This window comes from Rhipicephalus sanguineus, chromosome 8 (assembly GCF_013339695.2).
Source record: "Rhipicephalus sanguineus isolate Rsan-2018 chromosome 8, BIME_Rsan_1.4, whole genome shotgun sequence".
Taxonomy (NCBI): domain Eukaryota; kingdom Metazoa; phylum Arthropoda; class Arachnida; order Ixodida; family Ixodidae; genus Rhipicephalus; species Rhipicephalus sanguineus.
The window spans coordinates 14,656,238-14,800,416 of record NC_051183.1 but is presented as its reverse complement, the minus strand read 5'-3'; the positions used below and the strand labels follow the sequence as shown (position 1 = coordinate 14,800,416).

Genomic DNA, 144,179 nt, shown 5'->3' with positions numbered 1-144,179 from the left:
CTGCACTGACCCCGCGACGCGGCTTGTACTTGTTCTTGTTCTTGTGGCTTGTACTTGTTCGAAGTTCACGATAGCAGCCCCGAATGACTGAATGGTCGCTCACACAATTCGTAACAGAGCTTCTCTGACAAATGATGAAACGTCTTATTTGAAAGTGTCACCTAATTGTTACGAATGGCGTGCTATTATTAAGCTGTGAAAGGGGATATTGCCAGTTCACGCGGCTCCCCGCGTTCAATGTATGAGTCTCATGCACTACAAGAACGTCCATAGACTCCGCGTACAAGCAAAAGAGCGCGAGTTTGAAAAGAAAAGATGATAGCCCACCACTAACCTTAGTGGCTGCACAAAACTTCGCGGAGCTGAAAAGGGCAGCTCATTGGCAGTAGGACTTGCCGAGCGTTTCTCACCACATGTTTTATTTATTTACAGGATACCTGCGTTGCCTCAAAGGCGTTATCGCAGGGGAGACATCTGTAGGATCATATGCTACATGTTTTACAGTAAAAAGCAACAAAAATATATGAAACAAGGTTAACATCAAGATAAACATGTGCAAGGACAATAGGTTAGCATGTTCAAAGGTAACAGAAAGTTGAAACAAAAACTAGCACAATTATACATTATTTTAAACACAATCGGGAATAAAAATTATGATTATCAGGTACAGAAACGTAGTCTTCCGGTAACAGGTTCCAATCTTGAACAGTTTGTAGAAAAAAAGACCTGGAAAAATTATTTGTGTTGCAACTGTATGCGTGTACTTTCTTGAAGTGGTCGTGCCTAGTCGAGACGTAGGGTGGTTCCGACAGGTAGGTGCGGCTGTTAATGACTGTTTGATTATAAAAAATACGGTGGAAAAATTTGAGCCTAAGTTTTTTCTTCTACCTGTTAAGGTTTCCCAGCCCAGCAATGCTTTTAATTCAGTGACACTTTGAAAATGACTGTAATTACTGGAGACGAATCGTGCAGGCTGATTTAGAAGCTTTTCTATTGCTTTTATCAAATAGTCCTGGTAAGGGTCCCAGATCATCCTGGTAAGGGTCCCAGAACAACGTTACCAGATCAAACTGGTAAGGGTCCCAGAAACATTGCGTCTCGCGCAAAAGAATCAGATTTATCTTGTCAAGGAGAGCCCGGTCTGTTCACTGACGCACGAAACATGTCAAGTCACGGTGTTTCTTCCTGGCCAGCGCGTTAAAATATGGACAAGAGAGTGGCTGCAGTTTGTCGTCTGCTGAGGCTCCTCCAGGGGGTGCGCCTGACATCCGCTTGGTGGCGTGACAGTCTATAGGCATGACGAATAATTTTTCAAAGTTATGAAAGTTTGTGTCTTATGAAGACGCAAGCTTTAGTACGAAAGGAAGATCGCGTCTGCCTTCAATATGCTACCCGCAAGTAGGAAGCAGAACGATGTGTCCTGTTTTGACTTTTAGTTTTTGGGCAGCACCTGCGTATTGCGGCGTGGCGCTGTGGTAGAGAATTCGATTCGGAATGAGAAGGTGGCTGGTTCGAATCCTCACGGCGAAAGCTGTTTTTATCCCGGATTTTTCTTTCTTATTGTCCCAATGTATTTGAGTGTACTTTATTCCACTGGCAATTAGTTTGCATTACAATCAAACTTTTGGCGACGCGTTAGAAATTGCCGCTGTTGGATGTTTCGACGTTGCCGCTGTTGGCGTTTCAGAAACCAAACGTTGACGATCACAAAAACTTACTTTTGGTATGACTGCAAATTATTCTATCATCTTGGCACGTTTATGGCCAGTACATTGAAATATGAAGTTGAGGAGGAGTAAGACGTCGAGCGCTAATTGATCTAAGCCGGGCGTTGTTCTCCGATTTTATCTTTTTTTTTTTTGAACAAGGACATTGTTAACTGGCGCAACGATCTACTCCTTCATTAAAATACACTCATATCACAACTTCAGTGTGTATTGCATATTTCGATTATTCACAATGCTTTATTGCCAAGGTCAGCACAGTGTAACAATATATTGAAAGCGGTCACATTTGTAAATAAACATCAAAGAGGGGGGTCCTGAAATGCCGTGGTCCTCTGTATCAAAGTCAATTCAAGTTCGTTGTTTAAGAACAGGGCCATTCAGATAGGGAGTGAAAATCGGAACACACACACACACACACAAACACACACACACACACAAACACATACATACATACATACATACATACATACATACATACATACACACATACACACATACACACATACATACATACATACATACATACATACATACATACATACATACATACATACATACATACATACATACATACATACATACATACATACATACATACATACATACATACATACATACATACATACATACATACAGATAGATAGATAGATAGATAGATAGATAGATAGATAGATAGATAGATAGATAGATAGATAGATAGATAGATAGATAGATAGATAGATAGATAGATAGATAGATAGATAGATAGATAGATAGATAGATAGATAGATAGATAGATAGATAGATAGATAGATAGATAGATAGATAGATAGATAGATAGATCCCCAGGCGGTCTAAATTTCCGGAGCGCTCTACTACAGCGTCTCTCATAATTATGTCGTGGTTTTGGGACGTTAAACCCCAGATATTATTATTCTTTCTTTCTTTCTCTCTATCCTTTCCTCGTTCTCTCGCTCATAGCAAGGCTATCATGTGGTTCTCGTGAATGCTTCTTCAGCTAACGCGCCTAGATAGTCGAGTGGTTACGACGCTCGCCTTTAGACCGCGGGTACCCGGGTTCAAATCCCACCTCGAAACCTGATTGCGTTTTATTTAATTCATCCCCTCCTCCTCTCCCCTTCCCATCTCCTCTCCTCCCTTTCCTTCCGCCTCCTCACTTCGCCGAGCAGAGCTTTCGCTTAAGGTTCGCTTCCCCCCTCCTTTCCCTAAGGGCAATCTGAGTTGACTGACGTCGCAACCGAAAACGTGATGAGGTGAAATACCACCGAAAGGTAAGATGCAAAGCAGCCCTTAAATGAACGGCGGTATGAATTACAGCACATGCGTGACAATGTCCTGCACTGCGCCAAAGCCTCGGGTCTCCCTTTAAGGAGGAGGACTGGCGATATCTCCTCGCTAGCAGCGAGAAAGAAGACTAGCTAAAAGCTATCTAGAGGGCCCACGACATGGCCGAGGAGATGCATCTCCCCGTCCCGTCGTGGGTGCGGCCCGCCGATGTCGCCCCCTGAAGGGGGAGTGACCATCGTCTCCGAATCAAAACAAAGTTCTTTGCCTGCCTGTCTGCCTGAATGTGGCGCGTGTGGAGCGTAGTACTACGTCAATGACGTACGCTTCTGCCAACTACGTACGGGCATTCGTCTTTACGATCGTGGTACTCTGCAGACGTAGCGATGACGTGTTAAGGCTGTTTACGACAACGCTTAAATTATTTGATTAATTCAAATGTCGTTTACGTCGTTTATCCAAGCGTGTTGTTTACGCATAGTTCAAGCGTCGTTTGTTTTGTTAGAGCGTGTTTACGACGAGGCTTGAATTCTCTCCAAATAATTTTGAAATGTACCATATGCTCTATTCTAATTGAAAAGGACACGTGGTCTTTTCTTCCTGTATACGTCAAGTGTACTGGCATTCATGTAGGTCGTTGAACAGGAGTTTTCCACGTGTGCCGCTGATTCTCTGAGAATGCATGTTCACCGCTGGAAAACAGGTTTCAGCACCATATTTAGAAAGGAGCAACTGCGGTTTTTTCACTTGAGGCAGAGAATAGAAAGTAGAAGTATACACGCAAATTAAAGATGCTTCGTCATTATTGTGTACCTTCGCGTATGATGGACATGTGCAAGAAGTGTACATAGGAATTAAGTTAGACTTTTGGAGGACCTGACACAGCAAAAATAATTTCAGCACCACCGCCACTTTACCAGCTGCGACAAAAAATACCGAAATTCCAAGCACCGCGTGACAGATCATGCAAACGTTTACATTGAGATAAAGATGCAGTGCCGATTTTGCAAATAATTAACTTACCGGTTTTGCGACCACTACGTGCAAGTGTGTGTGCGTGTGTGTGTGCGCACATGTGTGTGTGCATGTGTGTGTGTATCTTTGTGTGCGTGGGTGCGTGTGTGTGTGTGCAATGGGCAGCCTGAAACAACGTCCTGTCCACCGCTACAGTCGCCGACAGGGAGGCCTCAGTCCCGAGGCAATCCCCCTGGAACCTCTCCAGCCAAAGACTCCGTCTGCAGAAATGGCAACTGGCGGCGCTTCACAGGTGACCGTTGAGCAGCCTCGGATTCCCGAGACCTTCCACGGCAAGGTTTATGAAGACGTCGAGGATTGGTTAGACCAGTATGAGCGAGTCGCCAAGGCAAACAATTGGACCATCGAACAGAAGCTCGCGCGCGTCTACTTTGCTCTAGCGGACAGCGCTCGCACGTGGTATGACAACCGCGAGGCCACATTGTCTTCTTGGGATGCATTTCGGCAGCAGCTTCGCAGCACCTTCACAAACAACGACCGCCGCGATTCGGCTCAGCAACTCATCGAGTCTCGTATACAGAAACCGAATGAGAGTGTCGCCATGTTTGCGGAGGACATGACCCGCCTATTTCGACGAGCTGACCCTGAGATGCCTGAAGCCAAGAAACTACGACATTTGATGCGAGGCGTCAAAGAACAACTGTTTGCCGGTCTTCTTCGCAACCCGCCGACAACCGTTGCGGATTTTGTCCAAGAGGCTACAACTATCCAGAGAGCACTACAGCAACCTGGACCTTATTAATCAGTTTCAGGATTGTTTCTCTTCGACGTCCAGAGTTCGTCAAACGCCTTTAACGAAACATCGCATCATTACGGATGGAACGGCCAGACCCATACGGCAAAACCCGTACCGAGTAGCTCCGCGGGAACGTGAAGCCATAGAAAGTCAGGTGCGAAAGATGCTTCAGGATGACGTTATTCAGCCGTCGAAGAGTCCTTGGGCATCGCCGGTAGTATTGGTGAAGAAAAAACGCCAGGCCTGCGCTGAAACCGCAGCACAGTCACAGCGAAAGCTGGAAGAGCGGCGTTTCTAGAGCCCGTTAAGCTCTCTTGGGGCTACAATACAAGTACACTAGAAAGGTACCCACTACGCCACAAATCAAAATTTTTGTGAAGTTGGGAAGCACCCACTAAGCCATTATTCGTCATTCTATGGAGAAGCGAGGCACCAGCTACACGTCTGTAAGGCATTACGTGCACTTTGTTGACGTGACGACTGATGACGATGAAGAATTATGGCTCAGCCCTTTGTAATGGGTTGGCATCTTTAAACCGCCCACCAGTTATGTAATTTGCATTGGGTGACGCCCGGTCGCTATTTCCCTCTCCCGTCATGCTGTATACGTTGACGTGGAAGAGAGACGGGGGGGGGGGGGCGAAGAACTTTATTGAGACCCCGAGGTAATGGATCATGCGCTTATGGGCTTCCTTGGCAACCAATACAAGTGCACTTGCGAGGAACCCACTACGCTATAAATAATTGTAATTTTTTAGAAGTAGGGCAGCAGGCACTGTGCCATTTTTCGTCATTCTACAGAGAGCGTTGGTACCTGCTAAACGCATGTAAGGCATTATGCGCACTTTGTTGATGCTGTGCCTGATGACGATGAAGAATTATGGCAGAGCCCTTTGTAATGGGTTGGAAGCATTCAACAACCTACTCGTTGCGCAATTCGCAATCGTTTGACGCCTGGTTACAGAATTCGCGTTGTGCGATGCTTGGTGCTTATTTTAATCTTCTACCACGCTATATTGCATATGCTAATGTGGTTCCTTCCCGACATGAAGCCCGTATAGGACCTTTTTGCAAAGCAGTTTCAAGCACCGACATGGCTCAGAAGTTGAATACTGGGCTCCCACGCAGAGGGCCCAGGTTCGAACCTCGTTCCATCCTGGAATTTTTTTCTTATTTAGTTTTTTTTTCTTATTTCGAGCGATACTGGTTACGGACACCGGCGGCGGCGGCGGCGGCGGACAACTACGGCGCCAAAAACGGCCGGAGAAATGATCTCATAACAGCTTTCGCTGTAAAAAGACGGCACCTTACGTTTCTGCGTGGACTATCGCAAGCTCAATCGACTACGGCTACGCACGTTATTTCTCGTCGATGGATTTAAGGAGCGGGTATTGGCAGATAGAAGTCGACGAAAGAGATCGAGAAAAAACAGCATTCGTGACACCCGATGGCCTTTATGAATTTAAGGTACTTTCTTTCGGCTTATGCTTCGCACCAGCAACATTTCGGCGGCTCATGGACACCGTACTATCAGGCCTCAAGTGGCAAACGTGCCTCGTATATTTGGACGATGTGATTGTATTTTCTGCCACATTTTACGAGCACTTGAAGCGACTACACGCGGTATTCCAAGCGATACGATCTGCTGGACTAACGCTTAAACCAGAAAAATCTCACTTTGGCTTCGAAGAGCTTCTGTTTCTGGGGCATCTTGTCAGCAGTGAAGGTGTACGGCCTGACTCCGACAAAATAGCTGCCGTTACAAGTTTTCTCGCACCGTCTGACAAAAAGGGAGTCAGACGATTTTTAGGACTGTGCGCCTATTACCGACGCTTCATTTTTCACGCATTTCCTCGCCGTTGACACGTCTCACCAGAGAAGACGTCACATTCGTGTGGGGTGAAGAGCAGCAGGAAGCGTTCAACGAGCTGCGGCAACGCCTCCAAAAGCCGGCAGTCCTCGGACACTTTGACAATGACGCTCCGACAGCGGTCCACACCGACACCAGCAATGTGGGCTTAGGAGCCGTGCTCGTGCAGTGGCAAGATGGCGCCGAACGAGTAATTGCTTATGCAAGCAGGACCCTCTCCCACACGGAAGAGAATTATTCCACCACTGAAAAAGAGTGTCTTGCGGTGGTGTGGACTGTTATAAAGTTTCGCCCATACTTGTACGGCCGCCCGTTTAAAGTTGTCAGCGACCATCATTCCCTCTGTTGGTTGAAGAACTTAAAAGACCCATCAGGATGATTGGCGCGCTGGAGCCTTAAGCTTCAAGAATTCGATATGGCTATTGTGTACAAATCAGGGAAGCGACATACGGATGGCGATTGCCTTTCTCGCGCGCCGCTTGAACATACAAATGCTGAAGATGACGACGGCGCGGCCTTTGTCGGGGTTGTCAACACGACTACAATCGCACAGCAGCAACGCGACGACCCGGAACTGCAATGCATTATTGGTTTCTTGGAGGGATGCACATCCGCTGTGCCAAAGCTCTTCGCAAGAGGAGAGAGAGAGAGAGAAAAAACTTTATTTTTAAAATCAGTCAATTACGTCAGGCATTGCCCGTCGTCCCTAGTAGCATCATTTTCCTTGAGAAACGACGTCCTATATAAGGTGAACTTTTCTCCGAACGGAAACTCCTACTTACTCGTCGTTCCAACACCACTGAGGAGAAAAGTACTACAGGTGTGCCATGATGAAGCAACATCCGGTCATCTGGGTTACACACGAACGCTATGCCGAGTGAGACAAAAGTACTACTGGCCAAGACTAACGGCAACCGTTCAAGAGTACGTTCGGACTTGCCTTGAATGCCAGCGTAGGAAAGTGCCAGCAGTCAAACCAGCAGGGCTCCTCCATCCGATTGATGTACCGGAAACTCTATTCGCTCAAGTCGGAATGGATCTCCTAGGCCCATTTCCAACTTCAGCTGCAGGACGCAGATGGATAATTGTAGCCACGGACTACCTCACTCGCTACGCCGAAACCAAGGCTCTGGAGAGGGGCACGGCAAGTGAAGCAGCCCGGTTTTTTATAGAGAATGTAGTGCTGAGGCATGGCGCTCTATCTGTAGTATTAACTGACAGGGGAACAGCATTCACAGCCGAGCTGTTACACACAGTGTTGAAGCTTAGCGGCACATCTCACCGGTGTACAACGGCATACCATCCACAAACGAATGGTCTGACGGAGCGGCTAAACAAGACACTTGCCCATATGCTCTGCATCTACGTTGATATGGAGCATAAGAACTGGGATGAGATCTTGCCTTATGTCACTTTCGCATATAATACAGCCCAGCAAGAGACAACGCGCATGACACCATTCCGTCTTCTCCATGGCCGTGAAGTCACAACCATGCTCGACGCTATGCTGCCGCATGGAAACGATGGCGTCGAAACAGATGCAGACTACATAACTCAGCTTGCTGAAGAAGCCCGACAACTTGCGCGCACGCGTATTCGTCGCCAGCAGGACTATGACGCAAGGCGCTACAATATACGTCACCGACCAGTCTACTACGAGCCGGGAGAGAGTGTTTGGGTCTGGACCCCAGTTCGCCGTCGTGGCCTCTCAGAGAAGCTATTACGGCGGCACTTTGGGCCGTATAAAGTCCTCCGACGTCTCACTGATGTTAACTATGAGGTTGTTCCCGACAGTCCACATTGCTCAAGGCGTCAAAAGCATGCACCAGAGGTTGTTCACGTGGTTCGGATGAAGCCCTATTTGTGCGAATGAACTCATGGGCTGCCAGTGAGTACAAACCCTGCTGCCGTGACGATGAAGCATTGGGACGATGCTTCCTTGGAAGGGAGGCTGTCACGATCAATAGCCGACAGGACTACAGAGGAGAAAGAAGCGAGCAGCACGAGCTGCAGCTGTGGGCTTTCTGAGGAAGACGACGTTGAGGCGTCTGCTCTTTTTGTTATCTCAATACAGACTACTTGTCTTCCCTCGTCGCAACGTGGTCCTGTATCTTGTTATTTCCGTGTTGCGACAATACGAAGTGCGATGTCCTCTTAATGTCTCAATGACTCTCTTCCTGTTTTTCTACGTACCGGGCTACACAAGAGCAATGTACTGCATACGTCACGCCCTCTGCGCACGTTTCCAACTTAGGCTTGTTCTTGTCAGGGACACAGGGAGAGCTGCGATTGTAGAGAGCTCTGCTGAGGATTGTTTTCTAACTATTCAACACTGTGCGGTACCAGCGCCAAAAATGGCAGAATGCTAGTAAATACATACATACATATAAGGGAGCGATAATCATTCCTTTAATGGCTAATATTTTTGTCCAGCGAAACCATACGAAGCACGAAAACGCAAGATGTCGCTGAGGTTTCGTGGGAAAACGAGAAATAGGCTTTATAACTATCCTTACTTCGCATGTAATTCTTTCATTAAACAAAAAGACGTTGAGCTTAAAGACAAGCAGTGGCAGGCTGGGGTTTGAAGAAAAAGTGCCCACTTACCGAGAAACAGCTCATGAACATTGATGAAAAGGACAAAAAATATGGCTACGCGCGCTAAATTTTGTATGTCTTTAAAGCGGTCCTTTACACTTATGAACACTGCCTATCGCAAACCATGGCCGAATGCCTGGGAACTTTACAGATAACTTTAGGATCTTCTGATTGCCTTGAGCGTGCAAACGCGAACAGTTGAGCTTATTCTGGAACTAGCGCGGCCACCAGCGATAAAACTGGAACGTTCGATGCCACATGTACAAATACGGACGCGCCTAGCCGCAGATCAGATTACTCGACGGCCGAGGACGGTTCCCGCCGCTCTCAGTACACAGCGTGTATCGCTTTGTACTGCGAGCTTTCATTTTCCGAGCACAGGTTCGCCCAAATAAAGAGTTTCGTATTTCCCAGTCTTCTTGCCGCTTTCTTCAGCGTCACGACCATGTGACAATATCACAGAACGGTTCCCCATGGGCTATTCAAGCTCACTTAGATATGAACCGAAAACATTATGACGTGAAATATCGCCGAAAGGTAAGATTCTCAGGTGTTCCCAAACAAATGGCGGTATAAATGTGACGCTTGTGGAGCGTAGTATTAGGCTACATCACTGACACAGGCTTCTGACAACTACAGGCATTTATCCTTGCTCTCACAGTACTCACGCTGCCATCGTACTGCTGAGAAACGATGACGAGTGAAAGTTGTTTAGGAGAACGCTTGAATTATTTATCGTATTTTTCTCTGTAAATAAGATTAAAGTACGCGCTCAATCGTAGTCTAAATGTGAGGTGGTCGCGCTTCCCGTGTACGCAAGTGCTGAGGCATTCGGGTAGGTCGTTGAACAGGAATTTTCCACATGTGCCGCTACAACTCTGAGAATGGATGTTTACCGCTGGAAAACATGTTTCGGCCGCATATTTATAAAGAAGAAACTGCGATTTTGTCAGGTGAAGCCGGAAATAGAAGTTATAATTATACAGATGCAATAAAATGCAGGACCTGTTTCTTAAAATTCGCTTGTATGTTTCTAATTAAAAAAGCCTCACCCGGGTGGTTGCAAAGGATCATTTCCTACCCCCGCAGCCGCAACCGCTCGGAGCCTGATCCTGTTTTGCGTGGGTACATGCCCTGCCACGTAACACCACTGAGGGCTCGTTTTGCTTTGTTTGACACAATATTAGTGAGAACTAACAAACAATAATGCCAGGGAAAGTATAGGAGATATTATTTGTAATAATTGGGGTATAAATGTGAAAAAAGGAAAGTGGACGAAAAGATAACTTGCCGCCGGCAGGGACCTAACCTGCGACCTTCGCATAACGCGTCCGATGCTCTACCACTGAGCTACGGCGGCGGTCATCCCCCCGACCACTGCGGCATATTCGTCAATGATGAATTAATTAACGATTGATGGACATTTACAACCAAACCATCATCGGTCATCCCCATATATGTCATTTCGTTTTGATGAACTTTACACATCTGCGCTGTGCTTTGACGAGTGCTGTATTGTTGATAGCTTTAATATCCTGATATAATGACGGTCTTTCGTCGAATACAATTTTAAAGGTGACTATCGTAGCGCAAGTCGTAAATGGATCATCATAATTAAGCCTTGTTTGTTCTTTACCGATAATTTCAATGTTGAACGCCACTGGCTGACAAAGGCACTATTTGTACAGAGGTCAACAAACTTGTCTAGAACGCTGGAACGGCAAGCACGTACTGGCGCCGTCTGTACCGATAACAAGTAGTTTGAGATAGCCCACACTTGAGCCTTCTGCCAAGCAGCCATGCATGCTGAAATTTCGGCTCTTTCAAACCAGCTGTATTCGGCAAAAGTCGTCATTTCAGTCCGGATCGCGCCTTTCCAGTGTTTTAGACAAGTGTGTTGGCCTTTGTACGACGCCTATGGCGGAAATAGTTTAGCAATTCACCAACAAAACATTTAATTTTTTTGGACCGGTAATGTTTTGCTTGGGAAGACTATTTGCGGTAACGGCGTCAGCTTAGATTTGTTATCAAAACAGAACTAAAATTATAACATCTACAAGAATGCCCGCGATACGGTGACCAAACATTTCTACAAGATTTAAAGGCATCGGACCATCGGCCCTTCAGCGTTATGTAACTCCTAGGCCCGTGGCTAGCACTTCTTGCAAAAAACGATCATATTTAGCAATAAACAAGATTCTTGAAGCGGGTGGTATACATGGAATTTATTCAGAAAATATTTTAGGCTGATGTCATGTAGGTACTTTGGCATGACCGTGTCGCGTAATGTGTCGATTCATGTGTAAACTTAATCCGTGTCTCTGTTACTAGAAATCGCCAATTTAGTTGTTTTTACGTGAACGTAGGTTACGTGTAGCGCAATTTTCAACCTATCTTATGTCCGTGACCACACATTATGTGCATTGTAGTGTTATGTGACAGGTCCTTATTTTTTATGTTTTACGTGCCGCTGCGTGAATGGACTTCTTGCTTATGTGATTTATAATGACTTTATTGACCTGCAATAACTCTCTCTAGACACGATTTTATTTATTTTTTTACTCCTGTGACTGTCACAAATTTTTCCATATGCGAAAAGGAGTTGCAGGCCACATATGAAAAACGTAACGACTTATAAACAACATGTAATAAAAAAAGTCATGACCTGAACTTTCCTGTTCCATGTGATACTTCAGAACTCCATTTCCCACTTATTGAGTAGTCACGGATATCTCTTTTTAGTATTTCAGCCGCATTGACTCAAATAAATTTCCTTAAGCTTTCTGATTATGTTTGTTGCTTCCCTATAGAAGAAAATGTATTTCTGTCCTACCGAAAAACGATTGTGTAGGCTCCAGCAGACGTAAGCGATGAGGTCAAAGCAATTAGTGGTGGAACAGAATGAGGTCATAAATATTAGTGCCGCAATTAGTGCGGTCAGCTCACGGTGTGTACACAACTGCGCAGTCTAGACAAAGACGTCGATCCACATCGTAACGTTTGGCTCAACGCCAAGCAAAAAAACGGTATCGGCAGCTACTCACTGACTGCTTCTCTTGAAATCGATTCCCTCAATGCACGAGATCTGTCGGAACTTTTTAATTAGTCCTTTCAATGTAACTTTAGCTGTAACAAGGAATTTCTGCCTCTACGCAGAGTTCATCTGCGAAGACAACGCGTGTCGTATTGCCATTGCTTTTTTTCTTAAAAATGTCTACTTTAAAAAAACACCCTAAATAAATTCCTTTTATGTTCACTTAGTTGCTAAATATTTTCACGTGTTCTTTGTATGGACAGAAGTCATTGCTAGCAATCTCATTTACATATGAAATCCAGAATGCCCTTGCTGGCTATGCCTTATAAAATCGGTTATATTATACAGATATCATCTTTGTCACATCAGCTGAATTGTTTTGCCTTCAAAGACTTGTAAAATGAAGGTTGATAGATTCGCAGCTTGATAGTTTGAGCTGTAGCTTGTTTTCACTATTTTTGTTGTATTAGAACGAGCTCATTCCTTAAGGAGAAACTTGACGCGCAAATCAAGATTCAGGAAAGTTGATTTCCAACATAAAGTTGAGGGTCACCCCAGGGGAAAATCGGCGAAATGCAGCTTGAACGTACCCGTGGACCTGCACACATAGCAGCGTACACATATATTCCTCCGCAACAGTAGGGTACGTCACGAACAAAGAATATTTAAAGTAGGAAAAAAAAGAAAGTAAGGCCATAGAATACTGCTGAGAAAAAAGACATGCATATATGCAATAAATGTTCTGAAAACTTTCTAAACTATGGGCGTCTTAAGACTGTAAAGCATAAATAACTCATCTATTCTCCTTATCGTTAAATTATACTGCATTGCGAATAGCGCACTAACAAAATGCAGCTCACAGGAATGCTCTACCTGACTGGAAAATGAGGAAAGGCTTTCTAAACATTATAATAATGAGGACTAACAGACAGTGATGCCAGGGAAAGTATAGGGGATGTTATTTGTAGTAATTAGGATATAAACGTGAAGAAATAAAAGTGGACGAAAAGATAAATTGGCGCCGGCAGGGACCGAACCTGAGACCTTCCAATAACGCGTCCGATGCTCTACCACTACGCTACGGCGGCGGCCTTCATCCCGTCCACTTTATGGGGTATATATGTGCCGCCGGCACCGACTAATACCTACAGTATTAGTCAGTGCCGACCGCAGCCATGACGGCGGGTGTGGAACGCTTTTTCTGCCTGTTGGCGTCACGTAGCACGTGATCTTTTTTCGCATGTTCGGTCCCTGCTGGCGGCAAGTTATCTTTTCATCCACTTTACTTTCTTCACATCTATATCCTAATTACTACAAATAACATCATCTCTACTTTCCCTGGCATTATTGTGTGTTAGTCCTCATTAATATTGTGTTTGACAAAGAAAACGAGCCCTTAAAAGACATATTTCCTTCATTCATAGCGAGGGTCTCGTTCTGGCAGACTTCATGCCGTCAGGTGGTATGCCAGGGATTATTGGTCAGCTGCCAGCTCGTAAAAAAGATTGCCTGCTACGTGAAGCCAACAGGCAGAAAAAGAATATTCCACACTCGGCGTCATGGCTGTGGTCGGCGTTAACACTCTTAGTTTTAAATGCACATATATACCCCATAAAGCGGACGGGAGCATGACCGCCGCCGTAGCTCAGTGGTAGAGCATCGGACGCGTTATTCGAAGGTCACAGGTTTGATTCCTGCCGGCGGCAAGTTATCCTTTAGTGCACCTTACTTTCTTCATATTTATATCCTAATTACTACAAATAACATCCCCTATAATTTCCCTGGCATTATTTTCCGTTTGTTCTCATTACTATTTTGTTTAACAAAGAAAAACGAGCCCAAAAGGCATCCTCTTTGCTTTCTAAACATTAGTAATATCTGAACATTTTAGTGTAATTAGAGAGGCCTCGTCTCAAAACCATGCTTTCTGTGGTCGTTGAATCGCATTTTGCCATATAAATGCAATGGATGTCAGTTGCGTTGGTTCAGTGGCTGTTTTGACAGCATTTTTGTACTGAAGTCTTAGTTGGCTAAGTTGCACTGTAAATTTGTGTGAGGCTTATCGGGGCACAGTCGTCGACCCAAACAAATAAAATGGCCCACATGATTGGGACAGACTCCGAGATGCTTACGAGGCCGGCGCGATGTCGAAGACCTTGGGAAAACTTCGATTTGTTAAGAAACAACAATTTCAACTGGAGCATGATTGCAGGAATATTTGACAAGGTGAACTTCCAACAGAAATATGCATAAAATATTTGTGTTACCCCTTCAGTGAATAAAAAAAGCAGGTGTCAGGGGAATATGACACCTTGTGATAAAAACTGGTAAACATGGTTTCTGTGATGCAGCCGACGTTTCGACTATAGGACTTGTCGTCCTCAAGGCTGCAATTACTTTCCTTGGCGCTTGTGTGTATGTGTGCTTTGTACCCTCTCCTCAAATCCAAACGAAGAAGGAGGAGAGAGCAACTGCGAAAACAAAAGCATCCCCCCCCCCTTTCTTTGTTTTTCACGGAATATCCCTCTTTCCTTTTGACTCATTCAATTCGTCACCGTGACCCGTCCTTTTTTCCCACCCCCCCTTTCGCGGTGCCCTCTCCTCCTCCTCCTTTGTTTGGATTGGAGGAGAGGCTACGAAGCATATACACACAAGTGCTAAAGAAAGCAGCTGCAGCCTCGAAGAAGAGAAGTTCGCTTGTCTAAACGTCGGCCCCAGCACACCCCCTGTTTACGAAGTTTTCATCCCTTCAGCGAATTGTAATACAACGAGCCTTTAAATCCACTGTACCTCGAGAGCTGTACACGACGGAACGGCCTTGTACTTTCGCGAAAAAGAGAAAAACTGAGACTTGCTCTTCGTAACATAAATGAGTTTTGTTTGTTCAATATCTTAATGCGGCAGGTATATTAAAGCACTACTGGTAACAGCAGACATTAATGAAAAACAGCATATAGCTACAAAGCCCAAATGAACACGTCAGTAGGGAAGGAGTACAGGAAAGGCGCAGCTGACATTTTATTACAATGTCCATGGTGAAACGAAGCTTTGTGGTAGGCCTTTCGTAATAAAAATATTGATGACAGTCCAACGCTTATTATCGCTCCCATGGAAGTACAAAGGGCTCAAGAAGGAAGACATACATTCGCAATGACGATAGTTCCTGGATAGTAGCGCGGTCGTAACATCATTTAATGAACTTTCATACTGAATATAATCATCACCATCATCAACACCACCATCATCATAATCTTCGGCAGCAGCAGCAGAAGCCCGACTACGCCCACTGCCAGGCAAAGGGCTCGTCATGTTTCTCTAGGGAGCATTATTGCCAACGGGATGACAAGTTGATACGCCTCTTGGTCACCTCTCAGTCTGTCCCCGTACCTACCGACACAAGATGAACTTACTTCATGAAAGACACACTCTGGGAATGTTCCGAACTTGACGTCATGCTTGACAGCGGCACACGCAGAGCTGCCATTATAAGATGTTCCGCCCAGGATTGTTTTCTGTATTTTCCACTTCGTTCCTCAAGCCCGCAAAATGGCAAAACGGTAGTACGCACATCACTATAATTAGAAGGAAAATAATTGTTTCTTTATTGGTTAATATATTTTAAAAAGGACAGGCTAAACGAAGATCGCAAAAGTGAAAAAAGAAACGACGATGGGAACTTCTAGGCATGCGAGTAAGAAGTCATGCCCTCGTTATTATTTTTATGCCACATGTACTTCTTAGAAGTACGAAGAAGACGCCGCACGTAAAGGGAAGTAGCCGGGAGAATTCGTTGAAATGAAAGGCGCATTATTTACTGCGAAACAGCTTAGGAACGATAACACAGCGGAAAGAGAATATATTCCACAAGCTAATCTTTCCCAGCAGCATTTTGAGTTCATTGGAGTTCGCATCGAAAATCTGATCACGTTGAATGTCACAGCAGAACAAGGCGCTCAGCGCCCTTGAAATAAGCAGCGAAATGCTTGCGACACTCGAGCAGCCGAATGGTTTGTTACTGTCGTAGGCATTCAACGGCCATGAGCACTTTTTCTTAAGGTGCTGAACCGACGGTGTTTACGCTGCCAATGCACGCGTACAACGACCGCTAAGAGGCGATGACGTGTGCAAGTTGTTTACGACTGTGCGTGGCTTATTTACGAAAATATATTACCAGTAAATAATTTCGAAAGCATTTTTCGGAAAACTATGTTCCAATGTAAATAAAATTTTAAGTGGCTTCTTGTCCCGGTGTATGGCAGATACAAAGGCGATCACAAAGGATATCGAAAAGCAAATTAGCACTAGTACAGCTATCGCATTCACAATGCATGTTTACGGTCTTGCAAGACACCAACGCTGCACAATGAGTTCTGAGATTAATTTTAAAAATAATGACTGTCTTTTTGTGAGTTTAGACAAAAAACGTCTCAGAAGTTCACATACAAAAAGAAAGCAGTTTGCCATCTCTGGGACACGGCCCTCAAAGGCTCGGATCTGAATGACCAGCTCTGGGTCGCCCGGCAGGCCGGGGATGCCGCCCTAGTAAAGGGACTCCGAGCCGCCGCCTGAGGCCGCAAAAACCAACAGTGCCGGCAAATTCTTTCCAATAGAGTTTATTCCTTTTTATTAACTACTGCGTATCGACGACGCAAGCACGCAAGAACTGCAGGTGTGAGCTAAGTTAAGGTTCGGAGGATCTGACCAAATGAAGAGAACGTCAGAGTCACCACAATTTTACGTACTGCGAAACAAATACACAAATCCCAAGCATCGCGTGAAATATCGGGCAAAGCATTTCTCTTTGTGAATAATATATATCCATGTCAAATGTTCAAGTGCACATACGGGAAGTACGCTTCAGTACTCTCAGTGACACTTTAGGGTGCGTGGTGCTAAACGGGAAAACAGAGTGCACTTGTAGCAATGAAAAAATAGCGACAGTCTTTGAGCGCACTTTTCTAATATATATATGAAGAGTATACGTATACTCTTCTGCAAGGGACACTCCACTTGCGTGTACCGAAGTGTACTCCCCGTAAGAACACTTAACTGGCCCGCTTGACATATTGGTATAGGATAACGCTTTCGTGCATGCCATACTATCTTATATCCGTAAGTGCGTCTGCGTGCCTGCGTGTGTGAGAGAGAGTGTGAAGTGCATGCGTATAACAGGAGTAGAAAAATTGTGGCGTTGCAAAGACGATCCTTCTATCAGACATCACAATTCGTTCTGATTAGAGTCTTAATTTCGCTGTCAAACTAACCGGTGTCTTGGGTTACTATTCAATTTCTTGTCGAATCTTATACAAAGGTTTCCAGAAATTCATTTATAAAATCGTTGAATTATTTCTTGAAGTATGAACAAATGGGTTCTTTTCAAAGGCATACAGAAGTTAAAAAATGTAGCACAATATGTTCATGGATTTCTACATTCTCTTTATTTAGCGGTTCTCTGTATTTGTTGCTAAAAATAGCAGAAAATATTGCGTCCACTTCGCACTATTGAATGGAAATTCTAGCCGCATAAACGTTAACCTCACCCTCGACTACCTATGCTTGCTTATCGTCGTACAATGCTCGGCATCGGTGTTTTTTATGTACATCGCTATCTGCGTAATGGCTGACCGTTTCACCCTTACTCCCCTGTTATGTTTCGCGACGTTTGGATTGCGTTGGTCGGGTTCGCGTTGCATTGCGTAAAGCTGAAAATACATACTATCCTACTTACCAAGTACGTCAAATGATTACAACATCCTTCGGAAATCGTTAGCAGCAGTTCCAAATCATGGGTCCTGGTTCCAGACCATAGCAGCAGATAGCAGTTCCCGGTCATTCCAGAGGTCATGGATCATAGTTGCAGATCATAGAAGCAGTTCCAGTGATATCCTGAAACTACGTACCACATTGAAGTGCGCACTTTCCCTTTCCTCATGTGTTGTTTGGGCTGAAGGATAGGGCACGAGACATCCACATACACGCGGTAAGGTAGGCAGTTGCAACCTTGAAGAAGACAAGTCCCCTTGTCGAAACGTTGGCTCAAGCGAAACCCCGTGTTCAGAAATATTTCATATCCACGGGGAATGTATGCCTTTTATTTAGACTGTGTTGTCGAAAGTATGTGCTATGCGCCCTGTTTCGTTACTGCAGCTTAAGCTGTCAGGGACTTCAATAACCATCAGAAAGTTCAATAAAGAAATTATTTTTGTAATTATGCGCACTGCGTGTGTGATTTGGGTGCTGTAAGTGCACTCATATCCTCAAACTACGGACCACATTGAAGAGCACACCGGCTTGGTAAACACAAGCCCGAGATCACCCTGCGACAGTGCAAGCGCTGTGTGGAACTCATTGAGACTGTGAAAGATCGGATCATTTCTCCGGGAGCCCTGCAATTAAACCAAGTTCCAAGGAATGTTTCAGCGTTCCGCACAAACTGAAAAATTCAAACTGCCCATCATAGGTGCTCATCCTGCGTAGCAAAGATGTTGCACCTGCTGCCCATAACACCCAAGTGCACCTGCTGCCCATAACACCTGGATAGAGGAGCTGTAAAATTTCAGTCATGTTAATTCCGCTGAGGTATCTCAGTTTAGATTTAGAGATGAGCAGAGGTTATCACAAGACGGTAATGCACATTATTTGCTTTTTATAAGTTTAAATTGATGCATGGCCCCTGCCTTGTGTTCCGTTAGGGCCACTCCAAGAACGATACCGCGAAATGATTGTAGTGTAAAACATGTGAATTACAGCCGCAGTTTTAAGATAACGAGCCTGAATGAGTGGCTTAGTGTTCAAATCCCTAAAGGCGGATGGATCATTTCAAGGTGAACATGTCATAATTCTTATGGCTCTGTTCTGGAAAGTGCCTACAGCACTGTAATGTGACCGCTAAGTTTAACCCCATGACTCTAGGTAATACGTCATATGGTAGTGTAAAGTGCTAAACTATATTAGACGAAGTATTACCTTACTAAAATGACTTCGAGCCTTATGTAATGCCAAACAACCAGCAGATAACTTTTTGCATAGGTTGGATACCCAGTGGAATGCGGAGGAGGAGGAGGAGGAATAAACTTTGTTGTCAACCAGCAATTTAAGCGCCTTGGCCTAGGCCTCCCACGTGGGGACGTCGAGGTCTTGCCTCTTCGCCGCCTCGTGGGCTTGCTGGATGGCCCATAGCTGATCGTCGAGGTGGGAGCTGCGCAGGGCAGCGCACCATCTCGACGAGAGGGTCTCGGTAGTAACATTCTGGTACTGGACGGGACACTCCCACAGCATGTGAGGGAGCGATGCGTCAAGTTAAACTTAAGTATGTATATCTATCGACGCGTTCTACTACTACTCTACTAAAGTGGACACTGCAGTCTTTCGGGGTATGATTGTTGTTCGAGACGAAAGCAATATATATTGTTAACGCGATAATGTTAAAAATCTCCTTTTGCAGAAATTCCAGTGTCAGCGGTGGCGGCGGCAGCGACTTCTTTAGCTGTGAGCTGAAAATCGGCGTTGCCCGTGAGCGAAAATTCGAGGTAGATGCAAATAACAAAATTATAAAAATCTTTTGTTTGAGTGGGATCGGGTATTCAAACCAGCGACCCCTGCTCCGTGGCGCGATGCGTTTAGCTTCTCAGCCACCACCTACACATCCTCCAGCATCCTAACGGCGAGATATTTATATACACCATTTAGCATTGGGCGTACGCAGATCTCGGAGGTTTTTCAGCGGCTTGACGCAACACCAGCGAGATGGCGCAAAGGGCTTATGGCGGTGCTTTTAAACAGCATCGGTGTGTCCCTGCTTCGTAGCGCCACATGCATGGATAATGAACCCAGAGGGCGATCGCACTTTCCCTTTCCTTGCGGCATGCTTTAGACCTCTACCCTGAAGCAGAGAGAGGCTAGCGTTTGAGAAAGCGATACGAACACGGTCCGATTAGGCTATAGCATTCTACTTTTGAAAGCGGAGCTCATGTATCCAAGTTTTTTGTTTGTATTTAGGGCTAGTTTATTGCTGGCGAACCACATCTACGTGTAGTTCAGGTATTTATTCGCGGGAACTTCTTCTTACTTCATGGAGCGGTCATTTTTTAAAATTGCAGTGTCGTCGGCGTAGAGTACATCCTTTTAATGCGCAAAATACGAAGAAGAATTGTCAATAAAAAAGGAAAAGAAAAGAGGTCCCATTGCGGAGCTCTGAGGGACACCAGCTGTCACGTTTTAATGACGGACTTCGTTTATGCTATTCCTACGCATTGCCTCCGGTTACCCAAGTTTAAGAACCTATTTGTTATCTAACAGAATCCATACCACTCAAGTTTATGCAGGACAATGCCTAGTCAAGGGAACCAAATGAATTTTTAATGCCATTGAATGTGTCCAAACGGATTTGATTATTATTGAATGCATGGTTAAATAATTTCTGATATTGAGATAACAGCTGTAGCTTCTTCGAAAACCGTATTGGTGTTTTCACATTGAAGCTGTTTAGCAAATCGTTCCTTGTTCACCTGTACCAAAAAAGTATCATCATCATAAACGGGTATGCGCCACAAAATTTGGGTAAGTCCCACCACTCATAACTGGTCCACTAAAAATGAGGAGGAAAACTATCATCATCCATCGGGCATGTGCCACAGTGTGTACCATCGGGTGTGCCACTATCAGAAAGCTGTCACCAACATAAACGGTTATGTGCCACAGAAACTGGGTAAATTTCACTACTCACAACTTCCACTAAAAAATAAGGAGGCAACAGTTACCCCAACAAAAGCTGTAAATCGACAGCGCCGAGCCGTAGACCCCGAGTTCGTACGAGCAGAAAAAAAATTCGGCAGATCCGACGCGTTGTGGCAATCGGTTCATGCGAACCAGTCAGCGAGTACTTCTATGCTGTATTTTATGGCTTTGAACCAAGCGTTACGAGGTGGATCGACGTGTTCTTGTAAGTGTAGTAGCTGTGTGCACATCCTGGGATTTACCAGGCAAGTCGACAACACTGCCGTTTAAAAGGTAACTTATGGTGTGATGTAACGTCAGCGCTCACGTTAGAGCGCATACGTCAGTATTATCGTAACAAAGTGCACTTTACGGTGCAATGATGTGAATATCGTACGTAACCTTTCTTAATGTATTTCTCCGGAGCCGAGCAACGTTTCAATATAGCTTGCTGAATCATAGGAATACAAATTTAATGATTATTAGACTGCTATAGAAGCGGAGCCAACACTGGAACAGACGTTAATCTGTTATGACGCCTGTATAGTAGGAGTGCATATGCAGTCTTTATTGCTTTATTGTAAAATTAGACAGCCAGAAACAACAATTGTTGCCGTTGCATCGGCATTACGCCTGCATAAGCTCTTTTTCCAAACAAGTTTATAGACCTGGCGTCGCTTTGTGGTAGAATACATGATTTCCACGCAGAATGCTTAGGTTCGATTCCTGCTAGGATCCTAATTATTATTCCTTTCATGTCGGTTTTCCTTAACGCTCTCGCATTTAAATAAACTGTCAATCACCTGTGGCACATACCCGTACACTGCGGCCCGTGGTAAAAGGGTGTGTGCCGCACGTATCGGGAGGAAAGGGTTTGACGACGTACGCCACAGGATTTTCTCGGTATATTTACTGACGTCTCGCCTGTTCCAGCAGCCGAGACGTCAGTAAATCTACCGCAAACAATCAACGTGCGTCGTACTCTTTCTTGTTCCTTATTCTAACGGGTCAATAGTAAGAAAGACTTTCGAGAGTTATGAAAGTGGCATTTCCGGTTGTATTTCGCGAGCGATCTCATCTAGGTGAATGCATCTTTGCTGAGTGCGCATGTTTGAAGGTCACAATTAACGCGTGTGTTTTTCGAGGCAATTGCATTTTCTTTTTAATTTCACCATGTGCGTCAATACATGTTACGCATGCAGTTTTGTGTTTTGTATATAGAGGGGTATTACTGACTGCCTAGATGCATCCTACGAAACCACATCGGGAGAACAAGAAGAAATATGATTTCCTTCGCAATATTTCTTGGCTCAATTGTACTAGTCACTGCAACTACTGGCCAGACAGGCGATCCTGACGCATACGCAGAAAACTCAACATACTTCGATAAACAACGCCTTTCAGCAGTAAGTAACCATGGTGTTCCGCAGGATTGCCGGCACTAATTATATTCCGAGAAAACACCCTTTTTTAATGAAACGTGCCGGTTCCTAAAAAAGAACTGTATTGGTATGTTGTAAGAAGTGGTTTTATATGCAAGTTTAGTTTTCTTGCACAGTATATTGGAGGGGTTTGGATAAGCAGTGTACGTGTCTCAGTAAGGACAATGGAAGCACGTAATGCGCAACGTCTTAACGACTGGACAGCTTACAGTTGTTGAGAGACTTACGCTGAGTAAGTATTGTTGGTTCGCTAGTTTTCACTTGGCCGGTATACGTATTAGAGAAATTTATATACACTTAAACAAGTTATATTCACTTTGGAGCTCTCTTACTTCCAACTTACCTCTTATGTGCTTTCCATACAACAAAAACTGCTGCCATCGTTTTTAACATTTAGTTAATTCATACAGTGAAAAGCCGTCATCATTTGAAAAAGCAGGTTCGATTGTTTAAAAAATTGTGGTTAATCCTTTGAACTAACATTTCCCGCGAGTGTTCTGAAGGAGCTCGAAAAGAGCGTCGGCCGTCGATAAGAACTGAACCGCTGCAAGGCGCGTCGACATTTAGACATGCGGCATCGAATATTCGAGCCTTATCGCTGGTGGCCACGTTAGCTTGAGAATAAACTCAGCTGTTCGCGGTTGATCGCTCAAGTCAACAGATGATCCTAAAATAATCTCGAATGTTCCCAGACATTCTGGCGCGGTTTGCGCAAGGCAGCAGCTAAACGTGCAATGGGACGGCAACGTAAAATATAGAAATGAGCGTGTGTGGCATTGCCCCCATCTGAAAAGGCATCGTCCCGATGCTCGTCAAAGAACATGAGAGGGGAAAAAAGTTCATACTCAGAGGAAGTGCACTAATAAAGCAAGAAAGTACAATAGGCAATAAGTACAAGCAAAAGAGTACAATAATAAAGCAAAAAGTACAGTCCTCAGGTACGCTAACGCGCATAAAACGGCTTAAGGCGCATGACATAAACGACTACAGGTCGTGCACGGTGCCGTTGATAGTTAGTGATGCCGTTTGGACCTCGTAGTCTAGAGTTCGAGACGTCGAGGCACCTTGTATGGCCCGTAGTACCGCCGAAGAAGCTTCTCGCTAAATCCTCTTCGGCGTATCGGCTTTCAGGCCCACACGCGCTCACCGGGTTTGTATTCCATCTGGCGTCGTCGAAGATTATAGTCACGGCTGTCGATTCTGTGCCGGTTCTTGATGCGCAGGCAGGCGGGCGAGCTGTCGGGCTTTTTCGGCTCGTTGCGAATAGGCGGTGACATCGAGATTGTCTTCGTCGGTGGCAGTTCGCAGCATTGCGTCGAGTGTCGTTGCTGGGCTACTTCCGTAGACAAACTTGTAGGCGTGATCTCCGTCGTTTCTCATACGGCTGTATTGTATGCGAAGGTCACGTATGGAAGGATGCAATCCCACGTTTTGAGCTCGACGTCGATGTACATGGCCAGCATGTCGGCAATGGTCTAATTTGGACGCCCATTGGTCTGTGGGTTTTAGGTGGCTTGTCGGGCTTGTCGACGGTGGCGGTGGCTTGTCCGACGGTGGCTTGTCGGGCTGCATCCCAAGATCGCCTCAGTTAGGTCAGCAGTAAAGGCCGTACCTCTGTCGATGATAAGGAACTCCGGGGCGCCATGACGAAGGATGATGTTCTCAACGTACAGCTTAGCTACTTCGGCGGCCCTCTCTTTGGGCAGAGCCCTTGTTTCGGCGTAACGGGTGAGGTAGTCAGTAGCTACGACGATCCATTTATTCCCTTAGGTCGACGTTGGGAACAGCCCCAGTAGGTCCATCCCGATTAGCTGGAATGGTCGGAGAGGAGGTTCGATAGGCTGAAGAAAGCCTGCTGGTTTTGTCGGTGGTGTCTTGCGTCGTTGATAGTCTCGGCATGTCCTTACGTAGCGAGCGACGTCGGCGGCAAGGCGCGGCCATTAGTACCTTTCCTGTATTCTTGCGAGCGTGCGGGAAACACCGAGGTGACCAGCCATCGGATTGTTTTGTAGGGCCTGGAGGACTTCTAGTCATAATGCTGAGGGGGGCACCACCAGAAAGTAGTTGGCTTGCAGTGGCGAGAAGTTCTTCCTAAGGAGAACGCCGTTTCGCAAGAAAAACGACGCCAGTCCTTGCTTGAATATCTTCGGAACAACGGCGGTCGTGCCCTCGAGATATTCCTCAAGGCCCCTGAGTTCCGAGTCAGTTCGCTGTCGTTCAGCGAAGTCGTCGGCGCTTATGGTTCCCAAGAAGCAGTCATCATACTTGTTGTTCTGCGGCGGTGGGTCGACGCAGCCCGAGACAGGAAGTCGGCGTCGGAGTGTTTCCTTCCGGACTTGTAAACGACGGTAATGTCGAATTCTTGAAGTCTTAGGCTCCGCCATGCGAGGTGACCTGAAGGGTCTTTCCAGTTAGCTATCCAACACAAGGCGTGCTGGTCGCTCACAACTTTGAAGGGCCTGCCGTAGTAGAAGGGGCGAAACGTGGATGTAACCCAGATAATGGCAAGGTACTCCTTTGCTGTTGTGGAATAGTTGGCTTCCGCCTAGGATTGCGATCGGCTGGCATAACTAATAACCCTTTCCAGTCCGTCCGTCCTCTGCACAAGAACGACGCCGAGTCCTACACTGCTTGCTTAGGTGTGCACTTCCGTTTCAGCGTATTCGTCAAAATGTGCAAGTAACGTAGGCGTCTGCAGGCGTCGTTTTAGTTGTTCAAATGCTTCCTCTTGCGGCGTTTCCTAAAATAATGTCGAATGTTCCCAGACATTTTGCGCAGTTCGCGCAATGCAGCAGCCAGACGTACAATGGACCGGTAACATAAAACATACAACGAAAGGAGCGCGTGTGGCACTGTACTGCTCCTTCCTCACGACCCCTTCGGCAACACCAGCGAACAATTACTGTTAAAAACTAGCCTGGCGACAAAAGAAATGCGTCCTAATCTTCCCGTACGTGTGCTGTCGTCAGTGCAGGCGTTTTACAATGAAAAACCGCGCTCTTTGCAAGCTTAATTGTAACAAATTTCTTGGCACTGGGTTATAATGTTTAAATACTCCATAAGGTGTCTGAAGATGACATGATTATTATGTGCAAACAAGGCTCGAGGCACAACAGTACGAATGCATCCATAATCAAAGACTAAAGTAAAGCCACAAATATCAAGGAAAATTTATAATATATATCTGACGGTTCAGGGGTGAATGGGGAAAAGGAAGAGGAGGAAGATGAAAACAGAAGTAACTGGTGTTCTGACTGACGCCATGTCTCGTTCGTCTCATGTATTGGTAATCGTGGGCACGTGTTCAATGTTATCAAAGGTGAAGCATTTCTTAGCGAACCAAAGGCACTTTGACCGTTTCTATCTATCTATCTATCTATCTATCTATCTATCTATCTATCTATCTATCTATCTATCTATCTATCTATCTATCTATCTATCTATCTATCTATCTATCTATCTATCTATCTATCTTGACACATACCAAAATTTCCATGACAGGTCATTAGGCTATGACGAACACAGCGCTCAGGTGATTACATGAGTAGCGTGAGGTAGTTGCCGCGTACGTCATGAAACCCTTCGTTTCAGTCATGGTCTCTAGATGGTTAAGCACAACACAGGAACACCGAGGATAACGAAAAATTGCTTTATGCAAGAAAACCACTAAACTATTTACATAAGAAGTAGTGAAGAAAGCCCAACTATATAAACAAACATCCCTTGTGCACACTATCCCAAAACTAATAAAAATATTTACAGTTTCGTCACGGGTTACTGGCGTTGACGTGGCAGCTCCGGTGCTGAGGCGACGACTTGTCGTGTCCGCGAAGTGCGTTGCTTCACCAGAGCACGACCGTCTGTTGCACCGTCAGGTAGCTGCAGTTGCCGGTCCACGCCACGTCAGGTACTTGCTTTAGCTGTAACGCTCGTCGTCCGGTGCGCGACCCACGGAGCATAGCCGCAGAACATCTGCGCGTCCTCAGGAGAAGGGTCTCGCTGATGCGCGCTGGTCGCCCTCCTGGTCACGCCTCCCAGGTCACAGTACGTTGCTGCGAAAGCTGGGGCACATTCCCAGGAGCTGTGCTGGCGGACCTCAGGCGAACGCCTTGCCACGACCACCGCTCGTCCGTGCCTCTGCCCGTTCCAAGCGCTCTCTGCCTTCCTCCTTCTCCTCGCCGGCCACGTCGCCTCTCGTGCCTCTTCTTCTCCCTCTTCTTTGCGTTCTTTATTCAATTCTCCTTCAATGTATGGTCTTCTTCTTTCTCTTCACTCTATGTTTCTTCGTATGACATCTGTCTTTTCTCTCATTTCTTCTTCCTCTACATCTCCCTCTTCTGCCAGAAGTCAACAAATTCATGACAATGATACGCCCTCCTTTTGAAGAGGTTTTCGGCATGAAAAACTGCTCCTGACGTCCCAGGACCTTCCATCGTCAATGTGTGTCATATAAACGTTCTCTCGATGCACTTCACCGGCACACTCACATCACATCACTATCACCAATCACTTCACCACACATCACGGCTATTTCACTAAACGTCACATCACATGTGTCGCGGACAGTTCATAGGTGACATAAAAGCACCATGTCACTGTGTCTTCTGTAACAATTCCACCAAATGTTCACCATAAGAGTAAAGTGAAGTCTTAAACACACTCGCTTACAGTGGAGAAATCACTATGCCGACTACTCAACATATTCGATAGTTGGCTGTCTCGAAAACTCTCGTGTTGCTAAACTGCATGAAGAAAGTCCTAAAACATACAAGCAGGGTACCCTTAATTGTCACACTGTGACCATTATCACAATATTTCTTTTTCGCTTTCCCATCTACTTGCAACATCCCTCTACAAACTTTTTAACATCTCTCCGCAAACCCGGCCAGAACACTACTTTAGTTAACGCAATTACAGTTCGCCTCACTCCTTTACGCCCCTTGGCATGGCACTGCTCCAATACAGATAGTCTATACCTTGCCGGCACCATCAATTGCATACACTCTCTACCTTTGTGCACGAACTTCCTGTACACCACGCCATTATTCAGTACGTACGTCACATCTCTTCTCGTTCCTTCACTCATTGGCTTCTCTCCGATCCTACGTACTGCAATTTTCAGTGTCTCGTCATTTCTTTGCTGCTTACCTAGCCCAGCTGTGGGTATGCCCAACTCATCCAGTGTTGCAGACGGGTTCACCTCCTGTCCTACCTCTTTTTTAACTAAAGTCTCCTTTGGCACCGTTGAGCTTCTTTTTGCATCTTTCGCCTTTCCTACGCGACCACGTATGCATGTACTAGGCATTTTCCATTGTGCCACTGGGCCGTCAACGGCTCTTACGCCTTTCACATTGCCTAACACCACGTCATACAAGGGCTCTTCTAGACACAGTGCAGTTATACGCCCTGTGAAATATGGGGTGTCTAACAATATTCTGGCTTCCGGCAAATACCTCTCTGACCCATCTGCCAGCACTACTCGTGACGTTTTTCCTGTCAGCTCCATGTCGTTGACCAAACTTCGTCTAACGAGCACCGTACTAGCACCCGAGTCTCGAAGTACCGACACACGTTTGTCGTTCACTGTCCCTTTGACAACTGGCATATTAATATGTTTCAGGCCCGCTGCGGTCACAGCTGCACTCACTATATTCGTTATCTCAGTTTCCTTTCTGTCACCTTTCTGTCCTTCTCTATTAGCTATCACCGCTGATACTTGATCTCGCGGTTTCCTTCGGCATTCCTCAGTCTTATGGCCTCTCATATTGCACACCTGGCAATAACTTCTTTCCCGTTGAACACCGCATTCCACTAGACAGTTACGGGCTTGATGACCAAGGCGATTACAGAGGAAGCACCGTTGCTGCATCTGCTGCTTTCTATGCTCATTATTTCGGGGCTCAAAATTCGTCTCCTCTTCTTCTCCTGTGATCCTCTCTTTATTCATATGTCCTAAATTTCCAATCGCCTGAGCTTCCATATATTGGTCGGAATAATCAGCTACCTCATCGAGTGATCCTAGCTTCCTTTCCTTTAGAAACACACATAGCTTCGGGTGACAACAAGCAAGAAATTGCTCCCTGACCATGCTGTCACGCACACCCTCATACGTTTTGGGAGTATCAGCCATCTCCATCCACCTGTCAAAGTAGTTAGACAAGCGGCCCACAAACTGCTTTCCCGTTTCACCGTCTTCGGGCTTACATTTACGAAATCTTTCACGGAAGCCTTCAGCAGTCAGCCTGAACCGCTGAAGCAGTGCTTTCTTGACTTTGTCATAGTCCATTGACTCGGAGGCGGGCATTCTCCCAAATACACTCAAGGCTTCGCCTACTAAACAGAGACTAAGTGCTGTCGCCCACTCGCTTCTATCCCAACCTTGTCCCACAGCAATTCTTTCGAACCGGTGTAAATAGGCATCTAAATCATCTCTCTTCTCATCAAATGGAGCCATTAACTTCCGCGGACAAATGCTCTTAGCTCTCGGCAACTCCCTTTCGCTAGAAACCGACGACCTACTGTCATCATCTCTGGGAATAGAGGCGTCTGCCAACCGCAACTTTAAGAGAAGAATCCCTTTCTCAGCTTCACGTGCCTCGCGAGCTTCCTTTTCCGCGCGTTCAAACAAGCTTAGCGACTCCTCTCGGCTGAGTCCCAGCGCGGTCGCGATTCCCAACAGTTTCTCGTAATCCATGTTCCTGTGAAGTGAGAGACCAATTGGGTAGGATAATCAATCCTGGCAGGCTCGCCAATATTTTGTCATGGTCTCTAGATGGTTAAGCACAACACAGGAACACCGAGGATAACGAAAAATTGCTTTATGCAAGAAAACCACTAAACTATTTACATAAGAAGTAGTGAAGAAAGCCCAACTATATAAACAAACATCCCTTGTGCACACTATCCCAAAACTAATAAAAATATTTACAGTTTCGTCACGGGTTACTGGCGTTGACGTGGCAGCTCCGGTGCTGAGGCGACGACTTGTCGTGTCCGCGAAGTGCGTTGCTTCACCAGAGCACGACCGTCTGTTGCACCGTCAGGTAGCTGCAGTTGCCGGTCCACGCCACGTCAGGTACTTGCTTTAGCTGTAACGCTCGTCGTCCGGTGCGCGACCCACGGAGCATAGCCGCAGAACATCTGCGCGTCCTCAGGAGAAGGGTCTCGCTGATGCGCGCTGGTCGCCCTCCTGGTCACGCCTCCCAGGTCACAGTACGTTGCTGCGAAAGCTGGGGCACATTCCCAGGAGCTGTGCTGGCGGACCTCAGGCGAACGCCTTGCCACGACCACCGCTCGTCCGTGCCTCTGCCCGTTCCAAGCGCTCTCTGCCTTCCTCCTTCTCCTCGCCGGCCACGTCGCCTCTCGTGCCTCTTCCTCTCCCTCTTCTTTGCGTTCTTTATTCAATTCTCCTTCAATGTATGGTCTTCTTCTTTCTCTTCACTCTATGTTTCTTCGTATGACATCTGTCTTTTCTCTCATTTCTTCTTCCTCTACATCTCCCTCTTCTGCCAGAAGTCAACAAATTCATGACAGACACATACCCGTCTACCACGGCCCATGGAATGCGGGCATGAGCCACAGGTCCTTCACAGTTTGTGTCAACCCAGGAATGGCGATAACAGACTTGCAAAAATATTTGCGCGAGTGCATTATGGAGCTGCTGTCGCAGAAAATTCGGACAGGCGTCGAGGAAAATATCAGCGATGTCGGCGATGTCGGTGATGGAAATATCAGAGGGACAGAAAGACTGAAAATTACGGAACCGGCATCGAACCCAGACTTTCTGTGTGGCAGCCAATTATTCATCCACTTAGCTACGCTAGTGCTTAAAACTGCTTACGAAAACGACACTACAATGGCGTCATGTCGCAGCAACTTCAACTCTGGTTGCAGTGTTAGCTATCGGCGTTTGTAATAACGTAATAAACATTACATAATAACTCCTATGACTCCCCAAGCTATGGTCAACCATTGCTCAACCCGGAGGAATACGGTAAAAACCACTTCTTATGATGTGCACATCATCGCACTGTAGCGTGCTGTTCATTTCTATAAAATTAACACTTCTGCACTAAGGTGAGTAACGACGTGACGTCGGACCATAGGATACCCTTTGGGCTTTTGTGTAGCCCATGTGCATGGTAAGACTACGATCAATTCCATAGCCAGGGGGAGGGGGCGCCTAGGAATCCCCAAAATTGTTGCTTCTTCAAATAGGTACTTGCCTCAACATAGGTGCTTTCTTTTAATATTAAATGGCCCCAGCAATTATTCCCTTCTCTCCCCCCCCCCCACCCCCGCCCGAAAAAAAACCACCTCTGCGCACGATACAAGCATAACTGCTTAAAATGCACAAATGAATCGGTCCGACAGGTAACGCTTGCCTCAAAGCAATAAAAAAATTTCGATATAGGCCACTAATCTACGGCTTCGCATGACATCGATTCCCCGAATGCGTGGGATCCGCCGAATTTTTTTTTTTTTGCTTTTCAACGACGTTCTGATAAGTCTTATCTCATTTTCTGCGCATATTCATTTAGCTCTTCTACAAAATTAGTATCACTCGGAAATAAGAGTTCTTTTTTCTACTCTGTCGCTTTTCCCCAACATTCGCGCGCTGGGCTCTACGCCGTCATGGCCCACGACAGTCTCGCCTAAGTTTACACCCTTGTATATACAAATCTCTTTTCACATGCTCATTTGTTTACTGGCAAGTAATTATGCAGTCCGGTCTAAAGTACCTGCCAAGACGTGCAAATACTTCTTTATTTGAATATATTCAAAGTGAACATTAGAAATTCGATTGAAGAAATGGAGAACACGACAAATGTTTTGCAGAAAGCGTAACATGACAAAACTGATATTTATAGGAAAAAAAGACGTCGTTAAAATGTTGCAAAGCGTACCGCCGGAATCAAGAAACTGCGATAGCTGACCGGTAATTTAAGTTAATCAGGCTTCCTTGCTGATGCTGTTGCCTCTGTTATAGTACCTTTGTGAGATAGTGTGATGTAAGCTGTTGGGCTCGAGTGATTTCTGGCTCATCTAACTAGCGTACCCGACATCATTTCGTGATATATCTGGTTATGACAGTGAAACGAACGCATGATTGTCATCGGTAATGACAACCCTATCACCAAAGGCGCATGTTACTAATATTACGATAAACCTGCATACCAGGAAGGTTTTCAATTAAAATAGCTTCAATTGAGAGTACAGTGCATGTCCCGTCTTCTCGTTCCTTGTGTATTCGTCGTATGGCAGCGCCCTACCACCATTATGATCCCAAACCGACTTGCCTACCTTTACCGTTATCCCACGATAAACCATGTGGGCGAGGCAGATTCTCTTTTTAGAGGAAGGCTATTGTGTTAACTATACTGTGTTTCATAGTGCACCAAGCGGTTTTTATTCAGAGCCCGAAACAATGGCACAAGAGGTCTAGCTAGAAATATAGCTTAGAATGGTAGAGAATTAGCAGTTGGTCCTCGTCTCTTTCTAGTCCTCCCGTCTTGTTTATCACCGTATGACTTCGTGATTGTTTCATAGACGTTTCGAATTCACTTAGCCAACGTACATCGCTGCAGTGATCTTAGGAGTCAGCGGCTGTTTAGCTGCTGTAACTGTTATTGATTAGCGACTCTGTCAAGAAAAGTGTCGACGAGCACTAATCATTAAATTGTGAAACTATCAGGCAAGCCTATAAATGAAGCGCATCATAGATTTCGGTTCTTTCCACTCTATAGCCGGCGCTATCTCAACATTTCCATGCCCTTGTAAATGTGTAGGTATTCCACAACTGGTATTGCAAATACTAGAAAACAACACTATAAACTATAGGTCACATAGAGTTTATTGTAAACGGCGGACAGAGGTGCTACCATCAGTATCCAATGCCTTAGTAATAACTACTGTCTCGTTTAATTGCGAATAGAGTTCGCCATGTCTAGCACCAGGTTATGTCAGAAGAACGTCTTTTGCGGTGGGCTGACACGGTTATTTCCCGATTCCCCAGACATAGGGGCACAAAACTTTGCGAGAAAAACAAAACAAAAATCATATATGCGACGATAGGAGAAGAACAGGCAACTTCACGAAATAAACGTTAAAATATTGCTGTTACGAAGAGTGCTAGACACTGTTTATGTCAATGTACAACAGCATTATTCCACCAAAGATGCGTCTGTAGCTTTCAGTTGTGACGAAAATTTTCTAAACTCATCGTGCGCACAGTAGGCTTTTACCACTGGGCAAACCATAAGGGCTAAGTTATGTTTTTCCTTGTTCGTTTTCTCCTTGATGTGGATTGAAGTCCCGTCAAGGAGATGATCGACGTCGATGAAGCAGGAGGCAGGTTGGAGGTAATAAAAACTTGAAGGTATATTGTAACGAAATATTTACAGTCATGTGTACATCTTGCCGAAGCACACTGATGATAACATAGACATCAACAGCGTCTTACTCTTCTACTTAACTTTTCTTAAGTTAGAGCCTAGAACACTGTTACTACATACGAAGAACCGAGTCTCAATGTTCGACCACCAAGTGGTTACGGCCCAGACGAAAGTTGCATCGTACGGAGTCTTACTGATCGATCAGTTAAGTGATTACAGCCTAGACTGAAGGGAAACGAATTCCGTCCAGTCTTAAGTACCTTGCGGTAAACAAAGAAAAGGGGAGGTGGCCACTGGTGGTCCGCCTCGACATTCCCTTATCCAATCCATCTATCCTCAGATTAAGCCACTCCCTACTGGGCTGTCCCTAATCTCGACAGCAGTGTCTTTACAGTGCAGACAGGCGTTTTGGCACTCTTTCCCATCATGGCTCTCCCTCTCCTTATCCCACGCTCTCAGGGATTCTCACGGTCGAAATACATCGGTATCTTAGCCCTGGTGCATTCACGCCATTTTCCCATACTCATCGAGTTGAACCCGTGCAGCCAGTCGTTAGACGGTTCCGGGAAAGAAAAGGCGTATGCGTGTCCCTGCCTCCCACGCATTTGGACCTTGCATTGTTGCGAAAGCACATGTCGGTCGTTGTTGGGGTCACGCATACTGTTGCCTCGAGCGACGGCATAGAGCAGGGGATGTCCTCCTCATTTTCCCACACATTTGGGCTGCCGACCTCTGAGAACGATCGCTTGACCGCAACCCCTACTGGCCATCGCGGTAGACAAGCTGCTCAAAGGAAGCCGTTTGCTTTCTATTGATAATTGCACAGCCAAAGACCAGGCAGGGGGAGAGCCGAGAAAGAAGCTTTGTACGACGTACAGTGCCGCGCCGTCCCGTCCGCACGATCGACTTATGAGTGGCGAAACCTAACAGGCTATACTGATACTCACAACTGATCTTGAACGCCATGGCGAGTTAATAAGCAAAAATTCATTGAAGAAGAAAGTGCTTGCGCCTTATATGGTTTAAACATCGTATTAATTTGACATTTTTTATTGATATCGTTAGTTTACCCAAAGGCATCATTTTCATTTGCACATAATTGTGCAGCTGTGTTTTGTTCACTAGAAGGGATCTGGGCTGTAAGCAGGGCGGTTTGGCGTGCTAAAGTCCCGCGCGCCGTAGCGGGTGTCGATGAGCCGCTCGTAGACCAGGTCATGTCCTCTAAAGTTCCTTCAGGTCTGCTTACGGTACTGGCGCAGGACAAAGTGCATGGCCAGCTCGAAGCTCTTTAGGTGTAGCCCTTTTTTCGAGCGCATTGAATGTGTTAGAGTCGCACGACCACGAACTCATCGGAGGGATACCTCCTCCTGAAGACTGAGGCCACTAGGGGGTAAATAATCCCGCGGAGGTTTACGAGCTCCTTGTAAATGTCCGCAGTGGTGGCGGCATTAAGTATTAGTGATTCAACATCGGACCATGAAGAAGCGACCTGCATTTTTTTAACATTAGAGCCCATCTCACAAGCTGGTTGCAGCACTGTGCCAGCTTGCTTAGCAAATAGGATGAGCGAACACCTTTTACGATGTATCCCTCCGCGCCGCGTCGTCTGCTCGGCGTCTCCGTAGTGTCTGCGCGCATGCGCTAGGCGAGTAGAGCGAGCGCACGGCCGCAACTACCGCTCTTAGCGCCCGGCAAGAATGGTAGCGCGGGAAACAAAACAACAACATGACGGCACCCGTCGAAGCTTGTTCCAACCTCTTTGCGCCTCGAAATTATGAAGTCGCCGTCGTGAGCTATGTGGCCCGTAAGGTCTAAACCGACGCTTGTGTTGGCGTTATATTTGCGTCTTGACGCTTCGACAGCAATGCATTCGTGCCTATCTTACACTTTTTCCAGAGTTTATTCTGATATTCTCGGGGCCAAGGCTCAGCAGGCGTGGCTGAACAAACAGCTGATCTCAATAACAAGGAAAAAACCGTCGCTGATACTATTACCGCAGCATGAGATAGCACAGAGTGATTGTCAATTCCATCGTTCATTTATTACCGCCAGGACAAGGGTCAAGTAGCAAGTGCGAGTTCGGATCGAATGGGCGATCGCGTATACGTGGACGCTGCAGTGTTGATTCGCCATCACAATTATCGGGAGTTACTGATACAATAATTAACTCTTTATAACGTACACGGGAAGCGCGATTAGCGTATCACGTATTGCTGTGACATAGCATGTGCCAAACAAACGAAGCTGTCTTAACATTCTCCAATTACAACGCAATTACAAACATAACTATGTTCCGCTGCGCAAGTATGTGGTCTGCTTACACCTCGTAGCTTCCACCCTGCTACAACCAGTTTGTGCGATAGAGTACAGAATAAGTTAGAAAGGCATTTATGTTTCTTACTTGCATTGAATGCGAAATCGCGGCGTGTCTGGGTGGCGGCTATATTTATGCCCACACTGTTTCGTCGTTTCAGACTACGTGACATTACGACTTGACGTCAGCACATGGGGTCGTCACATGGTTACAGTTTGTCTTGCCGTCGTGTGATAACGCCGCTCCTCGGACAGAGGTTGGATTTTTCGCTTCGCGGTGTAATTCTTTTGCGTTTTTATACCCTATCCCTTTCACACCAGCCGAAGATGATATAAGGCTACTTTGCTCTAGTCTGCGTATGCCACAGGGATAGTGTTGCCTAGAGCCAACGCTGAAGTGCAGCGGTATTCATAAATGCGAGTAATTGTTTTAAGGAAGTCCACGGTTATGAAGCTCAGGGCGGCGCAAATAAATACATTATTACTATATTTATTATTAAGATTGATAGTAAGAACTTGTGCTGTCAACGTTATCACCAATCACGCTTTAAACGCCAGTCCCTCCCCTTGAAAAGCATCTACATATGCGCGTACAGAGGAGCATATAGCTTTCGCGGTTTTTAACAGATGCCCATATAAAGTATGTTACGGCTGTCGTCATCGATTATATCTTTTTACATTTACACTTCTTATAATATTGTCACGTGGTCGTGACGTCGACGAAGACAGCAGTCAGCACGCCCGAGATGAAACTGTTTATTTGGCCGAACTTGTGGCCGGGAAACTGAAAGTCAAACTACAGCAATACACTGATAGCGGCGCACAGAGCGTCGACCGTCGATCAACCGACAAGCGGTCAAGTGCGTCGGCTTTTATGCAGGCGCTATCGAACTTTCCAGCAATATCGCTGGTGGCGGCGTTATCTCTCGATAAAGCTGGAACATTCGCGTGTGGCGCGAAGTCTTAACAAAACGATTTACTACAATCGAGAAGCTTCTCGAACACTGCTTCGCGGACAGCCTCGAGCGTTGATAACCGTCCTTGCTGGTCAAACCCAAAAAACATCAAAATAAAACAAGTGGGCGTGGCAATATGTTTATGCACCTCGGCTAGGGAGAAATATTCTCTGGTGATTTCTGGTTCTTGTAAATGACTGTCTCTCCTGAGACAAGTCAGGAATATATTTTAAAATAAAATGAACAACTTCCTTAAAAGTACACACAGCAGTATACTTTGAGTTGATAAACTTGAGCTGAACACCCGTACGGTAATGCATCTTTATTCAGGGAATGTGGATTTGCATTTTCTGTTCATCCGTTTATTCAAATATTTACATTTTCCTGTGATTGGGCGAGTTAGTGGTTTTTCATGTTACTTCAGAAACAACGCTCCCGACACAAGCCTTGCGTTGGTAGCGCTGTAGAAGTAACAACCTACAGAGTGCCTTATTCACTCGCCTAAGACGACTCGAATCGAAAGTCATCTTATTTTCATTCGCAGACGATGTATTGATCCCCCCGCGCCCCCCTCCACAAGCTTTTTGCACCTTAACGTTGTTTTGCACTGTCTCCAGGATCGGAGGCATTGCAAGCTTTCTGCATATCATCATCTCATTTTTCTTCTCAGTCGATGTAATGATCCTCCCACGCCCCCCAACAAAAGTTCTCTGCACCTAACGTCTCTCTGCCTCCAAGATCGGATCTGTGCAAGCTTTACGCATCTTACCTTCTTTAGCGATGCCTCCGTGATCGGCGCGCGTTTGACCGAGCTATGATGTCATGCGATGACGTCATAATGATGTCACAAATTTTTGCGATATGTGACGTCATCACGTGAAGATGATTTTCTTTTTGCATCCCTCGTGTTGAGTCTGCCGACGCCGCCGACGCCGACGGTCAATTTTCGTGTTTGACGAGGCAAACAATACAATACGGATTTGTTTCCGCAAAGACAAGTCTTTGGGGTATATTATTGGCTAAAAACTGTTGGAAAAACAGCTTGACTGGACCGATAGTCCATCACAAGGCATATATAGTGATTGCACAAAAAAATTAGTAACATTGTTAGATACTCAAAATAAATAATTATTTACACAAAAGCACGAAACAAGACCAAAGTACTTTAAATACGAATGAAAAGATATTCGATACATCAGAAGAAAGAAATATATGCGAGGGTTACAAGAAATCATACGCAATTGTCTCTGATAAATGAACACTAAAAACGCTAATAAAAAATAGCAGCAGAAGCCCTCGCCACGCTCAACCAACACGTGAGGCCGGACGCTTTTCAGCAAATGACGGCCTCTATCGCCATATGGATAGCGATGGCTGCACTTGTCAAAATGCCTGAGTATCGTTTCTTGGTCCTCAATACTAATTATAGTGACTGCAGCACAGTGACTAACCATGCGTAAAAATCGCACGCACTACGTACTTGAGGAGTGAATTCCGCAGTATGCCCGGCCACCGTAGCTGGCTGAAGAACCCCTGTTGCGCCTTAGCCGCGCATTCTGAACGGCGCGAAATTTCAGCTGTGGTAAAGTTCCCGTCACTAAGATTACGCTGGCCATCGAGTGCTTGTCACTGATCCTGTTAATGGGGATTGCAATCGCCAGGCGGAATCCAATGGCTGGTGTCTTGGCCCTCGGAAAACGCACCACGAAAGCGCGGACAATTTAGAGTTGGCCCTTTTAGTGCGCCAGCGAACGCCGGTTGTGGTACAAAGACCGAGTCAGAGCCGAGAGTCGATAACACAAACGACATATATTCTCAGTTAAGGTAGGTCACCACCTTTGAGAAAAAATTTTACAGTTGCAGTCCAAAAGTTATAAATTATGATTTTGGCTTATAGGACTGATGTTAATTTAAACCTTAGAAAGATGAAACTGCTAAAAATGTAAAAAATAAGACATAAGAATCAAAGTGTGCCAAAATGTGCATGTTGCGCCAACAGTCATAACTACAAAGTGGTGGGTGCGATTGAACCGCAACTTGGCAGGTACGTAGTGGGGACAATATCCTGTGCATCTAACCTTCACGATCAACCCATCTCTAAGCTAAGGCTCATTATCGCAAAAAGACTGAAAAAGTTTATATTTGACAGCTTCGTTTTGCACAAAATTGGCCATAGTACAAACAGTTACTGCTCGTTTTCAATATTTCTGCTTTAATGCACAGCTCAACCTACAAAAAATTAGTACGCGAAATTGTATGTGAAAATGTTTATCAGAAAGAAAGTTATCACCGTTAGCGTAAGTGTAGGATGCAAAAAATGATGTTTTCAGAAAAATGGCTTCAAAGATTTGAATTGAATGTCCACATAATAAAGGAACATTCAGTATGTCTGAAATTCTCTAGGTTCACAGCTGGGGACCTCTTCTAAAGCGACGCGTTCTCCTTTTGAGCGACCTGAAGCACATATAATTTTTCTAGCTCGCTTTGAGTCTCCAGCTGACTCTCATCAACGTGCTCCACAGCAGCTCCACGATTGGTATATTGATTCCATAATTTCTGTTGATGCTTATTTTTCGTCCTATACTTTGCCATATTTCATGGAGTACTATAACTTATTCCATGAAAGGCCAGAACTAAGTCCAAGAGCTCGAAGTGGTGTACGAAAAGCACTGACAGCCGAGCGAAAACGCGCGCAACTTAAACAACTGAGTGCCGAAGCCGTGTAGTGGAAATTTTCAAATAAATCGTAAACATCATGCCCCACAAGCTTTAGAATGTACTTAGACAACTCAGCATTACGAAATATGTATAGCGAAAAACATTTATGACAACATGGCAGGTGTTGTGGAATCAGAAACCTTCAGTTTCGGTTTCGAATGCGTTGGAAAATTGGTCATAACTTTCGATCGGCTCAAGATAACTACATAATTCTTTTTGCTAAATATTTTTGAATAGACAAGGAGTTTGAAAATGTTAAAGATAAAAACTTAATTTAAAAAATTGGCAGCGTATCTGCGTGCTTCGTTGCAAATGTCGTCTAAAGACGATAGAAGAGGCGCTGCGTGAGATATAGACGCCATCTGGCAATACGTCGGGAAACATGAGTGCTGTGTTGCGGGCTGGTAGTCCCGGCGCAGCAGCAGGCGAGGACCGGCGTTGACGAACGCGACCGGCGGGAACGCCAGCCAGCCCGAACACGCGGTTTGGCGCGAAGCGCTGAAGCCGAACAAACGTCCACACTCAACGAGTACTCTCCACACACCCTTTTATTTACACGTCGCCTGCGTAAAACAGGAATGCCAGAGCGGCGCCTCATGGCATTCGTACAGTGCAATACAGAAACGAAACCGAAACACAACTATGAGCTCGTGCAGCGGGCACGGAGGAAGGCATGTTTCAATGCAGTCGCATTTTCAGCGCAGCTCAAGAAACTAGGGTCTTTAGAATTATGTATGTGTATGTATGCATTTTCTATTAAAGAAACACACCACCTAACACTTACCTAGTGATGTTGTGCCTCAGATATGAGTAATGTTTGCTTTTTGATCGCCAATGTACACAAGTATGAACCTAGTCAGCCGTTCAAGTTGGCTGGCCCTTGGGCAAGTGGGTCAACTTTGGCCGAGTGGCTGAATCGAGTGACGTGCCGACAAACAGAAAGACAGACAGACCAAAATTTCTCCGTTTAAGTATCCCAAGAAAGACTATCGTCTTTAAAAATGCGTTTTTGAAGGTGGTGACCTACCTTAAGGCAGTTCAAACATCACAAACACATGCACACTCGGCTGGGACCAGTTACAACTTCCCAATATAACTCAGGTGGTGTTAGCACAACGGAAACTAAACGAATAGATCACGCGCTTCACATGCAATTTCATGCATTACAACTATTCAAGAACAGTTAAAGTCCTGAATACTGAACTGAGTACTTAGTCCCCAATTCTTGGACGGTACTTGAATGCTTCTCTTCCAAGAAAGACTCCAGCGCTTTTCTAGTTCCTGTTCCAGTCCCAATTCCTGTTCCTCCGTCGTCGTAACTTGTCAGCGCTCACACGGCGTCATCATACGATTCTTCCAGTTCGACGATCGACTGACCGCACAACATCATAAACACGTCTTCTTAATAATATCTAGGGTTTAACGTCCCAAAACCACGATATGATTATGGGAGACGCCGTAGTGGAGGGCTCCGGAAATTTCGACCACCTGGGGTTCTTTAACGTGCACCTAAATCTAAGTACACGGGCCTCAGACATTTTCGCCTCCATCGAAAATGCAGCCGCCGCGGCCGGGATTCGATCCCGCGACCTTCGGGTCAGCAGTCGAGCGCCATAACCACTAGACCACCGTGGCGGGGCAAACACGTCTTCTTTGGCTGATGGAGCCAAACTCAGCATAACTTCACCATCTCCGGACCGACTGACTTCTCACTGGTCGTCGATGCACGTTTTATCCGTTCTTTCCCGTGTTCCAGAAACGTCGGGTGTGTTGTCCGGCGTGCAGCACAGCCAAAGCTAGGGAAAGTGCGATATTTCTCTCGCCGCTTCTACTCGCGGTATCATCAAATGCTGGAGGCGCTCGGCGCCTCCAGCATTTCATGATAACACACAGACTTTAGCTAGGCATCGTCAGGATAGCATGCATAATCATTGAAGCTGCAGCTATCGCTAAAGGCAATTGCATCAGCAAACCTTCAATCTCCCTCACTGACAAAGAAATAGATTATCTAAGTTCATCCGGTCAGATAACCTAGACATACTCCGGTTGCTTCTCCTGACGTCGTTTCGCGGTGTTGTGGTTTTTTGCTTATTAATTTTTTTGTTTCTTGGTTGCCTCTCCATGTCTGCCGTCATGCGCAATTCGAATGAGCGGTGATCACGTGTGCCTACTTGTTCTCGTTTTTCCATGTTTGTGTTAATAAATTTCAGTTGGAAGTTAGCGCTAGTCCTCGTCGGTTCTTCGTCCTTGTGTATTACACGCGCTGTTCACGTCACCACACAACACGTTTGATCTGGTTGTCTGCGTCTGGCTCGAGTGGGTGAGGGGGGAGCGCCGATCTGGCGTCTTTTAATACCTGTTTTTGCGTTGTTCGCGCTTCTTGGGCGAGCTGCTGGCGCCGTGCTATCCCGCTGCCGTTAGAAAGTGGCCGCGCGCGCGCTTTATTGACGCACGTTTGTGACGGTGCTATGCTACCAGTAATTTCTCAACCGAGTGGTGCTTCGTCTGAGCTGTGGAGTTCAGGCAGCCATCAGAAGTCAGCATGCGGAAACTGTTAGTCGATTCCATCTGTTATCTCATGTTCAAAAAAATTCCTAAGACTTTATCACTCAAAGCAATCCTTCACCGGTCATAGCACGAGATACTGAATGTCGGGGGCATACGTGGTAATGCAATTACAAGATGAAGAGTTCCCACAGATTGTGTGTCGCTGTAAGTATCGACTACGGCTATAGCAGAAAAAAACTGCCGACTAGAGAGGCCATTACGAAAGCACACACAGCAGCCTCATCTTCCTTATGTTCCGCTCAGAGAGCTGTGTTTCAATCCAAATCCAATTTCCAAACACTTTAACTGTATTGGCGTCTATTAAAGCACCCCATCGTTCTAAAATGTATTCATTAGTTTTGTGTAGCAGCAGGCAATAATGATACATTACTTCTGCATCCGCTACGACAATTTCGCCGGAGTGTTTCTTAGTAGCCTGATGAAAATGTGAACTTCTCATTGCAACCGCAGCGCCAGCTGTAAGTCTCTGCATGTGCCCTAACTGTGGGCTTCATTGAAGCGCCTGCAATAAAAAAGGCAGACTGAACAGTATGTGATTTTTGCCTACTGGGATATCTATTAATATCAAAGATTTCTGCCTGCAGATGACAAACCTAACTGAAAGGATATATGTTCTAAAGAGAGATTATAACACAAGCACCCCATTCGACTGCCTCTCGGCTATGAAGCAGAACGACTATGGTAACAACACATACGAATACGAATTAAAGGCACGTATCAATGGATCATTGTAAGTAATCGGAAGACTTTTTTTAGCTGCGTGGATATCGTGGCAAGGGCATAATGCCCTTTTTTTTACTTTTTACTCAGGAATCCATGCCCTTCAAGAATTGCTTGTGAGCCCGTTTCAGACACAATGAATTAATGGCTTAGATCCGTCTTTTAAGTATAAAATACTGATAGAGCATGTAAAAGCGATATCACGAGACGTTGCGACAGACACAAGACAAAGCGCTGTTTTTGCGTCTTTCTACTCACTCGTGAAGTCACGCGCTTACATGCTCTATCATGGATTCTATAGAATCCATGGTAGAGTTGGCTATAGCCAACTAGGCCGCGAACGAGCTTTAGAAAAGCAGAATGTTATTATGTGATCATAAAGCATAGTTTAGCGAAGTAGTAATGGATGTAGTTCATTCATATTAGAAAAAAAAGCGCTCGGTTACGTCAAGACAAATGTAAATGCTGCCCAGGGAGTAATAAAACAAATATCACTGCGTCTAACACGATTTCTGTGAAGTTTACTTATATGGACAGCAGACGTTACCACAGAACTGAATAGTCACTCCTCCTCATCCTTTGCTTATAAAATCTTGGTGGACAGAGACAGACAAGCGCACGCGAGAGTAACTTGCTTCTTCAATATTGTAGAGTCGTGTGTGTCGAAGTCAATGCGTCGTGTAATGTGAGCCCTGTGTAGCATTGCAATAAAAGCGGAGTCAGGCAAGCTCAAGGATCTTTTTTCAGTAAGTAGACAAATTACCTGATCGAAATGAGGTATGTGTTTTCAGGTTTTATTGTGAAATGGAGAGAAAGGAGGATCTTAAACAGTGAACTACTTGCGCGCGAAGGACACTTTGGCGAGGAAGGTAGCGCGTCTACAGGTTCGGGCAGTTTATAACAAAACTGGATCACGTGCTTACCGACAAGGTGCACTCACTGATGCCAAGATCTCCAGCAAGAAAATCAATACATTGTACAAATAATTAGCTGAAGATAGAACAACGTGATCCAGAAAACGGTGTAGTGCTACTGCGCACCTACACTTTTTTCTTCTTCTTTCAATTGGGATGCATAAAGGCAGAAGTGGGTCTACGATAAAGCTATGCTAGTGGCAGAGATGATGGCCACCTCCCTGCATATTGCCTGCAGGCCTCGATAACAGGCCACAATTGTTTACGTTAATTGTAGGCAGGTGAGTTAGAGTAGTGACAACCAATGTGATCTCTTCAAACATTTTCGTTAGTTGGCTCCATCGCGAATTAAGTAGAATTATACAGTTTCCAAGCTTATCGAAAGCAATTTGCCCACGTTGAATCCATCTCCAACTCAGCCCTCCAAAGAGTTGCTTAACCGTTGTATGAAAAAATGGAGGTGTTGATGGCAGAAGTTGTGTATTTGTCCCTGCCACTGCAAATATCTCTTGTCAGTATAGTAAGGAGCGTGTCCTTTCATTGCAGCATTGCTTATAACGTCACCATGATTGCGAATACAACTGGTAACCACACAGAACCGAACAATGCATATTACGAAGAAAACAAGGGTAAGCATTTTTTTCCTAAAAATACCTCTGTACAATTGGCAAGCAGGTAAACACATGTAGACAGTCATATTAACTTATGTACGAAACAGTGGTAAGCTGGGCTAGTTGGTTGGGATGCACAGTAATGCACAGCGTGAAATAAAAATGATAGACAAGAGGTGGAACAACACGGGATGAAAGCTGATTATTAACTGAAATATATATAGTTAAAATTAATATATAATATTTCGGCGTGGTTTTGCGCAAAAATGTTTTTGTTGACAGCCAGCCCCAGCCGCGGCGGCTGCATTTTCGATGGAGGCGAAAATGTTTGAGACCCGTGTACTTAATTTAGGTGCAAATTACAGAAGCCCAGGCGATCGAAATTTCGGAGCCCTGCACTACGGCGTCTATCATAACCATATAGTGGCTTTGGGAAGTTAAATCGCAGATATTATTATTAATATTATTAGTTGACAGCCAGCGCTCGTCCCATGTCGTTCTTCCTTCTACCTCTCGTTTTTATTTCGCCCTGTTCATTACAGTAATAGTTATGCATTTTAAAGCATTGAAGATTGAAATATATTGCCGGTTACCGTAGAATATATATGTTAGAACCTTCAATTGACTCACTTATTTGCAGCAGTTTTTATGAGATAAATGCTACTTCCTGCTTCAAAGTTACTTAGGCTCTCCTAAATACTTCCGAAATAGGCTTATTGTCTCTTATAAAAAGTGATTTATTTATTTATTTATTTATTTATTTATTTATTTATTTATTTATTTATTTATTTATTTATTTATTTATTTATTTATTTATTTATTTATTTAGTAATACCGCCAGTTCCTCGTTTGGTGTTGCATTTTAGATGCTGGCATATGTAGTTGGCAGGGGTTTTGACAAATTGGTTTAAAGGTGGATGTCTGGAGTGGTGAAGTGCGTATGTTCGACGCAAGCGTGGAGTATTGAATGGTAAAAGTTAAGAAAAAGGCCTAGGCTTGCCTTTTAAAAGTGCGTAAGCTTCAACACATACCTCTGGACCTCTCAACGTGTATTTGGGCACACACAGGAGCTACTGATTGGCAGTACGGCTAGAGTAATTTCAAGTGATATGCCAGAAGAGAATAAGCGCTAGTGTGTTATTGAAGCCGAAGAATACACGTGTCTCAATAAGAGTGCATTTGTGACATTGGGGATTGTCTTTTCAGCACACGGTATTTATGAAAAAAACATGACGAAAGTAGGGCGCCATGCTCATTAGACAATTTTCTTAAGCAATTTACGTATAGCGTTTCTCAGCCTCCGTTTAATTCGCTTTTTTTTTTTTTTCGAGCGTCGTAATAGACCATTCTGTAAAACTTTCCGGGCCTTTACTTAGTTGATGCTACAGTGAGTGCTGTGTTAACGCGACAGCGTTAAAGAGCTCGTTTCGCAGAAATTCCTGTGTCGACGTCGTTGGTTCCGAGTGAAATGTCGACGTGGTCCCTGAGCGAAAAATCGCGATCAATGCAAAAATTAGCGCCACATGCACTAAGTCACGCAAGGCAGGGTCACTGCAGAGCTGGTGGGAACGCTTCAGTTTCTCTTGTTGGCCATCTGTACAGAATGCTTGGTTGGTCATTGAGGGCGTTCCGGTTCATGATGATGATAATTTTTTTTATTCTCAACGCACGACAAACCGGAAATTGTAGGTTCACATATAATTATGGGTACAAGCGGGAATCGAACCTAGGCGTTCCGAGTGGCATGCAGCTGTTTTACCACAGAGCCACGCCACTGCCGGAAATGTTCCGAAAAAAGAGACCTAAAATGTGTCGGGCAAGACTTTAGTTCAGTTAGCACATGTAATATTTTGTTCCAGAAGCATAGAATCGCGATGGGCGTCAAACGTGAATTGCGCAACGAGTGGTTTGTTTAAAGGACCACCCGTAACAAAGCGCTCAGTCATAATCATCATAATGAAAACAGCGTTAACAAATAGTGCTGCTGCGTAGGTGAGCGTATTCACGTACGGACGCGTAGTGGGTACTTCGTTTATTCTTAAAATGACGAATTATGGCTTAGTGGGCACCTGGCATCTGTACTTCCAGTAAGCATTGTAGGATATTTTAAGATGACCATATTGACGCGCAGAGATGTTTCTTTTCTTGAGGACTGGCTAGTGAATGAGAAGACGATGGGAACTGAGCCCTATTACGCTGTCACGTTCTAACCTTGAAGGCGAGGCTCAAGCGTCCTCCAAGTTCTTATAATCGGCATCGCTAATAATTCAAGTATAATACCTGAATCAATAATAAATATTTGCGGGATAGCGACTGGGGCTAGTGTGACACGTGATTTGTATACTTTGCGCGGTTTCCTCTTGTTGCTAACATATCAGTTTTTGTACAAATCACCATGCCCATGACAGGATCTTCAACTACACAGCAACAAACTACATTATTACTCTAACAAATTGCGATAAAATGCACCACATAATCGGGCTGCAGATTTCAATGTAAAGTTAACGTTCTGACGAGATTAGGATTACGGAAACTTACCTTGGTAAGCAAGTGGGACCGTGACCTTGTCATTGCCGCATGCACACGGTCCTATTGGCGTAAGTAGATCGGGCAGCACACCTGTAAAACATTACAGCATATCCACGGGTGAATGATGAAGAGCTTACGAGAAGCTCCTGAAGCAATCATGTGTACACCGTGAAATGTTCAGAGGTTTCGCCCAGCAGTAATCAAAGCGATACGCCGCTTTGATCATTTTTCCTGAAGCAATCATGTGTACACCGTGAAATGTTCAGTGGTTTTGCCCCGCAGTAATCAAAGCGATAAGCCGCTTTGATTATTTTTCCTTTTTCCGCTTTTCCTTCTTTTTTTATTTGTCTACTTTTTAATTTGCTTATGTTATTTATTTATTGCATTTATTTTTCATTTTAATTTCTTATTTTTATTTTTATTTGATTTATTTATTTATTTATTATTTTTATTTTTTTCTATATCTATGGGACAGCGCCATCTAGTATATCGTCACCCAACTGCAGTTTGCATGCATCTCTATGGGACAGCGCCATCTATTATCCTGTTCGGGAGATACTGCCGCGGTTACGCCTGACATGGGACAAGGTTAGACTAAGAGGAGCTACGCCCCTAAAAAAGATACCTGATGCAAAAGCAGTGTCGTTCTCACAAAAATAGGCAAAGAGAATGCTACTCTACTTGATGTTCATCTAGGAAAAATATCAGAGTGAGAATTCATCGTAGGCATAAAATTCCAAGTTCACTGCCTCTAATAACAGTACGAAGAGAGGATTATTGGCATAAAACCCGGGTATGACAAATTCCAGAGTGCATATTCATACCTCTTACAGTATTGATGAACATGATAACTACCCTATGTTGACTCCGTCTCTTCATATCTTTCATATTGCCTCAACTTTGAAGATGTGACTAAGTGGTCACCTCAAACACTGGCGAAGGAGTTGTAGACCTGTGGTATTCATCGTTCAAAAAATCACGAAAATATAGCAGAGCCTAGGCCCAAGCTATTCGAAGCGCTGCGCGGAAGCTTCAGCTTTACTGAGTTGCTAGGGACAATTTTCTCCTAATTCTCCGCTGACGACGCTTTTATAATGGCGGGTGTTGGTAAACATTCAAGGAGTGGAACCAAGATATCACCAAATCACTCTTGTCGGAAATATCAGTGATATTGTTGAAATAATGCTTCACTTTTTTTCTGCGGAAATGTAGGTCAAGGACCAATAGATCACAAACTGATGACCACGGACGGAAGCTCTTGCTTTCTCTTTGCTGTAGCATTTGAAAGTGGAAAATACGGTGAGTTGTTTTGAAGCAGCAAATCGAGCAGCCTTGCTTCAGGCATTAGCTATGAAAAACGTCATTTGCAGTATTGTAAGATATTGGAGGTATGCAGGGCGCCGCAGCTGACTCTAGTCAGTTTAAAAATTTACCTACGCACTTTATGACGGCGCGACCAAAAGCATGTCGCTGAAGTTGCATGGAGCATAGAGTTTCCTACAATACTTACTAGAGGGAACTCTGGTGCTAGTGTCTATGGGAGCTGCAACGCATGGCGCTTCAGCCAGCATGGGAATAATGGGTAGTACACGGATTTGTGTAAACTTCGTTCTTTCGACTTCGTTTGGTTCCATGTCGCCTGCATCCGCTTTGTCGCAAAATGAAGTTCAGCAAAAGTAGGGAGTTCCACTTCATCAGTTTAACTTTTTTAGCTCACCAATTCAAACCTGGTGATGAAGTTCACAACGGTCTATTATTTTATCTTAAACGAATGCCAAAACACAGGAATAAACAAAGCCACAAGTGCGTTTGAAGCCGTAAGTACGAAGACTAGGCAAATACGTGTACTACCCATCATTCCCATGGTGGTTGAACGATTGCAGCGCCAGAGTTACCTCTAGTTAATTTGAGGAAACTCTAAGGCATGGAGTAACTCACACTAGTTTTCTAATCTGCTCAATTGCCTTATAAGGCAAGAATAATGAACTCACATCTAAATAAAAGAAGCTGGGTTAGTATTCCAACTGGGAAGTTCTTGATCGGTAAGCAGAACGCATGATTGGACAGCTTAGAAACTTCTATCTATTAAGTATTAGTGTTCTTGTGCTTTGTACAGATTCCCGCCATATAGTATAAAAAAAAAGCTACGTGACATGCCCGCTTGAGCGCCGTTTTGCTGTGTTCCCTAACGTTGTGCCTGCAAACAACCATGGAGTGCTGTGTTGAAAAGGCGACAAGACAGCGACGATGGTGGTGGCTGTGTGATGGGCAACTTGTTGCTTGCGGCAGCACAAGCGATAACCACTGCGTTTGCTTATCACTTTCAAGAAACGCGGTGAGGAAAGCATATCGTTTGCACTCAGAACGTTAGGGAGAACTGAAATTACGGCGCGCAAACGGGCATGTCGCGTGGTGTTTTCAAACGAATCTTTCTTAACTCACACATTTTGGCGTCGTGCGCAAAAAACACGGCGGCGGCTAACCTACAGAAATGCGGCCCTCGAATGTGTGCCGGCCACATGCGGATTTGCATGTGCCGTTTTCCTATTAGACCCAAGAAGGTGGGGTGGCGCCACCTGGTGGAAGGCCTGGATGACGCCACTGCACGGACTCCTCGACGCCCGCGTGACGCGCCTGCATATCATGCGCTTGCTTCGTACGCTGTTCCGCTGTTTGCGCTTGCTTTTTCCCTGTCGCAAGCTTCAGATCAATGTGGAAAATAGCATCGATAATGTTCTTAGTAAAACGACAAAAAGCTATACATTTTTTCTTCACAGTCGCCAACGGTGCTCGCCCTCCGCCGCGCACACTTCGAAATGGGGGATCAGGTTTGTTGTTGTGCCGAGCTGCTAACCTTGGGGACGAGTTTGATTCCCGACCACAGCAGTCGCATTCCGATGGGTGTGAAAAGCAACATCCCTCTGCTTAGATACAGGAGGCCGTTAAAGAATTCAAGGCGGTCAAAATAAAATGCAGGGTGCCTCATAATCATGTCGTGGCCTTGGCACGCAAGACACCTTATTCACATTATTAGGTTGCGTTGTTCATGGGCGATTCCTTTAAAAAAATATGATGGCTTCGCCTCCACAAGTGTTATTTGCATCGGACGTATCTGCGATCTGCGCACAGCGTTTCTGCCGGTGTGCCAAGCCCCGAGCACGATTACAAAAAAGCATGCAGTATTGAGTTTCGCAAACTATCTCGAGAACGCTCGCCTGCGAATACCGCCGCAGTTGTTCTGTTTGTTTTTATTGTGTACTCGTTCAGTCATCAACTTGTTTAGTTTCACGTTTTCCTCGCAATAATTTCAAGGCTTCACCTCACTACAAAAGCAAGTTGAAGTTAACTGCGGAAACTTCTTATATCTTCTTGTATATAAGTGCTAGTTTAGATAGCCAGCTCGTAAATTATTTTTCCTTGCATTTGATATACCACTGAGCATCATCAACCTTTATTCGGACATGACGTGCGATACCATTCATTGACTCACTGAAGCGAAGGACGTATAATCAATACGTGGGCCACCTCGCTGAGAGCGCCATCGAAAGAGTTCAGAACGCTCATTTCGACTTTCAGGCGTTTGTTTCGTAGACGATCCATCAGCAGTGCTCCCATCAGAATTTAACATTACCGCTTGTGACCCGGTGGTTGATCGGAGCAGCAGTTCACGCAAATCAGGGTATACGGCCACATAATTCCGCACGAATGTTGAGAAGAAATCTTTACATATTCCAAGTATACTAACACCTAAGAATTTCCGAAACCACTGTGTGTGGGCAATATTATTCTGTTCAATGTACCGGATGTATTAAGTGATTCTTTATGATAGACACATTCATCTAAAGTCTCCTGTAGCAGAAAGCGCAATTCTGTCAAATCGCCTAGATAATCTGCAAAGGCAGACATGACTTGTACGATAAACCACAATGTAGTTAGTGAATTCAAAACCTCGTGATTTCATTTATAATTATTCAGGACGCATGTCCTAACCATGGAGTCTACGCGAAGTTCTAATAAAGTTAGAACCATTAAAGTAAATTTTATTAGCACCGATGTCTTGGAGTACGCGGTGAAAACAACGAATGTCTTGCTGTCCTGCATCACCATTTTTACAGTGATATACTTCCGTTCAGACGTGAATTTGCCCATTATAAGCTATATTATCCAAACTTTCTACACCTTACTTAACTTTCGCTAGTAGTGTAAACTTCCACCTTCTACCTTGGAAGATTTTCATCGCAAGAATGAGCAGTAATCACCATAGAGAGAGAGAGAGAGAATTTATTTGAAGGCAGAGAGGTCGGCCTGAGCTAGTGCGCTCTAGCCTGCTACTCTGCACAGGGGAAAAGGGAAAGGGGAAAAAGGAGTGATGAGGGGTGATGATGGGGAGAGGAAAGAGTTATGCGTATATACAATAATACAATAACCGCGTGACGTAGCGGTTTAGCTATAGTCTTCTGTCCAGTTCTGTGCTCTTGAGAAAATCTATCACAGCCTTGATAGCAGTTGGTGACTTTGTCTGGTCGCACATAGCTGACAAAATACCCGTCTCACTTAGTGTTTCCTGCAATACTACACATAGAGTTTCCTACAATACTTACTAGAGAGAACTCTGGCGCTAGTGTCTATGGGAGCTGCAACGCATGGCGCTTCAGCCAGAATGGGAATGATGGGTAGTACACAGATTTGTCTCAACCTCGTTCTTTCTGCTCCGTTTGGCTCCACGTCGCCTGCATCCTTTTTGTCGCAAAACGAAGTTCAGCAAAAGTCAGCAGTTCCACTTCACCACTTTATCCTTTTTAGGCTCACCAATTCAAATATGGTCACGAAGATCACAACGGTCTATTCTTTTATGCGAAGCAAACGCCAAAACACAGCAATAAACAAAGCCACAAGTACGTCTGAAGCCACAAGCACGAAGATTAGGCAAATCCGTGTACTACCCATCATTCCCATGGTGGCTGAACGATCACAGCGCCAGAGTCCCCTCTAGTTAAGTTTAGGAAACTCTATGGTAATCTTATTCTTCTAGTTATTTCACTCTCATGGTTCGCCTCCGCGGTTACTACCTGTCCTAAGTAGACGTACTCCTTTACAACTTCCAGTGTCTCGCCACCTGTCGCAAAGCGCTGTTCTCTGCCAAGATTTGCCACATTCCACTAGAAGATTGTTCCACAAATAACAAGAAGAATAAGGATGAAATAGGGCTCATTCGGCAAGCCTTATCAAATCATGAATGGTAGTCTACCACTATGCCTCAAGAGGAAGGTATATAACAGCTGCAGCTTACCGGTACTTACCTACGGAGCAGAAACCTGGAGACTTACAAAGAGGGTTCAACTTAAATTGAGGACGACGCAGCGAGCGATGGAAAGGAAAATGATAGGTGTAACCTTAAGAGACAGGAAGAGAGCAGAGTGGGTCAGGGAACAAACGGGGGTTAAGGATATCATAGTTGAAATCAAGAAGAAATGGATATGGGCTGGGCACGTAGCACGTCGGCAGGATAACCGTTGGTGATTAAGGGTAATTGACTGGATTCCGAGACATGGCAAACGCGTGAGGGGGAGACAGAAAATTAGGTAGGTAGATGAGATTAAGAAGTTTGTAGGTATAACGTGGCAGCAGAAAGCACAGGACCGGGTTGATTGGCGGAACATGGGGAGGCCTTTGCCCTGCAGTGGGCGTAGACAGGCTGATGATGGTAGTCACCACCGTATCGCGAAAGAGCAGAAAAAGGCGATCCTCGGCCGTGGAGCAAGAGAGTCCTTGCCGTGCCGTCACATCGCCGCGACTGCAGCGCCACCAGTTTTCCTTCTCGGGGCTAATAATGATGCTCTCTCCATAGTGAGTTTCTCGGTGATCAGCCGTTTCTGATATGGCAATCGCATCTTTTGTCGAGGTGACTTGTCATTTCACTTTTCCAAATTTCATTGTCCCTGTGGGAACTGAAGTGTTGCGCTGCTATGCACGTAGATGTATTTCCAATTCCCGGCATGGAGGAAGGAAACGCGACAGAAAGAAAGAAAGAAAGAAAGAAAGAAAGAAAGAAAGAAAGAAAGAAAGAAAGAAAGAAAGAAAGAAAGAAAGAAAGAAAGAAAGAAAGAAAGAAAGAAAGAAAGACTCAACGATTCACTTGCCCCCAATCTTCCCGTTGGGGCAATCTAGGGCTCCTGAATTTTTTTGGTATTTTGCGGGCACCCACAGTAATTAGGAAACACCACTACCTAATAGAGAGAAAGTTAGATAATGTCTAATTAGACGTTTTCAAACCGACCGAAACTTTTTAAGTCAGTCAATTAATCTTGCCTAATTAGGAAATTAAACAGAACACAGAAAAGTAATGTGATCTTCTCCGTGCAATCATTAGCTACAGCTTTTGGTCGCGTGTTCATGAAGTGCGTCGGCATATTTTTAAACTCTGGCTGGAGTTTACGGGAACACAGAAGGCGACCAAATACAAGCGCCGTACCAACTGGCCTATTGCCAATCCTACGTAACTCAACAACGTTCCTATAGTTTGGTAATAATAATAATATCTGGGGTTTAACGTCCCAAAACCACCATATGATTATGAGAGACGCCGTAGTGGAGGGCTCCGGAAATTTCGACCACCTGGGGTTCTTTAACGTGCACCTAAATCTAAGTACACGGGCCTCAAACATTTTCGCCTCCATCGAAAATGCAGCCGCCGCGGCCGAGATTCGATCCCGCGACCTTCGGGTCAGCAGTCGAGCGCCATAACCACTAGACCACCGCGGCGGGGCTCCTATAGTTTGGTAATGGTATTGAGCGCAAACACCAGACAAAAGACGAGCGAGAGGACAAAGACGCAGCGCGTTCTTCGAACTAAACAAGTGCACACAGTCCGGATCAAAGGGTGAGGGAGATCATGGAGGCTAAGGAAATCAAACGGTCTGCTGGCGCATGCGTCAGCATGCCATTACTGCACTTTTCCGATAAAGAACTTTCGTTTCTGTCGCGACGTTGAGACGGCGGCGGTTACACTGCACGTGGCTGACGCATTATCCTCTGAATAATATATATATATATATATATATATATATATATATATATATATATATATATATATATATATATATATATATATATATATATATATATATATATATATATATATATATATGCGCGCGCTTTTCGAATACGTTTAAGTTCGAAGAATGCGCTGCGTCCGTCCCCTCGCTCATCCTTTGTCTAGTGTTTGCGCTCAAAACCATTATGAATGCTACTTAACGTTTTGCTGAATAACTCGAAGTTACAATAAATCACGAATCACGATGCTTTGGGACTGTTAACCCTTTCTATGTAGCGTAGGCTGTTCACTAGTTTTCAATAATATGTGTTCTTTTCAAGGAGAAGATTATGTAGGAAAATTTTATGAAAAATATACGGGCATATATGTGTACTTCCTTGGTTTGATGTCATAAACCAATATTCCTTTCAATAACATCTTCTTATTTAAGTGGAGTATTGTAGCTATTTTTCTATTTTCTTAAAACAATTACTAGGAAATATGCAAGTACTCAAATGAGTTAAGATGATCTCCTTTAAGACTCTTAATGTTACTTTATATTACCAGTTGAAAAAATAACACACTTGTTGGCAACGCTATCTACATTAATCTCGTGAGAGCTTTGAGAAGTACTTGAATTATCGCATTATATTCGATTTATGCTCGTCTTTGGTAAACACCTCGAAATTTTTTGCCCTTGTTTGACATACTGAACACGCATTTATAGATTATTGTTGTTTATTCTTGCGCAGGGTGCCTCTTAGCAGTGACAGAGAATGCTACTCAAAGTACTCCACAGGAATGCGAAAGCGTGTACAGCCAACAATGTGGGAATGAAAGCGTCACGCTCTACAAAAGTAATTGCACGACGACGGACGACGGAACCACGGGATACTCGGCATAACAGTTTTATATGTAGTGTAGCCATGTTGAATTAAAAGCATAATAGCATGTATACGTTCGACAATTGCAATCGCCGATTTGGCGCGAACGCTTGGTTTCAGCGCGAGTTTCTGTCCCTGGAGCTTGGACATCGGTGTTATGTGTATGACTGTCTGTGGTTTAACTCGAGCCTCTGTGCTCTGAGGAGCAGCTGAGAAGCAACCTAGCAACAACCTAGAAGCAACCAGATTAGACTTGAGAATCGTCCAGATTGGCTGTTTCAAGTCTCGGGCGACTTAGTGCAAGCCTCGCCATCCTTTTTTTTCTACAATGCGTTTTACGAGTCACAGGCTCGAGGTCTCCAAGGAACTTCAACTGCGGATTCTACTGCTGAAAATTTTCACAAAATATAGTCTGAAGTACGACTTCGTGCTTTGAATAGATAGCGCTCATTTTTTTTTTCAAAGCAATCGCAGATGGTCAAAAGCCTAAGTTGCCACAGTTGGCGTGGAATGACGCCTTCATAGCAGTTCCGGGGAGAACGAGGTTTGAAGTCATGAAAACTAGTTGAACAGGGAATGTCGCTGCAGACAACGTTTCGACAAGTGGGCTTGTCCTTGTGATGGCGTCAAATGCGTGCCTGAGGAGCGCGTATATGCACGCTTTTTCCACTCTCATCCACCAACTTCAAAAGCGGAGGAGAAGAGAACGCATGCGCGAAACTGCGAGAAAGTAAAGAAAGGGCTGGAGAGGCGCTATTGAGACAGAGATGTTGGCGGGCCGAATTGAGGTTCGATGTTGTAAAGCAAGGGATGAACATAATATAAAAATAAAAAAGAGAGAGAAAAGGGTGGCAGGTACTCAGGATATATTGCGGTTTTGGCCATGTTGACAAGGGGAGAAGGAAGAGGGGAAACACGGCGCTGTGTCATTATTATACTGGGATTGAAGAGAACTGTGCCATCGAAAGTGCCGATCGTTTACACAGCAGGCTTCACAATGTAAAAGATGCTCTTGATCCGTGATCGAGGCCCGGTAGAAACTGGTTACCATGGAAGTTGCGCTACCGTTGAGGACGAACAGTAGGCCACAACACCGCATAAGAAGGACGAAATGATTGAAAGCTCGATCCGCAGAATAATGATAAAATTTGGAGGACGCTTAAGTTCCGCCTTCAAGAGTGAACCGTGATGGCGTAATCTGCTCCTCTTCGCATCGCCCTCTCATGGACACCTAAATCGTGCCGCGAGGAAAAGAACGTCTGTACGCGTAACATTGGCCCTTTTAAACTCTCCTAGAATGGCCGCTGCAAGCGCAGTTGCGAAGGGCCCACTACGCCATAATTATTCATTTTGCTAAGCACCCACAACGTGTCTGTAAGGCAATGTATGTAGCGGCACACTTTTTTACAGCGAAAGCTGTTATGAGCTCATTTCACCGGCCGTTTTTGGCGCCGTACTTGTCCGCCGCCGCCGCCGGTGTCCGTAACCACTATCGCTCGAAATAAGAAAAAAAAACGAAATAAGAAAAAAATTCCAGGATGGAACGAGGTTCGAACCTGGGCCCTCTGCGTGGGAGCCCAGTACTCAACCTCTGAGCCATGCCGGTGCTTGAAACTGCTATGCAAAAAGGTCCTATACAGGTTTCATGTCGGGAAGGAACCACATTAACATATGCAATATAGCGTGGTAGAAGAGTAAAATAAACACCAAGCGTCGCACAACGCGAATTCTGTGATCAGGCGTCACACAATGAGAATTTCGCAACGAGGAAGTTGTTGAGTGCTTCCAACCCATTACAAAGGGCTCCGCCATAATTCTTCATCGTCATCAGGCACAGCATCAACAAAGTGCGCATAATGCCTTACATGCGTTTAGCAGGTACCAAGGCTCTCCGTAGAATGACGAAAAATGGCATAATGCCTGCTTTCCTACTTCTCAAAACTTACAATGATTTATAGCATAGTGGGTTCCTCGCAAGTGCACTTGTATTGGTTGACAAGGAAGCCCATAAGCGCATGATCCATTTCCTCGGGGTCTCAGTAAAGTTCTTCGCCCCCTCCCCTCCCCCCCGCACCTCTCTGTTCCACGTCAACGTATGTTATACAGCATGGCGGGAGAGGGACATAGCGATCGGGCGTCACCTAATGCAAATTACATGACTGGTGGGCCGTTTAAAGCTTCCAACCAATTACAAAGGGTTTAGCCATAATTCTTCATCGTCACCAGTCGTCGCGTCGACAAAGTGCACATAATGCTTACAGACGTGTAGCTGGTGCCTCGTTTCTCCGCAAAATGACGGATAACGGCTTAGTAGGTGCTTCCGAACTTCACAAAAATTGTGATTTATGGCGTAGTGGGTACCTTGCTAGTGTACTTGTATTAGTAGCCCCAAGAGAGCTTACAACGGTGCTTTAGAAACGCCGCTATTCCAGCTTTCGCTGTGACTGTGCTGCGGTTTCAGCGCAGGCCTGGCGTTTTTTTTTTTTTTTTTTTTTTTGATGCTGTAGGTGATGACGATATTGGTCATTAATTATGCCTAAGCGTTTTGAATGCGTGGGCCTTTAAACAATCGACTCGTTGCTCAATTCACAGGCTGTCTAGGGCGATTCTACGCTTCTTCAACGCAGTATTAACATTATGAATTTTAACATTGCGTGGCAGAAGCGTGTTCTACAACAGAGATACGCCAGTGCTTGAAACTGCTTAGCGAAAATGCCCTGTACAGGCGTCATGTCGCGGCAACATCAATTGCGGTTGCAGTGTTGATTATCAGCTCGTATAACGATGTAATGATCATTACGCATGTATTCCTATAATAGGACAGCATAGGCAGCTACTCGCCGACTGCCGCGCATGAAATCGATTGCCACAATGCGTGTGATCAGCAGGACTTTTTTAAAAGGCTAAAGCCTTAGATTCCTGCCCAAACGAGAAAATGACCGTCAGCGTAGACGGCGTCAACGCAAGTGCAACAAAATTCTTTATCACCTGATGACGCCATCACGATGTTGCAGGCCACGAAATTTGCGACGCCATCATGTCGTCATTATGACGTTACATCACGTGACGTCCCTTTATGACGTCACCCCATGACATCATGGCTTGATCATAGGTGTGCCGATCGCGGAGGCACGTGAGTTGCAGAAAGCTTGCAATGCCTCCGATCCCGCAGGCAATGCAAAACTACGCTAAGTGCCGAACACTTTCAGTGCGTGGAATCAATAGAATCGACTGAGAAGAAAAAGAAGTTGGCTTTGGCATTGAAGTCGTCTTAGGCAATGCGTAGGGAACCCACTGAGTTTTTCTTTGCATCCATCGCGATTTGTTGCTAACGGACAACCCCGATTTTTCGCTCACAACCGACGGCACGCGCGACACGGGCTCTTTAAAGCTATCGCACGAAAAAGCTTTAATATTCGGCGTTACAGGCATCTCTACAAAATTACGTTGAGGCGAGGGTGTTAGGTTTTGGTTTATCACCTTTCAGAATTTCGTGCGCATTGCCGTTTCGACCGTTCCCAGGCAATTTTTGATTAATGTTTGTCACGTTTACAAGAAACCAGAGGGGTGCTTCTATGCGCATAAAGCGCACTTATCGTGAATGCTAGTGCGGCCTTGTTTTAAGTGTAATGTCTCTAAGACAGGTTATCACACACAAACATTTCGGAAAGCAGCTCGCGCAAACTGGTAGATTCGTTTACGTTATTTAATTATGGCGTGTTAGTGTAGGGGGCACAACTAAGGAAAATAAGGAGAAAATGTGACTACACTACGACAGAAAATTATCTCGTGATAAAAGCTACCACAGAAGTACCGACCGCTCGCGCGCGTTTTTCTTTATGCATCATGCGTTACAATAAAACACATCTTAAGGTGCTAAAAGAGGTGCCTGAGAATGCGTTGCACATGCGCGAAGAAAACACAGTGAGCGTTTTCCTGCCAGGAAAGAGTCACAAAGAGGAAAGTAGCTAAGAACTCAAAGCGATAAAGGAATATACTGATACTTTAGCTTTAGTCAAAAATATTTTACAGACAAGGCTTATAAATTTGTGAGACAAGAACCACGATTTTTCAACTTCGCGAAATATTACTTGACGTGTATTTGCAAAGTTATATCGAGAGGTGCAAAAAGCTCACCACGATCAAAACAAAGGCGATACTATAACACCAGCAAGAAACAAAAGGCAGGGCGATTACTGAAAGACTGATCACATTCTCAAATGAAAACTTTCCGTTACATTAAACTAGACGTATCGAACAATGATGCGGTATCTTTGGGGAGCTCAACCCCACCCCTCTGCCTCCTCTGAAAAGAATATAACGCACGCCGCTAACGGCGAGCGTTATATACACACCCTTTACCGCTGGCAGGACTCAGAGACGGCAGGCACTTATGAGCGTTTCTTCATTACCAGCGAGATGGCGCGAGGAGCGCGACGGGCGCATTTAAAAGTCGTCGGCGAGCTCGCTCGCATCTTCTTGTATTTGCGCAGGGAGAACCTTGCCCTTCCGCCATAGGCGTGCGCAGAGGGGGGGCAGGGGGGGCGGCCGCCCCCCCTAATCACCTAAGAGGGGGGGGCGCGAAATCTGCCCCGTACATTGACCCTTCTATTCACCTAAGAGGGGTGGGGCGCAAAATCTGCCCCGTACATTGACTTAGTAGGGTGGGGGGGGGGGGGGCGCTGCGAAGAACCTTTGCCCCCCTAATGGGGAACCCTGCGCACGCCTATGCCTTCCGCTGTCTGCTCGCGCGGTTTTCTCGTGGTGAGGGGAAGAGGGATGTTTCGAGCTTTCACTGTGATGTCCGCGCTCATGTTACGGAGCGTGCGCAAGTCACTCGAGCTCAAGGAACACCACTAAACGAACAAACAGAAGATTAGCGCGAACTATCAAGTGTCACAGCTCGACACTTGAAGCACGCTAGTTTCCTTCGCTGCTTCGGCCGCCTTTGCAACAGGAGCGCTGTTCAAACTGAGAGTATCCATTGGCGAGCCTCACTTCGCATAGCATTAGTTTCTTGCTATCGCATTCATTGCTTCGCCCTTGCGGCGAAACTGTGACTTTTTTGTTGATACATTTAAGGTTATTAGCCTTAGTAATAAAAAACAGTTTAGACATCATAGTTTCTTGCCGCATAAAAATAATTTTATAGCTGTTTATTTTACCCGCCAGTTGGAGCATTAGAATCTCCAAATCTTTGGCTTAAACAAGGCATCGCTCAGTTCAGCATTTGCTATGGAAAGGTGCGCATGATTTTGCTTGAATTTTCTAACTGTATTCCACTTAATTCCAGATTAAATATCGGGACCAAGTCAAGTTTTCGTTACCAATGAACATTTCTTTCTGAGAAACTTATATAAGTTTGCCTTGCAACTTATTGCTATATGAGAGCATCGCACAATAAATGCGAAGCTCAATTTCGAAAATTAGCTAGGTCTCACCAGCAGCTTTCAGCTTCTCCTAAAAAAACATGATTTCAGGACTATAAAACAGGAAACAAGTGCACGACTGAAGTAACGAAGGACATATAGCACGGAGGGGCTGTTAGCATTAGGAATTCACAACACGTTGGATGAAATTATAAAGGCTCAACGCACGGCGCAGATATCTCGCCTCTCGGTCACCCGGGCGGGTCGGGAGATTTTGGCACGTGCCGGAATTTCTACAATACTGCAGGAAGAGCGGATGACTTCTCTTGACTCCGCCGTTAGACAGGCACTCGTAGTTTATCCTATTCCAATATGCACCCTCAATTTAACGTCGCAAGGAGAAGGGCTAGAGCCAAGAAAATTTTGGAGCAGGTGCACTCGAAGTCGGGATCGTCGACCATCACGGACGCTGCCCGTGCGGATAGGAATCGTTATGTGGCCGTTGCGGTCTCTGAGCGAGGTACAGTAATGTCGGCATGCTCTGTCGCGGCAACGTCCCCGGCAATAGCTGAACAGGTATCCATCGCACTAGGGCTTTTGGACTCATCACGTGTTCAGATCTATTCTGATTCTCGTTCGGCGGTTAGAGCCTTTGCCTCCGGCAGGGTCTCCCAACATGTTGCTAGAATTTTCAGAGGTAGGACCATCACTCCACACGAGATGATTTGGTTCCCGGCCCATATGGGCTCCACGATCGGCGGCATCACCAACTCCAACGAATTGGCCCAGGCCCGGGCGCGAGGACTTGCCTTCCGCGCGGGGCTTCACGGCCCTGGCACGTTGGATCGCTCCGCCCCGCCCGGGGCCGATCCTCTGGATGGGGGTGCGGCTGATCGAGGGTCGCGGGAAGTTCTAGCGACATTTAACGAAGTCACTTCACATTATCGTTTGAGTCGTAGTGTCTTTCCTCCACCCCGTTCGCATCTTACCAGAGGACAAGAAGTCACGCTCAGACTACTACAGACAGGGGTTTACCCCTGCCCAGCTAATGTATCTATTTATATGGATATATCTCCTGACTGCCCGGACTGTGGGTGTGTGTGTACATTTGAGCACATGATGTGGGACTGCCCCCACATACCCAAGGAAATGAAGGCGCAAATCATCCCAAGACAAGGGTTTTATTCCGCCATCAAAAGTACGGATCGTCACCGTCAGCTTCGGGCAATCCAAGGGGCCCACGATGCCGCGGGCAGGTACTCCCTGCCTGTTCCAACGTGGGAGCGGCCCGCAGGGGGGTCGGGGTAAAACCCGGCTCTCCTCCCTCGGTGTACAATAAAGTCATCTATCTATATAGAAAAATGCATAAAATATCATCAAGGCAAAAAACAAATTTAACACAATTAACTTAAAGTAGAACTCCCTTCAGCAGATCTTACCAACATTAAGTGAGGAATGATATGCATCTACACGCATAATACCGGCACTGCTTAATCTTTAGCTCTTGTCCAATATTGGCTAGTCTTGGCGAGCTGATGAATACTACTGGCAAGTATTGCTACTGCAGCCAACCCTACTAATCCTTGGTGTCGGCTACTGTCGGCCAGCGTTTCCGGTGAGTGGCTTGAATGTCTCATAGCCCTGTCAAGTGGGTAAAAAGAAAAGGCGACAGACTGCGAGCGCGTTTTTCAAAAGTGTAATTGAAAAAGAAAAAAAATTAAGACAGCTTCGCACTAGGGGTGCCAATAAGCCTGAAGGAAGTGCGGAGCTGGTCGGCCTTCTTTGTTTCTCTTTCTTTTCTCCTCTCTTTCTTTCGTTTTCTCTTTTCCAGTTTTTTTCTGTCTTTATTTTTATTTATTTATATTTCTCTTTCCACTTTCTTCCTTTGTCTCCACTTCTCGCTTGCTTTCTTTTTTTTCTATTTTTATGCGTGGTTTTGCCTGCGTTACGCCAAGCGACGACAGCATAATACAGCGTACGACAGCCCGGGCCCCAAAAGTTCTCCGCACTTGATGTCATCATCAAGGCGCTGGAAGAACAACAGGAAGAAGACTTTTCGTTGGCGCGAGCGCGCGATCACTGTGCTACAGATGGCTATGCTATGCGTGGTGTTGCGAGCGTTGCGCCAAGCGACTTGAGGCGACTACAGCATACGACAGCCCAGGCCCCTAAAGTGATCCGCACCTGAAGAAAAAAAAAACGGGATGCTCGCACTCGACCGCGCAGAGTTTGAAAGCGAAGATGCTCGCTCTAAGAGTTTGATGACGGCTTCTAGGTTTGAACTTGACTGCCTTTCGTTTGAATCGCGTTTTATTGTTTTTTTTTCATGGTTTTGCATGCGGCGACTAGGGGATCTTGCCTTAGTCACCGTTTCACCGCAGCTTTGTTGGCCAAGAAGGATGGATCAGTCCGTCGTCGACAGCTACGCTCTCGCTCCGCGGCGCGTCAAGCCTTGCGGTAGGCAGCCTCTTCTTCGGTTATGCGGATCTGCCTCGGACGGCCCATGGCTACAAAGTGCCTGGGCGCAGCCGAGCAGTCTTTTATGACGATCCAGACGACAAGCACATGTACTGCAGGTCTATCTATGGCGTATTTGATGACGTAAATGGCTGTTAGCCAAATCTTTTATTTTAAACTTGGCGTGGTTATAGTTAGTCATTTCGGTAGCTTCGACGCGGCTCCCCCGCAGCTGTTGCCATGGCGCATGCGCGGCTTGGCGTCACATCAGCTGTCGCGCTAGCTAGGTGCCGTTGGTTCCGTTGACGAGCGTGGCTTGGCGGCGGCTTCTCCGTTGCTACTGCTTCGGCGCATGCGCCGAAGCAGTAGCAACATGTTTGGCATGACGTCACACCAGCTGGCACGATAGCGAGGAGAGGCGAGGCAAGGTGGGACGGAGCTGTGCTGTCGGTGGCTGCTTGGCAACGGCGCGGCGAGGTTTCTGGCGGTGAACAGCCGTTTTTATGCCGTGCTTAACCGCTTCGCTGCTAAAAAGTCAGAAATATGATTGCATTACGTTGAATTATAAGTGAAAACAAAGTTAAGTCATATTTTTTCTCCCCGAAAGACGGTCTGTCTTTTATACAAGCGTAGCAAATCATGCGGCCTAGACGCAGCAAAGTGCATTCACGGAACGCACTCCGACCAGGGTGGAGTGACGCTCCGCTCGCGTCGTTTGAACATGGTAAAGCGCAGATTAACCGAAGTGTACTACCCGTGAGTAAACTTCACTTGCCCGCATGACACGGGTGTTGTTGACCCAAGTTGTTCACTGGGCACAACTATACATCCAGAAGGCAATTGGGCATTGTGATATATATCCATCTGTATAAGTGAGTTCACCTGATTACGACACACGTGGAGATTTTCTAATTCAATGTATCAGTTCGCAGTTCGCATCACTGCTTTGTAGTGATGCGCGCTAAATTCTGCGTGAGCATTTATTCGTCGATTTTTATCTGTATAGTCACTGTTGTTTGTTTCTTTTTTTTGTTGCTGGTTATTTATCTCTTATTTCTATGTGCTTTTGAATGTTTTTTTTCTTCGAATGTTATGTATTATGTGAAACCCTCCCTGTAATGACCCCAAGCACGGGGTTGACAGTATCAAATAAATAAATAAATAAATAAATAAATAACTGCGAGTGCATCGTTTTATTTTTTTGTGTGTGTGACCAATAATCGCCTCTTTGTACCACACACGGACCATTAACGCACTTACAAAGGCGCAAGCCTTATATGCCTCATGTTAGCGTGACCTTGAATGAAAAGCCGGCGTGAGCGAAATGAAGCCGACAAATATCACGTGGCCATGCGAGCTGCGCATTCATTTCGGTTTTGCGGTTCTGGCGTGACTAAAGAAATCACAGTTTCACTGCAAGGGCGAAGCAATAAATGCGATATTAAGAAATTGCGATGTCACACGAAAAACGAGAAGAAGCTCGATACTTGCAGCGCCTGTCCCAGTTGTTACGTCTTTCTACTTGAGCAACGCGCTGCAAGTGTCGGCAATGGAGAATCAGATGCTGTTATTTATTTCTTTTTCTTTTAAATTGCGGCGCGTGGAGTGACCCCCTGCGTTTCTTGCCACGCGGGGGCGTCTGATGCAAGGTGTGCCCGGTGTTCTTTGTTTTTTCTCTTCTTCCATATCATGAGCGCGTAGAGAAAAGGACTACTTTGTCGTGCGCGTCTCAAGGGCAGTTTTCAAACTGAAAGAATATTAGGAGCATTGCGTGATAGCAAACACGCTCAAGCTCCTCCGAGATTTTCTTACCACCAGCGGTGAATAGGTTATATAAATAGCTCGCTGTCATTTCGCCGGCGCATGCATGGGGCATGGCTGAGTTGTCTAATGCAGCGGGCTGGGGAGCGAGGGGTCGATGATTTGAATCCACGGTCGGGTGCTTGGGAATTTGTTTTCTTCTGCTTTATTTTTCTTTGTGCCTTTTTCATATATATACATACATATACATGTTCGGGGCATGACGGCGACGGCAAAAATCAGCCGAGAATGTCCATATAATTGCTATCTCAATAAAATGTTAAACAGCGGCGTTCTTGTAACATAATGTGCACAATATTAACCCTTTGCGGTCCGTTGTCGGGCAGCGCCCGACAACGCAACACGGCCGTAGCGGTCCGCTGTCGGGCCCCGCCCAACAAGGGTGTTCGTGGTTTAAATTTTGCTGTTTTCTCACCGCGAGTCGCGCGCATTTTTTGTATACATGAAGGGCCATCTCTTGAGGAATAAGTGAGCTTTGTTTGTTGAGGTTTTACTTTTTTGACACTAGGGTGCAGCACTATGATCAGCACGGGGCCTAGAGCGTACCCACTCGCGCGCGCGGTTCGCTGAGAAGCATGGCCACGTTTTCACCGCGTGCGTTTTACGGCGGTGCTTTTAGCGAAAGCGAGGATGACTTTAGTGAGGAAGAGAATTACGTGCCTCCACCAGACAGTGATGACAGTGATTCGACAGAAGTGAGTGACGAAGACGACGACGGCGGCGGTGGAAACCTGCAGTAATAACCCTGGCCTGCACACAGGGGAATGCTTTGAGCGGTATCATACGTTGCCCAAATATCACTAAAAGAGTTGCCTGCAGAATGCAGGAGCAAAAATAAATATCCTGTGCGTTTCTCTTCCACAGCTTGTGTTTTTATTCGCGGCGCCAGAAACTGGCGAAATAGTTTCGGACCGCTAGAGCCGGAAAGTGGGTAAAGGTTTTGGACCGCAAAGGGTTAATGAGCACTAACAGACAATAATGCCAAGGAAGTATAGGGGATGTTACTAGCAGTAAACGTAAGGTAAACGTGAGAAAGAAAAGTGGACGAAAAGATAACTTGCCTCGAGCAGGGATCTAATCGTTTTTCTTTGTATAACAAAGAAAAACGAGCCCTTAAAATAACACTTCTTTCCTTCATAATGTGCACAGTAATTTAGCCACGCTGGATGGCTTTCACCTTTGAGTAGTCATAGACTAAGGCATTAGGGACCCTGTTATTTTTCATCAGCCTAGCACTGATGACATCGGTGATATGAAGCAAGAAATATACTGAAAAGGTGGCGCTCCATGCTCACTGCTGGCACGTCTCAATGCAAAACATTCATACGCGCCGTTGCCCTCCACGACATTTGCCCCATGCGAGCTCAGTAATGTTCGCGCTTCTGAAGTCGAACAGCAACATACACAGGGAGACAGAGCAGGAATTTCGAAATTTTTCGATCATGGGCATTCTGATTCATGAAGTGCTCAAAGTTGTCACGTGGAAGGTTCACCGCGTGCAACTAGCAAGGACGACGTGACAGCATGATGGCCAGAACAAGAAGAACGATCAGTTTATTCAGTCACTGATTACATAGGCGCGCGATAGCGCGCCGAGAGTATCTGCGCATGTCCAATGCGCAGTCGTGATGCAGTAGCGTTGCCGGATACACCCTTTCCGTTAACAAAGAAATTACACACCCATCGAAACAGTGATAAGTACAGGCGCGTGCAAAAGTATACGGACCACGGGATCGCGTGGCAGAATGCATCGACGCGCCATCTACCGACGCTGCGCCTGCTGTCGAGAGCACCACTGAAGCAGCGGTGCGCATGCGCGTCCCTTCATTTCAGATGGCCTCTCATGTCGCTCTGTCTGACGTGGTTATGGCGCTCGTAGACAAAACGTCAACTGGGTGTCGCTTTCGTTGCTCCATCTAATCTGCGCCCTTGTTTTACGAAGCGGCTGCGGCGAGGCCGTCTCAAGTGCCGTGCGCGCATCGCTTTTTACATCGGTCAATCAGCCTAACTAAGCATCGTAGTACCTAGTCAAGCCAAGCATACAAGTTTCTCAACCCAGCTCGTCCTTGCAGCTTTAAACCATGTTAAGCTTAGATGTGCCAAGTTAAGCCAAAGCAAGTGTAGCCGAAACTGATTAAACCTAGTTGAGCATGGTATCTCGTAATAAAGCCAAGCATAAGTAAGTTCATTTAAGCAAATCCTAATTGTGGTTAGCCCAGCTTGCCGTTTTCATGTTAGGCCAAGTTGACCTTACATGAGCGCAGTTGAGTCGAGGAAAGTACAGCCAAATCTAAATAAGCATTGTTTATCATAGTTTCACCCGATATAGCCAAGCATATTAAGCATAAACAAGGCGAGCCTACATGTGACCAATTAAGCCAAGTCGAATTCCCCATCAGCCCAATGAAGCCAAGCCCAGGAGGATTACCCCTGACCAAGCTGATACTAATTAGGGTCATTAAAGCCTAATTAGCGTTAATTATGGCACTAATTAGGCTCATATCAAACCAAGCACACCCTAGATACTCGAGTTTCACGTGACCTATTTCCTCAACGTTAATTAAACTAATTAACCTAATTAGGCCATGTCATGACATGTGTAAATGAATCTGATCAGGCATACTTGAGCATGGCACTTCCAAATTAAATCAGAGCGTAATTAGCTTTAATTAAGCAAATCAAATTAATCGTGTTATTTTCAAACAATCGAAGCTGATTACCTGTGAGCCCCTAGGCCTCGTGAATCTAGGGTGTGTTTGGTTTGATATAAGCCTAATTAGTACCATAATTAACGCTGATTAGGATTTAATGATCCTAATTAGTCTCAGCTTTGTCAAGGGTAATCTCCTGAGCTTGGCTTCATTGGGCTGATTGGGAATTCGACTTGGCGTAATTGGTAACAAGTAGGCTTGCCTTGTTTATGCTTAATATGCTTGGCTATATCGGGTGAAACCATGATAAGCAATGCTTAATTAGATTTGCTATACTTTCCTCGACTCAACTGCGCTCATGTAAGGTCAACTTGGCCTATCATGAAAACGGCAAGCTGGGCTAAGCTTAATTAGGATTTGCTTAAATTAACTTACTTATGCTTGGCTTTATTACGAAATACCACGCTCAACTAGGTTTAATCAGTTTCGGCTACACTTACTTTCGCTTAACTAGGCACATCTAAGCTTAACATGGCTTAAAGCGGCAAAGACGAGCTGGGTTGAGAAACTTAAACAGGTATGCTTGGCTTCACTAGGTTCTACGATGCTTAGTTAGGCTGATTGACCGGTGTAAAAAGCGACGCGCGCACGGCGCTTGAGCCGGCCCTGCCGCCGCCGCTTCGTAAAACAACGGCGCAGATTAGATGGACCACGTCAGCAGAGCGACATGAGAGGCCATCTGATACGTAGGGACGCGCATGCGCACCGCTGCTTCAGTGGTGCTCTCGACAGCAGGCACAGCGTCGCTAGATGGCGCGTCGATGCATTCTGCCACGCGATCCTGTGGTCCGTATACTTTTGCACGCGCCTGTACATGGCACTTCAAAAAATGATATCAGACACTTGGTTAAAGTCCTTGTCATAATGAATACGCTGTGGCGGCTTCACGGTTCGAGTCGACCTTCTCAAAGCTGGCGTCGGTGGTGGAGTTGACTGACGCACCACAGGTGGCGAAGGGTCGCCTGACGTCGAAACTTGGCGACGTCGGCCGTTCACTGGCGAGGTTGAAGTTGCCACTGTCGGATGGCCACCAACATTGTTGTCCGCTGAGCAGGTATCAATGTCGTCGTCGCTTTCCTCGATGAACCGTTCGCCACTTTGAAGTAGGTGACGACGGCTGCGCCTGAGCAGCTTCTGGTCCTCAGTTTTGACAAGGTAGGACCTTGGATATGGTGAACCCACCACTTGAGCTTTTCGGAACCATGCAGCGTCTCTGAGCCTCGCGACGACACCCTTCTGCAGAGGAGGCAAAGGTCTTCCCCTTTGGGCCTGGCTGTACTTCTTGACGTCGGTTGCGGTCACCGCACTGAAGTCCGGGAGGTTGGCGCGAAGGCGCCTTCCTTGCAGTAGTTCACCAGGGGGTCGCCCATCCTCCAGTGGGGTAGAGCGGTAGGCCAGCAGGCCCAGCCAGAAGTCGTCGCCCGAAGCTGCAGTTTTTTTTTTTTCAAGATGCGCTTCACAACCTGCACACCTTTTTCCGCAAGCCCGTTTGACTGCAGATAATGAGGGCTTGAAGTGACGTGCCTGAAGTCGTACCTCCTAGAAAAAAAAATTCATGGCTGGAAAATTGTGGGCCGTTATCAGTACATACTTCGACGGGCACGCAAATCTGGCAAAAATAGCGCTCAGTGCTGCAGTGGTTGATTGCGCCGACATGTCAGGTAGTTTCTGAACTTCCGGAAAGTTTGATAAGGCGTCAAAGACAACGATGTACGAGTACCCCTCAAACGAAAAAATATCGGCTCCAGCTCCATGCCATGCACAACCTGGCACGGGCCGCATTTGAAACGGTTCCTTGGGCTGTTTGTAAGCGTACTTGCGGCATGTAGGACAAAGTTGCACCATTTAGCAATCAAAACACAAGGCGTCTGGCACTTTCTTTACATTTTTGCATGCCGAGGTGACCTGCATGGATTTTTTCAAGCATAGTTTGCCGCATGCTTTTCGGAAAAACAACTTTCGACGTCTTCAAAAGTATTTCGTTGACAAATGAGAGTTCCTGCTGAAGAGGCTTTAGTTCACCTTGTACTGGAAGTCCCACCGACAAACTTGCGATCACCGACTGTAGGTAGCGGTCACGAGCGTTGCCGCTTGCAAGTTCTTTCTGCGTTGCTTCTGTGACAGGGTAGCCTAGAAGCTGGATTGCGTGAACTTCCACGTCGGTAGTAGCACCAGCCTCGTCTTGGTTGTCAGCAGTTGACCGCGACAACATGTCAGCAAGAACAAGGTGCTTCCCAGGAATATACTGCAAAACAAAATCATACTTGAACAACCTCAAAAAGAACCGTTGAAAGCGAGGTGGCATGTCACTAATTTCCTTTTGAGCAATTGACAAGAGTGGCTTGTGGTCCGTTTCAATTGCGACTTTCTGGGCGTAGACGAATTGGTGAAACTTTTCGCATCGAAAGCAAATTCCTAGGGCCTCCTTTTCTATCTGTGCGTACAGTTTTTCTGCCTTAGCCAGTACTCGAGATGCGTAAGCTACGGGCCGCCACTCGTTATTGTGACGTTGCAGAAGAGTGCCGCCGACGCTGTCCTTCGATGCATCGCAAGACAACTTTGTTTCCCGTCGTGGGTCAAATATTGCGAGCACGGGAGCGGTGGTCAGAATTTGCGTGATGCTTTTCCACTCTTTGGCGTGGTTTTCTGTCCACTCAAACTCAGAGCTGGCCTTGATAAGAGTTCTTAACAGGGCCGTTCTTTCAGATAGCTGCGGCACGAACTTTCCAAAGTAGTTCAACACCCCAAGCATACGTTGGACATCGGCCTTGCATGCTGGCACTGGCATTTGAACCAAACTTTTTACGAGCTCTGGATTTGGGGATATGCCGTTCGCGCTTATGATATCACCCAGAAACCGTAGCTCTTTTACGCCAAACTTGCACTTGTGCGGATTAAACGTTAGTCCAGCTGTTTCGGCAGTTTTCAGGACTGCTACCAGGCGCTCATCATGCTCTTCCTTCGTTGAGCCCCAGATCAGGATATCATTTATATATATGAGCACGCGTGGGAGACCGTCAAATATCTGACACAGCCTGCTGAAATGCCTCAGGTGCAGATGAGATGCCAAAAGGTAGCCTTAGGAAACGGTATCTACCAAAAGGCGACGAGAACGTACAGATCTTTGATGTTTTCTCGTCCAAGGGCACCTGATGAAAGTCGACTGCTATGCAACTCAGTACTATGTACTATCTGCTGGTTTCTCAGTGTCAGACAAACAGAAAGACAGACAGACAGACAGATAGACAGAGAGACAGACCAAAATTTCTGCGTTTAAGATCCCCAAGAAAGACTATCGTCTTTAAAACCAGAACAAAAAGTTTCATTGACGCGAGTCACCTGGTAATCTAATGGCATCTTCGACAATTCGCACCGGTGTGCACCGGGGCGCCCAGGCGCTACGATGATTGGACTAAACGGCGTACCAGGCCGCCCCGGTGCACACCGGTGCGATTTGTCGAAGATGCCATAACACAAGACCTCTTGGTCCACGACGGTAGGAGCCCGGCGATCTATCCACTGCGTTTCCGACGCACATGCAATAACGCACTTGCAAAAACGGCCCCACAAACGCGCTGATACCTCTCACATATTCTCTTCCACTGTGCTCTTTGTTGGTGGGGTGGTGTCGCCGTCTGCTACTGGTGAAGTACTGCGTCAGTACAATAACGAGAGCCGATAGAGAGTGATGCGATAACGACCACCTTTAGGGCTCCTCAATATCAGCGAAGGAGCGCTCGCCACGCTGGCATCGAGGACGCGTCCTAGGCATTTAGTTACGTGCTTTTTCTTTCGCGCCGTGATGTGTGACGGCTCGTTCTCAAAGTAATGCAGCTTCCACACGCACCAAGGACATTTCTCCGCCACCTACGGCTTCGAGTGCGATATCACCGACTAATAAGGCTGCTGCAATTCACGTGTTTCATGGCCTACAGTTTGCGCTACGCGCCTTACCACATGGTGTCCAATTGGATTATCGCGCCGAGACGCTCATCTGCGGTTCGCTGAAAACTCGCTGCCGCTGAAACGTTTATTATTTTGTTTTTTGCCTGTAGCTGCCACGTTGCGATACGATGACAGCACTGAACCCCTTATCTATTATGTCTGTCTTCTCCTGTGTCGGCGACGGAAAGCGGCGCCTGAAGGAAAGCGAACCTGTGTTCAATGGCCCATTGGAAATATCGGTGCAATTTATTTACACGTCGCTGAAGCCGAATAATCATTATGAAACAGCGTTACAGAATGACGAGAACAGCGACCACGTTGAAGCAACGCATCACGTGAGAAATGGCGGCCGCTGCCAGCGATAATCCAGATAGTACTTCCGCATGGTGCGCGCCGATCTGTGAAGCACGCGAATTACGACATTCACAGGCTAATGTAGAGCCTTCGTGCAGAGAGAAACACGGCAGTCGTAAGTGCAATGCATTCGCGCAGTCACGGCTCAAGCTACGAACATTTGCCTCACGCGTACCTGATGCGCAGAGGGTAGTGTATGCATGAGCACAGGCGCAGGTTGCCTTACTACTGGGGAGCCATAGATTACACAAAAGCGATATGTAAGAAACAATGAAGATGCCGTCATCCACACGAGTTTCGGGAATAATCCCGGGCAAAGGCGTGCGTTTTCTACTGCCAAGAGTCACCGACTAAGACAATGTGGCCATCACCGCCTATTTTCGGCACTGCGAAGGATCAAGAGAACTCGTCCGTCCGCGCATCAAGAATTTGCGCATGGCCGATGCCAGAATGCTAGCTAGGTGATAAGCCGATAAGCAGAATGCTAGCTTGGCGTCAATAACCTTGACTGTTTCAAAAAGCGATCATTCATAATCTATGCTCCATAAAGCTCAAAAAAATAATCAACGTGACCTATAATAATGTTACAATCTCACACGTCTAGCTGTCCTCTCGCACGAATATTCCATTGCCGCCAACCTGTGTTTAGCCGCCACGGTGGAACAGTCGTTACGGTGCTCGGCTGCTGACCCGAAGGTTGCGGGATCGATCATGACTACGACAGTCGCATTACTTCTATGGAGGCGAAAATGACACTGGCTCATGTATTTAGATTTGTCATCCTAAGCAAGCCGTAAAACAGAGGACCGTTGGTAATTTTCGGTCGTATTAATTCTGATTTCTTGAGAAAGGCGTACAACGTGACCTATGGTTGATCAAGGCACCTGATTTTATTCCCTGCGCTCAGTTAGGCGACTTGTAGCGAAGTTAGTCTTCACGATTCTGGTGGGATTGGCATTAAGGAAATATTTCTTGCAAGTCCCTGCCCTTATTCGGAGAAGTGATGACCGGTGTAGCTCTCGTGGAACACGCGCATCAAGATGGCATTCTGCAGCTTTGTTCCTTCCACACGCGCTAAATCGAAAGCGCTACTTTCGAAGCAATCACCGTTCGCAAACAATCACGCGCGGAGAACGGAGAAAGCGAGAACAGAAGAAACTCGCAACACGTCGCAAGCGGCTGCTCCCCGCGCGTCTGAGATCGCTGCGGCAGGTCTTGTCGCCTCCGCGATTAGCTTCGGCAACGCGCCATTGAGAGCCAAGGTGCGTTGCTGTATACGATCCCGGGAGCCACGGCAAGTGAAGCAAAATGGAACAACAGCGCCGTAAGTTCACGCGTCGGCCGCGTGTGCCGGCACGTGAGCGGGGCTGCGAAACTGTATTGGTTCTAAAAACGTTGGCTTGTGCCGTACAAGATACTGCGACGTCTTGCGGCACTAGAATATAAGGGTGTACCCTATGGCAATACGTTTTCCCAGCGGTGCCGCGCACGACCTGAAGTCGTCCACGCGAGCGCCTTGAGCCATATTGTGCGCAGTATCGAATCATGGGCATACATCTTTTGCATGTGTCGTTCATTTATACCATTGCAGATGCTTTCACTTTCGAGCTTCTTTTGCAGCATAGGGACGATGCTTTTTCAGCGGGTGATATTGACACGCCTGGTTTCTTTTCTTTTTCACTGTCAGCGTGCGTCACCGGCTAGAATTGTCAAAGTAGTTATTTATCGGCGCAGGCCCCTTCCGCATGCATCAGAACCTCTTCGGTAGCTTTTGACTGTTACTAATGACATTGCGTACAAGACGCAAATATTTGACTACATTCTGAAACTGCGAGCGCCAGCGAAGACGCTGAAGCGTATGAAGATGTATGTATGTATGTATGTATGTATGTATGTATGTATGTATGTATGTATGTATGTATGTATGTATGTATGTATGTATGTATGTATGTATGTATGTATGTATGTATGTATGTATGTATGTGTGTACGTGTGTGTGTGTATGTAAGTATGTATGTATGAAAAAATTATAGCTGATACCTCCGTCATAGGAATCGGTGTATAACACGAAAGTGAAATGCGTCGTCACAGAAGTAGTTGATTGTTTATAGTGCATTGGTATATTAGAGCTTGTACAATGTCTACTGTTGTTTGGCAGGTATGGCACCGCTTGATGTGGACGCACCCAGGTTGACGCCTGGCGGCACTTCTCCATACCAACAACTAACGCCCATGATCATGATTTAACCATTGCGAGATGCACACGGACGTCAAGATATACGTGGACGCCACATATGGTCAATCCCGCGCAAAGATGGCATCAACAATCACATAGTAAACACTGACACACGATACGCACTTCTTCAAAGGTCATAAAACGCGAAGAGAAACGCGACGAGCGTCCTGTCTGCTCTCTAGCCTGGCGGTTAATTCTCACAGGGCGTGCGGGGAACGCGGTGCGACAGCCAGGCGAGCGTCGGAGAGCTATTTCTCGATATGGATGGATGCTATGAGCGAGGCTTCCTCGCTTTCCTTACCTCGCTTGGGATAAACGCGCCGCCTCGCGGTGTGTGAAAGCGTGGACGAAATGAAACTTCTGTGGCAAACGCGCCTATTGCTACGGTCGTTGCAACGGCGCGTTGCCGGAGGTAATTGCTGAGGCAAGGAAGTTGTTTTAGGGGCGAAGCTCCTTAAGGCGGCACCCGTTCGTCCCTCGTAGTTGTCGTAGTCGTAGCAGTCGTAGTGCGTAACCAGTCGTAACGCTAGTACCAGATCTTGACCTCCAATGCGGTGCCGGTGGGAGATTTTTCCTGTGCGTTGTTGAACAATAAAAAATTCGCAGCGTGCGCGTTAACGAAAAGCCGAATTCTTCTGTCTCTCATTCCCCATTAGCAGCCGTTGACATGTTCCAGTAGGAAACGTTAGTAGAAGTAGAAGTGTAAGTGTTAGCTAAAAGCCGACTTCTTCTGTCTCTCATTCCCATTAGCAGCCATTGTTTACCTCCAAGGTAGTGCCTGGTGAGATTTCTCCTGTGCGTGATTAAACAATAAAAATTTTGTTCAAAACGCCGTTGATTGATGAAATAAACCAACGAAAGACGCCAGATGTTTTGTAAAAGCAAAACGAAAGAACGCCAGATGTTTCTAAAGCAAAACGAAAAGACGCCAGCTGCTTAACGAAAGACGCCAGATGTTTTCTAAAGCAATGGTTTTCTAAACAATGAAAATTCACAGCGTACATGTAAAATTAAAGTGAGCTGCAAGTCGTCATAACTCATCGAACCTTTAGTATAAACGCGCCCGATCTCACGTCGGTGATGATGTACTGGGCAGAATTCACGGAAGATTCACGGTTTACCGATGAACCTCCGCAGCTTCTCCCACTCATCATCATTCACTTCGTGGATATGCTGTTTTTTTTTTTTTTTGAGCCTGGTGACACCCATGTAAACGCCCTGTTAAAAAGGGGAAGCTCATAGCTTCCATCCATCCATCGAAGAGCACTGCGAGAGGACAGTGTGAAAGCTAAAAGGCGCGAGCATGTAGCTTCCGTAATGCGTTAGGCGGTAGCTCAGTGGGCTAAACGCGGGCCGAGAGGTCGCGGGTTCGACTCCTGTGGACGGCACTTTTTCTTATCGTTTTTTTGTTCTTTGCCATCTGATGGCGTTCATTTTGCTGACGTACTTCCGTGAAGGAAATACGTCATGAAAGTCGTGGTGGACCCCGGCATAAAACACTTTCGTGTTAAAATGACGCGCTTCACTCAAGCGGCAAATTTCAGACGGCCCAACGTTATGCTCGCAGTCGTCATTTTATTGCAATTATCACTTCTTTGAAGGCATAACTCCGCCAAATAAAGAGTTGGATCTTTATTTGACAGGATGACTTTTGAAATTTTCTCCGTCACAGCCACGCGAAAAGACAATATATTCAAATGCCAGCGGCGAGAAATAGAAGTTATGCGTAAGATGCGTGATCGATGGAACACGGAAGACGTCTCTACGCTTTATTTTCTGTGCGCTCTAAAGCCATCAACCAGTTCTTCCAACAGATCCTGACAATGTCGGGAGGTGCTGCAAACGCAATCAACCACTCCCATTTACTTTAAAATGAATTAAAATATGTTGAGTAGCAATGATCACCACAAGTACAAGGTCACATGTACAGTCATGAGGAATAAGGGAGGGAACACTGAAATTATGTATTAAGGATCGTAGTAGCTAAACGCCATTGGCGAGCGCGAAAATGTTGATAACTGCAAATGCTCTAGCGGAACGAAGTATATTGAAATTCAATACGTCATATTTATATGGGTGTATTACAAGTTATCGATCATTAAACATGAATGCGGTGTTCCGACTAAGAACTCAATACTATACCTAATATACTATAGCTCAATACTATACCTAAGTATAGATGACGTTGAAGAATGGAACACCGCAAACATCTTGAACAGAACATTTTAATGGTATCAGTCTTTTACGGAGGCAGCTACTGTAGCAGAGCTGGGGGAAAGCACTGTTTAAACAATGCACGGTGTCAATTTTAAATATACCAACAGAAATACATGACTCACTACCTCACATGTTTTTTCTTTCTTTTTTCTTTGTTTTTTTTTTTTTTGCAGCACTATTCGCTGCAGTCAGCTTATACCCCATGTTCACACTGGGAAGTATTGAGGCAATTGACCTTTGACGTGGTGAAAGTCAAATAGTGGTTATGCGCCATCTTCACTGGGGATAAGGATAAGCTTACATAAGGTAGACAGCAAATGCTGATGTCCCAGTACATAAGGCAACGAAATTTTCGAAATCTGCTCAGTTTTATGGCTGGACAAACAGTCGAAGCTTCGAAAAAAAAATTGAGTACTTGTCGTTGTTGCTATACAAACAACCATTCGGTGTTTTAAACTAGTCAAATATTTTACAACCCTTGCAAGTTGTTCTCCATAGTTTTCTTCATCTGCAAGAAAGGGCACAGAAAACTGGTACAGAGAAGAAGATAGAGACCAAGAGTGTACAATGACGAATATATAAAAACAAGCTCAAAAATAACTGCTCCACAAGGTTCATTTAAATTATGGCGGAGGGAAGTGCCAATGAAACAATTTAGTTTTCCTTGTAGTTCCTCATTTAGCATTGCCAGGAGCGTAGTATATGTAAGTGTGTTAGTGTTTACGCTGATGTGGACTGTGATTGCCTTGTAACCGGCAGTGGCCCTCAAGCCGATGTAGCGCGATCGGCCACTGCATGCCGATGTTGCTATTCGATCTGTTGATAAAAAGGGCCCGATTCATCGTTCTATAACATTACATACAGCGCCAACGATAAAAAAAAGAGAGGAATCGTGGCACTAAATGTTTCTGGAGAACATGAAGCTGCCAACACGCATGAATACATTGTCTGCAGACTGAACCCGTGTTTTTCACTTCATCCGTCAAAGTGGCCCACGGTTGAAGCTACTCTGAGTTCCGTAGTGGGTATATGTAAGTTAGCGCGGAAAATGAATGTCACGACAAAAGAAACGTGGCTAAAAGATTATCTTTTATAGCTCCCTTTCTTTTACCGCTACTCAACCCCGAGCTTATTGGAAGGTGAATTAGGCCTACGAGTAATTTTTCCGTCCTGGGGCTTCCATCGTTTTTATATACATTCTTCTCATTTCTTCATAAGTGACATTTGCGTCAGCATGACTTCAACGATTAGACCTTTCGCAGATGACTGCGTCAACTATCAGCCTGTACCTGACTAATAAGGACTAAGAATTTCTGGGTACGTTTTACATGTCAAACGAGGATCTGATCATTAGCATATTGAAAATTAAAAAGAAAGCGCCAGGCAAAGTCACAGCGAAAGCTGGAGGATCGGCTTTTCTAAGGCCCGCTGTAAATTTTCTTGGGGCGACTTAGTGTCGAAGTTTGGGCGTGTTGGTGAAACAATGAAGGCAACACAGCGCAAAATAAGATGGGTACAAGGAAGGCAATGCATGCGTAGATTGCCACAAGTACAGTTGCAAGGTATCTAGTACGCCATAAACCTTCATAATTTTGCGAAATGTGCAAGTACCCACGAAGCATTATTCATTCTGCGGAGAAGCGGTGCACCCACTACATATCTGCAAGACATTTTGAGCATTTTGTTGATTATGTGGCTGATGAGATTGAATAACTATGGCTAACCCCTCTGTAACGAGTGGGACGCCTTAAATCGCCCACGCGTTACGCAATTCGCAATGTGTGACGCGTGATACTACATTACTCTTCGAGCACGATGTACTACATATGTTAACGTGATTGCTTGGCCGACCTGCAGAGTGTATAGGGCGTTTTTGTGACGGAGTTTCAAGCGCTGACGTGGCTCTGTGGTAGAATGTTCAATTGCGATGCAGAGGGCCCGGGTTCAAATCACGCTGGGTCGTGGATTCTTTTTCTTTTTTCGACGGTGCGGGATAGCCGTTAAGGACACCGGCGGCGGCGGACAACTACGCCACCAAAATAGTCTGTTGTGATCTCATAACAACTTTCGCTGTAAAGCAGCGCGAGAAGGCAGGGGAGGGGGACACACACACGAACAGAGACTCACAACTTCATTTATTTCCAGTAGTGCATGAAATATATACCATGCACAAGAAAATAAAGAATGTTCGACAACGACGCGCGCTTGATGTCCACTCGTTACAACGGCTAGCTTATCTATCTATACACCAGAGCACGCCTGTCTCGCACCCAGGCTGCTGGCGAGCCGAGCGGATACTCTCGCACCCAGACGCCGGGCTGACCGGGCTGCCGAGGCGCGCGCCGGCTGCACTAAGTAAACAGGGCAAGCTGCAGTTCTGAAGCTTTAAAGTGCAAAAAAGTACCCGTTCACGCCGCTTCAGCGTATAAGAGCTCGTCTGGGCACTACTGCGTCGTCTTTGGATGCCAAAACAAGCAGCGCAACAAGAGGATAATAGCGTTGTCTGCGACGATTATACGACGCGCCACGGAAATAGTGCCGGTGCGGTATTTTCAGCTTCGCCGCGAGTGGATAACTGTGATTCAAGCAAAAAAACTAGGAGCCGAGTGAAAATGCTCGAGTAAGTACACTAAATGCGTGTATTCTGCAGTGTGGTGCCCACCTATTTCGTTTTGCGAACCTAATTTGCGTGACACGCAGCTGGGTTGAAGGCAGGCGCGAGCTTTGTGTGGGGGTGCACTTCATACCTTCGAGCGTTTCCTTTGACGAAAATGTAGTGCAAGGTAGTGCTTTCAAGCACAAGAAATCAGCATGCTTTGCCACTTTCAACGTAGTATTAAGCTTTAGTGCTTTTGATGGCATCCACGCCTTCGAGATTTCGTCTTCGAAAGGTAATAAATGGCACGGTGCTCCTCAACAGCTGGCCAGAATTTCGTGCTTTCACTGCAGTGTTCGATGTCCCCAAATTTATTTGGACACGACGCATCCAGCTGCACATAATACATATATTGGCACGTAAGTAAAGAGTACTCGCGCCAGTGTCCTTTACGTCGCAGACGTAGCTAACCGGCTTAACTAATAGTAGCACAGTTTCGCTTGTAAAACACCATCGTTACAAGAATAAAATCGCGCAGATAGCTTCCAAAAGGGATCGATGAACGTCACTGCAGGTGATACTCTCTGATAGCACGCTTTTGTGAGCAAGACGCATTATTGTAAGAGCGCTCGTGAAACAAAAATTACGTTCCGCGAAACTACCCGTAAAGCGTACTCTAATTATTACGCGATGAATGCTGAAATGATGAGCTTTCACAAAACTTTGTGCACAACTTGTAATATGGGGCAACAAAACATCGTTTCACTCTTTCGCGAGCTGCACTGCGATTACGATTCACGCGTACTACAGCGAGAACGTTTTTTTACAAATGTAACAGCGTACGTATCCGACGAGGTTGCTTCCGCAGCCCACTCAGCACGTACTGTATACATTGTGGACTTGCATGAGGAAGATGTTCTTGATGTTCCAATAAAATCAGCGAAAATGTCCAGGCCAGAAAAGACGCGAAACACGCTCTCCGACGGGCTGAGTTTCGGGAGTTTCACGTTTGCTCTGTGCGGCGTCTGCTAGCGTGGCAGCCCGCGCACGTTGTTTCCTCGCGTGTGCGATAGATGGCGCGACGCGCGATGCAAATATGGCGATGCGCATGGAATTCGCTGTGTTCTGGTCTATAGATGTCAAGAAACCATTTATTTTTCGCAGTCAGCACTTCTGACGACATGCTTACACATGCACCATGCTGCTTTTTTTCTGTTTTCAGTTTTGTTCATTAATCTGGTTATGTTATCGGATGAGTGGCTAAGCATAGATAGTGCATAACCGGTCATCCAAAATGGTGCGTGTTTAAGCGTGGAGCCACTAGCGCTGACAGAAAAAGAATAATGATTTCTTGATACATGTATGTTTAGATAAGCTAACAGATGTTACGTGTAGACAAAAAGTTCACGTGGTCGTCAAAGCTTTTCTTTTATTTTATTGTGTATGCTATGCATTTTATGCACTGCTGGAAATAAAATCAGTTGCGAGTTGGCGCTCACGTGTGTGTCACCCTCCTTCTCTGTTTTCTCGCGCTGTTTTTCATTTCGGTATGCCTCAACACCAACCAGCCCAACAACAAGCATTAGCAAAGATCGTTATAAGGCACGCCTTAGTGGAGGGCTCCGGAAACTTCGACCATCTGGTAATCATCAACGTGCAGTGGCATCACCAAGCACATGGGATTGAAGCATTTCACCTCCATCGAAATGCGTCTACCACGGTCGGTAATGAACCCGCGACTTTCGGTCAGTAGCCGAGCACCGTGACCACTGTACCATCGCGGTGGACTACCTAACTCTAATGACGCCATATGGCGGCGCTAGCGACGTTATGCGGGTTCTTGAGAGTATAGCAAGAGGAAATCTTCAGCTTTCGACAAACCGCGTTACTGCATTACTGACCTGTCACAAAGACGTACCAAGAGCGACGTCATTGCCTCGGAAGTGCATTATTTGGGGGCCACGTTTGTATGCAGCAGCACGAGAGGGGATTATGGCTGCACCCAGGGAGCATTCGTTCAAAGGGCCCGTTGGTGAGCTGTGCACGCTGTATGTGAGAGTGCACCAGAAGCTTGGGCTTCTTAGTTGGTAGAGCACCAACAAGTTTGGGCTTGTTGGTACACTATGCAAGTGGAATAGCGCACACTTAGGCACAAAGTATGCAACACGGCACAAGCGCTTGTGTCATCTTGCTTACTCCGCCCCTGTCTAAGTGTGCGATTCCACTTACGAGAGGACACCATTCACGTTCGAAAAGTAGATGCGGGTTCGGCAATTAAACTTTGCCGGAAGAGCCATACCCCTTTGTCGAGTGTCACTGCGCATGATTGCCTTGCCGGATGATGTCCCCTCACCTAAAGGACTTTAGACTGCGCTTGTGCCCTGGGTATGTCATCTAGGGCGAGAACAAGCAGTTATCTGGACAGTACAATGAGTGTTTACTTTTGCATGCGCAAACGTGTCTTTAAAGTTTCTAGTATGGTGATAAACGACCCGTGGTTCTTCGGGAAACCATTTCCTAAGGCACTCGTTGCTTGCTAATACCGGACAATACTTACGCAGGATATCATTTATTGTTAGCAGCGTATTTGAGTATTTCCTTTTAATACCATCGGCTAATTAGGCTGTGCTGTTGGGCCTCTCCTATAGCTAGTGCTGATTTCCTAAATTACACGCTTCATTGCAGGCCTTATTTAGCGCCTTATGGGGGTACTTTCTTTCAACTAAAGCTGCCGTAAGTTTGCTCGAGTGGCAAGCGCAGCGACATAAAATGGATGTTTATGCGACAATATTTGGCATCTTTCAGTGAACTTCCTGCTCACAACCAAGCGCTGCGTGCTTTTCTGTGGCACTGTGTGTGTTTTTTTTTTCTATTGCGCACACAGCCTATAATTTAATAATAAGGACTGTTCACGTTAGTTACTATATTTATCGCGTTATTTCAGACAAAAATGTTTGTCCATGTCGAATTTCCATAAAAAAGAGAGCATTTTATAAACCACAATATATTTCATTAAAACAAAGTTTCATACGAAGCCTCGATGACTGGAATACCGTATTACTTTAGCTTTGCATGTTTGCATGCAATCGCAGAAGCTTTTGTCTGTCGTAATGCAATTTATTAAAACAAAACGGCACGCTTCACCTTCGAGCTTTCAAAGAAGTATAATTTTAAGAACTCATAAGAGATAAAGACCAGACTAAAAAACCAGAAGAATTCAGCATTGCTTTCTCTGAAACTAATGATAATGTGTACGGTGATAAAAACTTCAAACCTATCGCAATGAAATGGATAATGGCAAAAATATTTATCTGTTTACATCAATATGGAAAGTATTCTGCGCACACAAAACAAAGATGTAAGGGCTTGTTTGTCTTACGTCTTGTGTACGCGATTAGTACTTTCCATAATATATTCCTACAAACTCGTCCAGTTTTCTTTACTTTTACGTACTTTTACAACAGTTCTGTTTTTGTCTGGGATCACTACCGGAGATCCGGCCATCACCATCGTTATTTTCAGGCTTAACGATAGTCCTGCAAGATTTACCCGATCATTGTTCACATGAACAGCGTCCGCTTCTTTGATTAGTCGACTACCATGCAAGAGCCATACGTCAAAGCTAAGCCTCTAAATTTTTCAAATGTGACCACGTAAAAATGCTCAATGTGACTGCGAACGTCGTTACAGATAATGACGAATGAGTGGTATACGCGTAAAATACAACATACATCATCAGGATGGCATTTAACATCAAAAATAGTTCTGTAGATCTGTTACTGCTTACCACTCCCAGTAATCGGTTTCAAGCGTTACCATTGTCCGCCCACACTTGCGGCACCTGTCACTTGCTCAAATAAAATTAATGTGCAACGTTATTCAAGCGTCACCAGATGCGTGAACCTAGGCAATTTTTCTCTGATCTCTCTGCCTATAAAAGCTTGCCTTCCTCACAAACACGTATGCTAGGCTTCCCTTGAAGATTAGTAACATGTTGCTCACTCAAGCGGTCGGTCTTCTCGTGGTATTCGCTGTATATGCTGCTCACGCGGAAGAGACTACGACGAAGCCCTACGAAGATGACCCTTCACACTCCAGTGAGCAAGATATCTCAAAGGTAAGTAGATCCCACATTTTTGATCCTGTATTATGCGTAGTGTCTTCTTTTATGATGGATTTATGGCCGGATCAACGAGATTTCATCGAAACACGTAGCGCACTGATTTGCTTCCAATGGGTATAAGGCATTCAACTTGATACCACTCAATATGTTGTGTTAAATGCTATCTTAGTATTAGAAAAAGAAGGACCTCAATGCAGTCGAAATTCGCATGTCTACGCTCATTATGCTTACGAAATAACACATCATTCTATTTTGCCACGTTTCACTAAATTTATTATATTATATAATTTGACAAGCGAATAAATAGGTCGCATAGAATCTATGGCTCTTATTCACTTGTATACAGTGAGCCAGACGCAATAATTAACGGTGATTTTTTTTTATTGCGCATAACAGCTCAGTGAGGCCACATGCGCCCGACGACGTACACTTTTACTTTTACTAAAATCTGGAAACGCTGCTTGTTTGTCTTCATGGTACATTCTTTCGTCCTTGTGTCGAATTCGCGCCGTAACCAGTTGCTTCTAATACTCTACCAGCAAGCCGACATTTCACTCCTGGAAACAAAGACTGCTTATTCCAAAAAAAAAATGCTGTTATTTTGAACCATTTGCGAGACATCGGGGAAGAGGTGTTGAGGAATGCGGAAATTTTGTGGATGGCAAAATATTAGACTTTTTTATGGGCCTAAAAACAGCAGGAGTCCAGAACGTTGCATGCACAAGTCGTGACACCGAGTGTCCAAATATCGCTTATAATCAGCAAAAATAACAGTTCACTTCTTAATTAACCTAATATGTTAACTTATCAATGTGTAACTCCACCGGTAGCAGTCACTTTGCTTAAATTTCAAGACAAAAAACCGCTTTAGAGTTACACGTTCCTTAAGTATACCAGTATATAAATTGTTTGCAGCACTTATTTGTCTTTCATAAAAGAGTAAAGTGTGCTACAGAACTGTTTTAACATTAATCAGCCTAATAAATTAAGCTAAGAAATTAGGCACGTAATCCTTAGCTGTAGCGCTTTCAAATAGCATACAGTTATGGACCGCACGCAATATATCGAAATCAATGCGGTATATCCAAAAGGGCAGCGCACGGAGCTCAGTCCCTTCCTAGAGAGTTTTTCATCTACATATATATGTACACGCTCATCCATGGCAGTTGGTCCATTAAGATATCTAAATAATCTTTACTCGATATAACATTCACAAAAATGATAGCATTCACTCGTATTATGTAAATTTAAAAAAAAGTTTTACATCTCGCCAGTGTGGAACAATTAATTACTAAGCAATTAAAGCCATTTTATTCTCGTTATTTGTTTTTAAGTGGAATTTTATTTATATGTAAAAACCATGTGTGTGTGTGTGTGTGTGTGTGTGTGTGTGTGTGTGTGTGTGTGTGTGTGTGTGTGTGTGTGTGTGTGTGTGTGTGTGTGTGTGTGTGTGTGTGTGTGTGTGTGTGTGTGTGTGTGTGTGTGTGTGTGTGTGTGTGTGTGTGAAACTTCGCATTTTTAAGCAATCGCTGTCTACCTCTGTTGCTCTATCAAGCTACACGAGACGACGTGCAGCCGAATTATACGTCATTGCGCATCTGCATTTTATAAGCCAGAAATATTGCTCACCTCTGCTGACTGACAAGAGGCCTTGCTGCGCAATCTCCAAGCAAGGAAAGCCGCCATTACGTTCATGTTGTCACAATTGCCACCGTCTATTCAAAACTTTTAGCGCGGTCATGCTTCTTAGAGAAAAATAACAGCACCTTTTTACCTCTACATAAATTGTGTTGATTTCGGTATTCACTTAAAGCGCAGAAAATTGTGCCAGTCCATTTAACTATGTCCAAGCGTAAGCTTATAGCATTACCGTACCACCACCATCCACGCACGCCCTATTCACTGCACAGACAAATGTTTAATTAATGCAGTAAGGTCACACTCATGGTTTATTGCGGTGATGATGTTTAATACGCCTTAATTCAATTCCATTTTGTCGGAATTTGCCGCAACCCTAAAGTCAAGCTAGGGAGGGTGGCGTTCATGTTTTCATGTTTTCGAGAATACAGCTTCCGAGCAGCTTGCTTTCCCGCTGCGCATGGCTGCCTTCCGGGACCAGCAAAAAATTCGGCAGATCCCACGTAACGTGGGAGTCGATGTTATGCGAAGCATGCGGCGGGTAGGTGACTGGCATAACTTATATATATATATATATATATATATATATATATATATATATATATATATATATATATATATATATATATATATATATATATATATATATATATATATATATATATATATATATATATATATATATATGTTGAAGAGCCGCATATGTGTTATATAACCAGTTGTTTACGGTTGGGTAACGCTGCCAATGGCAACGTGGGTATTGCCAACACCAGAAGCGGTAAGCTGATATGTAGTGCTTATACGTGTCCCCAGAACGCATGCACGTTTGACGAACCCGTGTGCATGTGTGCAAGAAGTTCTTGACAGTTCTTGAACAAGGGCATCATCACCGTGATCAGTGAGCACCAGCAGCTGGTCATGACTTGTTATAGGATCCGGTCGTGATCGTGGTGACGAGGGGCCCATGTGTAGTGAAGTATGTGGTATAGTAGAGCTGTTGGAATTCTAGGATGCCTCGGTCATTTCGTCGACAAATTGTCTGTCGACCGAGCCGGCGACATGTCGGAACCTGAAGCCACCCTTCGCGTTGGTGACGCATAGGCCGTCGAGACTGGTAGGCCTGGATAGTGCTACGTAGACCATCATCAGTGGATGGTGTTTGTCGTATTCGTAGAAAATCTGGGCGTATGTGGCCTACGTAGCCTAGTCTACAAAAAGGCTGTCAATCAATCTGGCATCTTCATCGGTCAGCATGAGGCCATCGCCCAGCCTCGTAAGAAATGAAGAGGACACTGCGTCATTCTGGTGGACGAAGTGCACCTTACGCTGCGGTGATGTGGATATCATATGTAACTTTCGTTAATGTATTCCTCCGGGGTCGAGCAATGCTTCAATATAGCTTGCTGAATCATAGAAATACAAACATAATGTTTATTAGACTGCTATTAAGCGGAGCCAACACTGGAACTACAGACGCTAATCAGATATGACGCCTGTATCGTAGGAGTACACATCGTAGGAGTATCATGTAGTGTTTATTCCTTTCTTGTTAAAGTAGATAGCCAGCACCACAGCCACAATTGACGTTGCACCGATATTACGCCTGTCTAGACTGTTTTTCCAAACCAGTTTATAGACCTGGCGTCGCTCAGTGGTACAATACCTGATTGCCACGCAGAATTCTTGGGTTCGATTCCTGCTGGCATCCTAATTTTCATTCTTTCAATTCGTTGAGTCAACGCTGCCGATGTTGGTTTTCCTTATTACTCTAGCATTTAAGTTACCAATGTCTATTCTCGCCGTTCCTGGGTAGATATAAACTGTCAATCACCTGTGGCGCACACCCGTACACCGCGGCCCGTGGTAAACGGGTATGTGCCACACGTGTCTAGCGAAAAGGGTTTGACAACGTGCGCGACAGGATTTTAAGGTTATTCATGTAATGACCTGGCAATCATATTCGTCAAGTCCTCTTACCCTCCCATGCAAATTTTGGTCTACACCAAGTTGAGGAGGCGATCATGGGAGCACCCAGACGTAGGCGGCTAGATAGATAGATAGATAAATAGATAGATACGTAGATAGAAACGCTCAAAGTACCAGAGGTTCGCTAAGAAATGCTTCGCATTTAAAAAACTACAGCATATCCACGGGTGAATGATGAAGAGCTTGGGCGAAGCTCCTAAAGCAATCATGGTTACACCGTGAAATGTTCAGTGGTTTCGCCCAGCAGTAATCAAAGCGATACGCCGCTTTGATTACTGCACGCCATCTAGCGTGCAGGGTGCCGCTGCTTTCTTTTTCCTTTTTTCCTTTTTCCTCTTTTCTTCCTTTTCTTTCTTTTCTTTTTTCTTTTTTTTTCTTTTTTTTTGCACACATATTGCACATGGATGGATGCTATGAGCGTCGCCTTTATAACGGGGCGGTGACATGTCTGCCACCAGACTCGAAGGCGAAAAAAAAAGAAAGACAAAAAAAAAACTTCCTTGTTTCATGTTGTCCTAATGCCTTATCTACATTGATTAAATCTTTGTTATTATACCAAAAATATAAATTCACGGTCCATCTCTTTGCCTCTTAAGGCAGAATGACCTTTTTTTCCCCCCAATTATTTATTTTTGTACTTTATCTCTACTTTTCTGCCACCAATACTCTAACCGTCTCTTACTTATTTCTATCGCGGGCGTGTTCAGCTTTCCATTGTTGTCCCTAAAACCCAAGGCTTCATGAAGACTCGTGCCCACACGTATACCTGGGTGAATATCGCCACATTCAATCAGTACATGTTCCATCGTTTCCTTAGTTCCCCCGCAGCATGTACATTGTTCTTCTTCGTTACTGAATCTCGCTTTATACGCCTAGTGCGCGCCGACGGAAGCGCCATAGGCGGCGAACTCAATCATTGCTTTCGGGAAAGCAAGCAGACGGCCGCCGTGGTTTCCTACGTCGTTGTACGTGTGTTTCCGCGTTGTTCACGTTTCCGTAGTGAAATAAGCAACGTTCGTCGTATGTGTGGTGGCCGAAACTTCAAGGGATGTCGAATAACAATTGCTGTGGAGTGGAGTGCTCAAACACCTACAAAAACGCGCCCGGAACACGGTTTTACTCACTTACCGCAAGGCCTCCTGAGCAAGAGCGACGGAAGCAATGGATCGCCGCTGTTCGTTGGCAAAGACGAGCCACTTCGTCATTGTGCGGGTTAACACGTCGCTTCTTGTTCTAATGCTTTCGTTCTGCCATATCGGTGCTCGCTGGATGCACTCGATCATGTTGACACTGGTAGACGACCAACGTTATCAGCCTGAGCATGCGTTGGTTCGGTTCGACCGCCGTGCAGGGCACTTCGCTCAAACGTTCCATATTTCAGAAGTGTTGTAGTTCCGGCGAGTTGGTCATCCATGAACTCAGCTTGTACTAGCGCGGTACATGTACCACGCTATTACAAGCTAAGTTCTATATTTATTATTTAAAGAAACAGAAATGCAGCAATGGTTGACTTCAGAAAGAACAAGAAGTGATTGAGACGTCACCTCTGTAAACAAAACAAAGCGGATGTTCACCACGAGCTGTACCTCGTAGCTGGGTCTTGTTACGCTGGTCTGCGCGACGCACCTTTGATATTCACCGGCATGATGATTCACTCCACGCGGACGTTCGTTCTCCTCCGCAGTCGGTCATCACATGTCTTCTCGGCGACCCTGTTCAAAACTTGTCACTGTCATCTCTTGATACTTAACTCACAGCACTATATCATCAAACAACACGTCTTCTGCGGTCGAGCGAACGATGCTATCACTAGAACGACATAACTTCTTCGCCGACTAACTCCTCACTGACTGACTCTGCCCCCGCGCGCTTGCCACGCTTGCTGCGCTTGCATTGTCTGTATCGGCTCGCGCCTGGGTTAGGGAATGTGCGTATGATTCGTCTGTGCGTAGCACAGCGAAAGCTAGAGAAAGGACGAGATCCTCTCACCGATTCGTCTGCGGAATCAGACGGCGCCGCTGGCTCGGCTTTGCTTTCTCGAATATCCCGATCTTTCGCGTTCGTTGGCTGTGTCGGTGGCGTCTTCTGCGGAGAGGGTAAGAGACGCGCGGGCGCGCTCCCGGCGCCTTTTTATACTTGTTTTTTCGATGCGCGCGCTCTGTCGCTCACGAACCGTCGGCGCCAGGCTTTCATGCCGTGGTTCGAAATCGGCGACGTGCGCTTAGTTAAGCGCTCGTTCATGACAAACATCGTGCACAAGTCCACTTTCGTAGAGGCCCGCGCCTTTCCTGCAGCTGCCAGTGCAGAATTAGTTGTCTGGCACCCGCACCAAGGGGAAATAGCAGCCGCGAACTTCATTCATCTCCTCACAGCAAAGCTGTGCAAAGCGCTGTCTGCTCGGCTTCCCGCACGTACTGTCGGCGGCGCCCGCTAGGTGGCTATCAGTGGCGCCTCTATAGGTAGAGTCACTGGAAAATTTCAGAGTACCGCAAAGGTAGGCTGCACGCGGGCAACATTGAGCGGCGGCGGCCATATCCCTTCCGGACCGTCCGGCGCGTTGGTAGCGTGTGTTGAGAAGTGACCGGTCTTTTCGCCTCGATGCCGTGTTACGCTCGGCGTAACTGCAATATGTGTGTGTGTGTTTCTCCAAAAGGATATCACAAGTGATTTCGAGTCATCGACAGTCATGAATCGACTGCGCGGTAAGCGGTGTAGCTAATGAAACGTGCGGCGAATGTTGCCGTGTGCTCGCGTACTCTCATCGTGGCTTCATCGGTTTCTTTTCGTTTCACGGCCGGGTGTGTTCGCAAGGTCCGGAGCTGTATAGTTGCATTAGCGTAATGACCGTATGAGATGCCCTTTATTTCGACACTTGGTTAACGTTGACTGTTTGCGCTAGCTTTGCAGTCGGTGTTCAGGTTCACTTCATAGCGCATTCGAGAACATTATCGAACGTCGAGAACATTGAGCATTGCGTCCTTCGAGTGGTCGCTGACGCATACCTTACTTGTGCACCATGCTTGCTGTTCAGCTGGGTGTTTTCTGTAATAGAAGTGGTGTGTGTACGGTAAGTGTAAGTTGTGCGTGAAGTATTTGTCTCAGTTCGGAACGCCGGCAGCCGAACGCACGGGCGAATCTGCGTGCGGTAGGTAATGTGCATTTTATTTTGCGAATACATTGTCGTTGCCTAACAGATACGTAGAAAATAGGCCATCAAAAATGATTGACGTCACTACTCAGTTTCATTTCCTATTTTTTGTCTCCTTAAAATTCTCAACGTTACAGTGCATTTGCAAATATTTTGCTGTGTTCCGACAAAGTTTTTTTTTTTTTTTTTTTTTGGCGTTGCCAGCGCGTAAACAGCTAGGGTTCGGTTTCTGCACTGCTTTTAATTTCAACTTTTTTTTTTTCGTAATGCACTCTTGTTAAAACTTCCTCGGCGCAGTGCTTTATGTTATTTTGATCAAAAATAGCACATCACGAAAATTTTTAACGCGCATGCTACTGCAACACAGTATGTGTATACGAGCTAGGGCTCGCATGAAATCGATTCCCTCAGTGCGTGGGAGGATAAGTCGGTTTTTTTTTTCTTTTTTTGCTGTGACGATTTCTCACCCGCTAAACAGTTTTGTAAGGGTGCGCTCGGCGCAATGTAGCATTAGCAACATTTTTTAAAAAATAAAATACGCTTAATAACATTGCCTTATATCAAGAGAGAGAGAGATGAAAAAAGGAAGGCCGGGAGGTTAACCAGATATTAGCATCTGGTTTGCTACCCAGCACTGGGGAGGGGAAATAGGGGCAAGAAAGAGGGTCTAGAGAGAGAGAGGGAGAGGGGAAAAAAGAGGAGGAAAAAAACGCACGTACGCACACAGGGACGAAGTTCTTACAATCGTTCAAAAAGGCCGGTCGATCGCACGAAGCGCAGTAGCGCTTGCATGGCCTTCTTCTGTGACGTTGCGTCTTGTCGATGGCGTAGGATTCTTTCCTCCGACAAAGGTCGGTCGTCCAACTTGTTCAGCGCGTTGCAAAGAGATAGTCGCTGTGCACTGTACAGTGGGCAGTCGCAAAAAATATGTCTAATTGTTTCTGCGTTTCCACAGTGGTCACAGGCTCCGGTGTCGGCCATCCCAATGCGGAAAGCATAGGCATTGGTAAACGCAACGCCCAAGCACAGCCTACACAAAAGGGTCGCGTCTGCTCGGCGAAGCCTTGATGGGACTTGAAGACTTAATGTAGGGTCAAACGAGTGCAGTCGATCATGTTTGAAGTGTGGCTCATTCAATTGTGACGTGGTGCGTTGGCGAGCATGCAAACGAAGCTTCCGTGCAGCGTCGGTCCTAGAAAGCGGTAGTAGTGGTTCATGGTCTTCTGCGTGGGCTGAGCGGGCAGCTTGATCGGCCCGTTCATTGCAGATGATTCCGCAGTGACTTGGTAACCACTGAAAAGTGATTTGATGTCCTTTCTCAGTTAGGTTGTGGATAACCTCTGCTCTCTCTAGTACCAGCTGTTCGTGCGGCCCGCGGCGTAAAGCTGACAGTAGAGACTGCAGTGCCGCCTTCGAGTCGCAGAAAATAGTCCACTTGTGCATCGGTTGGTCATTGACGAATTGTAACGCTTTATGAAGGGCTGCCAGTTCTGCTGCCGTCGATGTTGTTGCGTGAGATGTCTTGAATTTAATTGTCGTAACCAACCTTGGTATCACGACTGCTCCGGTTGAGCTGTTCGGCAGCACAGATCCGTCACTGTAGATGTGGATGGAGTCTTGGTACTTTTCGTACAAGAGAAGTAAAGTGAGCTGCTTAAGTGCCGGTGACGACAATTACGTTTTTTTTAAAGACGATAGTCTTTCTTGGGATACTTAAACGGAGAAATTTTGGTCTGTCTTTCTGTTTGTCGGCACGTCACTCGATTCAGCCACTCGGCCAAAGTTGAACCACTTGCCCAAGGGCCAGCCATCTTGAACGGCTGACTGGGTTGATACTTGTGTACATTGTCAATCAAAAAGCAAACATTACGCATATCTGAGGTCCAACATCGCTAGGTAAGTATTAGATGGTGTGTTCCTTTAATAGAAAATGCATACATACCTAATTCTAAAGACCCTAGTTTCTTAAGCTGCGCTGAAAATGCGACTGCGCTGAAACTTGCCTTCCTCCGTGCCCTCTGCACGAGCTCAATGTTGTGTTTCGGTTTCGGTTCTGGATTGCACTGTACGAATGTCATGGGGCGCCGCTCTGGCATTCCTGTTTTACCCAGGCGACGTGTACATAAAAGAGTGTGTGGAGAGTACTCGTTGAGTGCGGTCGTTTCTTCTGCTTCAGCGCTTCGCGCCAAACCGCGTGTTCGGGCTGGCTGGCGTCCCCGCCGGTCGCGTTGGTCACCGCCAATCTTCGCCTGCTGCAGCGCCGGGACTACCAGCCCGCAAGCACTCATGTTTCCCGACGTATTGCCAGATGGCGTCCATATCTCACGCTGCGCCTCTTCTATCGTCTTTAGGCGACATTTGCAGCAAAGCACGCAGATACGCGGCCAATTTTTTTCTGGACGCCAGGTACTGTAATGTTGATATTTGGTTGAGTAAGGCACCATGGAGGAGTCCGAGGTCTTGCGGCAGGAGTGAAGGAAGTTGGTATTGATTCACCATGGGCGGTCACTGTTTGGGAGTAAGATGTGCGTGGTCGGTCCGCTGGTAGAGAGGCTAGGTGATGGCGGGGAGTGCGAGCAAGATGTCGTATATGTGTCCTCAGCACTTCAACCTCAATGTGTGTCTTGATGAGGTGGTCCCTTGCGATGGCTACAGTCGCGACTGTTGATGCACTCTGGGGCAAGCCTAGACAAATCCGGAGTGCTTGAGCCTGTACACTTTGTATCATTCGTAGGCTTGTTTTGCTTGCGTTGGATAATGCAGGCAGGCTGTACCGTAGGAATCCGAGGAAAAGAACCCTGTATAGTCGCAACATAGCGGCTTTATATCAAGTTTATCAACGGAGTTCTACGTTTCAGTTTTGCGCAGTGGCAAATGATCACGCGACAATTGCCTTTAAGGTATACAGGAAACAGTTATTATTTTAGTAAGTCTTCGATTTCGCTCTCGTGCGTGACACACTTATAACTCGAAGTGCATGCACAATATGTTCAACAGATCGAGATATAAACAACCAAGCAAATAGAAAGGTATGTAGTATGTAGTTTTCAATATCGCTGAATATAGCGAACCATAAAGGTGAAGCATCCTGTTGCATGACATCTTTTTTAGCAAAGTTTGTGTAGTTCACTGCAGAAAGGAGTGTTCTTCGAGGTGGGCGAATTCATTCCGCGGCCAACTATGCAGCCACGTACAACGACGCTCTGACGTTAATGTTTCCCATACGGAATTCAAAAATAAACGAAATTCCCGGAGTAGCTCACCAGCAACGTTCGGTTACTGGTGACCTACTCTCTGGCATCTGCATGACGCGTTTAAAAAAGCGACGAAGTACTTCTAGGGACCGTGGTACTGATAAATGTCCGGCCGCGCTCTGCATTCAACGCGCCTGCACCCAAAGCGCTTGGAAGGGATATGGCGGCGAGAGGTCTCGTGATGCGAGTAAGCCAATCGCGTCGGCGGCGGCGCACGGAAGACAGATGCGATACTCTGAAATTTTTCTAGTGACTCTACTCTATAGGCGCCACTGATAGCCACCTAGCGGGCGCTTCAAACAGTAAAGCGCTTCCCCTTGAATTATCATAAAACCTTTCCCTCCTTATTTCGTTTTTTTCCTTTTCGGTAGTTACTCAGGGCCGGCTTCTTTTCCATCGCTGTCATCCAATAAGTCCTCTCCGCCTCTCTGACCTTCCGCTTAATGCTCCTTGTTGCCATATCGCCCGCACTGCCAGCCGTATATTTACTGGTGAGCCTCCTAGTTCTTTTTCTCCACTGCGTGTCAACGCTTTTTCTATACAAATACCTGAAAACCTTCTCTGCCCATCTACTCTTCTTCATTTTCCTCAGCCTCTCTTCGAATCTCATTTTGCTCTGCGCTTCCCTCACTTCAAAGCCTGTCCACCCTATATCACCCTTTACCGCCTCATTTGTCGTCTTCCCGTGAGCGCCCAACGCGAGGCGGCCCACCGTCCTTTGATTTACATCCATTCCTGATTGCACCTCTGACTTCATGCACACCACTGAGTTCCCAAATGTAAGCCCCGGAACCATCACACCCTTCCACAGCCCTCGAAGCACCTCGTACCTATTGTATCCCCATAAAGCTCTGTGCTTCATAATTGCAGCATTCCTCTTTCCCTTTGCTACCGATGCTTTCTCTTATACCTCCATATATCTATTCCCCTCATTTACCCATACTCCGAGGTACTTGTACTCGCTTACCCTCGGTATTTTTTGGCCCTGTATTAAGACCGTATGGTCTCCGTGATCATTGAATACCACCAATTCACATTTTGTTGCACTAAATCCTAGTCCTAGAGCCTCACACTCCCTTCTGCATATATCTGCCAGTCGCTGTATATCATCTTGACTGTCCGCAAATAAGACAATATCATCAGCATAAAATAGACCTGGAAGCTTCTGCTCAATGGGACAGCGCCATCAAGTATATCGTCGCCCAACTGCAGTTTGCATGCATCTCTATGGGACAGCGCCATCTATTGAATGATACGGGAGACGCGAATGATACGGGATGGAGCGACGACCGACCAGGTGATGCTATAAGGAGCTTCGCCCCTAAAATGTATAGTATGATTCAGAGAGATAAAAAAAGACCTTGTTCTTTAGGGCACAGATCAGCGCCTTAGCGAACTCTCGCAACTGCTCAATGAACACGCAAGCAGCACCTCGAAGGTAGGGAGAGAGAGAGAGAGAGCGATGCGGGGTGGCTTTGCACCACATTCGGTGCCGCAGACCGTGTACCAAAATTTGTGTAGTTTAAAAGGCTGTGTATATTGTCCTGTAAACGATGTATAATAGGTAGGCCTAAATGTCAAGGCGACAACTAAAAAAGCGCAATGCGCATTTAAAAAGCGTGATGTTGTCCCTTTTTCGCCCAATCAGTATTACAATATAACTCATTGGCTTTTAATCGGAAGAGCGTTTATGACTGAGCTTGTAAAATGCGCGCTAGGTTCATCCTGACAATACAGGACGTACGTCATCAACGGAGGTGCACGCGATGACTGGCTAGAAGATTTACTGCGTAGTCGTAATGACGACGATTCATTATGCCCATAGCACAATACATGCGAAGTTCTAGAGCGAGGCCTTCACTAACCACTTGTTGCTTAGGGGAATTCGATGCATAGGTGCAAATTTCGTAAGTCGTACTTTTGTTATTTCAAACGGTTTTCTTATGAATGCTACCTAAACGAACTCTTGTATTTCATGAAAACATTTCCCTTTTTAAGGCATTATTTCGCTAGCAACACGCAATAGCTTGGCGTTTTCCTTCCTGTACTCTGATATCGTTCATCAGCTCATAATGCCGTTCGTTTCCAAAAGCTCTATGATCATTTTTTTCTAATTTATAACACACTATGTGGTGTGTGAATATACAATACGGACTAAAACCTGCCACATAAAATCACTCACGCATTTATCTTTCCAGGCAGCGGAGGTCACCGACAACTGGGTGGTCAAGAGAAGAAATATACCATCTACAGGCTACAGCTGCCACAGTGCGACAAGGCTATCTGGAGACGGCACTACTTACAAGTACAAATTCAGCGTGCGAAATGACACTACTCAACAGCTGTAAGTGAACTAGCATGACCCGCGTGAATGCTAGATCTACCGTGTTAGCTTTGTAATCTGCTCATGGTATATCAGATTATCTCTGTCGACACCTCGGAACATGCGACTGCTATGGAATTTGGGAACAAACGTCTGCTTCATTATTATTCCTTCTACGCTGCAATGAAAGCTCGTTGAATGGGGCCTTAAGTATCAGAAATTCTCCACAATTGCAACGCTTGTTTTGAAGGCTATGTACACGGCTCCCAATGCAGACATCATGTCGTGCCTGCTTATGTTATATCTCATTACACTTCAATCACATCGCTTCAGTAGTCTTACAAGTTCTTCCACCCTGCAAACGCACAGTTACCCCAGCCCCTACATCTGCAGCAAATACCTCCCAGATATAAGGCCAGAATGCCCTAAATGCCAAAACCCCAGGTGCGATTTAAATCATATGATGTGGCAGTGTCCCGCGCTAAACGCTAGCTTCAGGTCTCCTGCCACCGAAGAAGACTGGATCAACCACCTCAGGAGCCCCGACAGGGCCCTTCAACATCAGGCCGTCCAGAAAGCCCAAAAGTGGCTGGCGAGCTCCGACTCCCAGTCCCCACATGGGCGGAGCCACCGGGCCGGCCCCTTCAGGACCTTTAATAAAGTTAATTCTTTCTCTCTCTCTTCCACCCTGCTGGGAAGCTGAACATCAGCTTCTTCTTAGTTATACCCCCAAGGCTAGCGATTATCTAGGATTCCGTGCTCAATGCTTCTGCATTGGTCTTAATTGCTACAAGTCGGACACCGCCAGGTCTCGAGGTTAATCTCCATTTTGCTCTTAAATGTAGTATCCGAAACGCCTGAGTAGTTACGAGGATAAGCCTCTTACATTAGTCGCATGCAACACAGAGCTCTCCAGATGCTTTTGGTTCATCGTAGCACTCCATCGTTCTTCACCAGTGGTGCGTTGAAAGAAAACACACGAATATCGACGCAAACAAAAGCACGGCCACAGAAGCTGCGGTTGTGCAATAACGAGAATTTAAAAAAAAAGAACACCTCGGCGGCCAACTCGACCAACCTACAAAAATGAGCAGGAGCGTTATTGTCTTTCCCCCTTAGTAGGGTGGAAGTTTGGGCTAGTTGGTGTACTATTGTTACCGAGGTGGGTGTAGCGCTAAACAGACGTGGACGAGAGCGGACAAAGGACAGGCGCTGTCTTGCAACAGCCACCACCGGTGGTATCTGTCGCCCTGGTTGACGCCACCGCTTCATCTTGAAAATCTTGAGGAAGGTATATGTATAGGGTAGTGTGTGGCACCTGTGTTGTGCAATATATTACTGGCACATATTGACCAACTCCTTGACACCGCCTTGTCCAAAGACAAGGTCCTACGCGTATTTAGATACTTCGACGATTTTTTGGTGCTTTTGAATATGGAACAAGACGAGGCCTACTCTGCGTGTGTCACGGATGTTTTACACACTTTTAAAGTACTTGGACAAGGGCTCAAGTTTACCCACGAACTTCCTGCTAATAACAAGTTGCAGTTTTTAGATCTTTATCTTAAGCTTGACGAAAACCACACGTGTTGCATTTATCACCCTCGTGCTCAAAAGGCGTTTTTACCGTTTCATTCTGCTCATTCTAAAGCAGTGAAAAGAGCCATGGCGAGTACCAGCTTACAGTTGGCTCTAACTAGGTCTTACCCCCATGTTCTTCAGGAAAGCTTTAAGTCGCCAATTTTCCAGGCTTGTTCCTGCGGGTTTTTCCTTCTTTTTTGTTGACTTCGGTGTGTGAAGCTGTATTGAGGAAATTTCGTCGTGAGGCCACCAGTACTCCAGAAACAAGCAAAACGACTCAGTGGAACCGCACTGTTGTCATCCCGTATGTGCACAAAGAAGATTCACTAAAGAACATGGCCTCTCGCTTTGAGGTCCCTGTCGTGTTTTCGGCACCTAGGCTTTCGCGTATTTGTGCACGTTCGAGTGGCGCACCAAGTGCTGAGTGTGTCAAGAAGCACACAAAATGTTTTTTGAAGTGTTCACTAGGCGTTGTTTATAAGATTCCGCTAAGTTGTGGTAAGGTGCACATCGGCCAGTCGGGCCGGTGTATAAATGATCGCCTAAGGCAGCATGCGCTGTCAATGAGGAATCGCACAGGGTCGCATTTGCCGCATCATTGCAAGGAGTGCTCGTGCGAACCTTTGCTGAACAGCATGAGTATCTTACGAAGAAGCAAAGACGAGGTGGCACGAGAACTAGCGGAGGCGACGTACATTAAGCATTTTGGAGACCAGTGCATCAGCGTCCCGTCCTTGTCGCTTTTTAACGCGATAGCGTTAGAGAGCTCGTGTCGCAGAAATTCCGCCGTCAGCGTCGGTGTCGGCACCGTTGGTTGTGAGCGAAAAATCGTCCGTGAGCGAAAAATCGAGAAAGAAGCAAATAAAATAAATAAAATTCTCGGTCCCATTGAGGATCGAACCCGGGCCGTTCGCGTTGCAAGCAGATGTCCTACCGATGTTACTTGCAGCTGCTTTAGTAAAAAACACTACATAAATGCCATGTACTGGAAGGAGTCTCCTTAACGCATTTTGTTCGACAGGTGTCACGACGAAAACGAGCTCATTCGGCCATTTGTAGGCGCATTTGGGATGCGATCAAACTACGTCGAAAAAAATTACAGCATATCCATGGAGTGAATGATGATGAGTGGGCGAAGCTGCGGAGGTTCATCGGTAAACCGTGAATCTTCTGTGAATTCTGCCCAGTACATCACCGACGTGAGATCGGGCGCGTTCATACTAAAGGTTCGATGAGAGTTATGACGACTTGCAGCTCACTTTAATTTTACATGTACGCTGTGAATTTTCATTGTTTAGAAAACCATTGCTTTGGAAAACACCTGGCGTCTTTCGTTAAGCAGCTGGCTTCTTTTCGTTTTGCTTTAGAAACATCTGGCGTCTTTTCGTTTTGCTTTTAGAAAACATCTGGCGTCTTTCGTTGGTTTATTTCATCAATCAACGGCGTTTTGAACAAAATTTTTATTGTTTAATTACGCACAGGAGAAATCTCACCAGGCACTACCTTGGAGGTAAACAATGGCTGCTAATGGGAATGAGAGACAGAAGAAGTCGGCTTTTAGCTAACACTTACACTTCTACTTCTACTAACGTTTCCTACTGGAACATGCCAATGGCTGCTAATGGGGAATGAGAGACAGAAGAATTCGGCTTTTAGTTAACGCGCACGCTGCGAATTTTTTGTTGTTCAACAACGCACAGGAGAAATCTCCCACCGGCACCACCTTGGAGGTCAAGATCTGGTACTAGCGTTAATACTGGTTACGCACTACGACGGGGACGAACGGGTGCCGCTTTAAGGAGCTTCGCCCCTAAAAGGCCGGGATAGTGCAGCCATCGCCGCTAAAAACACACACGAACTTTCAAACAGCTCTAAAAATGGACAACTATGTCCATCTAGCGGAAAACGTATTGTTACGAAACATCTTGTTATGATATGTTGGCCAACGAAATGCCTCGTAACAATATCAAGCCAACGCTGGCTTTCCAGAGGAGGCGTTGATCAAACAAACGGCAAACGGATGGATGGATGGATGCTATGAGCGTCCCCTTTATAACGGGGCGGTGACATGTCTGCCACCAGGCTCGAAGAAACAAGAAAGAAAAAAAAAAGCTTCCTTGTTTCATGTTGGCCTAATACCTTATCTACATTGATTAAATCTATGTTATTATACCAAAAAAATATAAATTCACGGTCTATCTCTCTGCCTCTTAAGGCAGAATAACCTTATTTTTCCCCCATTATTTATTTTTGTTCTTTATCTCTACTTTTCTGCCACCAATACTCTAACCGTCTCTTACTTTTATCTATCGCGGACGTGTTCAGCTTTCCATTGTTGTCCCTAAAACCCAAGGCTTCCTCTAGACTCGTGGCCACAAGTATACCTGGGTGAATATCGCCACATTCAATCAGTACATGTTCCATCGTTTCCTTAGTTCCCCCGCAGCATGTACATTGTTCTTCTTCGTTACTGAATCTCGCTTTATAACTACGCGTTCTAAGGCAGCCCGACCTTGCTTCAAACAGTAAAGCGCTTCCCCTTGAATTATCATAAAACCTTTCCCTCCTTATTTCGTTCTTTCCCTTTCGGTAGTTACTCAGAGCCGGCTTCTTTTCCATCGCTGCCATCCAATAAGTCCTCTCCGCCTCTCTGACCTTCCGCTTAATGCTCCTTGTTGCCATATCGCCCGCACTGCTAGCCGTATATTTACTGGTGAGCCTCCTAGTTCTTTTTCTCCACTGCGTGTCAACGCTTTTTCTATACAAATACCTGAAAACCTTCTCTGCCCATCTACTCTTCTTCATTTTCCTCAGCCTCTCTTCGAATCTCATTTTGCTCTGAGCTTCCCGCACTTCAAAGCCTGTCCATCCCATATCACCCTTTACAGCCTCATTTGTCGTCTTCCCGTGAGCGCCCAACGCGAGGCGGCCCACCGTCCTTTGATTTACATCCATTCCTGATTGTACCTCTGACTTCATGCACACCACTGAGTTCCCCGGGACCATCACACCCTTCCACAGCCCTCGAAGCACCTCGTACCTATTGTATCCCCATAAAGCTCTGTGCTTCATAATTGCAGCATTCCTCTTTCCATTTGCTACCGATGCTTTCTCTTGTACCTCCATATATCTATCCCCCTCATTTACCCATACTCCGAGGTACTTGTACTCGCTTACCCTCGGTATTTTTTGGCCCTGTATAAGGACCGCATGGTCTTCGTGATCATTGAATACTATCAATCCACATTTTGTTGCACTAAATCCTAGTCCTAGAGCCTCACATTCCCTTCCGCATATATCTGCTAGTCGCTGTATATCATCTTGACTGTCCGCAAATAAGACAATATCATCAGCATAAAATAGACCTGGAAGCTTCTGCTCAACCATCGTGGCGACCTCTTTGTGTGACAAATTAAATCCAATTTTGCTACCTTCAAGCGCTTTTTCCATCCTCACCACGTACAGCACGAATAACAGCCGGGACAAAGGACATCCCTGTCTCAGCTCCTTGCTAATTTCAACGCTGTCCTTGCTACTTATTCCTTCCCATATTTCTATACAAACTGTATTTTCTCGGTATATTTCCCTCAAAAGCTGTATACAGTCGTCACCTATGCCCACTTCTTTCAGTATATCCCACAAAATTTCCTGATTAACGTTGTCATACGCCCCGGTAATATCTAGATAAGCTACGTATAAGGGCCTGTTTTCTATTTTCGATATTTGTATACACTGGGTAAGAACAAACAGATTATCGTCTAACCGCCTGTCGATTCGAAATCCATTCTGAAGTTCTCCCAAAATATCATTTTGTTCTACCCACGCTTCTATTTTTAATTTTACTGCCAGCATCGCCAACCTGTATAGCACCGATGTAATGGTTAGCGGTCTATACGAGCGAATGTTATCCTTTTCTCCCCTGCCTTTATAGATTAAGTTCATTCTACTTTTTCGCCAACGGCCTGGTATTTCCCTCTCCTGTAAGCACTTTTCTACGGCTTTCAGCAGCGCTTCTTTAGTGTTATGTCCGAGTTCGTTAATGAGGCTGACGGGAACCCCATCTAAGCCCGGTGTAGTGCGCTTAGGAATTTTTCCTTCGGCTTTCTTCCAATTGAAATTCTCTAGTACTACATCTTCGTCGGTTGCACTCCTTTGCGTACTTTTACTCACCGGGGGAATCCCCTGGGCGACCTTTTTAAACGAATCGGCTGTTATCTTTCGGATGTAACCTAGCGCTTCATACCCTTCCAATTGATTTCCTCCTTGATCTACCATATGTTGTTGCATTGTGGCAGACTTCCTACCCAGCGCTTTTAGGTGGCTCCGAAATATCCTAGGCGCGGCCTTCTTTTCGCGAATCTCTGTCATCCAGCGTTCACTTTCACCTTTAATTTTTGCCTCGACTAATTTCTGCACAATGGATTTTTGCTCTAAATTTATTTTCCATATTTGGTTGACTTCGTCCTGTGGCCGCTTCTCCTTTTTTGCTTGTCTGTGCTCCCGTGATGCCTCACGTCGCTTCTCAATCGCCTCCCGGATTTCTTTGCTCCACCAACTTTTTGGCTTTCTCTTTCCTTTCCAACAAATAGTTTTCTTCTCTTTTTCCATTTCTTTTGTGATTATATGTAGCAGCTCACTATACTTCCAGTCTTTACCTGGTAGTTCGTCTACTTTTTCCTCGACTCTTGCGGCTATATTTGTTATTTGTTTGTCATTTAGATACAAGCTGCCAAACTTTGATTCTATGTTCTTATTATCAGTTTTATATCCCATTTGTAATATGCGTTTATGATCACTACCCAAGCTGTTAATGCCTTCCTCGTCTATTCTCATCTCTCTAAGTTTGTCATATATTCCTTCTGTCATGCTCGATTGCCGGTTTCCGACTTCCCACGTGATCTGCCCCTCACACTTAGGCCCCACGTTAACTATCTCAAGACTATGTTGCTCGCAGAGATCTAGCAATAACTTGCCATTGGTGTCTGAATATCCGTCAAGGTCATGAACGTGAGCGTTCATGTCCCCTAGAAGGATTATTTCGGCATCATAACCAAATTCTTTAATATCGGTGCTTATGCATTTAACTATCTCCAGATTCTTTTCTCTGCAGTTAGTCCCCGTCCACAAGTAAGCTACGCCTAGCCACGTTTTCTTTCCACCTACTGTGCCTGAAACCCACATGTGCTCTGAGCACGTTTGTTTCACTGTATCCAAACACTAGATAATGTGCTGCCATCTTTGAGGCATTGTGCGACTCTTTATGGCCTCCGAGATGGCAAGCGCGCGGTGTGTATGTTGGAGGACATGCGACTCTTGCTTTAGATCAAAAACCTGTATGTATACCATTCGCGCGCGTGTGTGTGTGTGTGTCTGTGTGTGTGCGGTGTAACAATACACATTTATAAGTATGCACTTTGTGGTTGAAGTGCGCACTAGGGGCCGGATTTCGCTATTGCGTTCAACTCTTAAAGGCGAAGCTTAAGGGTCCCCCAAGTTTTGAAACTGAGTTTGCCTTCGTATCTGAGAGGTTGTGATGATAGGTCCTTGTGCATTTTTTTTGTTGTTGTTGTGTGTGTTGTACGCATGCGTGAGGGTTTCAGAAGTGAGCCGCGATTTAATAAAGGTCAGTTGTGAGTAGTGCGCTTGTCCGTGTTGCTTCTTCGTCCACGTTCTCGTTTTGCGCCAACGATTTTCTAGCCAGCTATGCACCAACTAGCCCGACAGCATGCGTTATTGAAGTCGCGTTGTAAGTACGTGTCAACAGAATGCGCAGAAGACGGCGCGTTGCGGCTCACAACTCAGTCAAAAAATTGGGGGACCCTTAAGCTTCGCCTTTAAGAGTTGAACACGATAGCGAAATCCGGCTCCTAGTGCGCACTTCAACCACTAAGTGCATACTTATTAATGTGTATTGTTACACACACACACGCACGCACGCGCGCGAATTTTTACAGGCTTTCGATCTAAAGCAAGAGTCGCATGGCCTCCAAGATATACGCCGCGCGCCGGCCCTCTCGGATGCCATGAAAAGTCGAGACATATTTCTCACAATGCCTCACAGATGGCAGGACATTATCTAGCGTTTCCTGCGTTGGCTTGATATGTTTTCCTCTAGATGGACATAGTTGTCCACTTTTAGAGCTGTTTGAAAGTTCGTGTGTGTTTTTAGCGGCGATGGCTGCACTATCCCGGCGTTTTTCGACGTAGTTTGATGGCCTCGCGAATGCGCCTACCGTATGGGCTCGTTTTCGTCGTGACACCTGCCGAACAAAATGCGTCGAGACTCCTTTCACTACATGACATTTATGTAGTGTTTTTGTCCGAAGCAGCTGCAAGCAACATCGTGGCTTTGTGGTAAGACACCTGCTTGCCACGCGAACGGCCCGGGTTCGATCCTCATTGGGACCGAAGATTTTATCATTTATTTTATTTGCTACTTTCTCGATTTTTCGCTCACGGATGATTTTTCGCTCACAACCAACGGTGCCGACGCCGACAGCGGAATTTCTGCGACACGAGCTCTCTAACGCTACCGCGTTAAAAACGCGCAATCAGGCCGCGATCTCGAACTCAAGTGGATATGGTGGCGCCATCTAGCAAAAGTGCCTGCAAACGCATCCTCCTTAGCATGGCCTCCGAGATGGCGGACGCCCGCCGCGCGCCCGTTATCTCGGAGGCCATGTCCTTAGTCGCGGTTCCGCGCACAGTAAAATGCCTGAATGGCCTTCAAGCGTGCCTAGAAATCTTTTAAATAAACGTTAAACACTGTCTGCACGTTGATAATTTGTCAACATTCCCGTGTTTGATTTTTATTGTCAGTATTACTCACATTTAGCACTACTTCTAGCCGATCTGTAAATAAATGCAAAGGCAACAATTTACAAAGGTACAGTAATGGCGGTGTTTTTGTGGTCGGGGCTCTTTCGGCGCAGCTTTTCCTATAGAGTCTGTACTAACTCTATGCCTACTTCTGACAGACATGTCGTGTCATCTCGTGGCGTCATATGAAACGACGGGTTGGCTGCGTTTTCAAACTTAGTATAGTAAAAAGCGTGCATTACACCCCGATTTTTGCAGGGCCTTTTGTTTCGCTTCTTCATTACATGAACCAGCTCACGGTGGCTACCACGTTAGCAGCTCCTCGCTAGTATGCGCGGTGGGATTGGCGTAGCCGTCTTTATTAACACGTCATAGTCTTTCTCCGCTATGTCTTCTCAACTGATCGTGTTTGTTCGTTGTATCGTGAAGTAAGAGATCACGATAGTGACGTGTTCAGTAGCTCTTTGGACTCGCCATGGGTCAGACGCTTGTCGTACGTTCCAAATAGGAGAAGCGGCAACACGAGGAAGATCGATCGGTGCGCCCAAAAGCGCACCGATCTCCGGCAAGTGAAGCCAAACACGTGCGCGACGCCTCACCGTCCGGACGCTTCCCCAGCTTAGCTGGTCTTCCCTCTTCAGAAAAAGTTGGAAGGGCTCGAACTTGTTCTCCTCATTGTGCGCAATAGCTGCGACTGACACTGAATTGGCGGCTGTTGACAAGACTACCACAAAAATTGGCTGCTGCTGTTGTGAGCTCATAACCGCTCACTCTGAAAAAAGCAGTGGATCGTTTTATAGAACTCCAGTCCTTAGAAGTGTAAATAACTGTACATTATAGAAGTAGCAAACGGTATTAACAGAAAAGAAATTGATCTCCAGGATGCTAGACTGCCATAGATAAGTAATACCTGAACCAGTATTCCCGGAAATGTCTTATGCTATAACATTTCGTAAGAGAATATTTTAGCTAGCAAATCACGATTCGGGGCATATCATTAGCGAAGCCGATTGATCGATAGGAAAACGTAATTAGAAAAAGAAGTCTTGCGAATTCGGCTCCGGGTTACTATGACAAAGCCATCTAGCATCACCTAGCAGCTTATGACCACGGCGTCATAAGGTGCCAATAAGGAACATCATCTTCCTTTGCTTATATGCGCCATTCCCCAATCTTGCAAAGATCGCCTTGATGGGACTTTCTTCTTTAGCGCAGAAACTCAGAACGACGCTAACCCAAATAAAGTGCACCGATGCAGGATAAATTGTTATTCGAGAGTGTAGAACAAGTATATATTAATGCTCTGTCGTTATCTTTAAATTCCTGCGAAAATTCTTTAACCTTTTTCTATAAAGATCGAAGGTTCCTGGCACAATGTTTTAATGTATCTTGCTAGGGACACTGCAAAGGCCTACCGCGCACGTGTTAATATTGATAGGCGGTGCGAAAATCTAAAGCGCATGAAGTAGTACGCAGAACGAGCGTTTCACACAATCAAGATTAAGTGAGTTCGTGCTATCCGCCAAGCTTATGATACAAACCGCTGACGCGTTGACAGTATTTGGATGAAGTATAGTGGACGCTCAATAGCGATATCAGAAAGACAGACCACATACATCATGATGATATATTTCCCTTGTTTTCAATTTTGCAGCATAACATGGGAAGTCGATATGACCACCAAAACAACTGACGGCCACGAAAAACCCAACGCCGTGTCCTACAAATACCTGAACGGTAATATTTTTTTTCCTTACCAGATTTCGTATCTTTTAGCAATCGTGCATCGGATGAGATGCTTAATAAGGAACTTTTACGCGTGATAGTATGGCACTGATAGTTGAGCGAGTTGGTAAGGGTGCTTGTTGGCGCTTGTCTTCGTGTCTTCTTCATCGTCAGTGTTGCTTGTCCTTTCGTTAAGCCGTTTCATAGTCATGATAGTGTCGCACCAGCAGCAAAACAATTCGAGAGTAGAACCTTCAATAAGGAAATAATACGAGTGGGGATCAAGGATCAATTGAAAGCTTCTCATATGTAGCCTCACGCAATTCCAGCATAGTTGGATGCACATAGACAAACCTGTCAACTAACTCTCTCACAGACATAATTAACTCACCAGGATAAACAGCTACAGGTGCAAGAAAATGAGGTGCGGGGATCTTTTACGGTAGAGTTGTTATGGTCGAGGTTTGCCCTGTGTCGTAGATAAAAAAATTATCATCATGAACCGGCACGCGCTCAGCCACCGCCCAAGCACTCTGTAGAGACGGTTACAAGAAAAGCCGAACCATGCGGCCCCTAATAGCTGTTTTCCGCTCGTGTGTTCCGTTGTTAAATTTAGTGGACCAGTGTGGATCAGAGAGGGAGAGAGAAAGACATAGAAAGACACAGAGAAAAACGGGAGGAAGAAAGGGAAGAAATACATAAAAATATTGAAAGAGAAACAAATAGACAGAGAGCAAGAGATTAAAAAAAGGCACAGGCTCAGAAAAAAAAAACAAGATTTAAAAAAGGCGAAAGCTTGCACTCGGCCGCGCAAGGCTTGAGGCACAGCGCAGCTGGCCGATTTTATGATGTTTCGTGGCTGCCACTAGGTTGAATTTCGTTGCAGCTAGGTTGAACTTGGCACCACCGGCAGATCCACGAGCACGGCGCCTCTCGTATTCGGCTTTCCGGTAGGCTGCATCCTGATGCTCGCATACGCGCACCATTCCACTCACGGCGATCGGCACTATCTTCTCGTCGTCTTCTGTTCTCCCTTTCCCATGCCGCGTAGGATCTGCTCGTCGCTGCCGTAGCCGTTCTCGTAAATCGACAAGCCTCGCTTCACGATGCGCTGCTTCTTCTTCGGGAGTACGTACTTCCTTTGCGCGTCCCACGCCTGTATCTGATCGAGCGGCGGAAGCGCGCTGCAACTCGGTTGCGCGATGTGTCTGCGTCGCTCGGCGTGGCTCAGCGGTAGCAGCTGCGTGGTTGTCGCTACTGCGCATGCGCGGCTTGGCACGACGTCACAAGGTTATGCCAGGTGTTCTAGCAGCTGCGGCGTCGATGGTTGTCATGGCTACGGCGCGGCTGACTTTTCGTGAAACGCGCACTTCTTACGGCTGGTTTAAACACTTTCGCTGTTAAAGGGGTCATGAACCACTTTTCCAAGTAATGATCTAATGGCCTCAGTATCAGAGTGTACTGCCTCCCGAATCGATTGCCACAAAAATTTCTCGAATCCGTCAAGAATCAGCGGAGTTACGGGGGTTTGGCGCACGCTCCCAGCGCTTTCTCTCTTTTCTCGTGCCGACGAGCGCACTGGAAGCTAGACAGGAAGGGATGGCATGGGGGAAAGAAGTTACGCCAGCGCGCGTCATGAAACGCGATCGCTCTCCCGCTGTGATTCGCTTGCGCGAGTGCGGCTACCGTGTACTGAGGAGTGCGGCGCCGGCAAGTGGCGGCACCCCGCGGCAAGAAGCGCATCTGATCCGAACGCCGCTCTCGATTTACGTCGGCTATCGGCCAATAAGCATGCTATGTCTCTTGCGACGTACAGCGGACAGACGCCCCGCCCACCGACGAGAGTGAGAACCGGCCTCTGTTTGAAAAGAGGGTGCCTGGGGAAACGGCAACTTCGCGCTCCGCTCGTGGCCATTACGCGGCGCGCACGACTGTAATATTTGGCAGAGCAGCTCATAGCCGTGTCAGCTTTCCGCAGGATGTGTTTTTTCAATCAGCCCAAGGGGTGCTTCATGACCCCTTTAAAAAAGGGAGCACGCATAGCCAAGTACTGTATAGGATAGCAAAGGGTGGGAAAGAGACACGTGAGAGGATAAAAATCTAGCCAGGCCAGGGCCAACTAGGTGCCCACCAGATCTGCTGTGACCAAGCCTTTCGGGACTTCGTGCAAACTGCGCTAATTTTCACAAGCGCACTAATACTCACTTTACACGGGTGTTCAAAATTAAGCTTTATGGCTTTCTTAAAATCAGCCACTGGGAGGCACGCGAAGACCACCTCCGCAAATAAGTTGTGTGGCATTGCTATCATCATCCCAATTAACAAAAATTGAATGATTAGATGTTTGTTAACTGCAGCAAGTGGAAATGTTTGTGCTGAAAAGTGAGGGCCAGTCGTGTTTCTATACAGTTGCACTTGAAATAATTCTTCTATAATATCTCTGCTACGAGATATCCGACTCCTGGTTTTTATTCTAAAGCATGTTATTTTAGTCCAGCAAAAGTTAAAAGCTGGGAAAGTTGGTGAGAGTTCATGCTAACGTGTGAAGCCGCCCACTGCGACAAGAAACAAGAATACGTGATTCGACGGGATCGAAAAATTTTAAGTGCGGAGCACTTCAGGAGCCCGGCTTGTCGTCCATCCATGCATCTCATGTGGCGTGATCACGCTCACAGTAAAGCGCTCAATACAGGCCATAACAAGGCTAGCAATGCTCAAAACCTGGTTAAAATGAACGAACAAAGCCTAAAATAATATATTTAACGCAAATGACCGAGAAGTAATCGCAATAATTCACTAAAATTGCTAAAAACGTTTCTGAAACCTGCGGTTGACTCCGGCGTCGCGCAAGAGAGGGCGCCACCGCCTCGCCGAGCGAGCGAATGTTCCTTCCCCTACACTTCGCCATCGCTGCGTCGCTACAACTGATGGTGGAAACAACCGGACGGAGCTGGCTGCAGACGACGCGTATCACAACTTCCGTAACAAGCAGGAAGTCGATAAAGCACAACAAAAAACAGCGCACATGTCGCACACCGAGTTTGCGAATCTCCGTAACAAGGTTCTACTCGTGCCTGGGAATCCCTACCTGCTTACCTGAAACATTGGCGTCATAAGTTATATCCTTATCATATTACTTTCACCAGGACCTAAATGAGGCGGAATTCCGAAGGAGCGTTCACTTCTTCAATCTGGGTGTCACCAAAATTGGGAAGAAAAAGGCATCTGACACAGAATAACTTGGATTGATGAAGCTGTGTTTCGCCACAGTGTCACCGTGAATATTCACAACATCCATTAATCGTACCAATGAAATGAACACTGACTGCGGCAGCACAAGCGTCAATTTCACTGGAGTGTGCATATGTGGTGTGGCATACCCGAGGACAGGATCATTCGATTTTACTTCTTTTAGGACAACCTAGAGGCTTTGTCTCCTATCTTTCCCTCAATGACCCGCGTCAAGCATGGTTAAAGCACAATCACCAGCACATTTCTCCGCCTAGGCAAAGAGCTGGTGGGGCATAAGTTAATCGACAATGGATTGAGCGCGCAAGGCCTATGCTTTGGCCGCCGAGATACCCTTTCTCACCTTTCTCCGCTCAACGTTTTTTTTTCTTTGTGGCTCCGTTGAATATCGAGTTTGTGCAACAGAGCGCAGTGACGCTAATGATATGAAGCACTGGATATCTGTCTGTACGAGCATCCGTCCAGAATTACTGCGCAGAGATACCGAGTCGACGCGAGAGTGGTATACGCTTGGCGTTTTTGTGGAGGGGAGTTTCTTAAGGCGTTGACATCTTGGTGAGCGAAAATATCCACAGGAAAATGAGATCTGTGCATGAAGACACCAATGGTAAAGTTGCAGAATTAAAATTCGTTAGCATGGCTAAAACTGTTTCTCTTGTTGATGGCGCAGTTGATTACAATAAAACTTGCAATACTTCGCAATCAGCAGTCACCTTAATAACGTAAAAGGTTGGGCGAGTTTATCATGAGTCACCTTATTTGCGTAGCCAAGGCAAGGACCATGCCCACACGTCTAGTCACCATTACGCACACACACTGGACTCTGACTTCTGCGCTTGATCCATCTCGGCATGGCAGCTTCCGCCATCGTTACAGGCTCTGCGGTAGCGTGTTACGACAGTAGTTCCGGGTTCTTCGATTTTTTATTTCGCCACTAGAGATGGGAAGGGGAAGAGTTATCATCTTTGCCTATGCCTCCGCCCCATTGACAGACCCGAAACCGAACTCAACAGCTGCGTCACACCAGGGAAGAGCTTCACCCCGATCCTCCCTCTCTTTCATGCGTAATCATGCGAACGACAAATAAAATTTGGAGGCGTATATCTCAGAGCAGAGACATTCCAGAATTCTGCCAAGTGAAACTGTGTAGAATAATACTAATATTATTATATGGGTTTTAACGCCCCAAAACCACGATATGATTATGAGGGACGCCGCAGTGGAGGGCTCTGGAAATTTCGACCACCTGGGGTTCTTGAACGCGCACCTAAATCTAAGTACACGGACCTCGAACATTTTCGCCTCCAAAGAAAGTGCAGCCGACATAGCCTTGGATTCGATCCCGCGACCTTAACTATGTAGAAACACGACTGTTCCTAACTTTTCAATACAAACATACCCATTCACTCCCGTGAATAAAAAGTTATTTATTCAATTTTAGTTAACTCAGCTGCTAACAGCGATAATTATCATCTCACTTTGTGTCTCCCTGGCAGCGGCGAGGGGAACAGGGCAAAAAATTTTTCTACGTGTCGTTTGTCCACAGAACCTAGCCATGTGTAGCTTCTCTGTAAAAACAAGGAAATAATTTGTTAAAAGCGTCCTATTGGACCGCTGGTCGGCGGCAAACACCTCGAAACACCAAGGCGTGCTTCCACAGGCACAGTCACTTAATGTAGCTTTCACTTATTGGCCAACTCAAGCCCACGTTAAGCTGACGATCATGCCCCCCAACCCCTCAACTCATCTGGACTGCGGGGTGAAGTTAACTAGCCGTCAGGGACGCGCTAAGGTGCGGAGTCCGGTGTGTTTTTCCTTACATGTCCCGGGGTGCCTATAAACGGTAGTTTAGTACCTTTTTCAAAATCAAATTATATCATTCCGTATATAATAGCTTAAGTGGGCATAACATTCATTTGCCTAGCTTCCTTCCACTTGAACCGGCCGACTTGTACAACCACGGACCAATCGGGTGTCTAATACCTAATGAAACAATCGTGGTTTAAAGTGCTAGTGACGGGGTTTTATTGCCCATATCATAAAACGGCGCCAGACAACTCAATCACTGTAATTGGGTTGAAGAACGACAATGTTACATTTTTATTCGTCTGCGTGCGCTGGCTTCCGTGCTGTATTTCTTATATTTCGTATAGATTCAGTGAAGCAACTCTGAAACCGCCCTGAATAGGTGCTTCGGATAGCCAGGCAAATTCACTTCACTTCACTTTATTTCTACCTCCATCGAGGGGTATTACATAAGGGGTGGTGTTTATTAAAAGTATACAAGTGCGCTATTAAAAGTATACAATAGCTTCAAAAACATAGATGGGTTAGTCATGGCAGAAATGTCGTGAGGAAGGCCGTTCCAGTCTTTTGCTGCTCGTATGAAAAAGGAGGCTTGGAATGTAATGGTCCGGCTACGTGGTAGTGCGACTTGAAGAGGACGACCAGTGCAATGAGATATGTGTGAAGAGGGTGTGAAGTACGGTGGATGATTCAGTGAACTGAAATAAAACATATGAAAAAGAGAGAGGGCGGCAACCTTTCGGTGGAAGGCAAGCGTTTGCAAACCCGTTCCAGCCTTCAAGGATAAGATACTGATGTCATATGAATATGCAGAATGAATGAACCTGGTAGCCCCATTTTGAAGCGATTCGAGGTCATTTATGATTTATGTTTGATGGGGGCTCCAGATGGAAGATGCATACTCAAGCTTCGATCCGACAAATGATTTATATGCTAGCATTTTGGCATGTGGTGGAGTATAACATAAGTGTCGCCTAAGAAATCCTAATGACTTATTAGCAGCCGAAATGATGTATACCAGGCAGCGGCATAGCCAGAGATGTGGTTCGGGGAGTTCAAACACCGCCCCCTCCAAAATATTTACATCTTGTATTCTACATTTATACGTTAATCTTTATATTGTACTGAATGCGAATGACAGACGCTCCGCTGTTATGAAAGAGGAAGACGACAATCAGTGACTGTGGTTGTCGCTCGCGCTCGTGCTCGCTGGTAGCCGGACCTGCCTGATAAAGAGCCTTTCACAGAGCAACGTCTGACCCTTTCTTCACGTACAACACCCCTATTTCAAGTGGTGGAGGAGGCGGGGTTCCCATGATCCTGGAACTTCGCAATCGGACGTTACCATCGCCTTTCAACATGACTGCACCTGGTCCTTCGCAAGCTGCTGCCGCGACGACAGTATTCTGTGCTGGCGTGCAACGGCAACGCGACCCGCCCGTATTTAACGGCAATGACAAGCACGACGTCGAGGATTGGATCGTCGAGTACGAACTCGTAAGCGCTTCCAACAAATGGGACGACTGCGACAAGCTCACCAACGTGCGCTTTTACCTAGCTCATGTGGCCAGCCTCTGGTTTAAAAACCATGAGGCTGACATCACCACCTGGTCGACCTTTAAGGCAACCATCACCGAGGTCTTCGGTCGTCCCGCTGTGCGCCAGCCTCGCGCGGAACAGCGTTTGCGTAGCCGAGTCCAGCGCCGGGACGTGACGTTTACGAGCTATATCGAAGATGTCTTGTCCCTATGCAAGCGCGTCGACCCATCTCTCGCCGAAATGGACAAGATAAAGCACATCATGAAAGGAGTCGACGACGACACGTTTCAGATGCTTGTCGATCGGAACCCTCATACTGTCGCTGACGTGGTCCAACTCTGTCAGTCGTACGACGAGTTGCGAAAGCAGCGTGTCTCGACGCGCCACGCTGCCGAGGCTACAGCTGAGGTTTTCGCCCTTGTCGATGACGTCGCTGCTGACAACACCGTTTTACTGCCACAGATCAAGCAGTTCATCCGTGAGGAAGTTGCGCGTCAACTTTCCCTTGTCGCCCAATTACCTGAACGAGTGATATCATTGGAACCACGTCTTCGTCAGGTCATTCAGGCGCAAGTCGCGCAGGCACTACCACCATCACCGCCTGCAACTACACCGCTGACTTACGCGGCCGTCGCTGCCAGACCACAGGCTCCATCTGTTTCTGGCGCCTACCGGGCCACCGGGTCCTTCTACACGACGCCGCCGCCGCCCACACGCACGGTGGTACCCCACCCTACTTCGCCCTCCGGACCTTCTGTCGTTAGCCCATGGCGCACCTTTGATAATCGGCCGATATGTTTCGCGTGCGGTTTGGCAGGGCATATAGCCCGTTACTGTCGACGTCGCAGCTTCCAGTCTCAGGACGGTGTGCCTTCCTCCAATTATCAGGCTGCCCAGCATTCCCAACGACTTTCTTCGGCTGTCGCTGACTCGTTTTCCCCTCGACGCCCTTTCGACTCACGCCGTTCGTCTTCGCCCCGTCGCCGATCCATCTCCCCGATGCTTCGACGACCTAGCCCCGCACGAGAGGAAAACTGACAGCCGCATTTCCGGAGGCAAGAACTGCGTTGTCGTCGAACTCTCCAAGACCTCCTCTTTATCCGCCCAAGGAAATTGATATAGTAGTAGAAGGTATCGCCGTACGTGCACTTGTCGACACAGGAGCCGTAGTTTCTGTCATTAGTAAGAAACTGTGCCGCAGTTTGAGAAAAGTGACCACACCGCTTACGAATCTTGCCCTGCGTACAGCGACATCCCATTACATCACGCCTTCCGCTCAGTGCACAGCTCGTGTTGTGATTCAAGATGTTCGGTATGCCGTCAAGTTTGTCGTTCTTCCGCGATCATCCTACGACGTCATTCTAGGATGGGATTTTCTTTCTACCCATCAGGCCCTCGTAGACTGCGCTCGTGCTGAACTCACGTTGTCGAATCCGTGCCCTGACCTCGACGACCGCAGTCCCCCTAAAGTGTTTGCAGCAGCTGACGTCCGCATCGCGCCTTTGTCCGCCGTCATAGTGCCTGTGTTTTTGCCTGCTGCCACTAACTCTACTGTTTTGTTCCAGCCATCTGTAACGAGTGCGCGTCACCCAACCTTCATCCTCCCGTTTGCCGTCATCAAACTTTGCAATGGGTCTGCGGCACTTTACGCGTGCAACGTCTCTGCTGTCCCGTCTCTTGTACTACGCGGCGAATGTCTGGGGAGCCTTACTACTTTTGCTGACATTTTCGACGATACAACACTTGGAGACCACGGCATCACTACTGCCTTGTGCCATCACTTCTGCAACTGACACAGCTGCTCCTATGGACGTATTCTGCAAAGCCGTCGATTCCCACTTTACGCCTGTGCAGAAGAAATAGCTTGTCCAACTCCTCCAGCGTTTTCGAGCCTCCTTCGACCACGACCAGCCTTCTTTAGGTCGAACGTCAGCAGTTATCCACCGTATTGATACCGGTCAACATGCACCACTGCGACAGCGTCCATACCGTGTGTCGACTTCCGAACGCCGTGTCATCGATCAACAGGTAGACGATATGCTCAAGCGTGGAATACTTCAGCCGTCCAGCAGCCCCTGGGCCTCTCCAGTTGTGCTGGTGAAGAAAAAGGACGAATCCATCATGTTCTGCGTGGACTACCGCCGTCTCAACCGTATCACGCGCAAGGATGTCTATCCTCTACCGCGCATCGACGATGCCCTAGACTGTCTACAGGGCGCAGAATTCTTTTCTTCCTTAGATCTGCGCTCTGGCTACTGGCAGGTGCCCATGGCGGAGGCCGATCGCGAAAAAACGGCTTTTGTTACGCCCGACGGCCTTTACAAATTTACAGTCATGCCCTTTGGCCTCTGCAACGCGCCTGCCACTTTCGAGCGTATGATGGACACGATCCTTCGAGGCCTCAAGTGGAATATTTGCCTTTGTTATTTAGACGACGTTGTCATCTTTTCTACCGATTTCGCGACCCATTTAACCCGCCTCGAGCAAGTTCTTGCTTGCCCCTCCGCCGCGGGACTGCAACTGAACCTGAAGAAATGCCACTTTGCCGCTCGGCAGCTTACGATCCTAGGGCATGTGGTTTCAAAGGACGGTATTCTCCCTGATCCCACCAAACTAACAGCCGTTTCAGCGTTCCCAAAGCCAACTACCCTGAAACAGCTTCGAAGCTTCATCGGCCTTTGTTCCTATTTCCGGCGCTTTGTCCGCAACTTCGCTGCCATCATCGCTCCTTTGACCAAGCTCCTCGCTGGCTCTAGTGATCTTTCGGCGTGGTCTTCCCCTTGTGACGACGCTTTCGAGGAACTGCGCCGCATCCTCACGTCACCTCCTATTCTGCGACACTTCGACCCATCTGCACCCACTGAGATCCACACAGATGCTAGCGGTGTCGGGCTCGGCGCTATTCTTGCGCAACGGAAAGATGGCTTCCAAGAGTACGTTGTTGCCTACGCAAGCCGAAGTCTTACCAAAGCCGAAAGCAACTATTCTGTCACCGAAAAGGAATGCCTTGCCATTCTTTGGGCGATAGAGAAATTTCGGCCTTACGTGTACGGACGCCCATTTGACGTAGTGACTGACCACCATGCCCTGTGTTGGTTGTCGTCACTAAAAGATCCAAGTGGTCGCCTTGCCCGATGGGCGTTACGGCTCCAAGAATACGATATCCGCGTGGTGTATCGCTCTGGCCGCAAGCATTCAGACGCAGACGCCCTCTCCCGTTCGCCCCTGTCTCCTGACTCTGCCAGCTTCACACATACTACCTGCGATACCACAGCCCTCACCATCTCCGACATGCCCTCCGAGCAACGCCAGGATCCTTGGCTTGCTTCCATTCTAGACGTTCTGTCTGGTCGGACCCCTTCTCCATCTTCTCGGACATTGCGTCGGCAAGCCGAGCACTTCACCACTCGCGAAGACGTGCTGTACCGCCGAAATTACACACCCGGCGGCCGTAAGTGGTTACTCGTCATTCCGCGTCACCTCCGGTCCGAAATTTGTTCTACGTTCCACGACGACCCACAATGCGGCCACGCAGGTTTCCTTAAAACTTATTCTCGAATCAGGCTTCGATATTACTGGCGTGGCATGTACCGTTTCATTCGACAGTACGTTCGGGCATGTTCCACATGCCAGAGACGCAAGACTCCCCCTCAACACGCCGCCGGCGCCTTGTTACCTTTGCCATGCCCTGCCCGACCGTTCGACCGCGTCAGCATCAACATCTATGGTCCCCTTTCATCGTTGCCGTCGACCACCTCACACGGTACGCCGAAACTTCACCCCTTCCTTCGTCTACAGCAAAAGACGTGGCCACTTTTATTCTCCACAATCTCGTCCTTCGTCATGGCGCCCCCCGAGAGTTGCTGAGTGATCGCGGTCGTGTGTATCTCTCGGACGTGATCACAGCATTGCTGCGTGAGTGCCGCGTCGTGCACCGCACCACAAGCGCCTATCACCCTCAAACCAATGGGATGACAGAACGCTTTAACCGTACTCTCGGTGACATGCTGTCTATGTACATCTCGTCAGACCACTCCAACTGGAATCGAGTACTACCGTTTATTACTTTCGCTTATAATACCGCCATTCAAAGCACTACCGGGTTCTCCCCATTTTTCCTCATTTACGGACGCGAGCCTTCTTGTAGTATGGACACTATTCTTTTGTACCGACCGGATGCCTCAGAGTCTACAACTCTGTCCCAAGCAGCTACATATGCTGAAGAATGCCGCCAACTTGCACGCTCATTCAAAACACAAGACCAGGGGCGCCAGAAGCACCACCACGACGCGTCCACTAGCCCTACTTCCTACGATCCTGGCTCGCTCGTTTGGCTGCGTGTGCCGTCTACTACTCCTGGCATTTCCACCAAGCTGGTCCCCAAGTACCACGGTCCATATCGTGTACTTCAGCGGACTTCGCCGGTAAACTACCTCATCGAGCCACTGGAACCGTCTTCTGACCATCGCCGCCGTGGCCAGGAAATCGTTCACGTGTCCAGACTCAAACAGTGCTACGATCCACCTGTGTTTTCTGGCCCCTAGGTCGCCAGGATGGCTCCTTATTGCGCGGGGAATAATTGTACTGAATGCGAATGACAGACGCTCCGCTGTTATGAAAGAGGAAGACGACAATCGGTGACTGTGGTTGTCGCTCGCGCTCGTGCTCGCTGGTAGCCGGACCTGCCTGATAAAGAGCCTTTCACAGAGCAACGTCTGACCCTTTCTTCACGTACAACACCCCTATTTCAATATGTATACGCGAGCACATACCAACACACGCCCGAACATACATAAGGACGGTCCGAACCTCACCCCGAGAAATAGTTTTGATGGCGCTCCTTGACCTGGGGGGAAAAAGATTAGGCACTGAGTGAATGCGCGACTTCAGTAGAGTGCTAACCAAACATGTTTCAAAAATACTGCTCTTCAACAGTTCGAGCAACGTGAGTTGAAGTGAGACAGCGGCACATTGCTGCGCGTCTCATTAACAGGCATTAATCCTAGCTGACAAGGAGAGATGCAAGTGCAAAATCCACCGCTGTTCAGCCATACGAAAGCATGTGCAACTGGTGTTGTATACTGAGTTCCTCTGTGTCGTGGTAAATCATATATGGGCCGCACTGCTCTTCGCACGAATGAGTACCTGTTCGAGCAGATAGTAGCCCAAATATTTTCTAGTAGTACACTCTAAGAAAGACAAAGTCATTTGACTCTTTTCTTAGAGTTCTGGCTTGCCGCGTATATGACTCTTTTTGAAGAGACACGTCAACTCTATTTGGAGATCATTACACTCTCTTCGGAGAGTCGTGTGACCCACAAGAGAGTTAACGTGTCTCTTTAAAGAGAGCCACATACCTGGCAACTCAGTACTCCCCCATAGAAGTCACACATACTCTTTTTTATAGTGCAATACAACGTTCGCAACTAGTTATATTGTAGCGGGGTTGCAGCTATGACTATGGTGAGGTGTGCGAAGAAGAGGCAGACGACGTGTCGGTGTTCCAAAAATAACAACCGCCAGCTTGACTGCTGGACTATTCTATACTGTAAAGAGATTCTAAAAAGGTGTTCTAAAAATAACAACCGCCATCTTGACTGCTGCATTATTCTATATTGTAAATAAGTTACAACTATATTCGCAACTATTATGGCCATATTATTCCGTCATAACAGCCATATTATTAATCATGGCTGTTATGACGGAAGCCATAAATCGTAAACCTTTTGTCCCATTTTAATCTCCCATATGATTTGGTACTGACTGGCCAAGTCAAAGTGCTCTGATATCCAGAAAATGTTTCTGTTCAAAGATATTTTCAGCAGCAGTTCATGATAGGACACAAATACTACATTTTTATGAAAAGCAGAGATTGACACGTACACCAAATGAGGCATGAGGTGTGAAAGTGACACTTTCGTGAGCATCACTTCTACACCAACAGTTGGTCATGACACATGGTTTGTTTGTTTCAATCTGTAAGGAACTTGTGCATGCTACAATACTGCCATGAAACAGGGAGTAAGGACCTCTGTCGAGCACAAGCATTGATTTCAGTCCCTAGTCTCCTTTCTCACAAGGGAAATAAACCATTATTCATTATATTTGAAATGTCATTATGTCGCGAAACAACGCAGTCAACAATGCCGATGAAAAACAGCTGAGACTGAGTATTGCTATTTAATCGCATGTATAATTGATTGGAAATATATGTAAATGACTGCGGTTTCTATCTCTGTCCTAAGGTGGGCGGAATACTAACAGCATGCCTTAACTTTTTTACCCAAGAGCAACTTTACCCCGGTGCACCTACGCTGGTAAGCAAGTTAATGACTGAGGACCTTGACGGCGGTTGCGCATTGTTTGTTACGCCATTTCAGTTTCCGGGAGTCGGAGAGTATAAAGGTAAGTAAAGCCGAAACATAATCCGTGGAATATATTTGACATGACACACAATTAATACGCTAGCTTTAATGCTAAATGGACTTAATGAAACAGGCCCAACGTGCGAAGTGTTTGAATGCCTTATGCATTACGGCCGTAAAACAACAAAAACACACTGATAGGAAGGGACGACAACGTGCTAGGTAGATCATTATGAATGATTTTAAGAAATTATTATTTGTCTCACGGATGTTATTTTTTTATTTACTTTCTTCATATATGGCAGTTTAGTTCTCACTATATTAAGACAGAGTTTATTTTGGGGGTGCGAGCCACAGAAATGTCCCCACGGACCTCCCGCGAGAGATGACCACAGACTCGCTCGCCAAGCCCCAAAAGAGACCGAGTGCTCTTGCTCGTGCGCCCGCGCAACCTCTCGCCAGGGCGGCACCACCGCAGGAACATCACCATCCCTCGTGCGGTTCACTAGGGTCGCGATGCGGGCCTGCTGGTAACAGATCCTTGCAAGTAAGCTTTCATGTAGCACACATAAAAGACAGGAGAACTGTAGGCACACATGGATGGTGTTTTAAAGGCCCAGCTATTACAAAGTGCTCAGACATATTTAATCATCATCAGTCGCAAAAGCATCAGCAAACTGAACAGCTGCGTAGGTTCGCGTGTTGCTTTACGAACGCGTAGTGGGCCCTTCGCTGGTTCGCAAAAGGAAGAATTGCGGCGTAGTGGACACTTGACTGTACTTGCAGTAGGCATTACAGGATAGTTTGGAACGGCCAATTTTTAAATGCGAAGCATTTCTTAGCGAAGCTTTGGCAGTTTGAGCGTTTCTATCTACGTATCTATCTATCTATCTATCTATCTATCTATCTATCTATCTAGCCGCCTACGTCTGGGTGCTGTCGTAATCGCCTCCTTAATTTGGTGTATAAGAAAATTCGCATGGGAGGATGAGAGGATTTGACGAATGTGACTGTCGGGTCGTGACATGAATAACGTGAAAATCCTGCCGCGTACGTCGTCAAACCCTTTCCTCCAGACACGTGTGGCACGTACCCGTTCACCATGGGCCGCGGTGTACGGGTATGCGCCACAGGTGATTGACCGTTTATATTTTCCCAGGAGCGGCGAGAACAGACATTGGTAACTTAAATGCGATAGCGTTAAGAAAAACCGACACCGGCAGCGTTTACCCGACGAATGTAAAGAATGATAATTAGGACCCCAGCAGGAATCGAACCCAAGCATTCTGCGTGGCAATCAGGTAATCTACCACTGAGCCACGCCAGGTCTGTAAACTGGTTTGGAAAAACAGCCTACGCAGGCGTAATATCTGTGCAACGTCAATTGTGGTTGTGGTGCTGGCTATCTAATTTTACAAAAAAGCAATAAACACTACATGATACTCCTACGATGTGTACCCCTACGATACAGGCGTCATATGAGATTAACGTCTGTAGTTCCAGTGTTGGCTCCGCTTTTATAGCAGTCTAATAAACATTACGTTTGTATTCCTATGATTTAGCAAGCTTTATTGAAGCATTGCTCTACCCCGGAGGAATACTTTAACGAAAGTTACATATGATATCCACATGACCGCACCGTAAAGTCACTTCGTCCACCAGAACGACGCAGTGTCCTCTTAATTTCTTATGAGGCTGCGCGATGGCCTCATGCTGACCGAGGGTGATGCCAGATTGATTGACAGCCGCTTTGTAGACTAGGCTACGAAGGCCACATACGCCCAGGTAGTCTACGAATACGACAAACACCATCCACTGATGTTGGTCTACGTAGCACTATCCAGGCCTACGAGCCTCGACAGACAGTTTGCCGACGAAATGACCGAGGCATCCACGAATTCCAACAGCTCTACTATACCACATACTTCACTACACATGGACCCCTCGTCACCACGATCACGACCGGATCCTACAACAAGTCATGACCAGCTGCTGGTGCTCACTTACCACGGTGATGATGACTTGTTCAAGAACTGTCAAGAACTTCTTCCACACATGCATGCGGGTTCGTGAAACGTGCGTGCGTTCGCCATCATAAGGGACAAGTATAAGCAATAAATATAAGCTTACCGCTTCTGGTGTCGGTAATACCCACGTTGCCGTTGGCAGCGTTACCCAACTGTAAACAGCTAGTAATATAACACGTATGCGGCTCTTCAACATATATGTGTGCGTATAAAATTTATAGAAATCTTTAAGCGTCATTTTGTAACGTTTCGCTCAGTAAAAAAATTACGCCACAGTCATCTTCCCGCCGCATGCTTCGCATAACATCGACTCCCACGGTACGTGGCATCTGCCGAATTTTTTCCCGCACAATCGTTCGTTTCCTTACGTCGGCACGGTTGAGGCATGCACCGAGAAGCGAAGTCAGGTTAGCCGTTGAGAAGGCGATGCGCACGGGGCCGGATTACGCTATCGCGTTCTACTATTGAAGGCGAAGCTCAAGCGTCCTTCAAGGTTTTTACACCTGGCGTGATTCTACGCTTTTGCCACGCGATATCACATGCGTTAAAGAGACTCCTCCCACTACATTACAATCATACAATGTTCTTTTTTTTTTTTATGAAGCAGTTCCCAGCAATGGCGTGGATATGTGGTAGAACACCTGCTTGCCCCGCAGAAGGCCTAAGTTCGATTCGCTATCGGACCAAAGATTTTTATTATTTATTTTGTTTGCTTCTTTCGCGATTTTTCGTTCACGGACAACGCTGATTTTTCACTCCCAAACAACGACGGTGAAGTCGACACCAGAATTTCTGCGAAACGAGCTCTTTAACGATGTCGCAATAAATGTGTGTGTGTGGGGGGGGGGGCGGACTGAGGGAGCGCCCCTGCTGTGACACGCGTATAATTCGGTATATAGGGCATTTTTTCTAATCCCTGAAGAATCAACGCGATCAAAAAGCATGCGGGACAAGTCAACCGCTCAAAAAAGGCTAATTTACATGCAGCCTGGGAACATAGGCTTTAGTTAAACTTTCAGCGGGTAGTATTTAATGCGACTCACGCAGTGACATAGGTGAAAAAAAAAAAGACGTAGCCTTAACACGGCAGGAATGTGCACTTACTGTGGCATCCATGTATTAAGCTTTTCTCGCCGGTTGTCAAAACTTTCGCGGCTGCTGATTATATTGCAAGCGAAAATGGTTGCGCGCAAACTAGACGTGGATGCAGAAGACACGGACGAGCGCAACAGCATCTTCTGCATCCTTGTCTAATTTGCGCAACCATTTTCCCTTGCATGTTGTGGGGATTCTCGCCGTCTGGCCAAATGACGCAATGCAACGCTGTCTCACAACTAAAAAATAAAAACATTTATTAGTACAAGAAAGGATCAAAAATTAAGCTCACAACTCAGGCCCGTATTCACAAACCAACCTTATCTTAACGCTATAAGGCTGCCTTTCGTAAGGAAGGGAAAAGTGTAAGGATAAGAAAAGGTCACAGTGCGTTTCATAAACTCGCCTTATCCGGTTTTAAGGCAGCCTTACGGAAGGCGGCCTTCTCGTCATAAGGAACGAGCATGGGAGCGAGGCTATGAACCTTTACTGGCTCATTGTTGGTTTATTAGCAAGAAACAAAAGCTGTATGCTCCTCAAAACAATAAGAAAAATGCAGGAACGCATACCCGTGCAAGTTTCGGCTCGTCTGGCCGCGCCGTTTGCTCCTTTTCTTTGTTGACGTTTTACCGTTGTCATAGCAACCGGTGGCTCGTGCAGACGCACTGCCACATTCACATGCGGAGACGGACTCGCCGGTCCACGAAGCGCTCGTTTCTACGAGGGCACCGACGGGCGCGTGAAGTTGCGAGCGGTTTCACTTTTCGAGCGGAGATCCAGCGCTGCTCATCGACTTGAAAGCGTCGCATTGTGATAGCGAAAAATTGTGACAGCACGCAGTGTTAGTGAAGGACAACATGAGAACGTGGGAGTAGCTCAAAGCAGCAAGGGCGAGGTGCGGCTGCACACCGAGCAGCCGCTACGTGAGTGCAAAAATGGGTAAAAAATATCCCATCCTGCAGTGAAACACGTCGGCTTCCGCAACGTACCCTGACTGATTTTTTCACACCTTTAATAATGAGGGGCAGTGTGGAAGTCACCATTCACAATTTGAAAAGTGCCTGCGCCGTAGAAACAGAGCGCAACCAGCAGCTGAAGGAGTGGTGGCACGGGAATACTGGGGGCCCTTTCCAGCGGCAAGCCCGGGGACTCGAAGAGCTCGCTTTGAGAAGCGGAATCTGCTCAGCAACACATCGTCGCTGAACTCTTCCATGGAATTTTGATGGTTGCGTAACACTAGCAGCGTTAATTGCACATATGGGCGCCGATCGCGTACGTCACCTTTTCCTTAATGACATTGTAAAGCGTCTTGCGTAATCGGCCATAGCGCGCCGCATAAGTGGCGCCTTAAGGTACCTGCCGGGCTACCTTATCGAACACCACCTTATCACGGCGATAAGCTTTAAGAAAGGTTGAATTGAGGCATAAGGTTTGTTTATGAAACGCGTTAAGGTGCCGAAAAGGAAAGGAGGGCAAAAGATAAGGATAAGGCTGGTTTGTGAATACGGGCCTCAAAGTCCTCACGGCCACCACACATGCCATTTACCGCTCAACCTTCGCCACGCCGGCCGTCTCACGCATGCGCGCACATACCCCGCCAATCTGCCGCAAACTCCTCGCGCATCGTGTCGGCTGGCGCTTTCGTATGTGATCTGTGGGACGCGCGCAACCCTACTGCGCAGCACGTGTCGTTATCGTGTGATGATGCGCGCGATTCCCACAAAGTATGAACCGCAGCAGAAAGTTTTATTGATTATATCGCTTCAAGCTAACTTGGTCTTCGTGTGCTCGGATTAAAGGATATGGCCTGTCGAACAACATGATCGTTTGTTTCTTCACATTGTTGTTGTTCGTTCAGATTTGCAAATTAGATGTTATGCAGCACTCACTCTAGTCCATGTGCTGCAGCACTTGCTCTGCTTCGCATAAAGCGCAGAAATTGTACTTTAAGCATGGCGCAAGAAAATGAATTCGCACAGTAGTTTTAACATAAGCCCGACATTGACTGTTCAACGTTTATTTCCACAGTGTGTATGCTCGTGATGAAAAAATCAAAAGTGACCGGAGGAATTCCCGAGAAGTGCGAGAGCGTTTACTCTGAGCACTGCCCGCACTTAGTTCCAGAAGAGGACGAGCCATGGAAGACAGACTGCCAGTAGTGCCAGCAGATGGGAATTAACGTAGATGTAGACATTGCCAAAATAAATAATATGTATGTGGGAACATGGAAGCAAAAATAAAGGCGTATTGCTGCAGAATCGTTTTTTTTTCTTTTTTTTAATATTGTCACGCACAGTTTAAGAAAACACTTTTAATTCGGGCGAACTTGTGCCCTGCAAACAAGTAGTTACAACGAGAATGTCTCTATATAGAACACCGTTTTTCTACCAGAGTCTCACACCTCTTCTTCTTCTCGAGTCCCGTCCGTTCGCACGCGCCTGTGTTGTCAGAGCCCATGGCATCCACCGGTAATCCTCTTTCTCTTTCCGTGGACAACTAGAAAGGTTGTAGGAAACGTCCGGCGCGCGTACTTTGAATGTAGGTTGCGTCATTACCCCCTTTCTGAGAATGCATCGTCCCGATGCTTGCTGTGAGGTAGTTTCCAGGGTAGCATTCATGATGCTGTTGACGAAAGTAGACATCGTCCAGCAGTGGTGTCTGATTGATCACTGTCTGTCGTAGTACGGCTTCATTCGGACGACATGCACAATTTCGGTGCGATGCCGCCGCCTCGATGATGCTACTTGCTCTTCTGGGACAACTTCGTAGTTGAGAGGACCAAGCTGGCGAAGTACTTTATAGGGGCCAAAATAACGTCTGAGTAGTTTTTCGGAGAGCCCACGTACACGTACTGGAGTCCACACCCATACTTGGTCTCCAGGAGCATACTTGACGTCTCTTCGTCGTAAATTGTAACGACGGGCGTCGGCTTCTTGTTGCTGCTGGATGCGATGTCGCGCAAGCTGTCTTGCTTCTTCGGCTCTTTGCGTGAAGTCACTGGTATTTTGGTCGTTGTCAGAATTTTGATCAACAGGCAGCATTGCATCTAGGGGCGTGGTAACAGTTCTGCCAAAAACAAGTTGAAACGGTGTCATGCGAGTCGTCTCCTGTACAGCGGTATTGTACGCGAACGTTGCATACGGTAATATTTTATCCCAAGTTCGATGCTCTATGTCCACGTACATCGACAACATATCAGTCAACGTTCTGTTGAGCCGTTCGGTCAGTCCATTTGCTTGGGGATGATACGCTGTTGTTTTTCTGTGACTGGTGTGCGTCAATCTCACAATGGAGTTTGTCAAATCAGCCGTGAATGCGGTTCCTCGGTCTGTTATCAGCACTGTAGGAGCGCCATGCCGCAGTACGATGTTCGTCACGAAGAATTCGGCTACTTCAGCAGCAGTTCCCCTCACAAGAGACGCTGTCTCGGCATATCGAGTTAAATAGTCCGTTGCGACGATGATCCATCGCTTCCCTGACGTCGACGTAGGAAATGGGCCGAGTAAGTCCATTCCCACTTGTGCAAATGGGGCTTCAGGTGGCTCTATAGGTTGGAGGAGACCAGCTGGTTTCAGCGGTGGTGTTTTACGCCTTTGGCAATCCCGGCAAGTTCTTACATAGTGCTGCACAGAATTCAACAATTTCGGCCAGTAATATTTCGTGCGAATGCGTGCTAATGTTCTGGTCACTCCTAAGTGTCCTGCTGATGGGTCATCGTGGTACGCTTCCAAGATTTCGGGTCGTAACACTGAAGGGACGACAAGCAGGAATGTCTCTGTATTGTGCTCAAAGTTTCGTTTGTACAAGACGTCATTTCTGATGACGAATGACGACAAGCCACGGGAAAAAACACGTGGAACATCAACAGGTTGTCCCTCTAAGTATTTCATTAGCATAACTAACTCAGGGTCAGATTGCTGATGCTTTGCCATCTGCGACGAAGTCACAGCTCCCAAAAAAGGGAAGTCTTGTTCGTTTTCCGTGGAAGTAGGGCCACTAGACTCAATCGGTGCGCGCGACAAACAGTCAGCATCACTGTGCTTGTGCCCGGACTTGTATACGACCGTAATATCATACTCTTGCAGCCGTAGGCTCCATCTGGCTAGACGTCCAGACGGGTCTTTGAGATTCGCCAGCCAACACAGTGAATGGTGGTCGCTAATGGCTCGAAAAGGTCTGCCATATAAGTACGGCCGAAATTTACTGATGGCCCACACTACCGCAAGACATTCTTTTTCTGTCGTCGAGTAGTTTATCTCAGCCCTCGATAGTGTGCGACTAGCGTATGCAATGACCCGTTCTACTCCTTCCTGCCATTGAATGAGGACGGCCCCGAGACCCAAGTTGCTTGCGTCTGTGTGAATATCCGTTTCAGCTTCCTCATCAAAATGTGCAAGAACTGGATGACTCTGAAGACGCTGTCGCAGTTCATTGAAGGCATCCTCTTGTTCCTTCTGCCAAATGAAAGGGGTGTCTTCCTTCGTCAGCCGCGTTAGTGGTTCCGCAATCTTCGAGAAATTTTGAACAAAGCGTCTGTAATACGCGCAGAGGCCCAGGAACCGTCTAACTGCCTTTTTGTCCGTTGGTTTTGGAAATTTTTCTACTGCGGCTGTCTTCTCAGGATCCGGGCGAATGCCTTCAGCACTAATGACATGTCCGAGGAAAAGGAGCTCGTGGAAGCCGAAATGACATTTCTGTGGCTTTATCGTCAGATCTGCTGAACTGATAGCTTTCAGCACAGCTCGCAGTCGTTCCATATGCTGATCGAACGTAGCAGAAAAAACCACAACATCATCAAAATAAACAAGACAGGACTGCCACTTCAGTCCGGACAGCACGCTGTCCATCATCCGCTGGAACGTTGCGGGAGCTGAACAAAGGCCGAATGGAAGCACCTTGAATTCATATAGCCCGTCAGGTGTCACGAATGCCGTCTTCCTCGCCATCTCGTTCGTCCACTTCTATCTGCCAGTACCCACTTTTAGGTCTAGGGAGGAAAAGAACTTCGCATCTCGTAGCCTATCCAAAGTGTCGTCAATTCTCGGAAGTGGATAAACATCGCGCTTAGTGACGGAGTTCAGCCTTCGGTAATCTATACAGAAGCGCAACGACTGGTCTTTTTTCTTTACAAGCACCACAGGCGACGCCCATGGACTCGCCGATGGCTGAATTACGTCGTCTCTGAGCATTTCCCTGACTTGATTCCCGATGGCTTCTCTCTCTTTTTGTGACACCCTGTAAGGGTGCTGGTGTATAGGCCTGACTGATTCGTCCACAATGATACGATGTTTGGTAACAGGCGTACGTCGGACCTTAGATGACATAGAAAAGCATGCGGCGAATTCTCTTACAAGGTTCTCTATCTGTTCCCTCTGGCTTGGTAGTAGTCCTGGCTCGATGTCAATGGATCCTAGGACAGAATCCACATCTTGGAAACCAGGTGATGAGTCCTCGGAAGTGCTGAGATCCGTAACGTGGGTGTAGTCATGGATGCTCGCAATGACGGTTCCTTTCGCAAGGTGTCGTACTTCATTCCCAAAGTTGGTGAGCAAAACGTTAGCACATCCGCCACTAAGCTCGACAAGGCCTCTCGCCATGCAGATACCTTTTTCGACTATGAGTCCGGCATTGCTGTCTGCAAGCCCTTTATAGTCACTGAACGCATTGCTCCTTACTGTGACAGCTATGCTGGACCTTGGAGGTATCACCACGTCGTCGTCCGCGATACAGAGGTCGTTGACTTTTTCTTCGGTGTTGTACGTTGCGATGGCGTGCCTTGTTGAGAATGAGACGCATGCTTCCGGCAAGTTAATCACAGCGCCGTTAGCCTGCAGGAAGTCCATACCAATGATCAAGTCTCTAGAGCATTCAGGCAGTACAATGAAACTTGCGACGTATGTGAAACCTCTTATGCCGATTCTAGCAGTGCACATTCCCTTCGGGTCGATGAGGTGTCCCCCTGCGGTGCGAACTTGCGGTCTATTCCAAGGAGTTAGTACCTTGTTCAGTGTTCTGGCAAGCTCGCTACTGATTACTGAGTAATCTGCACCTGTATCCACTAGTGCATTCACTTCGTAGCCGTCAACAAATACACCCAAGTCGGAAGCGACATCACAGTTACTGTAGCGGCTTTTTAGTCCGTCGTCGTCGTTCGGAGTCAGCGATGGAGGTTCTTCTGTTTTAGCGTCGGCAGCGGCCTTACCTCCAGAGGTCGCTGACTCTAGTTTTCCCGACGCGGGCTTTGTGAACGGCGCCTTGGAGTGGGAGAGACGGATGACCGACGGGGGCTCGGCGACCGATATCTCAAAGGCACTGTGGAACGAGGCTGATGTTGCTGAAGGTCATGCTGGCTTTGACGAGTTGACAAATACTGTTCTATTTCGAAGGGACGCTCACCGTTCCGAGGACGAGGTGCATTTGCCGCGAAACCACGAAGCCCTGCTTGGCGATATTGGCACATTCGATAGAGGTGACCCGCCTCTCCGGAGTGGTAGCAAAGAGGTACTCTATCAGGAGTGCGCCATATATCAGTCTTCCTTGGTCTCCTATCGGGTGGCGGGAGCGTGTTCGGAGGCGTAGTGCTGTACACAGAAGTGGCTGCGACGTCCATACGCACCGGAGGTCCTTGCAGTAGTGCATCGGCGTATGAGACTCTCTGCGGTCGCTGTGGTGGCGCGTCTGGCTGGGCATAGTGCTGAGGTTCCCGAATGGGCTGGGGATCTCGAACCGCTAGTCTGACTTCCTCGCGCACCACGTCGGCCAGTGACGATACAGCTGGAGCGCGATGGTCGAGCCGCTGCCTCTGGAGCTCCTCTCGCACTACAGATCGCACCAGTTCACGTAAGAACTCCACGCTGTTTCCGAATACAGTCGGCACTGCGTCTACGGAGGCAATGCCCAGATCCCGATTGTACATCCTCGCTCGTTGTTGAAGTGTTCTTTCCATTGTGGCCGCCTCAGAACGGAACTCAGCGACGGTGGACGGTGGACTCCGAACCAAACCGGCAAAGAGTTCCTGTTTCACGCCTCTCATCAGATGACGAAGCTTTTTGTCCTCGCTCATGTTGGGATCTGCTCGGTGGAAAAGACGGGACATGTCCTCTACATACATGGCCACACTTTCATTATTCCGCTGGTTTCTTGCTTGGAGAGCGGCTTCGGCTCTCTCCCTGCGATCTGTACTTGGGTACGTAGCAAGCAGCTCCCGTCGGAAGTCATCCCAGGACAAGATGGCTGTCTCGTGATTTTCGAACCATGTTCTGGCAGAATCTTCCAACGCGAAGTAAACACGTCGTAGCTTGCGTTCCTCATCCCAGCCGTTGACCCTCGCGACGCGCTCAAAGCGTCCGAGCCAGTCCTCTGCGTCTTCGTATGCGTCACCGTGGAAAGGTTCGGGCGTCATCGGCGGATCCACTACAATCTGCGCTGGCATCGCCTGAGAAGCCATCTCGGTAGCTTCTCCGTGAACAGCTGCTGCTGTTCTTGTAGAATCCAAAGGAGAAAACTCGGGGTCCTCACCACGTAGGCGACGACTGCTGCGCTGGTGAACAGGAGTCAGCTCGATGGATCCGAGTCTCCTTGGCTCCGGGTTGCTTCCTCCAACTTCAGAAGAGCTTGGGTTCATACCCAGCACCTCCACCAGATTTGTCACGCACAGTTTAAGAAAACACTTTTAATTCGGGCGAACTTGTGCCCTGCAAACAAGTAGTTACAACGAGAATGTCTCTATATAGAACACCGTTTTTCTACCAGAGTCTCACACCTCTTCTTCTTCTCGAGTCCCGTCCGTTCGCACGCGCCTGTGTTGTCAGAGCCCATGGCATCCACCGGTAATCCTCTTTCTCTTTCCGTGGACAACTAGAAAGGTTGTAGGAAACGTCCGGCGCGCGTACTTTGAATGTAGGTTGCGTCAATATATAAGCAGTACTGCTTTCACCAATCAACAGACATGCACAAAACAAGCGCGAGAGCGTTGTTGTTTCTCTTTTTTTTTTTATTAAATGTGTTTAAGGACAGGTTGGTGCCTATACATGGCTCCGGCTACTCCTCTTCCCTTACTTATTAATTAGCGTCACGAGCTTTTAAATAAAAGTACACTCACTCACGGCAATGTCCTTTTAAAAGGAATGTTCACACGTCATGCATAATGTCCACGTGATGACAACACACACACGAGACACACAAGAATCGTTTGCACTTTGCCGAGGAGTTCAACCCACAGTGCCACAGTCCTTTGTATAGTGCGATCACATCACATAAAAGTCACTGGACATTGCCCACATTTTAAACAATTTTTAAACACAGCTGCCTTGAATCACACGAGGCAACGCGAAACATGTGACTAGAAGTATCTCAATGTGAAAAATAATCGCAAATGTGAATCAATATCTTTTTTGATATTCCCGACTCTTCTAAAAACTGTACTAAGGCGCGTGCAGATATGTTTTGAAGAGTTTCAGTTGGCCATGGACCCAATACTTTTGCTAATGATAGCGGCCGTCTGTCCAATTTGTTTAGTGTTTGTAAGAATTTTTTACGGGGAACAGCGTAATTTTTGTAGTCTAGAAGGAAATGTTCTATGTCTCCTTCTGCCTCTTCACATGTACATGTAGCGCAGTTATTTTTTCTTATCCTATATAGGAAGCTCTTAGTGTAGGCAGTGCCTAGACGAAGTCTGTGAATTACTGTTTCTACAGAACGGCTAATTTTAATCGGAAATTGAAATTTCATTCCAGGATCGATTGTATATAGTTGAGAGTTTTGAGCTCCATTCGCGAACCAAGTCTCTTTGGACAATCGACCACAGAGTTTGTTCAAGAAACATCGTGCATCACTCGCCGCGAGAAGTAATAGAGATAAATCGCCATCTTGATGCGCTGCATGTGCAACAATCAGCTGTGACATTTCCTGTGATTTCACAGAGACTTGGGATCCACTGGAAAACGATATCTTACTTTGATAATAAAAAACCACAAAATACCATGCTTCGTGTCTGATCACACAGGATGGCGTTGGCATTCTGTGTGGTCCGACACAATGAAATTTTGTTTTAGTCATTGAAATGAAATAACACTGCCAATAACGAAAGCCTTTACATCAACAGATGCGCAGATAACCGAGTAGGTCAGCTATCTACAGTACTATCTGACAGATAATCGTATTTTTGAGTGCTGCTTGATCATTTTGTACTTTTTGCTGGAAGGTTTAGGTATTACTTTTCTGTGCATAATTCTCTAGTCATATTGTTTGCAGAAGTTTTGGTATTCTCTAGCACATGTGCTTTTGAGTTAGCCTGGGTGTACGAGCACTCCCTTCTCCCCAATAATCTTAGTTGCGAATCAGTGATCTTGATCTGGTTTCCCGCCCATATGGGCGAAGTCTGCCCGCACTTCCCCAACCTTAACGAGGCAGTGCACTCCGCCGCGCGCGACGCAACAACCCGTGCGGGAGGAGCTGGCCTTGTCGAAGAGTTCGCGGACCGGGATCGACTTACGGGATACAACGAACTGACCAATACCTTCTACTTGGCCCGGCGATGCTACCCTCCGCCTCGTGGCAATCTATGCAGAGCTCAAGTGGTTACCTGGAGACAGCTGCAAACGAACACTTACCCTAATCCACTGTTATATAACCGAATATACCCCGAGATCTATAACACCAGCATCTGTAAGGTCTGCCAGACAGACACAGCTACGCTTAAGCATATGCTCTGGGAATGCGAGGCTAAAGCCAAACGTATTAATCTCGATGCTCTCTCGGCGAGGTGGGAAGCCGCTCTGCGCAGCTCCAAGCTCGCCGACCAGTCCAGCAGGCCCGCGAAGCGGCGGAGAGGCAAGGCCTTCACGTCCCGACATGGGAGACCTCAGCCCGGGCCGTTAATCTGCCGGACAAACAATAAAGTTCTTTCATCCATCATCATCAGTGATTGTCTTCAATTACGTCTTTCTTTGTTGTGCGCCCGCTAAAATTTATTCATAATGAAGCGATGGTGTTGCATAGTGCAGCGACAGCTTTATAGGCTGAGAGAAAATATTTACTATATTCTTGCTGCTAATGTGACGGCTTACTAATATGTAGCAAAACACTTGCTGTAAATACTCTACAGCCGGCTTACATGTAGCTGAGCCCAGATAAAAAAAGTGGCTTAAACACAAATATAGATATATGATGTTTCGGTGCGGAACATTGCTGTTAATGATATGGCTAGCCGCCACCCATAGGCACCACGTTAAAGTAGATTTGAACGAAATCCCCCCTGTAAACTCCGCCTTACAGGTACTTTACAAAACCTACTACCTCAGTGATCGCCGTATTGGACACGATAAGTTATAAACTATGCCAATTAGCGACGCTCTGAATTGTGAACAAAGTCTAGTAAATCCGGCAGTTGTGGGGAAATCGGTCCATATTAAACATGTTGAAGTGTCGCTGTTGCTTTCCAAATGAAAAGTTACGTACAGCAAGTAATAACCGCTCTAGAGGATCTTTACAAGTGCATGGGTAGAATTTTCTACTCAGCCTGCCACCACAACTTCACTCACACATTAGAAATAAGGAATCTCAGAGGATGCTTCCGTTCGCCGCTCTCAAGAAGCGATTGAAAATATCAATATAGCTTGCGCCTAGGACAGATATATGTTCTAATGCACGTAAATCTTTCCAACCAGATCAAAGATATGCCGTTTAAGGTCTGCAGCGCTATTTGAAATATAAGAATCGCGGGTAAGTTGCTGTGGTTACACACAACATTACTAAAAAAAACGTATGGCAGCTCCACTACTGTGAAACCTGAGGAAGTGCGTATAGCACGGACATCCAGCAATTTCCATCTCCCGAATTGCCACTCCAGCATTTGAACTTTGATTCCAAGGGCGCGGTCGCGATCGCTGACGCGCGCGCTATCTCGGCAGGCGTCAGTGGACGGCTTGTACACCTACTACGTTCTGCGCTCTCAACACGAAGGGACTCTGAGAAATCCGTCCCTATCCCTGGAGCGGCCGTATTCTCTTACACCAGCGTTTTGTAGAGTTATGCGAAACTGGATCTAAAACACTTACCTGCCAGCCTTAATTTGTGTAGCATTACAATTTGTTGCTGTCGCACTCATTGGTTCGCCCTTAAAGTGAAACTTATTTTTTTTTCTTTATCCGACCACCGATCGGGTTACTGGTTTACCACACAATCCGCTAAGCCCAACGCATGACACTGACCGCCACAAGACTGTGTTAGTAACTCCTGAAGGTTTATAACAATTCTACGTGATGCCGCCCAGTATTTGCAGTGGACCTCTTACTTTCTAACGTCTTATAGACAATGTTCATACAGGCCTTAAATCGGAAGGGTGTCTTTTTTATAGACGAATCTATAGCTTTTTTTTTTTTTGGAAGGACTTCAACTCCAGTACTAAGGCCCGTATTCACAAACCAACCTTATCCTTACCTTTTGCCCTCCTTACCTTTTCGGCTCCTTAACGCGTTTCATAAACAAACCTTATGCCTCAGTCCAAACTTTCCTTAACCTTATCGCCGTGAAAAGGTGGCGTTTGATAAGGTAGCCCGGCAGCTACCTTAAGGCGCCACTTATGCCGCGCGCTATGACTGATTACGCGAGAAGCTTCACAATGTCAATAAAGAAAAGGTGACGAAACGATCGGCGTCCATAAATTAACGCTGCGAGTGTTCGGCAACCATCAAAATTCCATGGAAGAGTTCAGCGACGATGTGTTGCTGAGCAGGTTCCGCTTCTCGAAGCGAGCACTTCATGTCCCCGAGCTTGCCGCTGGAAACGGCCTCCACTACGTCGGTTTTCCCGTGCAACCGCTCCTTCAGCTGCTGGTGGCGCTCTGTTTCTGTGGCGCAGGTGCTTTTCAAATCGCGAATGGTGACTTCCACACTGCCCCGCATTATTAAACGTGTGAAAAAATCAGTCAGGGTACGGCGCGGAAGCCGACGTGTTTCTCTGCAGGATGGGATATTTTTACCTATTTTTGCACTCACGTAGACGCTGCTCGGTCCGCAGCCGCACGTCGCTCTTGCTGCTTTGAACTGCTGCCATTTTCTCGTGTTGTCTTTCACTAACACCGCGTGCTATTGCAATTTTTCGCCATCACAATGCGACGCTTGCAAGTCGATGAACAGCGCTGGACCTTCGGTGAAATTCAATTTTCGCCTTTCTGTCGCACTCAATAACAAGCCTATGTATGATCCACGCAAACAGCCACACACGCGCACACGCAGGCAGACGGACAAAAACCGCTCACAACTCCGCGCGCCTGTCGGTGCCCTCGTAGAAACCAGCGCTTCGTGGACCGGCGCGTCTGACTCCGCATGTGCCGGCGCGTCTACGCGAGCCGCCGGTTGCTATGACAACGGAAAAAACGTTAACAAAGAAAAGGAGCAAACGGCGCGACCAGACGAGGCGCGTTCGTACCGAAACTTGCGCGGGTATGCGTTCCTGCATTTTTCTTATTGTTTTGAGGAGCATACAGCTTTTATTTCTTGCTAATAAACCAACAATGAGCAAGTAAAAGTTCATAGCCTCGCTCCCATGCTCGTTCCTTATGACGACAAGGCCGCCTTCCGTAAGGCTGCCTTAAAACCGAATAAGGCGATTTTGTGAAACGCACCGTGACCTTTTCTTATCCTTACACTTTTCCCTTCCTTACGAAAGGCCGCCTTATAGCGTTAAGATAAGGTTGGTTTGTGAATACGGGCCTCTCAAGCATCCTGACTTGCCTTGCATATGGTGATCTGCGGCTTAATTTTAAGAAGTGCCATTTTGCTGCCAACCGGCTTATAATCTTTGGACATGTCAGCGAGGACGGTTTCCTTGTCGACCTACACAACTTCTCGCAGTCCTCGTGTTTCTCAGACCGCGCAAGCTAAAAGAAATCCGTAATTTTAGAGGTCAGTATTCGAACTTACGTCGTTTTCTCTGTAATTTTGTATCCATAATCATTTTAACAATGCAGCTACTAGGCCATATAGGCAAGACATTTCGGCTTGCTCTCCTACATAAAGGCGGAAAATTAAATGTCATTTACTACGTATTTCAAACTAAGTGTCCTATACTTTCGTCACTAAGATACGTTAAATATAAAATGTGTAAATTGACTCCCGAAAAGTAAATTCAGTATTCAATTCTGTAAGTACGTTACGGCGAACAATTTACGCATAAAATACCAAAACTTTACACTCTGGAGACCACGCTTATCGCCAACGGTGAAGAGCACATTTCTTATTTATCAGCAATGACTGCGTCTGCTGTCCTCTTTTTCTGTCGCCTAATCACGCGCCGCCAGCGAGCTCAGTTTGTAGCTGTCGTAGTCAGTCACTCAACTCTGGAAACTTTTAATTGTAAGGCATCTTCTAAGTGCAAGGGGCGCACTATTATGTGCTGTCTTTGTATGTCTATCTTCATATCAGATCAGATCAATTAACTTTATTGATTGCCCTGCGAATTGGTGGGATGGGCCTGGATCCCGCCTAGGCTTCGGCCAAGGGTTGCTGGCCCTTGGCTGCCTCCTCGGCTCGCTGGACGGCCCAGAGTTGGTTCCATTATTTTTTTAACTTGCCACTGCCTGCACATACCGCGGTAGAGTGACGTTTGCTTAGTGTACGTGTCAAAACATGCCCCACCCTTTGATTGTGAAGGCCACTTTAAGGACACATGTGACGCGCTCGAGGCGGGAGTAATGACTGCTTCTGTGTCGAAATGCCATTGAGGAATTAAAACATTCCACTCTCTTTCTTATGACCCAGACCCCAGGAATTGCCTAAGGTGCTTGGTTGGTCTGGAATGTGCGGTTTCTCAGAAAGATACGAGCTGTCGTGGTAATGAACTCGTGACTGAAGGGACGTAAACAAAACCTCGTGAATTAAGTCAAGGTAATTAGGGAGGAATCTGTTACCTGCGCAGATGTTTTCATGCCAAATGAAGAGGAAGCGGGTTAACATGGTCAACAGGTGCGTAATAGGAACGCCTTTCCTCGATTGACGTCGTAATGGCGTGAATCATGCTCTCACTGAAACTTCTGCGCAGTATGGCGACGGTGAATGAGCACTCATTGAGAAGGATACACATCAGGATGGCCGGAGGCAGGTTGCAGCAATGTTCGCCTCGTTGGACGCGACCTCCATGTTGAAGCCTACGTAGAACCGACATTCGTATTTATTTGCATTTGGCTTCAACATCTGATTACGTTACCTTTTGTACGTCTATTATAGTTATTTTGTTGTGAAGATTACTGTCAGCCTGTTTATGTCCACAACAGGGAAAGACGTTTCCCAGTAATGTCCAGTTTTACACTATGTTTCGCGAGCCGATTTTACTTTATTCCTGCAAGCTTATTAGTTTTGTCACACAACCTAACTCGCTGCCAACCTTGGCTGCGTTCCTCATTAGGATGACGACAAACTCCGTGGTAGATTCTGATCGGAGCACCAAGGAAAAAATGAAACTGTAGGCAAAATCAACCAACTTTTATTTTCCAAGAAGCATAACATTTACAGTAGCGAAACATAAGCTACTTTAGCTGACTCCGGCTGGTGCGGGTCTCGTGCAGAAATTACGGGTACGAGCACTGCGGCTTTGTGAGCGCAGCTGGTACTGATTTGTTAAGTTGTCACTGTGTATAGAAACACGTACTTTGATGCATGTAAAAATTTGGAAAACATGCGCAGAAGTACCCCGGACATTACAATTCAATAAAAAATAAAATAGTACATCATAAGTCATAAAATGCAATTAAATACTTATCGCTGTGCTTGAAGTGGTACATCAACGGCAGGCACATAAGGGGCTTCAACACAGGAAAGAGTGTTACAAAAAGAAAAGCTGAAAATAATGAATTTGTTGGAACATCGTCTTCATCAGTTTAGCAGACGTCATTTCATCGTCATCATTATTGCTCCTCACGAGCTGCCGCTCACTCGAGGGCATGAAGCCATTATTTAGTAATGTCCATTAAACGGGTGTTCGTTTCGGATGTGCCGTCTCTTGTTGAACAAGGCAGCCTGGTAGCCGGCATACCGTGAGGTCCACCAGAGTAATCAAGCATAAGTACGCATCTTTTTTACTGGATTTAATAAGCAACGCAAAACTAACTTCCCAGCAGAACCAGGGATGATCAAGAGTACGTCAACCAAATAAAACATGCTCTTTCTTGCGTGCTTTCTTGTACTTAATTCTCTCATTCCATGCCTGTTTTCCTGATAACGCGGACCACTTCTCCAAACACCAGTTTCAATAAAATGAATATTTCCTCATTGGTGCGCCTGGCAAGTTCACTTCGTTACTGTACTTCGTGCAGAGGCACGAGTTTTACGCTTATCAAGTTCGATGAGAAGCCGTGTTTGCGCTACATGCGCAATCTCCGAGAGTCAACCTCAACTAGTCCTCTCATGCTGATATGGCCAGAAGTGCCCGAACCTTAAAGCACCGCGAGTGCCGGCCGTCCCCTTAATGACTGTTCTTTTTATTATTCGGTTGCCGTCTTGTATAGGCAGATGCACAAAATGCTACTGCAATACTCACGACAAAAACAAGCAACGTTTCGCGATAGATTTTTAAGCTTACTGAACTGTATAAATGTGTACCAAACGAGAACCCACTTGCGCCGACTTGTCTGGCAGGTTATCAGTTGCCTATTGAATAGTCTCGAAATAAAGAGATATCCTCAGCATAACGAGATAATATTGAAGCGGTCTAGCTATTGGGTTGCACACCTTTCCTAGACACCATCAAGTGAAAAGAACAGTCTCTAGTGACCAAATCTCGAACTTACAGTTAAGAGAAAGAACAGAAAGAGGATTTCACTGGCGAACTTTCATACTGCGCGTCTTACGTTCCCGCCTCGTGCATTCTGATGTAACAGGTAGACCACATGACGCTGAACAACAAGAAACATGTTGCAGACATGTCGCCACTTTGCTTGAAACTCTTTCACACGGCCGCTGGGAAATTATCAGCACTTTTCTTCACCAGCATATCAGATAGCTGTGGTAACTTTTGAAGTACTTCCAGATATCGCATAATTTTGAGGGACAAGCTCGTGACGCTCCCAGGTGATACAAACCTCGTCTTATCAAAAGCCATAATTTATTGCATCATGCACTCGTCTTGGCAAGCGCCCAACACACCTTCAGTCAAGCGTGACTTCTACGTGTCTTTTCGCTCTTACCGCAAAATTGAATTACCCAATAAAAAAGTCACAGTAGCCAATAACAGCAAACATGACGTCTCGACCGTGACCATGAGGGAATACCACGTTTATCCGCGCACCCGTTTACTGTTGTCGCATGTGGCGTACGCCATCTAGGCACTTCCGACGCTAGCAATCGTGTTTGGACTTCAAAACAAACTTCGTCTTCCACGAAGGCGCATGTTGCCTCTGGGCATCGCTCGAGATAGGCGGCGAGTGTTTTCCTTGTCCGAGCGGTCACTTGCACTCCGTTGGCTCACCTCGACCTTCAGGAAGTGGGGGCTCGCCAGACTCGCTGGCGACTCGGAAGCAGCGATATCGAAGAAGCGATCGTAAAACAGGCCTCGCACGCGCCTCGCGTGACAGCCGTTAAGACATCACACTCTTCCTGCAGGATAAAAGTCTATAGGCATACAAGTTGGCGAGAAAGGACAATGCGACACGCTGCCTGTTGACATTATGCTAGCTTTCTTTCCTTCATGAATGCTCTTGTTCACAATTTTCGGCGGCCCTGTTACGCTACAGGGGGATCAGTGTAATATGTGTATTGAAATTGATATTGCCCGCTGTCGTGTCATGGTCGGAATGCAACGACGCAACGACGCAGCGAACAAAATGGTACATGTTCTTGTCATGCACCTAAGAGAGTGCATCGTAAAGCACACCTCCAAAATTAAACTATGTGTAAACACTCTCCAGAAGCATAGCAACGAACCTGCTAAACATGGGTACCTATAAAATTTTACGGGGTTTTTCTGCCACGACAGCAGTGATAAACAAATGAGAAGCCCACTGTCTTCCGTAAGCTCCCGGGAACAGCTCTATCCGGCCGCGAGAAAGTGCGAGGCGGCCACTGTTCATGGGGTCCTGGAATGAAGACTCCACCCACGTCTAGGGCCCTTCAAAGAACCCTGCAATTTTTCTTTATTTTATTAAATGTTTTTCTCCCTTCTCTCTTCTAACGAAGAGATCCACACATTTTACCTTGACCTAAATTACATAATGACATCCTCAATGTAATTTCAAGTGCGAACGAAGAGTACGCTGCTCGTTGTAGGAAGATTTTGCTTCGATGTGATTTATTTAAGGGTACTTAAAATAGTACAAAATGCGGCTTATCAAATCGCAAATATTTCCTTATGAAGCATGAATGATAAAATTAAACCTATTCGCCCTACTCGTAGACAGCATGGAGCGATGGAGACGTAGCAGCGGAACTGTTTAAGGCAGCCCTTACTCCGCGAGCAGCGAACAAAAAAGTGATCATCACCATGAGCAGGAACACGCTTCTTCGTCATCTTCATCGTACATCGTCTTCTTCACCTTCTGCTTCGCTCGCAAAACACGTGCGCATATTTCTCCGGCGCGCGATGCAATAACTCTGATGGTCGAGACAACGAGTACAGAGAGAGAGAGAAATAAATATGTAAATAAACAAAATAAAGCTATAGAAAGAGAGAAATTCCAGGGGGGGGGGGGATTTCTTCGCGAGGTAAGATTCGAACCCGCGTACCTACGATCCGAAGTCGAGCGTCTTAACCACTCGGCTATCCAGGCACGCTAGCGGAGCATAGCCTTGTATATTATAGCATGGCAAGAGGGTGGGAAAGAGAAGCGAGGGTGAGGAGGACATATGTGAGGGTGAGGAGGAGAGAAAGGAATAGGGGAGAGAGTAAAGCATAGCATAGAAAGAGAGAGAACGAGAGGCAGAAAGAGAAAGGAGATAGAGAAAGAGAATCAGAGATAAAAAAATAAAGAGGGAGAGAAACTGATAGAAAGAGCAAGCGAGAAATACAGCGAGAGAGAGAGAGAGAGAGAGAGAAAGGGAAGAAAGAGAAAGATAGAAAGACCAAGAAAGAGAAACAAATAGAGATAAAGAAATAGAAATAAAGAGACAAAAAAGACATATACAAGAATAGAGAGACGAGAGAAAAAGAAAGAAATAGAGGAAGAAATAAAGAGAAAATTAGCTAAACTTGCCAAAACAGCAACAGCCAGGACTACCTAGGTGCCCATAAGCTCTGCCGCCTCTTTAGCATTGCGCCTCCACTGCAAGCTACGGTAATTTTTTTCGTGATCATACTTGAAAATTTATAGGCACTGCCTTACACAAACTGCGAGGTTAGTGACGCTGGCAGCCCACTGGTGAAGTACACAGGGGAAAAAATGAGCAGACGGAACAAAGCGTTCTTTTGTGAGCACTGCCATTATCGCCATGAATTAATACCAACATGCCCGCTCTTATATCCGGCCAAACCTAAATTTAAGAGTCAATTTCTTTTACGGATGTCATGTTTCTTCATTGCGATGAAATGCGATCGCAGGAAATACCACGATTAGCCAGTCAAAATACTTTTCTTCGCATTGCACCGAGGATAGATGCATATGCCATGTTCGCAACATCTCTTCTTTCTTTCCTTGCCTTCAAACAATAGGCGAGTATCGATGTTACTCGGTACGAAGTGACATCCGGCCCACATGTCTGTATGTCGGAGGTACGTTCACATTTCAAGTGTACGTACAAGGCAGGAGCAATTCCTGATGTCTGCGTGTCCATACAACAGTACCACAAGATGTAGCGACCTAACGGAGAAACAAAACCAGACTTTTCACGGCATCGTTATGTGGTGCTCAGAACAGTTTGGCGTTATGAAGCAGTGCGTTGTGGCCTGTTTGTTGACAACAATGTTGTCTTTTTGGACGTATCAACCAACGTTTGCCATGACACGTCCAAACATCGTGCTTCTTGTTGTCGACGACTTGGTAAGTCCCCAGTTCTCAACTTAATGCGTGTTCCTCAAGTGACGTCGTCCTTTAGCAGGCAGTTTTTTTACGTTCTCAATGAACACGCTTGATTTCGTGTGATCTGCATTTCATTCGCAGGTATAGTAAATGCGTTCGAGCCCTTTCAACTTGTGCTGCTTCCCTCCCAAATAAAATTCTGCTTCTATAATGCTCACAACATCGGAGTAACATTCTTAAACCTACAAAGACATAGTTAACATAGTTAATTGTAATTAGATATACGAGAATTAAAGCAAGCCATTGAATATGTGATGCGCAGTATGCTATAAATTTTAATCAGCCGGGATACTCACTAGTTATAAATACACTCGTAAAGCTTCATTCCTGTTAGCCAGACTCCAGCTCGTGGCTGCAAGATCTCAGGCTCGAGTTAAGTGTTAGTGAAGTTTTTTTCCTACTGTTTTGAAGTAATACTGCAACATTAATGATTCGGTTCTGCTTTCACGGACCGAAGGAACCGTCATTTCGTTTTACAATGCGTATGCGTGAACGGCGGGAACACAAGCGGCCGCATCTGATGGCCCTAACACTGGAAGCAGTGGCGCTGGCAGAACAACACTACGAAGCGGCTAACCTTACGCCACAGCACTCCCTCCCACCCTCTTTGCGACATGGCTGCCCACTGAAACTAAACACTGCGAAACCATCCATGTAGGCGCTGTTCTGCTTTTGATGAAATGTAAATACGCTTCCATCTTGACGTATGTTAAGCTCCGACTCCCATCAAGCACGATTATCGCCCTTAGATATCATAATTAATCGAAACAACCAGTAGCGCAATATGCAACGAAACAGTATTTAAGCAGTCGCTGCCGCATACGCGATGGACTTACATTTATACAGATAAGCGTTGAATGAATACTCATCAGGCATTACCCTTAATATACCAAAGTATCCTGCGAAGCTTTTATCTGTGCAATGGCCTGCAATCGCCTTGCTATTTATTAAACTGTGTAATTTTCTCTGCTCCAATCTTAGGGTTGGAACGACGTCAGCTTGCACGAGTCTACGCAAATAAAGACGCCGAACCTTGATGTGATGGCGAGTGACGGTGTCATATTGAACAACTACTACGTGACTCCTCTGTGCACACCTTCGAGAGCAGCTCTCCTGACGGGAAAGTACCCTATACGCTTAGGTAAAGACATATAAAATTTACACATTAACAAAAGTATGGAGCTATGATACCTACAATTTGAAATGCCGTCATGCAATTTCAGTTCCACACAAAAATATGACGAATCGTTATTTCAGTACGTTTAAACTGTTCCGCAGCTTCCATATGTATTATGTACATTCACATGTCGTGCCTTAAGTTTTCAGAAACATTTTTTAAATTCACTTTATTCATTAAGAGGCTAAAGAAAAATGAAAATATAAAAACTTTTCGGCTACTTTTAAAGTCAAGCACAACTGAAACAATATTTATGTAGCGTTCATGCGTTTATCGAAACAAAGTTCTTTTCAAACACGAACTGAACCAACAAATAAATGGGCTGGTGGACGCGCAGCATGCAGGAAATCTGGGGACTTGAGATTGAGACGGCTTCTGCGCAATAAATAACTGCAGCGGAAAAGGTCACGGTACATACACTACCGGAAATTGCGCGCTGTGTACTTCCTGATACATTAAGTTCGTGCCGCAAGACGGCTATGCATAAAGCTCTCTAGACCATTTTCACTATACGTCGCGGGACGTAATTGTCGAAATAGCATCGCATGTTATGGCGACGTAGTACTGATGGGTGTCCATCAAGCAGGCAAGCGAATGAAAATTTTAGGAAATGCCGACCGGTTATTGAGCTAGAAAACAAAATTTGACTTCGGCATTGACAGAAACGGTATTTGCAGGGAAAATGGCGGTAGTGAGGCGCATGGCGTCAACCTACACGGCTTTCATTTTTGCCGCATACATGCACAAAGTTCCAGGCGTCCTTCCACTCAGTTAGCTTCAGCATTGTGCTGTACCATTCGTGAAGTAATTCGTGTTTAATAATGGGATTCCACGCATCCGTCCCCCACTAAAGCAAAAGAGCGTTAGAAAGGATAGCTAGAAGAAAGGGATGGCCTGTAAGCAGCAAAGCAGCAGGCGCAGCAGTACGTTCTCTTTCACCAATGAATGAACGCTAACTCCGGATACGACTGCATTTTAAGTACACGAATCATAATCATATAGGCCACAATTAAAAACGTACGATTATAATATCAGAGAAACTACCTAAACCAATAAGCACAAAACAAGTTATCTTTTTTTAAAGCATTACGCAGCAACACTTTCTCCGAACGGAGAGACAGTGAAATTTGTTAGTGTTCGTGGCAGTGGTTTTACATGACAACCATCCGTAAAAAAGAGTCGTGAGTACTCTTATTTACTAGTTTCCAGTAAAACGACAACAACAAAACTGTTTCCTAGCAATTCGTCGTTGATCCACAAGCTTACACTAAGTTACCCTAAGTTAGCTTAGCAGCAACACTAGAATCACTAACGGTAGTTATTTTTCTAGGCCTTCAGCACGATGAAATTCGGGCTGCGGAGCCCTTTGGGCTACCACTCGAATTCAAGCTGCTACCACAGTACCTGAAAGAATTAGGCTACGAAACACACGCTGTGGGAAAGGTAAGTTTGAGCCACAGATCGGAAGACCATGCATGGAAATGCAGTTATTAACACGCGAACATAAATTGTGCATGTTCTCACTATTTTCGAAGTGACGAGAACATGTCAGACATGTAAAACTATATTTAATTTATTAATCGTGTAACCAGTCAGGAATACAACCACAGATGATGCGAGTTATCGCAAACTACAGGTTGGAGAATTCCTACTACGCAATAATTACTTGCAGGTACGCTTACATTACTTAAATAAATTTTCTACGCGGCGTTTTCTGGCTTATGCTAATTAAAATTTATATTGCTCAATTGTTAGGATATTCACGACCAGCGAAACCACACTACGCATTAAAGTTAAGCTTCCACCAATCCTTGCCACACTTTAATGTGAAAATGGTAGATCTATTTTCACTTGCGTTGAAATTCTGTTCGTGTTCAATATTTTATCTGAACATTTGCAGTGGCATCTTGGACACATGACTGCTAATTACACGCCAACGTACCGAGGTTTCGACAGCCATTACGGCCCTTACACGGATCACCAAGATTACTCGGACCATACCTCATTTTCGGTAAAACAGTGTTTGTGTCATTCTTTATTGTATGCGCAATCGCTGCGCTGTATGAATATTAATATCTTCGGCAGGTTAACATGTGTGTTTAAACATGTGAGTGATGGTCTCTTTATGCAATTAAAGAAAGGTTTGCAAGCACTCTCGCTAGAATCTTGAACTTTCGCGAAGAACCCTTATAACTGCATTTCACAATACTATCGCACCGCGGTGGAAGTTAGAGTGTGTTCTCTCACGTTCCATATCGCACGAGGCTGATTAGATGAAACGGATGAATTCACGGGGCAAGAATAAGTTAATTGGTCTTTCAAGAGAAAGTGAATTTCCACCACACAACTGCACGCGACGAATAACACGCATAGCAAAGTAATGCTGTTCGCCATGTCCTCTTTTGTAGAACTATTTCTTGCCGTCGGACTGGAACGTCGACTCTTTGCGCCTTACGGGCGTTCGCGTTTATTTTGAGACCTCTCCGGCCTCAGAACAAAAGCATGTTATCTGCAACCGTGCTAGCACTCTGCGGGAGGACTAATTGGCCCTTTCTCGACCCAGCCTGGCGTGCCGCTATTGTCAGTGGAGCCCTGGACCGAGAGATCCACCCACCGGCCCCGGGCGTCATCATCAATAAACGGTTCATACTATTATCACTACAAAAAAATGCCCCCACCACCCCGAAGGGAATCGTGAGGAAATGCGAATGCATTTGTTGCGCTGAGAGTACACGGTGTAGTAATTTTAATCGCGTAAAGCTGGACACATCGACGCGCTCAAGTGTCTCCCTTTTGGGCGCCTCTTTCAACGAACGCTTCCTACGTGCGTTCGTAATCACATCAGGGATGTTGCCACCACCTTCAATGCAGCACAAACGCGTTTAGAACGCGCTGTTTTCAGGCTGTGCCAAGGCAGCACAAACGCTACAAACGCGTTTCAAACGCACTGCATTGAGGCGGTGGCGCAGGGAGGAGAGAGAGCAAACGGCGAGAGATGGAGCGGCGAAGCACTGCACCTACCCTCTCCACACACGCGGGAGCTCCGCCGAGCCAATGCCACCTAGAAAAAAATTTGCGCTGGCCGAGCTCCCGTGATGCGAGCGCCCTCAGAAGCCAGAGCGCGCTCCTCCTCTCCACTCACTCTCCGCTACTCCGCCCGCACCACCTGCTCCGGTTGCTAGGGGCGTGGATAAGCGCGCGCGCCCGCGGCTGTTGCTATGGGAGAGGGAGTGAGAGCGGAGAGGCACGCGGACAACGCCGGATGCCTTACATAGCCCGACTAAGAAATGCATTCGCATTTAAAACAAGATCTGACGATTCTGAAATTCTTGACAGATGTTCAGCACGGACAATGACACGTGGACAGGATGGGGCCTCGACATGTGGGACAACCTTAATCCTGACCAGGAGTCCTCCGGAAAATACGCCACCAGCCTTTTCACAGAGAAGGCCATCGAAGTACTCAAGAAGAGAAACCAAAACCGGGTACGTATGTCCTTCGCAGGTGAATGTTGATCCATGTCCATAATTTAC

The 144,179-nt window shown here is 46.2% G+C and overlaps 3 protein-coding genes across 3 annotated transcripts in view; all 3 read left to right on the top strand.

Moving 5' to 3' along the window:
* Nucleotides 1–22,249: 22,249 nt before the first annotated feature.
* LOC119401431 (uncharacterized) lies at nt 22,250–54,146 on the top strand. The gene is made up of 5 exons (XM_037668230.2): nt 22,250–22,405; nt 41,975–42,120; nt 43,571–43,653; nt 47,377–47,463; nt 53,950–54,146. Exons 1-5 carry the CDS (start codon nt 22,283–22,285, stop codon nt 54,099–54,101), a joined length of 591 nt encoding a protein of 196 aa, XP_037524158.1. The 5' UTR covers nt 22,250–22,282; the 3' UTR covers nt 54,102–54,146.
* Nucleotides 54,147–81,751: 27,605 nt separating this feature from the next.
* Nucleotides 81,752–122,736, top strand: LOC119401430 (uncharacterized). Its single transcript, XM_037668229.2, has 5 exons — nt 81,752–81,904; nt 94,135–94,280; nt 104,314–104,396; nt 117,267–117,383; nt 122,494–122,736. Exons 1-5 carry the CDS (start codon nt 81,779–81,781, stop codon nt 122,622–122,624), a joined length of 603 nt encoding a protein of 200 aa, XP_037524157.1. The 5' UTR covers nt 81,752–81,778; the 3' UTR covers nt 122,625–122,736.
* Nucleotides 122,737–139,252: 16,516 nt separating this feature from the next.
* The window catches only part of LOC119402608 (arylsulfatase B), an 11,759-nt gene continuing 6,832 nt past the window's right edge, over nt 139,253–144,179 (top strand). The window contains exons 1-5 of the mRNA XM_037669739.2: nt 139,253–139,429; nt 140,450–140,609; nt 141,976–142,088; nt 142,546–142,656; nt 143,982–144,131. Of these exons, the coding sequence (XP_037525667.1) occupies nt 139,289–139,429; nt 140,450–140,609; nt 141,976–142,088; nt 142,546–142,656; nt 143,982–144,131 (675 nt within the window). The 5' untranslated portion in view covers nt 139,253–139,288. The remainder of the gene's footprint in view (nt 139,430–140,449; nt 140,610–141,975; nt 142,089–142,545; nt 142,657–143,981; nt 144,132–144,179) is intronic.

What these genes read in the sequence shown, in the direction of transcription:
- LOC119401430 (XM_037668229.2), top strand. Translation starts at nt 81,779, where the DNA reads ATGTTGCTCACTCAAGCGGTCGGTCTTCTCGTGGTATTCGCTGTATAT. An exon ending in GTGAGCAAGATATCTCAAAG is followed by an intron (nt 81,905 to 94,134) that starts GTAAGTAGATCC and finishes TTATCTTTCCAG; the next exon opens with GCAGCGGAGGTCACCGACAA. An exon ending in GGGAGTCGGAGAGTATAAAG is followed by an intron (nt 117,384 to 122,493) that starts GTAAGTAAAGCC and finishes TTATTTCCACAG; the next exon opens with TGTGTATGCTCGTGATGAAA.
- LOC119401431 (XM_037668230.2), top strand. Translation starts at nt 22,283, where the DNA reads ATGATTTCCTTCGCAATATTTCTTGGCTCAATTGTACTAGTCACTGCA. An exon ending in GCACGTATCAATGGATCATT is followed by an intron (nt 42,121 to 43,570) that starts GTAAGTAATCGG and finishes CTTTCATTGCAG; the next exon opens with CATTGCTTATAACGTCACCA. An exon ending in ATTTGAAAGTGGAAAATACG is followed by an intron (nt 47,464 to 53,949) that starts GTGAGTTGTTTT and finishes ATTCTTGCGCAG; the next exon opens with GGTGCCTCTTAGCAGTGACA.